The sequence below is a fragment of the Trachurus trachurus genome, assembly GCF_905171665.1.
Source record: "Trachurus trachurus genome assembly, chromosome: 1".
NCBI lineage: Eukaryota > Metazoa > Chordata > Actinopteri > Carangiformes > Carangidae > Trachurus > Trachurus trachurus.
The window spans coordinates 28,991,761-29,112,159 of NC_139891.1; the positions used below are offsets into that span (position 1 = coordinate 28,991,761).

The 120,399-nt window shown below is 40.1% G+C and overlaps 4 protein-coding genes across 5 annotated transcripts in view; 2 read left to right on the forward strand and 2 right to left on the reverse strand.

Annotated features, from left to right (window-relative positions):
- The window catches only part of LOC310986574 (hsp90 co-chaperone Cdc37-like), a 19,096-nt gene extending 11,632 nt beyond the window's left edge, over nt 1-7,464 (forward strand). For both annotated transcript variants that reach the window (XM_083972530.1, XM_083972529.1), the window contains exons 4-8: nt 1,668-1,783; nt 1,873-1,995; nt 3,235-3,417; nt 5,261-5,332; nt 6,041-7,464. In XM_083972530.1, coding sequence (XP_083828656.1) covers nt 1,668-1,783; nt 1,873-1,995; nt 3,235-3,417; nt 5,261-5,332; nt 6,041-6,172 — 626 coding nt within the window. In that variant the 3' untranslated portion in view covers nt 6,173-7,464. The remainder of the gene's footprint in view (nt 1-1,667; nt 1,784-1,872; nt 1,996-3,234; nt 3,418-5,260; nt 5,333-6,040) is intronic.
- Nucleotides 7,465-11,699: 4,235 nt separating this feature from the next.
- LOC310986646 (3',5'-cyclic-AMP phosphodiesterase 4C-like) lies at nt 11,700-30,861 on the forward strand. The gene is made up of 18 exons (XM_083972661.1): nt 11,700-11,863; nt 13,005-13,822; nt 14,815-14,949; nt 16,063-16,190; nt 17,161-17,343; nt 17,481-17,520; nt 18,601-18,671; nt 19,228-19,390; nt 19,967-20,060; nt 20,206-20,363; nt 21,925-22,023; nt 22,491-22,655; nt 23,470-23,569; nt 24,356-24,510; nt 26,237-26,359; nt 27,032-27,214; nt 29,747-30,166; nt 30,386-30,861. Exons 2-18 carry the CDS (start codon nt 13,781-13,783, stop codon nt 30,800-30,802), a joined length of 2,676 nt encoding a protein of 891 aa, XP_083828787.1. The 5' UTR covers nt 11,700-11,863; nt 13,005-13,780; the 3' UTR covers nt 30,803-30,861.
- Nucleotides 30,862-36,182: 5,321 nt separating this feature from the next.
- LOC310995243 (ADP-ribosylation factor-binding protein GGA1-like) lies at nt 36,183-53,856 on the reverse strand. Its single transcript, XM_083984236.1, has 16 exons — nt 53,759-53,856; nt 52,094-52,178; nt 51,672-51,747; nt 50,989-51,087; nt 49,488-49,611; nt 49,265-49,365; nt 49,004-49,084; nt 47,409-47,546; nt 45,744-45,957; nt 44,964-45,137; nt 44,811-44,872; nt 44,621-44,733; nt 42,527-42,669; nt 40,248-40,417; nt 38,986-39,096; nt 36,183-36,711 (listed from the first exon to the last, which is right to left on the reverse strand). The coding sequence occupies exons 1-16, from the start codon at nt 53,799-53,801 to the stop codon at nt 36,601-36,603; spliced, it is 1,845 nt and encodes a 614-aa protein (XP_083840362.1). The 5' UTR covers nt 53,802-53,856; the 3' UTR covers nt 36,183-36,600.
- A 1,812-nt stretch (nt 53,857-55,668) lies between these two features.
- ears2 (glutamyl-tRNA synthetase 2, mitochondrial) lies at nt 55,669-64,577 on the reverse strand (the record flags this gene model as incomplete). Its single annotated transcript, XM_083972788.1, has 10 exons — nt 55,669-55,893; nt 58,304-58,439; nt 58,555-58,685; nt 59,177-59,330; nt 60,240-60,348; nt 61,072-61,393; nt 62,070-62,220; nt 62,362-62,551; nt 63,146-63,301; nt 64,352-64,577. The coding sequence occupies 10 exons, from the start codon at nt 64,575-64,577 to the stop codon at nt 55,798-55,800; spliced, it is 1,671 nt and encodes a 556-aa protein (XP_083828914.1). The 3' UTR covers nt 55,669-55,797.
- Nucleotides 64,578-120,399: the final 55,822 nt, after the last annotated feature.

A 120,399-nucleotide genomic window follows, 5' to 3' on the forward strand; every position in this document is an offset into this window, starting at 1 on the left:
TAAATAAACTTCCAGGGCTGCCTTTCAGGTTAACAACATCTTTCTAGCTGCAACACAACTCTTTCTGTGCTCACTGCTGATTGTAGGACTTGACTAAGTTACAAACATTAAACAACAACATAAGCAATCGTCTCCTGAAAAGATCAATCCCACCTAGGGTTGTCACGATTATAGATTTTCTTGGTACGATAATTGTCAGAGAAATTGCGGTTGTTGTGTAACTTTGTTTTTTTGTTCCGTGCGTGTTGCGCTGATATGCCGACATGGTTCCGACATAATCTTTTTTGGAAAGTGCTGTATTTAGGAACCTTAAATATTTGGGGGGTTTAATACTGCGATTAAAGGGATATTTCACCCAAAGTCGATAATTCGCCAATTTTCTACTCACCATATACTAGGGATGGGACTTTTTGTCGACAAATCGACAAAAAATCGACACATGCTCCCCTCGACAAAAAAAATGGAGTGTCGAAATGTCGAGGGGGCGGGGCTTGTGGGATTTCCATGTGTAAATTGCATTTTGTCTTTCAATATTTCCTATTCAAATAAACAGCAGAAAGTGCCACTTTTCCCCTAATGAAATAAAATATTTTAAATAAAACAGATCCACTTTTTCTAAATGGGATAGCTACATTCTTCACATGTGACGGGAGCGTGCGCGCATGCTGACAGGCGACAGAGTCAAGAGATCAGCTGTCCGCCCTCTCTGCAGTCGAGTCCGGCTCCACAAAAAGGGCAAAACAGGTGGATGCAATGGTTGCATTCTTCGTAGAGGACCGTGGACATGCACGGAAGGAAAAAAAAGACAAAGAAGCCGAATGCGTGCTGCCTCGTCCGCTCGTGCCGACAGCAGCGTCATATCTGCTGCTGTTAAAAAAAAAAAAAAGGGGCCGACAATTCGACAAAAAGTCGACACAAGGGCCTGACAATCGATCTTCCAAATCCTGTGTCGTTCCCATCCCTACCATGTACCTTATATAATGGCGGCGGATAGAGCTCAATTTTGAATCGTCCAAAACACACACTATGAAACATCCAAATACCTCCATACTGCTCGTTCGTACTGACCCAAGTGTCCTGAAGCTGCCACATGTAAAAGTTGTTCGGAAAAAAGTAATTTGAAATCTGTTGCCAGCCGGACCCCCCCTGGAACTCCAAAAGCGAAAGTTCTCCAAACCCTTCCTTGGCATGACAGTGAGTAGAAAATTGGGGAATTATTGATTTTGGGTGAAGTATCCCTTTAACACCCCCAGTCTGTAAGGCGTACTTATGAAAATATACAGCTGTGATAATGTAGACGACAGTGAAGGTTCATTTATCAGACTTTGTGAATCTTCAGTGCCACAGAGGGCGTTACGCAATACACAGCAGTTTTGACGGACTGACCCATGTGAGCGAACTCAGTGTTGTTCTCCTTTTAAAATGTTGAGTTCTTGGAAACAATGTTTTGCAACCCATTTCTATTTTTTCACTCTTCTTGTTATAATGTGTTCCTGAAATGGTCAAAACACAAAATCTTCCCTTTTTTTTGAAAAGGGAACAAAGCAGGACGAGTGTTTCCATGACCTAAGCCATTTTTAACCAGACCTGTCGTCTAGTGTTGAAAGACAAACTTTTGAATGTAGTAATTTTGCTGGACACTGTTTGCTGTTTGTGTGTGCCAACAGGTATGTTGCGGCGCTGGGACGACAGTCAGAAGTACCTGTCGGACAATCCACATCTGGTGTGCGAGGAGACGGCCAACTGCCTCGTGGTCATCTGTATTGACTTTGAGATAGACGAGGTGAGTGCTGCTGTGAAAACTGCCAATACAGTCTGGATTAAAAGCAAATCATTCAAGCTTTGTAAACTCTGCATGTACTGTACTCGTAGAAACATGCGCTGATGGAGCAGGTGGCCCACCAGGCCATCGTCATGCAGTTCATCTTGGATTTAGCTCGGACGCTGGAGGCCGACCCGAGAGGCTGCTTCAGACAATTCTTCTCAAAGATTAAGGTCTGTTATGAAACATGTTCTGCTTCATCTTTGTGTTGGCACATTCCACTGGAAAAACAAAACAAAACAAACTACTTCCTTTTGTTTGTTGGAATTTGGTTTCTGTTTCAGCTTCTATATGATTTATTTGATTGAGTTGTAGGTGTTACATATAACAGAACAATGCACGACAACCCCACCCCAACAACTGGAAAAAACATTAATACAATTTTTTTTTTAAAGAGCAGCATAGTGTGTCCGGTTTGTTTGCATGAGAGAGACTGTGAGGAATCTCTTATGCACAGTTAACGGTCTGATTTTATTTGCTGACTTTCAACTGGCAGTGTCCGACACGGTGTCAGTGGTCGTGCACATGCAAACTCACGCATTATCTGACCTGACAAGGTTGTCGGTTCATTTTGCCACGCCCCCCCTGTTTGCAGCAGTTAACAGGATTCATCCCGTGGTAACATGACAAAATGAAATCCTGGCTGTCTGGATCAGTTTATAGGAGACTGGCACTGGTTCACTGCAGGTTCATAAGAGATCAGATTGAGATTCATATCCATAATGAATATCCAGGGGAGAAACAATTCCCTGCAGCATAGACGAGAAGAGAAAGAGCTCAGGGTTTTTTCTGGAAAGGGTTCAGAATCTAATCTGCATAAGTTTCCCCTCAGAAAAGCAGTAGAATTACATCCTCCCAACTGAATAACAGACTATAATCAGGAGAAAGGGCGTGCGTTTTAGTTTCAGGAGATAACAGGATGAAGATTCTCTCTTTTTCTGTTGCATATGAAGGTAGAAATAAATACCCAGCAGACATTTGTCACTGATAAATTTGTTAAAGGAGACATATTATGCCCTTTTTCCACAAATTGAAATAGTTCCCAGGTGTCTTAAAGACATGTCTGGGACATGCATTGGTCAAAATACCCCAAGGATCAAACACCACGGCTGGTTTCAGAGCCTGTCCCTTTAAGCCACTGCTTGCCCCGCCCCTTCTACTGGTACCAGGTAGGGGTGGTGTTATACAAATTCAAAAACTAGTTACATCACTGCCAGAAAACTGAAGGAACAGCTCATAAAACCACATGGATTTCAACCTAGGGATGCTGCACATTACAGATTTTTTTGTCAATTCTCACATTTTGGGGCCGAAAGGCAAAACAAACAAAGAGCCTTTAAAAACTGATACTTCCATGATATGTCCCCTTTGACCAAATATCTCTGCTGTTTATGTGAAATCCTCCATGTCAGACTGTAGACAAGCCCTATCAAGACGCATTTGACAACGAGCTGGAGTCGCTGAAGGAGCGTGTCCGCAGCTGTGCGCAGACTCGCATGGAGGACGCCATTAAGGAGGTGGAGGAGGAGGAGAGACAGAAGAGACTGGGCCCAGGTGGTTTAGACCCTGTAGAGGTCTACGAGTCACTGCCAAAGGTAACCACAAACACACACACACACACACATCTGAGTCGTGTTTGTCACACAGCTGGTTCCTTTTCTTTTTTTTCTAATGGAAAAAGTGATGGCAGCTCTGCTTTCAGGTGATTAGAACAACATTTTTATGAGGTGAGGTGTGAAAACAGCAGGGTAATGTGTAAAAGAAGGATGGTGAATGATAATTTGATAAAGCTTATAATAAAACTTATAATCATTTTAGGTTGATAACCATTCAAATAAGAATAGGACAAAACATTGATAATAATAATGAAGAATGGCTGTGTGCTTGGCATTCATTCTGAGTCAAGAAATATTTAATTTCCTGATATTTTCAGGGAGTTTGGTGACTTCATCCTCCATGATCAAGTTACTCTGTTTGTCAGTGTATTTAGTCCATTTCAGATGTGACAATGGTCAAATATAAACATCCATTTCAATCAGACTGGTCTCTGTCTGTGGCCATTGTCTATGTCCAGAGACTGTCTTTGTTTTGTCTTTGTTAGTCAAACACAATGCAATAAAAGGTCCATGAATAACCCAATAATTAAATCCTGGTAGGTAAGATCCATCATAGTCCGTGGCAGACTCGACCTCTTTTTATCCTGTGGTGTGTTTACACAACGGGACGCTTCCACAACAGCAGATTTAATGTAGCTTTACAGTGTAACTAAAAAAAAAATGTGTGCACTGCCTGGCTCTACAGTACAGTACATCCCTGGAGGCTGTGAGGGAAAACAACAGGCCTGTTAGTGTTAGTGTCTCCCCCCGCCTCCTCCTCTCATTCAGTTTACACAGCACATCAGATCCAACACACTTGTTTTGCTGCACCAGCTGAAAAAGTCAACAACCTATATACACAAGCGTTTCAGCCACCTGGCCACAAGTTACTGTGAACACATAGTGTTGGTTTTAATTCACCTGTTGTCTCTGTGTTGGACAGTAGCATCACACAAACAGCACTGACTGGAACTGGAGGGATTTGAGGGGAGATCAGGATCATTTACTTGTATATTTTATCTGACCATGGCCTTCATGGAGGTCTGTCTCTCTGGGCAACACTCTGGTTTACAGTGGTGTCCACAGTGTAACATGTTTTTTTTCCCACTGTCTGTTATCAGGCCTAATGACTGTTTGACAGTAAACTTGTACAGAAAAAAGGTCTTGTACAGGAACTCAAGTCCATTCTCACATTGCATTGCATTGCATTGGCTGTGATGGTTGTCTTACTACCAGCCAAGTGTATTTTAAAGACATTCATCTTGAGCTGTGGGTTTGTCAGTGCAGTGTGTAACATAAAATAAAAAATGAAATAGTAAATCAGTGTTTTTTTGTTTGTTTTACCACCTCTAAAGTTGTCTCTGAGCTAAACATATCTGTTATATTTGAAAAGGGTTTATAAAGACTACAACTGACCTACTGACCTGTTTACAAACAGTTGCTCTGACAGATGTGTAGTTGGTGTGAGAGCCTACTTTTTTTTCTCCAGCTCGTTGTTGTAGATTTTGAAGTCAGTGTTTGCGCAGTCTATTGATGCCAGAGAAGTCAATTCACAGCTCAGCAGAATGGATTCTGCTCTTTGTACCAGGTAAACAGCATTATCTACTTTCTCTAAGCTTACACACAGGTTTGTACAAAGTTGTTTGGTTGGTTTTCAGTGATATGATAAACTTCGGAATAACAAGGTTAGAATAAAAAGCTATGATATTGGAGAACAATGAGGTGCATTTTTAAGTGATCATATCATACTGTATCTTAAACGTGACATTTAACAGTTTTTCTTATGACTTAGCTCGACGTACTCAGTTCACTAGGTTCATTATTGACTGTTCTTGTTTTATAGGAAATACAAAGAAGCTTTGATGAGAAAAACATTCAGATGCTGCAGGAGGCTTTCAGCAAGCTGCACCCTGAGGTGAGTGTGACTGCAACTGAGACTCACCCTGTAACAGGAATTTATAGTCAAGGCAAGGCAACGCAAATTTATATAATTCATACACTAGGCAATTCAAAGTGCTTTAGAAAGGCATAGAAATACATTAAAATCAAAACAGAAAAATACAAGTAAAATAAGACTTAAAATCATATATTGAATTTAGCTAAAAGCTGTAGCAACCCTGACTTAAATGAATTGACAGTTTGTGCAGACCTCAGGTGTGCAGGGAGAGAGAGACGAGGAGCGGTATAATAACTGAATGCTGCTTCACCTTGTTTGGTTCTTGTGTATTTTGTATATATATCTTTATCTTTATTCTATTCTATTTTTATTCTTTTTGTATAAATCCTAAATTGTATATAGTATGCATATTTTTTGCACTAGAATATTTTAATTTATTCTATTTTAATATTTATGTCTATTTTTATCCCCGCCTTTACCTATTTTTGGTACCTTTATGTTTGCACCTGACACCACAACAAGTTCCTTGTGCTGTAAACTGACCTTTACTGCTCTTGGCAATAAAAACATTTCTGATTCTGAGTCTGAATAGTCCAGCCTGCCGAAAATAAATGCCTGAACAAATTTTTCCATGTCTTGTTTAGTCAGATAGTCAAGAAAAGAATCATCAATTAATTAATTAATTCATTCATTCTTGATCTTCCATCACTGTGTTTGTTTTTGCAGGAAGGAAAATTCCATCTGAAAAGGTGCATTGAGTCTGGATTGTGGGTCCCAGATTCAGGAGTGGGTGATGATGATGATGATGATGATGATGAGGATGAGGAGGAGGAGGAGGAGGAAGAGGAGGAGGGTTAAAAATCGAAGGAAGCTTCTGGTGGTTTCTTGCGTCATCAGCTGAATTGACATTTGTTTTGTGTGTCCTGTGTGAAATGTTTGTGGCAGCTTTGTTTGCAAATGTCTCTGATTCTGATGGTATGTGCAAGCTCATCTGATAGTGTAACGTTTTAGACATGCAACATAATGTACATAGTTATAGTATTTGTAATATATATTTGTTTTCAAATGTAAAAATGTTTAAAATATTATATTTTATAATTTAAACATATCTAATCTAAATATCTAAATATCTTTGTCGAACTGATTACAAGAATATTCTATATTTTTCACAAACTTCAAGAGTTTTTGTATCTTCAATTTAACATAATAAAAGTTCTCACACACAAGACCTCATGACACCAACATAGGTGCAAAAACCGGGTGAGAGACAGGTGCTAATTAGATCTGAGACATTTGACTCCACACTGCTGACAAATGAAACTTGGATACATGTAAAATTTTCATCCTAGTGTTCATCTTTTGTTTTTAAAGAGTCCAGTGCTGCGTCACACGTTCTCTGTCTCAGGTCCAACCATCTGTCTGCCGTTTTGCTATTGTGGACGATGGCGCCATCTCAAGTCTGTTTGGGGAAACACAGTCCATAAAATACATCATTAGCTTCTATACCGAACAGTTATTGGTAGATTTCAATCCATTGATAATCTGTAATCAATATCAGACTAAATGTCCTAAAATGACGGGAGCTTCTCTAACAGTGCAGTGTGTTTTTAAGTCATAAAAGTTGAAGCTTTTCACCCGCAGGGTCCTCAGCCACCTCAGAGTAAGAGCCCAATCTCACTTTGAAGATTTTTGATTCAGTCTGATGATAATTATCATGACTGTTAATCTACCAGTTAGTTTCTTTATAATTGATTAGTCTTATAGTCAATATAATGTCAGATATCAAAGTGAAAAACGTCCAAAAGGCCGATGTTGACGACTTCAGATTTCTTGTTTTGTTAGAACAGTTCGACACATAAAGATTCAATGATGCAAAGCACACACACACACAAACAGCAAATCATTGCATTTGAGGTCTGTATTGATAAATCCTCCATCAACAGACTTATCAATACAAACTGTTAAAACTTGGAGAAGAGTTTGTCTGACTGAAGGCTGGTCCAAATAAAGTAATTTTATTGTTGCTGTTTTGTGATTCAATAGTCTGTGTGTGATGGTTTTACAAGCAGAATGTTTTATTCTCTACTTACCTCTGTAGTCGTGAGAGACTTGTGTTTTTATGTTGTGTTGTACAATAAACTTAGACTTTCTCTGTTCATAAACTGTTTCTGTTCAGTTTTACTAACTTTTCCTCGGGTCGCTGTGAATACTCACTCATTTCCTACCTTTCTTCTCTCTCTCCGTCTCTCTTTCACTTGCATAATTAATTGCTGGGTTGCTCTCTTGCCCTCGCTCTCCTTCATAATTAATTGGTGGGTTTGATTTAGTGGTCTGTGCAGGATTTTTTTGAGGCAAAGCTTCTTTGTGCAGTCACTTTTGGAAATAGAAAACAATCAGCGCAGGCGCATGGGCATAAATCAAATCTAGATTGTGTCTATAAAAGCCAAGCGGAGCAGAGTCACAGCTTCATGTACAACCAGTGTTGGGAACGTTACTTTTAAAAAGTAATTAGTTATAGTTACTAATTACTTCTCCCAAAAAGTAACTGAGTTAGTAACTCCACTACTTCACTATAATAGTAACTAGTTACCAGGGAAAGTAACTATTGCGTTACTTTTTCTTTCTTTTTTTTAAGTTTAAACATGTCGAAGAATTTGGATTTTTTTTCTCTCATTTTTAAATTGTATTTTATTGTTTTCATATATTTCACTGATCGCAATTATGGAATGCGAGTGTGTGTTTTATTGAAAGCGAGGCTGGTGTGCCTATGAAAATAGGTTACAGTGGGTTTTTTAAGTGCTGTGGCTACAAGCAAATCTCATATTGTCTCTGTACAAAGACAACAAAGACCTTTTTAAATGTGAAAACAGCGGAGACCTATTCAAGATTTGCGTTTAATAACAGGCGAAACATCGAAATTAATTTATTCATGGCCACATTAAGTGAAATTATTAACTTTACCGATTATCCATCTGATTATCTGTCCTGCTGCGAGCGCACAACAGGGTATCTGCGGATCCTTAAAAAGTCTTAAATTCATGTATCTAAAATTAAGGCCTTAAAAAGTATTAAATTTATTAGAAAATTCTAAGATGGTCTTAAATATATAATACACAGCATCATAAAATATGTATGCACTTAAACTTTTATATGAAATAACAGGGTATGCGCGCGGGGTCTTAAAAAGTCTAAAACGTGAAAATCTAAATTTTAGGTCTTAAAATGTCTTAAATTTGTTGAATTATTGTGTTCAAGTCTTAAATAATTTTAGACAGGTCTTACATTTTCTTATGCCCACCATGGGCGAGCATTTCACTCGCATTTGCCCCTAAAAAAAACAAACATGTGTGAACCGGAAAAATCACAAAAAGAAAGAGCACACGATTGGTCAAAAACTACAAATCCCACAATTAGGCTATCTGGCCTCAACAATAACAGTAGTTAGTGTAAGTAAGGGAGAGTGGAGCTGTAGGTGAAAAGAGGAAACAACGCCACGTCTGGTCCTGTTCTATGTTGTTCGTTCACACGTCACCGTTTATTCGTTACGTCCGCGGTGTAAAAGGCCGTGACGCAAAGACGCGATTAGGCGCGAGACGCGATTAGGCGGTAGACGCGGTAGACGCAACTTTTTTTTTTTGCGACGCAATACACCCGATTCTTTTATGGCGACGGGACCTTCGCGTCTTCGTCCTTTTCAACGCTCCTTTTTTCGCTCGAGTTGTGACGCGCGACCAAACGCGAGATACGCGAGAAATGCGATTTATCGCTCGTTTTGACTTTGTGTAAATTCGCGTCTTCACGAGCCCGCCCATTTTCACTACAACAACAACATTTCTGCTCTCACCAACCATGGTTGAGGTCACAACGCTGCTGTAGCTGCTCTGGAAGAGTTCCAGCTGATGAGCTACAGAGACTTTAGAGTCAAAGAGGAGCAGTGCGTCGCTGTGTCGGACTGTTTGGATTTAATGAAGAAGCTGCACAGAGTCAGGTGAGCAGAAGCTCAGGACAAACACTTCGCTCCGGGACATAATGTAGCTACACCTCACATGTTCTTGTCTTTTACCTCAGGGAGATTAAAGTAGTGTCTGTTTCCACTTTCCCTCCGATCTCGGCAGCTTCCCTCTGCTAGTCTGTGTGTGTGAGGCTAAACTGCGTGCGTGTGTGGTTTGTGTACAAACTGAACACTGCCTCTGATTGGCTTAGCATGAAACCTTACTCTGCCTCAACCAATCATCATCACTTATGCGGTTGTCTCGTCCCTCCCTCCTCCCCCTTCCCCTCACCAAAGGAGAGGAGGAAAAAACAACAACAGTTTAGCAGCTTCTGTGTCTGAGATGAGCCAAGTCGGAGGACAACGGCTTCAAAGTAGTTTGTAACGCGCCTCATTTAATTGTCGGTAACGGTAACGGCGTTGTAACGGTGGAAATAGTAATTAGTTAGATTACTCGAAAAAGATAACGCCGTTAGTAACGCCGTTTATTTTAACGCCGTTATTCCCATCACTGTGTACAACTGCGTTTATCTGTATGTTCAGTATCAGTTTCAATGTGCTGCAGCTTCTCTCTGTGGTTCATAGCCTATACTCACTTTGAAGAAGCTGTTTAGATGTTTAGTTTTTGAATGTTTTTACTATTGATCATTGGTGGTTTAAATTCAGTCTGTCGCTGTATCTTGGAGCTGAGACAATTAGTCAATATGACCAAAAATTATCTGGTATCTGATATCTTATTAATTATAGTTTTTAAAGATGTAAAGATTTACTTTCTTTACTTATATTTTATTATAGATACATTATATTTAATACTGTAAGAATTTGAAGACATTATCTTATAGTGCTTGGGAACTTACGAACTAACTCTTTTCTTTTCTTTTCTTTTCTTTATTTTATTAGTATTTTAGCAGGACATCATCACATCACTCCGCATCCTGATGACATATTCATTGTCCCTTATTTAAATATATATATCTATATACATACTACAAAGAAAGACAAAACAAGAACAAACATAGACCGACAAAAATAAACATTAGACAAAGAAGAGAAAAAATAGATAAATTAAATAATGAAATTAAAAATAAATATAAAAATAATGTGCCTTACATATACCAGATACATCAGATTTTACCAATACATAGTGAATATCATTACATATGAATTTAATCAGGTTTCCCATCTCCTAGGAACAAACTATTTCACTATTTTCTGACATTTTTTGAAACAAAACATTTGATCAATGAATTGTGAAAATAATAAGCTGATTAATCACTAATGAAAATAACCATAGTTGTAGCCCTTTATCTTGTTGAGAACTAAAATGATAAAGTATATCAATTAATCAATTAGTCCACTGACAGATGAGTGAACAAATTAATCTGCAACATTTTTAGTAAATTGTGTAAAATAATAAAATAATGTGAATATTTGCACCATTGGATCGATTAAAGGAGCAGTCACATGAAAATAGCTGTACTGTTACAGTCGTGGTGGTTGTTATTGAAGGAGTACATTCATCTAAACACACTATATATATATATATATATATATATATATATATATATATATATATATATATATATATATATATATATATATATATATACACACTGTGCTCCAAACTGTCCAGGAAATATTATTCATACAGCTCAGGCTTTAATGGATAAATGCACTGTATGTCCTTGAATGGCTGTAAAAGGGCATGGTCAATAGGAGTGGGAGAAAAAAAGCAAAAAAAAAAAAAAAAAAAGCAGCAGAGTGAGTAACAGCAGATCATGAATCCTTATTGTGATTTTTTTTTTCAACAGGAGCAGCGTTTGCCAATGAAAATCTGCGATGTGTGTGGGAGTGTATGATGGAGAGAGCTGGTGCCTGACTGTTGAAGCAGAGAATCGGCGTGTGGCTGCCAATAAGAGAAAAAAGAACATAAAAGGCAATGCCAGAAAAAAAAAGAGAAAGGGAGCAATAGAGAGAGAGAGAGAAAGAAAAAGCATGGGGGGGGGGGGTAGAGGAGGAGCAGAGGCTGTTGTATGGGATTAATGGACACACTGTGCGGGAGGAGGAAGGGAAGAGGAGGGGGAGGGAGGGGAGATGGGCTTCTCCACGGAGGCTGCTGCTGCTGCTGCTGCTGCTGCTGGTGGTTGTTGTGGAGGAGGAGGAGGAGGAGGAGGTGGGGGGAGGCTGGGCTGGGGGAGACCACTGTGGCAGGGGAGAGGGAGAGAGGAGAGTCAGGGAGGGAGGGAGGGAAGCTGGTGAAGCCGTGGATATTCACGAAGACGCCAAGTGTTTTTTTTTTTCCTTTTTTTCACTCACTCACTCACTCTCACTCTCTCTCTCTCTCTTGCTCTCTCTTTCTCTCTCTCGCCGTGGTGGTGGTGGTGGTGGTGGTGACACACTGCTGGTCTGCAGAGAGAGACAGAGGGAAGGGAAGACAAGAGGGGGGAAGGAGACAAGTGGAAGAAGAGGAGGAAAAGGAAGAAGAAAGAAAGAGGAGAAGACGAAGAAGAGGCCCAGCCCATCTTATCTTTGAGCTCATTGATCTTGAGGCGATCAAGGTGAGTGTGTTTTTATTCTTTACACACGCTGCAGCTCCACTGTCTTCAATGTGTACATGTGTGTGTGTGTCTCTCTGTGTGTGTGTGTGTGTGTGTCTGACATATGTCTTGCAGTGCGCCGTCTGCAGACAGGCATGATGGCAGGGCAGTCCTCACATATGCATGGTGTCAGCATGTGTGTGTTTTTATAATATAATACATATATTTGGGTGTTTTGCAACAGAAGAGCAGGGCTGCTAGTTGAGCTGCATATTGATGCATTGCTGCTCCGTTTTATAAGCTGCTTTATCTGTAGTGGAGGTGGTTAATGGTGGTGGCAGCCATGGTGTGTATGTGTATATGTGTGTGTTTGTGTGTGTATGTGTGCTCAAATTTCTCAACGTCTGTGCATATATATGTCACTGTGTCACTGTGCATTTGTTGATTTCTCTGCACAGACCTGTTTTGACTGTTTGACAGCAGACTGTGTGGATAGTGTGAAAGTCCATTCATTGAGTGGGTGTGTTCTCTGTAGTGGTGGTGGTGGTGGTGGTGACCCTGGTAAAAGTCGTCTCTCTCCACCACCAACCACCATCCACCAACCACCACTAGTCCACTATCTGTCGGCGTAGCAGCTCAATCAGAAACACTCTGATATGCTGAATCTGTCCTATCCAATGGAATTAGGTCAGCTCGGACTGCTCAGAGTAATTATATAACATCACACAGCTTTTGGTGTTGCAGTATCTGCTCAGAATTAGCCAAAACTGAAGGTAACGGCTCCTGCGGGGGTTCACGGCAGCCAAAATGTTTTGTCAGTTTCTGATTCAATAATTGGTCGTCTTAGCTATTAGTTTGAATATTAGTGAAGAAAACTGGTATTTTTATGTCTTTGCGCTGCAGAAAACAACTGACATTTGTTCCCCATTTGTATCTTCCAAGGTGGTTACTATCACTGGAGCTGCAATGTGTACATATTACAGTATGTGGGTGAAATGATTTGTCTTGTGTTTGATGATGATACACAGGATGAATTCATTTCAGGATGGCAGAACATTGAGCTTTTAAAACGAGGGAGGAAAGATGACTCAGAGAAATTCAGCTTTTTAAAAAAAAAAATTCCTGGTCATACTAAGTTATGTTTTTTTTTGTTTTCTTACAGGGACGCTACAGCAACGAGGACACGATTTTGGACAAATTCAAGGATGGATCTTGGCGAATCGTGCCTGGAGTTTTGACTTCTGAGTCTCTCTCATAGTCAACACTTCTCAAAATCTGCAGAATCTGGATCTGTATCATCGAGCAGGACAGGAGAGACGTAACCTATCTGGATCTTTTGGGGATTTTCTTAACTGTTGGGGGAAACGTCATTCATGTGGGATCAGGTTTACAACTGGGAAGCGTCATGTGAACAACACTCCAGCGGGTTGGATTATTGCTTTTCTTCAGCAGCGACATCATGAGTTCGGACCAGGATCTCCCACCGGCTGCTCGGGCCACAGGAAGACGACATGCAGACAGACTTGTTTTTTCACAGAAACTCGAAATGGAGTGAGACTTAAGATTTTTTTTTTGTATTTCTTCCACCTTTGGCTTTAAAAAAAACAAAACAAAACAAAACAAAACAAAACAACAGATCCAAACAAAGGTCATTATCCTGACTCTGAACCTGGATAAATGCACCTGTACTGTTTTGCAGCAGCAGGAGGACGCCGGGTTTCAGCCCGAGTCTGAGGTGTGTGGACGCAGCGCGAGCCGGGGAGTCGGTTGGCTGGCTGGCTGGCTGAAGTCAGCTCCAATGGGGGCCGGTTGCGACCCGGTCTGACCCTGGTTTGACCTTGCAAGTGACCTTTGACCTCTCCGGTCCTGGCTCTCCACCTGCTCTGCTGCCTGGGTTCGGGAACGCTCCGCCCTGGGGCGCAGAACGAGCCAATCAGAATGAAGAAGAGCCGCAGCGTGCTGTCGGTGACTGGAGAAGAGGTGAGAGTGTAAACAGGCGACGATGTGTGTGTGTGTGTGCATGTGTGTGTGTGTGAGAAAAGCTGCCAACTTCATCACATGTTACAGAGAGAGGGAGTAAAAAGAAAAAACAGCCAGACTGTCACACTCTGCTGTGTGTGCATGTGTGTGTGTGTGTTGTTGTGTCTTGGACGTCCACCGTGACGCACAGACCTCATGACTTTCACACACCCCGATCCCTTTGTTCTCCTCGTCAATATCTGTGGACGCACTCAAAAGTCAGAGTGGACAGATTGTCTCCTCATGTCCCCCAGACTCACACTGAGCCAAGCAGCCAGTCAGTCAGTCAGTCTCCGTCCTCGATGTGAACGAGCCGTTTCTTTTTAAAGGGAACGTCTCGGCTGAAGGACACAACGCTGCTCATTATTCAAGAAGCTCTTTTCATCGGTTACACTCCACCGTTTGTGAATGTATGTGTGCTGTATATGTATGCATCTGTGTGTGTGTGTGTGTGTATGTGTGTGTGTGAGCATCCCCTCCAACATCTGGGTCTGGACGACATCAAAACGCAGCATGGAAGCAACACGGCACTGTTGCCTAGCAACTGCTGCCATTCCCCCAGTGTTTTGTTGCTACGGTACTGCAGTGCAGATCAGCCTCCAAGAGCTCAGTCTGTAGAGGCCTTATCCCAGACACACACATACACGCACGCACGCACACACATGTAAAAAAAAAACACATACATTGATAATTTATGGTCTGTGTTTTTGCGGGAATATTTTCACTCATGCATATTTAATGATGACAAAATATCATGGTTTGATTGATGTGCCAAAACGACAGTGGTATGGACCAAGTTCTGTCTTTTTTTTTAAATCTATGAATTATATTTTATATTTTATACACGATAAGATGTGTGTACATAGAAAGAGAAATGTTCTTCCATCCTCTGAGGATGTGTCTCTCGCTCCATTTCCCTGTTTTCCTCATCTGCCCTCTCTCCTGCCTCACAGGGCAATGACACAGACATAACAGGTGCTGGGGAGAAGGCGGAGTCATCGCGCTACAGCCGATCCTATACGTCTGGGGCCACGCTAGGGGCCGAGCTACGCAGAGGGAGGAGCAGAAGACTCTCATCTAGTCTCCAGGTATTGAAGGGAAAGCTTGGCCATATTGAGCAGCTTTGGGACCAAAAAAAACAAAAAAACAGCCATGGGCCCCTGTTGACAGCCGCCCTTCCTGTTTATGCAGCACAGACAGTATGTAACCTGTCTCCATGTGTCTCTAAGTAAACACAAACTATGTGCCATGTTAATATAATATCGACTCTGAATGAAAGATACCAGTTTTATAGCATGTTTTAGCCCATTTACTACAAAACAAACACACTTAACAACACATTGCAGCTACATCTGTGCTTTATAATGTTTGATATATTTCTCTATAACTGAACTACTGGTACTGGACGTTCCTGCTCAGTCTGTGCTTCATATCCAGTTTATAACTACGGTATACAATACAACGTTAATGCAGCGCTAACAATGTACAGTATTGTAATAGATCAAAGCTGCACAAGTCGATATTCTTATACTCACAAGAGATCAAATGACAGTGAAAGGAGTTCCCTTGTTTAACAGAAGTGTCACCGAACACTTGAGCTCATTGTTTGGGTTTCACTGCCTCAGTTTATATTGATTTGTTTTAACTGTTTACTTCCTGCCCTGCACCAAACATATTATACCTAAAAGACATATTTTATCTTAAGAGTCGGTGGGGACAAAAAAAGCTAAAAGAAGACAAAATTTTACATACGATACTACAAATGGTCAGACAAGTGACACTAAATGATAATGTTGTTTCATTTCAGTATGATGTGTAAAGAAACAGCCAACTGTTTGCTACAGTAATTTCTAACCTTATGATGTGTTGATATACTGCTGCGGTGTTTACAGCTTCTTGTGTTGTTCCTTACAGTAAGTGAGTAAAAAACTGTTATTTCAGGTTTCAGGGTCACACTGTCTGACAGAAGCAGCTGTAAACAGGCCAGCAAAAAAAAGAAAAGAAACAGAAAATACAATGTTAGGGGAGATTAATAGCTTTTATACTGCAAAATAGTGGAAAACATCGGGTTCCTGGATCCACATCAAAAACTCAAATGAAGGATTTGAAAATGGTCAAAACTTGACGAGAATAGATGTGAATGGAAAAGAGTGAGAGTAAAAGCTTTACAATATAAAAAACTCTACCCTCTGACTCTACAGGTGCCCTGCTGGCTCCGCCCTCGAGACCGCACCCGTTCACCAGAGGTCCTGAGCAACGTGTCACGTCCCACAACTCTTCCTCTCCGGATCCCACCACGCATCTCCATCACACAGGCAGATTCTGACAGGTTGAACACAACAAAGCTCCTGAATTCACCTCGCACAACATTTTGCATTTTGCCTCTTGTGTTAGGGTCTGCACCAACCTGTTTTTAGGTTTTTAATGCATAAAAGTACCACATAAATCTGTATATTGCATCAAGGCTCTTTGCTAGGAACCTCAAAAACAAACTAAAACAACATTTTTTTTTTCACAAAATGTAAAATGCTCTGTTTAAAAATAAATTATGACATTTGTTTTGTTATGGTTGGTTTGGACCCGGTTGGAGTTAAAACTGAAATCATAAGTGCAAAACCAACCTTTTCATGGATCAGGAAGCCTAACCACGTAACCAATAGATGAGAAACAAGTGGGATGATAAATAATTGTTTTTAGTTTTTTTTGTAGCATGTGTATCTCTGTGGCTGGAGTAAAACTGTGGAATAGCTTGCCAGAGGATCTCAAACAAAGCAAAAACATAACACAATTTAAAAATAAATTAAAACATAGTATGATAGAAATCTATAAACAGGATTGATCAATTGGGTTTTGATTCCAACTGCAGTACTGTAATAGTGTTTACTTATTTATTTATTTAATTTTTTGGCTTCATTTGTTAATTAATGGATACATGCTTCTTTCCGTTACTCTGAACCCATGAAGATCTCTAATAGTTTTACTGAAATAATGAATTAAAGGGTAGGCATTTACTGTATAAGCTGGATAGCTTCAGCCTACACCTTTTCGATCTATTTATGAACTAGTTGAACTAAGGAATGTATTATGGAAGGTTGACTGACTGTGATTGATGCTCGACTGTAAACAATTTGTGCACCAGATCGAATAAACAAACTACTACTAGTGTGTTTTACAGCTGATTGAAGACTCGGGTCAAAACCGACCCTAACACAAAAGATGGTGGCAGAAAGCTGACACAAGACGAATTTTAATAATAATTTCCGTCCTCTCTAATCACCCCCCTTCGTCCTGTTTTTCAGTTACGAAGCAGAAAATGGCGTGTCGCCGAGTCACACCCCTCTGGGCTCACAGAGTCCAGGCCTCACCCTGCACACCTCCCTCCCCCAGGGTCAGAGGAGAGAGTCCTTCCTGTACCGCTCCGACTCGGACTACGACATGTCGCCCAAGACGGTCTCACGTAACTCCTCCCTCGCCAGCGAAGGGTGAGGCTCAGGAAGATTGACTGAAAGAATGAGTGAAAGGAGGAGGGCGTATGTATGTGAGCACTTTAGTGTTGATATTGTCAAGAGAAATGTTCCCATCACCTCTGACTTTCCCCTTTTCTCTTTTCCACCTGTAGGCACACAGGAGAGGACTTCATCGTCACACCTTTTGCTCAAGTGAGTCCGTCTTTACATCCGTCCTCAAATCATTTCTCAGACCAAAACCTTTGCTTTAGATTCACACGTGAAATGTTGGAGAATGTGTCACCTTCTCATTTTTTTAGGACATAAACAGTTCATTCATTTGTGGATCAATGACGTGATGCACCCCAGTGTCAAGTGGTGTTTTTCCACAAAACTCTGACTATATACAGCAAAATAATTCTGGATTTAAAGAGGAACTAAGCAGGATTTTCCAGTGGCTATGCTACATTTTTACCGTAAAAAGCTCCACAGTAATTGTGATTGTTTGTTACGAGTGAGAATGGAGGCTCTCTGCCTTCACCTGGCGTCTCATGGCTGAAAACCAACCTTGCAACATCAGTGTAGTACCTGGCCGACGCCCCGGTGTCCCAGCTCTCGTCTCTGCGGCACCGTGACACAAACGCGCTCCGTAACACACAATCTTTTGTTTATGACAGATTAAACTACACAAATATACACATCCTAACATCGTCTGTGTTATATAACGTTATCCACTGCTCCATGGATTGATTTTTCCCCGGCTTCGCTAAAAACAAATGCACATGGCCAGGTGGAGGGTTAGCAAAACAGAGGAAACGTGACCAGACTTGCATAGTTCCTCTTTGAATATGGAATAAATGTAATCCACTTTTGCAATGCAACACTACGATTCATGACAAAATTTACACAGTTTGTGACACATTATTTTGAAAAAGAAAGCTGTGTTTTTAGGATATGTCCTGCCCAGTTTTGCAAAAACAGAAATAATGTACAGTAAAAAAAAGAAAGTATTTTTTTTTTAAAGAACACTTAAATCCAGCATACGGGGATTAAAATATATATCATTTTTTTGTGGTTACACCATTTGACATTTTCAGAGGCATTCAGTCTGACTTTTGTTAAAAAAGATGGTTCAGATGACATAAAACCAACATGAAAACAAAATGTACATTTTAACAAATCTGATCCATGCTTTTACAACTTTTTTAAAAGAATGAATTTCTCATCTTGCCACCTCTTATTTGTCACTGACCCATGTGCCCTGTTATCTCATGACTGTGTGTGGTGCTGTAGGTTCTGGCCAGTCTGCGATCAGTACGGAGCAACTTCACCATCCTTGCCAACGTCTCCACACCAACAGTCAAGTCAGTACCAGTCTTTATTATCCTGAAATGTCCCGCTAATGTGCAGTGTGACGCTGCGTTGACCTTTGTGTTAACAGTCAGAGAGAAAATTCAGACTTCAAATCATAACTATAGTTAGTTTGATATATAATAATAATAATCTACTTAATACAGCATATGAGACCTTAAAGTGCCATTACTTATCTTCAGAGGCAGCTCATGAACATTTTGTTCCTACAGTAGCATCATTAGGTGACTCATGCAGTCTGGGTGGTAGTCACACACGACTGTGTGGCTCTCAGCACCAGCAAAATCAAAATACAGTCTACTACCCACAGTCCCCTGCAGGTGCAGGAAGGTGGACGTGACTTTGACATTAAATACAGATTACAATTCCCATGACAGACTTCTGGATTAAGAAATAAAAATAAATTAAACATGCACAGTTTCTATTTCTGTTACCACTCAATTCAATTCAATGAAATCTGGTAATGTTGTTTCCACATATAGAAACCCAGTACTTCAGGTTTCCGCTCCGCAGCTCCTCGCTGGTCTAACCAACCCGCTCTGTTTTCAGGAGGTCTCCTCTGGGTGGAGTGTGCCCCAGCCCCAGGGCGTCGCTATCAGACCAGCAGTACCAGCAGCTCGCCCTGGACACACTGGAGGAACTAGACTGGTGTTTGGACCAACTGGAGACCATTCAGACCCATCGCTCCGTCAGCGAAATGGCCTCCACCAAGGTACGAAAGCATCAGCATCAGATATTCCTGTACAGTTGTGAATATGCAACTCGTCATTAATCAGTCATCGTCAATCATGTGTGATTTGTTTCTGGGCTCAAATTGTCTCCTGAATTTGAAATACTCATTTGTAAAAGACTGGGTTTCTGTTTGTCCATATGTATTTTTGTATTTAGACAGTATTTTCTACTTACATGTATGTTTACAGTTGTTACATGTATCTACAGTTGTTACTTTAGTTTATTGTCATTTTTAACAGTTTAATTCATAAGTAAACCATGAAATCTTCCCACACTTCATAACTTTGAATAACAAAATGTGATTATCTCAAATGTTTGTGCTGTATGTAAATAATCACAGATCTGTAGTGTTTATGCTCAGATACCTGCTGCATGTTGTTGTCGGTCTCTACTATAATGAATTCTGTAGCTGCACCAGGTTCCTATCTGCTCCATGACCAGTGATTCACTTCTTTACTTCACAGAGACGACAGTGTATTTGTCAATGTTTGTAGATCTTTTACTTTAAACCGAGGGGCTGAATTGTTTCTCTGTTTTTGTTCTCACCCTGCCACAGTTTAAGAGGATGCTGAACAGAGAGCTGTCCCACCTGTCAGAGATGAGTCGCTCTGGTAACCAGGTGTCTGAATACATCTCCAGCACCTTCATGGGTGAGTGGGACCTGAATCTGATTTCTGTCCAAACCAATATTTATTATTATGACCGTTGTGGCCAAATAAAAGCTGTAAATCCTTACGTGTGTGTGTGTGTGTTTTATGTTTATGTTTGTGTTTGTGTTTCTCCGTCAACCTGCAGACAAGCAGAATGACGTGGAAATCCCGTCTCCGACCCTGAAAGACAAACCTATGAGTCACATCAGCGGAGTGAGGAAGCTGTCTCACAGCTCCAGCCTCTCCAGCACATCAATGCCTCGCTTCGGTGTCAACACGGACCACGAGGACGAGCTTGCCAAGGTCTTGTTGTCTGTCTGGTGTTCTCTGACTCACATGAAAACGAAAAAAGTTACACAATCCCCGTTCAGACTTTGAAACATTTGACTCTTTCCCAGTAAACACACTTTTTATTCAAAAGCTTCTTTGTCTCCTCCAGCAGCACAGAGTTAGTTAGATCATCCCCCAGCGCTTCTTAAAAAACATAATAAAATATCATAATACATTCGGGTTATTATATTTTAGCTCTCAATAACAGATTGTGCAAACATTTGTTAGGTTCATGTCTGCATCGCATACAGGAGGAAATTCTCACTGAATCTTTTATTATGCTTCTGTCTGCTTTTTTTTCGAGCTCGGCGCCTCGTTGTTTAATTCCACCCAGTCTGTCGAACCAAATGTTTTTGGAGAGCCCACGGTAGGACGGAGGCTCGTCTGTTCTGTAGCTCTGCATCTTCATCGGGGCAGCGAGCTCATGATGAATCAGACAAGATACAAATATAAATGATTTATGGTTTGTCATTGTTCGTAACGTGACGGAGGCTGCTGCAGATATTCCCACAGCGCATCATCATCGCTGGACGAACCCCCCGTCTGTCACACAGACCTGAGTGATCCGGGTTATTTTTAGTGACATGAAAAGGATGTCTGCTGTGTGATCACTGTTCAAAAGGCCACAACCACAGAGCCATGCACACACACTGGGAATCAGCTAAACTAGGTGAAACTGATATTTAGACACATTTCTAATGACAAATTATCACATTTTATCTTAATAACACTGGAGGTCATCAAAGCATTTTCTTAAATTCATCAAGTAATCATATTTCCTTACTTTTCTTGTATGCTTTTGATATCTAGCTTACCTAAGTCTGGCTGTGATTTAAAAATATGTTCAAAATTATGAAATATTTTTTTATCTTAATTATTTATTTATCCACTAATATTATTAGAAATTGTGAACTCAAATGGATTGTTTGACCTTGAAAAACCCAAAAGTTTTGAATTTATCTATGAAGACTGAAGACTAAATATTCATATTTATAGATAGAAGTTTGGAAATATTTTTTTTTTATATTTTATCTTAGTTTTCCATTGATTAAATAAAATTAAATAAAAATCTTTCTTTTTATTTTAAATTTTCACTTTGCGACAACAAGACAAGCTCATGAGAAAAGCAACACAAGATCACAGCCTTCCGCTGTCACAAATCACAACATACAACACAAGATAATACAACACAACACATTGGATTGGGGAGATACACAACAGCAGTGTGAAGCCTATACGTTACTGTATCTTAATTCACACCAATACTTATTATTGATGGCCACTCGCAACCAAACAAAATTAAGTTTGATGATTAAATTGGGTTTATTATCTCACTCTGTCTTTCATTTTGCTGCCAATTTAAATGATGTGTTGACCCAAGCCAACCCTCGTATGTGTGTTGTAGGAGATGTTGCATCAAGCTTTAGATGAAGCTTGAAGTGTGTTTGAGCCGTTTGTGTTCATGTTGTTGGAGAAGTCGCTGCTTCTCTGACTCAACAGTGAACAATGTGTGTGTGTCTGTTTGTGTGACCAGGAGCTGGAGGATCTGGACAAGTGGGGCTTCAACATCTTCAGAGTAGCAGAGTTCTCCAACAACAGACCGCTCAGCTGCGTCATGTACACCATCTTCCAGGTAAAAACTAAACAAAACCAACCTGTTTTTTTGTTGTTTTTTTCACTTTAATTTGTATTGAGAATTTTTCATTTACAGATGTAACACCTCAATTAATACAAGTAAATACAAAAACAAATCTAAACACATGGGAGTCACTATCAAAGCAATCTGTCCATATTCCATTTTCTTTTACTCAATCAAGTTTTTGGTTTTGTTGCTGTTCATTCATAAATATTGTCCATCTCATCTGTTTCTCTTCCAACTGAGCTTCCTGTAGCCTTACTGTACTGTAGGTGGTGTGTCGTTTTTTCCATTGTGTAGATTTCCTCTACACGGTCTGTTGGTCCTGTGTAGGGATGTCTTCAAAAAACCAACCTGTGTTTTGTGTGTTTGCTGCTGCTCCTTAATGTACACAATGTTCTTCTGCTGGAGCCTGTGTGTGAAGTTGTGCCTCCTCTCCTCCTCCTCCTCCTCCTCCTCTTTAGGAGCGTGAGTTGCTGAAGACGTTTCGTATCCCAGTCGACACCTTTGTCACTTATGTGATGACCCTGGAGGACCATTACCATGGAAACGTAGCGTACCACAACAGCCTCCATGCTGCAGATGTCACCCAGTCCACACATGTCCTCCTCTCCACACCTGCTCTTGATGTATGTCAACACACGCACACACACACACACGCTTCTATCTTCTCAAACGTGAGGATTAGCAGTTTTTTCCTTTTAATTATTTTATTTTTAATCAGTTTCATTTGAATTCAGTTGAGATTTTCCTGCATTTACTTTCTGCAGATTTTCCCCATTATACTTACACACTCTTAATTTACAACAGAGCACTTGTAATGTGAGTTATAACTTGTAAAGGACTCTTAATGAAGTACTTTGTACAGTGAGGTATTAGTGCTTTTACTTTGTGTGGGTGAACAGATCTGGCCTCCCACACTTGCCCAGGTGAGTCATATGGGAGAAATTTGTCATAACTCTGTCTAGATTAACCAAAAATAAACAACTTTATTATCTGGGACACAGTGAAGAGCAGCACAATAGAAATGTTTTTTTTTTTATCAAACATGAAGCTGGAGAATTATTCATGGCCTGACCCACGGCGCAGACATGAATCTTTAAAGACAAGAAGAAGTCACATGGTGGAAAAAGAACATGACAACCAAGGATGAGCGTTTCAATTCAACACTCACAAACCTTCAAAGACTTTTACTGTGAAACAACGACATCAAATAATATGAATAATAATAATAATAACGTGAAAAAAAACTGGATCTGGTGATGAGAGACCTGAGAAAACAAATGTGACAACAGAAGGAGAACGGAGTCGACTGAAAACACGAATGAAAGTGACTTGATGGTTTCAGTTTTGTGTTTATGACTCTGGTGAACATCAGTTTGACTCCATCATGAATAATTGAGCTACAACACGCTCATCTCGTCTGTGTCGTGTCTCCTTCAGGCCGTCTTCACCGACCTGGAGATCCTGGCCGCTCTGTTCGCCGCAGCCATCCACGATGTCGACCACCCAGGAGTCTCCAACCAGTTCCTCATCAACACCAGTGAGTCCAAACACACAACACAAGCTTACAGGAAAGGGATAGTTCAACATTTTTGGCAAATTGGCCCATTGCCATAATCCCTATAGTCATACCAGTAGGTTCGTTACCTTTAATTGTCAGTGCAAGCTATTTTTAGAACGGCGGAGCAGAGTCGCGAGCTGCTCAGAGCTACGCTACGGAGGCTAATGGGATTTCTTGGTTTCCCTCATCAAACTCATCAAATACACAATCCAACAACTCCAAAACGCTCTGGTGGACAAGTTGTGACCTGCACATTCACCACGCTATGAGATAATAACAGAACTTTACGCGAAGGAGTTGTTTTAGAGGTAAATTCATGCAAAACTGCTGATGCTCGTTCCCGTCGAGGGCAGTTTTTCGGCAAGCAGTCTCTGTATTTACCTCTAAAACAACTCCGTCTCGTAACGTTCTGTTATTATCTCATAGCGTGGTGAATGTGCAGGTCACAACTTGTCCGCCAGAGTGTTTTGGAGTTGTTGGATTGTGTATTTGATGAGTTTGATGAGGGAAATCAAGAAATCCCATTAGCCTCCGTAGCGTAGCTTTGAGCAGCTCGTGGCTCTGCTCCGCCGTTCTAAAACTAGCTTGCACCGACAATTAAAGGTAACGAACCTACTGCTATGACTATAGGGATTATGGCAATGGGCCAATTTGCCAAAATGTTGAACTATCCCTTTAACATGTTAAAATGTGTGTGTAGGTAATTGCACTGAATTGTTTCCACCCCCGCCCTCTCTCCCGCCCTCTCTCCTCCTCTGTGCTCAGACTCGGAGCTGGCCCTCATGTACAACGATGAGTCAGTGCTGGAGAACCATCATCTCGCCGTGGGCTTCAAGCTTCTGCACCAGGAAAACTGTGACATTTTCCAAAACCTCACCAAGCGACAGCGCCAGAGCCTTCGCAAGCTTGTCATCGACATGGTGAGGAGTATAACACAATACACACTCAAAGTAGAAACAGACACACACACACACACAGCAGCCACTTTAACTCCTCCATGGGTGACTGTTGGGAGCGTGGAGCATGTTGTTGCTCTCGTTTATCACTCAGTGGTTTTAGGTTTGAGCTTCTGTTTGACAGGTGCCAGTTTATGTCTCTATGTTCTTTTTCTTGTATATTTTATATACCATATGTTGATTTTTACGGTGGCTGACAAGGGCAAACATGCTGCAAACCGCCAAACGCTGCAAACACAGGAATGATGCAAAAACAAAAACAAACATGTAATAGAAAAACGCTGCAACAAAAAAAACACGCTGCAAATAAAAAAAGCAACGATGCAAATAAAAAAGCCACAACAGAAGTGAATTACCGGGGACTATTATTCTAGTATTCTAGTATTCTATTATTATTCTCTCTCTTGGTCGTCTTTGTCTTCTCTCACATAAAAAACACCGGTGCATTGGCAATAATAGTCCCCGGTAATTCACTGCAGCGTTTTTCTATTGCATATTTATATATTTATATTCATTACTGTGTTTGCAGCGTTTGGCTGTTTGCAGCACATTTGCCCCCGTCAGCCACCGTAGATTGATCTAAGCTTGTGCAGCTGCACTATAACATGTTAATGAACAGAAGAACGTATTTTTTCTTTGTGACATTTTCATATTCACAAAACTTTAGATTTTCTTTTCACTATCACTAAGAAGATTCTCCATAAACACACTGTCATTCATGGTAAATGTCTGTATTTTTGTATTTCTATTTCTCACTCTTTGGAAGTGGGTGAGGCTAAAATTCAAAGGTGATTCACCCACCTCCAGGATTTAACTACATTTTTTTTTTTTTTTTTTACAATCAATAACATCTGTTTTGTAACACTCACTCAGTCCTAACTAAGCAGATTATCTGAGTTTTGAAGTGTTTAAAGACACCCTCAGGTATTATTTATAAACTCTGTTGATTAATTAGTCATGAATATTTAAAAGAGAAATTGATTGACTGATTGATTTCAGTCCACTTTTTCTAAGGCTTAAAATTAAAGCTAAAACCTGAATACATTATTTAAAGATATTTTTGTGTTGCAGCTTTTCAGACACATTTTGAACACCGGTCAAGTACCGTCACTCCCAGATTCTTCATGATATAAAAGAGCAATTGCAGTAACATGTGAAAATCTTTTCAGTTTTCTGGAGCAGCTTCTCCAGACGGCACATTTCACATTTGGAGAGGCAGCTGCTGTTTTTTAAAACTCATGAATCCAAATGTACTGGCATCACATATCGTCCCTATTTTCAACTTCTACATGTTTGACTTTAGTTTTTGTCATTTTTATTTGATGTGGATCTCTTTTTCTTTTTTTTTTAATACTTTATTTATTCATTTTCAGATGTACAAAACAGAACATCAAGGTAAACAACAACCTGAATTATTACCCCCGTCTTCCCATCCCTCTCCTCTAAAGCAGGTTGTGGAAAAAAACTGTACTTTAACAAGAGTCTCTGTGGCCACCCGCGAATGTTATCAAATTAAACTTAAAAATTACAGACGGATACAATCAAGACATTGAAGCGGATGAAAAGAATGAATGCAGTTGAACACATGTATAATGGAGTCTGTGTATAACCTTATATTGAATATATATATATACTGTATATCTTTATTTTGATTGTAGTTTTGTATTTCTCTGTGTGTGTGTGTGTGTAGGTGCTGGCCACAGACATGTCCAAACACATGACCCTGCTGGCTGATCTGAAGACCATGGTGGAGACCAAGAAGGTGACGAGTTCAGGCGTCCTGCTGCTGGACCACTACACAGAACGGATACAGGTAACCAGGTCACATGTCACACAACAGTCTGGTGACATCTTGTGTTTGTGTGAAAGGGATAGTGCAACATTTTGGCAAATTGGCCCATAATCCCTATGGTCATAGCAGTAGGTTCGTTACCTTTAATTGTCTGTATTTTTAGAACGGCGGAGCAGAGCCGCAAGCTGCTCAGAGCTACGCTATGGAGGGTCGGATTTCTTGGTTTCACTCATCAAACTCATCAAATGCACAATCCAACAACTCCACAACACTCTGGTGGACAAGTTGTGACCTGCACATTCACCACACTATGAGATAATAACAGAACGTTACCAGACAGAGTTGTTTTAGAGGTAAATGCAGAGACTGCTTGCTGAAAAACTGCCCCCGATGGGAACGTGCATCAGCGGTTTTGCATGAATTTGCCTTGAAAATCGCTAGGAGTTGTTGGATTGTGTATTTGATGAGTTTGATGAGGGAAACCAAGAAATCCCATGAGCCTCCGTAGCATAGCTCTGAGCAGCTCACGGCTCTGCTCCGCCGTTCTTAAAATAGTTTGCACCGACAATTAAAGGTAACGAACCTACTGCTATGACTATACGGATTATGGCAATGGGCCAATTTGCCAAAATGTTGAACTATCCCTTTAACAATGAAACACTGTTGCATGTGTGTGTGTGTGTGTGTGTGTAGGTGCTGAGGAACATGGTGCACTGTGCAGACCTGAGCAACCCCACCAAGGCGTTACAGCTGTACAGGCAGTGGACGGAGAGGATCATGGAGGAGTTTTTCCGACAGGGCGACAAAGAGCGAGAGAGGGGGATGGAGATCAGCGCCATGTGCGACAAACACACGGCGTCTGTGGAGAAGAGCCAGGTAACAAACAGCTGATTCACTCACTCATTCACTCGCTCGTTCACCTCAGTAGTGAAGCTGTTAGATGAGAACAGCTTCAGCAGCAGTGTGAGCCGTCGTCTTTGTCGTGTCATGATGAAGTTGTGTAAATTCGCAGAGGTTTTTGGGGGAATCACATATTTCATAGTGATGATTATGTCACATGACACCACAGGAAGACGACACAGGCAAAGAGGAACAGAGATTCTCATCAACACAGAGATATTTCTTGAAAACACCATAAACTGATCCGTCAGAAAGTGAAAGTCAAAGTTCATCCATACAATAATAAGTTACACATTTTCAAACTTAAACAAGTGGTGAAACTTCAATCAGAAAATGTTTAATTAATAACAACATGCAGCAGAGGAAACAACTAATTCAACTAATTAAAAACAGTTTATTATCTATGCACAGACGACCGCTGTTTCCAAATTGTTATTTCAATAACACCTGGGCTGAACATCTTCAGATTCGGCACAATCATGCCGTCACAAGGTCAAGGATCAAACTTTGGTTCGTCAAAGGTCAAGATCACAGTGACCTCACAAAATCCCTCGAGCCAAATCTAGAGGGATGTCCTCCAGGAAAACTCTTCAGATTTGGCTCAAACCTTCACTCGGACTCAAGGACGAACTGATTCAGATCATTGTGGTCAAAGGTCACAGAGACCAGCGAAGGCATACAGTAGGACTGGGAGCCGTAACTCTAGTTTATTATTTAACTGAACAATCTGATTGCGTTTCTAATGTTTGAAAACACCTGCGAAACATCAGTTAGAAGTTTAAAGGGGAACTGTGCAAGTCCGGTTGTGCAACCCTCCTCTCGGCCATGTGCATTTGTTTCCAACGAAGTCGGTGAGAAATCAATCACTAGAGAAGTAGATAACGTTATTTATCATATACGATGTTACGACGTGTATATTTGTCTTACAAAGTTGGTTTCCAGCCAAGAGACACTACGTTGAAGGCAGAGAGCCTCCATTCTCCCTGTAGGAGAGTTACAAGTCATTTATTTAACCATCACAATTATCCAAAAGCTGTTTAATTAAGATACAAATGTAGCATAGTTAAGGTAAAAATCCTGCATAGAAATCAGCACTACAGTAACTAATACTGTATCTAACACCAATAGATTAATAAAGTCATGGAGCCTTAACACAGATATCTGTCATTTGAATCCATGTTTATGTTTATTTTGTTTTGCACTGTGGCAGGGAAGACACAAACTTGGCCGAACAGAGTTTTCATTGTCCCGCAAATAGACATGACACAAAAAAAAGATATATATTTTCATAAATCTGGCAGGAAAATGACTTCTGGACGAACTCATGATTAACTCTGGCAATGATTAATGTTTTGTTAAATTTTGGATACATGTATCACAAACGCATTTCTGTGTGAGGTCCAGCTGGCGGTGGCTGCAGTCGGTTCAGATCCCCCTCAAGATAAACACTGACATCTTCCCGTGTTGAGTTTGCGGTTCCTGAATCTGAGCTTTGTTAAAAATCTGTTTGTTTGGTTTTTTCCTCCTGAGATTTTCTGCCAGTCGGATTTCTCTGTGCTTTAAAGGAACAGTTTGACTTTGTCCTCTTTTTTTCCCCAGCATTTATATGAGAAGATGAATGAAACTGTCATGAATTTGGAGCTGGATAACTGTTAACTTAGCTTAGCATAGCATAAACACCCCGAACAGCTGTATAGTCAGGGCTGTGTTTGTGTTTAGTTAAAAATCCCCCACTACTCCTGAAGGAATTCAGTAAAGAAAACAAATAAATGTAGTTCCTAAGATCTTAAATATTCCTAAAAATGAATTTTATTTTGAACGTGTCTAAAATAAAAAAAAAACATAATATACACACAAGTTCGAAAAAGAAGGAAGAAGTTTGCACTTGTTTTAAATTCCCGCCCCTTTCTAACTAATGGTTATACTGTATATTACAGTACATAAATATCCATATCAATATACATACAGTATATGTACTACGTACATAAAAATATACACAGAAAAAAAAACAGTTTGACTTAATTACACTGTATAGGTGGTGTATTATTTATTTATTTATTTATATTATTCCAAAAGAGGTTGTAGTTTTTATGGCAGTTTACTTTTTTTTTTATATATAATACTGTACATAGTTAGTTAGTTTCAGTTTATTTAAAAGAAATAAGAAATAACACAGTAATGGACAGACATTATTTGTTATGTCTGTCCATTACTGTGTTAAGATTAAGATTAAAAATTATTACTAAATATGGAAAATTAGGGATAAAAAATAAATAAACAATAAATAAACATATGTGGATGTTTAAGTAGTATATATCAAGTCAAATACTTAAACATCCACATATGTTTAGCGATTTATTTTTATCCCTAATTTTCCATATTTAGTAATAATTTTTAATCTTAATTTTTTAAAATATATTTATGTTTGTACTTGGTTTTATCTCCTGCTCCAGACGACTGAACTTTAAACTGCAGGTATTCATCACGTGTTCCTCTTTCTTCCTCCAGGTGGGCTTCATCGACTACATCGTCCACCCGCTGTGGGAGACCTGGGCCGACCTGGTGCACCCGGACGCCCAGGAGCTGCTGGACACGCTGGAGGAGAACCGGGAGTGGTACCTCAACACGATGCCGCAGTCGCCGTCGCCGCCGCCGGACCGACACCTGCAGCACGACCGCTTCCAGTTCGAGATCACGCTGGAGGACCTGGAGCACAACAACCACAACCACGTCGTGCACCTGAGCAACAACGGCGACGACGGCGGCGGCGTTGGTGACGACGACGGTGGTGGTGATGGAGACGGGAGAGCGATCTGTGACGGCGAGGAGCAGGAGCACGATGAAACTGAGAAGGAAGACGACGACGAGGAGAATCACAACGGCAAAGAGAACGGAGTCCAGGATGAAGAGGAAGAGGAGGAGGAGGAGGTGGGGGAGGTGGAGGAGAGCAGAGAAGAGGAGGGAGGAGAAGAAGAAGAGCAGGAGGAGGAGGAGGAGGTGCAGGAGGAGCAAGGAGAAGGAGAAGAAGAAGAGGGAGGGCAGGCGGAGGAAACAGAAAAGGAGGAGGAAGTTAGTGATGTAGCAGAAGAGGAAGAAAAGCAGGAGGAGGAGGAGGAGGAGGGAGGAGAAGAGGAGGAGGAAGCAAAGGAGGATGAAGGAGGAGAGGAAAACGTAGAGCAAGAGGAGACAGAAGGGGAAGCGGACGAGGAAAAGGAAGGTGAGGGAGAGGAGGAAACTGAAAACGAGGAGGTGGAAGAGGAGGAGAAAGAGGAGGAAGAGGAGGTGGAGGAGAATGCAGAGGAGGAGATGGAGGAAAATGTCGAAGAAGCAGATGAGGGCGAGACTGAAGAGAAAGAGGAGGGAGAGGAGGAGGCAGAGACGGAGGATAAAGTTGAGGAAGAGGAGGGAGAGACAGAGGAAAATGTAGAAGAGGAGAAAGCAGAGGAGGAGGAAGAGGAGGAACAGCAGGAGGAAGAGGAGCAGGAGGAAGAGGAGGAGGAGAAAGCAGAGGAGGAAGAGCAGGAGGAGGAGGCAGCTGAGGAAGCAGAGGAAGAGGAAAGTTAGTCTGGTGTAAAAATGACAAATTAAAAGCGAGTCAGTGAGGAAAAGCTGCGCGACGAAGAGGATGAAGGTGGCGTGCTCTGTGAGGAGGATGAAGAGGAGGAGGAGAGACGGACGGACGGACGCCCTGAACCAAACTTCCCTCCAGCTGCTCGCCGGCGGAGCAAAACAACACGGACACGACAGACACACACACACAAAAGGAAACAAAACAAAACAAAAACAAAAACAAAAACCTTCCCGGGAACAAAACAGGTCGTTGTTTTTTTAAGAAAAAAACGTCTTAGTGATAGAGAGACTCGAGTCCTTCATCGCCAAGTGTCTGTACATCCATCACTGCCGTCGTCGGGGAAACAACAAACCTGGGGAGGGCGGGACGGGGACGGGGGGGGGGACGATGACTGAGACGAGGGCGGGGGAGGGACACGTTGTTTTATCGACCTTTTTGTAGCTCCTGAAAAAAAACTAAACAAAACAAACCTGAACACATGCAAATACAATAATCGCCTGTTTTCTCGGATTCTCATGGATTATTATTATTAACCATCGTCTCTGTAACACACACACACACACACACACACACACACACACACACACACACACACACACACACAGTGACCATTAGACTCAAGAAACACTGTTTGAAGAATGTCAACTTCCTGTTTGTCAGAAAAGACAAAAAAAACTACAACAACAACAGTCCGGAGAGTGTCTGTCAGTCTGTCGTCTTCTATTTCCTACGGACACTTTCCACTGGTGAGCAGCAGGATGTGTGTGTGAGCAGGATGTGTGTGTGTGTGTGTGTGTGTGTGAGAGAGCGGCTCCATTCACAAAAACCAAGACGATGCTGGATCTCTGGAGCCCTTTCACAATAAAAGCCCCGACTGTTGTTTCCTCAAAGTGGGAACGGTCGGTCGGTCTCGGTCGTCCAGCTCCACAGGCCGACTTGTTGTACTGTACGTGTCGATATCGGTCCCTGTCTCAGTAATAATAATAATAATAATAATATACAATAATAATAATAATGATGATGGTGAATGATGATAAAAAAAGAAAAGAAAAGAAAACACCCAGTATTGGTCCCGTCACAGCAGCGTCTCCTCTCCCAGACTGTGTGTGTGTGTGTGTGTGTGTGTGTGTGTGTGTGTGTGTGTGTGTGTGTGTGTGTGTGTGTGTGTGTGTGTGTGTGTGTGTGTGTGTGTGTGTGTGTGTGTGTGTGTGTGTGTGTGTGTGAATTGTGCCAAACTGTCCCACAGACGACCAGCACTGAGCAATTCAGCCGTCCTCCAACCGGGACGGCTTCTCTCGTCCATGAAGCAATGAATTGTGGGAGCAGGTTAACGGGTGTGATGGTCTTCCACAAATCCTTGATTGTTTTTTTTAAGTTTTGATTCAGTTTTTTCTTTCTTTCTTTCTTTTGTTGTATTTAGTTTTTGTAAAAAAAAAAAAAAAAAAAAGGTATTTGGCACTTTATCTAACACCCCTGTTACATATATGTACATAATAAATATTTTAATCTGCTGATGTCATATAATAAATATGATCAATGAAGTTGGATGATTGGTGACTGTTTTTATAGTTGCAGGCAGCTCTCCTACAGGTGTGTTTAATTAACTGATCATTTTGTGAAGCTGTATCGTCTAAAAAGGTATTTCTATTATTTTGTCCAGTCTATTCAAATCAAGGAGAGTCAGAAAGTTATTTCAGTTAGTTTTAGCTTCATGTTTTTAAAAAGAAAAATCTCCCAACAGAGTGAATCTTACAGTTTGATAATTTTGGTAACACTTTATAATACAGTAAGTACACACTATTAAGCATTAGTTAAGCATTAAATAAATACAGAATTCTTCATTCATAATCATAACGCATGAATACTCATTAGTATGTAGTTTATAAATACAGTTAGTGTTTATCAATGAGTAAAACATTTTTAACTGTTTATAAACTACATACAAATAAGTATTCATGTGTTATAAATGATGAATTCAGTATTTAACAAACACTTAATAGTGTGTACTTATTATAAAGTGTTACCACCCTTTTCTCTAAAGAAGCTGAAATAATTGGTTGAGTAATCGTTAGTGAATTACAATAAAGTAAAACATCGTTTCAATAATCGGTTATTTAGAAATTATGAAGCCAAAGATTTCCCCAAATATAATATAATATGTCTCTCTGTATCACTGCCTGTTGTTTTATCTTATAACATTACTTTATTTTCATGAATAAAATATTCAATCACAGTCACAAAATGACGGACAGGAAAAATAATTGGCAGATGAATCAATAATAATATTTTTTTTTTTTTTACTATTTATATTGTTTGATTGTGATATGGACCTGTGTCTGAAATAAAGTTTATATATATATATAATAATGAGAATAATCATTAGCTGTGGCTCCACTACACTCTATAATTTATATAGAAGAGGGTGAATTTAAACTGAATATTAATAACAGCGGCAAATTAAATAAGTAACTACAGTATTTTATCAATTTAATGATTAATCTATTGAGAAAATAATCAGCAGACTTATCAATAATGAGAATAATTGTTAGTTGGTTCGATGCGACTTCAGACTGAGCTGTAATGAGGGTTGATTACATTTGATTACATTGAAAGAAAACAGCTGAGCTTCGTCCACCGTGTTACAGGTTTTCTGGTTTATTGACGGCAGCAGAGCAACAGACGAGCCGAGAGGAAACAGATCAACGTTCGATCCTCACAGAGATTCACAGTAAAAGACGAGTGATCGGTTTAAACACTGATCAAACAAAAGAGCTCAACAAACAGCAGCAGTCAGAGCAAAAACCATGATCTTCACAACTTCTACAGAGCTCAGAGATCCATTCATAAAAATAAAAAAACAACAACTGCAAAATAAATAAAACCAAAGCAAATGAAGAAAAGAAAAAAAACGTATTAAAGGGAAGCAGGTGTCACCGGTGAAATCAGAAACACAATCACAGCGTTAAAACAAAAACACAACAGAAAACATGTTCTGTTGTTGTTTCTTATGTTACGACTCAAATAAAATAAGAAAAAGTAAAATCCAGTGTCTTCATTTGCTCGTGTTTCATCTTTTTTGCAGCATTTCAGTTTCGAGTTTAGAGATTTCACTCACTCAGTTAACCCTCCTGTTGTCCTCCTGAGTCAAGGAAGGAAGGAAGGAAGGATGAAGGGAAGGAAGGAAGGATAAAGGGAAAGAGGAAGGGGGAAAAGGAAGGAAAGACAGAAGGAGGGAGGGAACAAGATTGGGTCAAAAAGGAAGGAAGAAGTAAGGACGAAGGGAAGGAAGGAAGGGAGGGAAAAAGGAAGGAAAGAAAGATGGAGGGAGGGAGGGAACAGATTCGTTCAAGGGAGGAAGAAAAGGGACGGAAGAAGGGAGGAAAGAAGGAAGGGGAAAAGGATGGAAAGAAAGATGGAAGGAAGGAAAAGATCAGGTCAATTGGATCAAAAGAGGAAGGAAGAAGAAATGAGGACAAAGGGAAGGAAGGAAAGAAGGAAAGGAAAAAGGATTGTGGAAAGAATTAAGGTAGGGAGAAAAGAAGAAAAGAAGGAAGGATGGAGGAAGGGAACAGATTGGGTCAATTTGACCTGGGGCCTCATTTATCATTGTGGATACACCTTTTTTTACGCCATTTTCCCCTCGTTTTGTGCGTACGCACTTTTCTCCGCCAAATTTGGGATCTATTAAGCCAAAACCTGACGGGGAAAAGTGCGGACATTTACACCCATTTTGACCCTGGCGTACGCCTTTTTTGAGGAACAGGAGGAATTGGCGACACCGTTGCTGAGTCAGAGAACTGCAATGTGAGAGGGAGAGAGGAGCGGAGTACATTTAGAAGAGCACAGTAGGATTTTTTTGAAGTAATTGTGGTAGTGGTGGACCGTTGATACTGGCAATCCAACCCGCTCTATAATAACACTAGGCTTTATGTTAATTGATAAACAGAGCGGATTGAGGATTTTGCTTTTTTGATTAGGCTGTGTGACGTCCGACAAGGATCAAACCATCCAAGTTTAAAAACACACCGGCAGCAGCGCACACTGATCTGCAGCCTAGACTGTTATTATTCTGTCACCTGAGTTAACGAGGTGCACGTGTGTTTGGAGCTGACGAGAGGAGAGAATAAAGAGTGAGACAACGCGGCCCTGAGGAGGAAAAAGGACTCAGCTGTAAAAATGACCTAAACCGAGTCCAGTAGAGCTGTAACTGTGTAGTGGAAAGGCGTTCAAAGTAATGGTAACTATCGTCCTGCTTCCTACATTGTTTTAACATCTAGGTAAAAAAAAAAAAAAAAAAAAAGATTTTCTGGGATAAACGGGCAGATTACATAAGATTCTTCTTCATTCTGCTCCCTTTTGTTGAGATTTGGGAGGTTTTTGTTTTTATTGTAGCTTATTAAAATGCAAGATCATTTTTCTGACTGATTTATTGCCCGTGTATCTGCTTTCGGAGAAGCGGAGAAGTTCCGCTTCTTTCCCCCGTCCTCCGCCGGTTGTCTCCGTTGTCACTTTGTTGTCACAAAAGTTGCTGCGCCACAGAGAGCACATGGCTAATTAAATATGCACGTGCTGACCATATATAGTTTATATAGGCGTTCCGGGGGCGGAGTAAGAAGTGTGTTCACGTGTGCACCATTCTTGGCTCCGGTGTGATTTGTTGCGGAGAGTTGTGCGTACGCACAGTTTGATTGATCTGAAAAAGGTGTAAATATTTAGGGTGTACGCCATTTTCGTCTTTTCGCCGTACGCAAATATTTAGTAGCAGTTTTACACCCTCTTTGATAAATGAGGCCCCTGGTCTGATGAACAACATTTACTCTAAATGTCGCTGATGTTTTGTCAAAGTGATGAAGATCTGTCCTTTGTCTTCATTTTTTTTTTTTAAGTTTTAAACTTCTGCTTTCCAGACATTTTTCTTTTTTTTTAAATTTGAAAATGAAAACAGTCTAAATTCAAAACACAACAATCATCTTGTATAAACTGTGACATCGATCAAACCGCACCACAACATGTGTCATTCATCTCCCACCGAACAGCAGAAAACTTAAAACCTGGAACAACTTAAACACACACACACACACACACACACACACACACACACACACACACACACACACACACACACACACACACACACACACACACACACAATAAGACACACACAGTCCTGGTCGAGCGGAGCTGAATTAAAATAAATACATATTTAAGACAGAAAAACGCATACAAACACACACACACACACACACACACACACACACACACACACACACACACACACACACACACACACACACTCCCATCTTAAGGCACTTTGGCGGTTTTGAACGTCACATGTGCATAAAAGCAAATAAATACTTTCATATGTCACCGCACAGGAAGTTCACATGTCTCCAGCTACATGTCGACACAAAAACACACACACATGATGAATGAACTGTGTGATCGCACTGGGCGTGTGTGTGTGTGGTGGACGCACACACACACAGGACACTGAACACACCTGTGCAGCGGCGGCGGCGGCTGCAGTTCACCCGCAGCGAGAGCGACGCGACGTCTTTGTGAGATCACGCAACAACTGTGTGCGTAGTGAAATGACGCAGGCGAGTCTTTCAAAATAAAACACAAAACGTTGATTTTTTTTGTGTGAATATAAACATGATGTTTGTTTGTTTGTTGCGGTGGTTGTTGTTTAGTCGCTTGTTTCCCACCTTTTCTCTGTCTCACTCTGGATTTCAGCTCCTGTGAAGTATTTTGTTGTTGTTGTTGTTTTTGGTTTGTTCTGTTTTTTGTTTCAGCGGCCGATCAAAGACGTCCAGTCGGGGAAGTTGTCGATCTCTCCGGTCTCGTTCAGCTGCTGGTCTCCGTGTGTCAGTGTCAGCTTGTAGCGAAGACGCACTTTACGCTGAACAAAAAAAAGAAAAAAGAAAAGAAAAGGTTTTTTAAGGAAACAGTCAAGAGATTTTGTTGAATAAAAATGTAATCAAAACCAAAAAATGAAAACATAAATCTTGTTAAAATATGTCAATTGCAAAATCTACTCTGTATGAAGCACCAGTCGACGTTTCTATTATGTAAATAGGAGATGATAATGATCATAATTATGAACACAAACACACTGAAATGTGATGATTTGTCCTGTAAATACAATACTGTCATTATCAGTGGCGGCCTTAGACATCTGGGGGCCCGTTTCAATATTTCATATGAGGCCCTACCCTGTTAAACATAACAGTATTTGCCAGCTATGTGCCCATGTGTCGCTGATGCTTTAAACCCTGAAAGGACGCAGTAAACGCACTATCCATGCATCCCAGGTACACACAACACAAGTGTTAAAATCACTATCAGGGCAAGAAACCAGGACTTAGCAGAAAAAAACGAGGACTGAAGTTGGTTTTCATCAAAAAGCAAAATCATTATGTACATTTTCAGACATGAACAGGAATCTTAACACAATCAAAAACTACAGGCTTTAACAATATTCTGAATTTAAATTGGCAACAAAAGTAATGAAAGCAAAGTGCTCCGCGTTATTTCAGCACCACGACCACGGACAAGGAAAGGACGAGACATGCGGACAGACAGACGTCTACAGGTGCTGATCCTGTCGGTGCTGGAGCAGCAGACAGACAGCTGTCTCCTCCATTATTACAATCTGTAAATAAGCTGCCAATAATATCACATTTTAGTTGTGCTCTCGCTGTGTTTTATTTCTCTGTTAAGTTAGGACGTAGGCTACTCATAGATCGCCTGTTTGGAGGCATTTTAACCCGAGGAAAAAAAGAAAAGAGGAGGAAAGTGATTGACAGACGTCAATCATCAGGTTACGCAACTGGGCGCACGTCAGGAGGAAAGCAGGAAAAACAAAAGGACATTAGAAACGCTAAGAGAAAAGGAATAATACTGGGAGAAGGAAAACGAGGGTCTATTGATAGTTTGTGGGCCGTTTTCAAAGGTAAGCCAAGTTGTTATTGATATTTCCTGTCGTGTTATTAATTAGGAGCGATTAGTAGACTACCGTCGCTGTGCGTGTGACCGCACGGTGGACAGAGCTGTTTGTGTGTGTGGTGGATGTAGGCCTGTGTGTGTGTGTGTGTATGATAAGGTGAAACCTATGAATTATTGTGCTGTCTTTTACTTGGTGGCTGCAGCTGGGGGCCCCCCTGGTGGCTGGGGCCCGTTTCAATTGAAACGGTTGAAACATAGGTAAGGCCGCCTATGGTCATTATCCTAGACTGAAATGAGTCACCGGTAAATAAAGGTTTATAAACCAAGCAACAACCACAGAGGCTGAAGAAGAATGAAGTCAACACACAACGACTGCAGCTCCTTCAGTGACCACTAGAGGCTGGTTTTTACAAAAGTGAGTCAATCCCTATGGAAAGCCGTTGTAATCATAATCAAATAAATGAATAAATGCATAAATATGGCCATGAAATGAGTCCCGAATTAAATAAATCAGATGATAAATAGATAAATATGTATAAAATATATTCAAATAAATATTAAAAATGAAATTATAACTGAATAATAATAAAATAAATGAAATATAAATACATAGATTAATCTATAAATTTTTATTTCTATTTTTAAAACAAAACTTTTATTTTTTCAGGAGACTTTTATTTTCTAACGCCTCATTTATTTATTTCCTGATACTTTTATTTCCTAATGTCACATTTATTTATTTATTTCTGGGGACTTTGTTCGAGTGTTTTTAGTTTCATGGTTTCTGTGCTGTTGTTTTACTCTGAAAGGGTCAGATAACCCCGCCCCCTCATTTGAATATTGCAGCTTGAAATAAAAAGAGCAGTGAAATAAATGTGACGTTAGGAAATAAAAGTCTCCTGAAAAAATAAAAATAAATATGAATTTATGTATTTATATTTAATTTAATTTACTTTTAATATTTATTTTATACATATTTATCTATTTATTATCCGATTTATTTATTTCGGGACTCATTTCATGTCCATATTCATTTATTTATGCATTTATTCACTTGTTGATTATGATTAAAATGGCTTTCCATAAATCCCCAGAGACTCAACATGTTCAAATGACAAACTACAGCATTTAAAATGAACTGTTTTTGGTTTTGGGGTTAGATCTGTGAACCTGTGGGTGACGTCACCGAGGCTAGCGAGGTCCATGATGTCTCTACACACACACTGACCTTGTGAGGGTTGGCGAGCAGCAGCACCTGGGAGGAGGCGGCCGGAGGCAGCAGAGGGTTGTACGGAGGTAGGTTTGTCCCGGACGCCGGCTGAAGCTTCAGCAACATGGACTGTAAGATACGGATGAAATAGAGTCTGAATCAAAATACATATACTGTATATAAGTTTGGTTACATTTCTCTCCTTTGAAGAGCGGCATGTTAAATTTGACACAAGTTATCACAGTTGTAGCAAGGTCGTTTTTTCCTGTTGACTTTTTATTTCTTAATTTTTTGACTTTGCATGTGAAAAACTAGTGATGATGTCGACACAGTGACACGAGGATCCTAAAGCACAGAACAAAAGACACCTACAGTTGCACCAAGGCCAAAGTGCCCCACCCATAAGAGGGCTGAATTTTATATTTCTATATTTTTTTTATATTTTCTGTTGTTCGTTGTGGCTGCTACAACAATTCAATTTCTCCAATTTCCAATTTTCTGATCTGTAATCTCATCTGATCTGAATGAAAATCAGTGAGGTCATTATCTAAATACTTTAATTCAACCAAAAGTCCTGGACAATAAAGAATACACAGATAAATAAATTAAAGTCAGAATAATCAAATTACAGTTCTGGTATACATGTATCTGAAGCTGAGGCCCGGCTCCAGCAGGGGGCTCCAGCAGGGGGCTCCAGCAGGGGGCGCCAGCGGCGTTAAGGCGACAGGTGTATTATGGGTTGAATTTGAACAGATAATCTGTAGAGCATCTGTGCAGATTCAATTTAACTCTACTACTGTAACAATAAATCACTATACTAACAGAAAAACAAGTCTGACTTTCACATACAGGGTGGGTACAGGTGATCGTTCTGATGATCGTCTAACCCTGATATCATCTATCAACACAATCCTGCTACATTATAAACTTATATTAATCATATTTCTATACTTTTTAAAATAAATCATATTCCCTTTTTCTATCTTTTACATGTCAGGATGTGAAGAAACAACCATTACAACACTTCCAGGTCCTAAACTCAAACTTCAGATTCTGGTTTTGTCTTCACAACAGTATAAAATCAAACGATATATTATAGATATATAATATAAACATTGGTTAAATTCACCAACAGAAGATTAAATCTGTTCAACATGTCAGCCACAACAACAGGATGTGTTTTAGTTCTTATGAAGTTTCAGGAACTCATTCAAAACAACATCAACATATCGACTTGAGCTTCTGCGCTTTATTTAGAAAAGCCAGCCCGTCGTCGTTACCTTGGGGACGGCAGCTTGGAACAGGAAGTCCTTCACGCGGAGGGCGGACGTGTTCACCGTGGAGATGACGACCACGGCGACGTCTGGGTGACCCGGCGGAGAGTCTCTGGCGAAGTGCAGCGAGACGTGGACGCCGCCCTGGTCGAAGACTGTGATTGGCTCCAGCTGACCTGCAGGAGGACGGAGCGCAGGTGTTCAAGTTCAAGTTCAAGTTCACTTTTATTTATATAGCACAGTTAAACAGACCTGTGACAGTCGTCCAAAGTGCTTCACAGAGCAGAGACAGAAACAAAAACAATGCATGTGCAAGAAACAAGATGATATGCGTACCATCACACATTCTCACACACAGATGTATGTACTGTACATATAGAGGGATTACCAGCCTACGTCACAGAGGTTCTACTGCGCATGTCGCCTGCAGAAAGAGAGCAGCAAGAGCCGTGATCAGGTCTTTTTGTGCTGTAAGTTGCACTAATTGTTTTGATAAAAATAACAAAACGCGCAAATTTAACAGAATACCGTCAACTCGCACCCCTTTCAAGGCAAACGAGAGAGAAAATAGTACATTGGCGATTAATTTCGAGCAATATAACGTGTTAGATACGTTGGTTTGAATGGTGATAAAGCTAAATGCTCACAGGCACAGCTGTAACGTTATAACTGCAGCGAATGAGTTGTGAAATGTTTACTACGACAGTGACTGAAGACGAGGTCACATACTAATGGAAAGCAAGCTGACATTAATTAACGTTAAGATATATTGTTTTAGATTACCGGTACATACTCAGCCATGCATAACGTTACAGTTACGTTATGCAGTTGTTCCAGACTTTAGACAGGTCCGTCCTCTTCCCTCTCTGACCAGGCAGCAGCTCAGTCCTCGTCACAGACACTGAGTTTTGTAATCGTGAGTGTTTTCCTGAACATGATTGTCTGTTAAATAGCTGTAGGTAACGTTAGGGATGCACAGTGACAGTGTTGTTTTTACCGATGACCGACGCTGTGCTGTGAGTGTCCGTGTCTTGTCCCGTGGCTGAGTTGCCGTGGCCGCGGTACAAACTCGATCCTCTGTCCTGACGTTTTTTTTTTTTTTCCTGCCGTTATAAAACTATAAAACCGTCTATGTATAAAACACACACTACATCAGTGGGTGATAAACTGTTGTAGTAGGCTGACAACATCGCTAGCTAACACCGCTTTGACTACACTAGATCCATGGAGGTAACCATGACAACCGGTTCTTTCTGCAGTCAGGTTGCGCACGCATCCTGATTTGTTGGTAAACAGATAATCCCTCTATACGGACATATGTGCATACATACGCAAACGCAAACGTGCACAGCTACAGTAGTCATAGAAAACAGTGCACATAGATATTTAAACAAAACTAGCCAGGATTGTCCTTCTTTGAATATGTGGATTAATGAACTTTCTTCTTGCTTAGCGATGGAAAGACTCACATATATAATCAAACAAAAAAGCCACATTTTTCATGACATATGGAACTCATTTATCATATTTTTGGAATCAAGAACTGACTTACTAAGTCCTTAAATTGTAATCCTTTCAAATAAGACGATACCCTTTTAATTTTTATTTTATTTTATTTATGTTGGTTTTGTATTATTATACGCTTTTGTTGTCTTTTTAATGTTACATACAGAAATACTAGCCTTTTCCTTTAAAAAAAAACAAAAAACATGTAGAGATATATTTTGAATATACTGCATGTATGTTTCTCTCTATTTTTATTTTTATTCATTTATTTTTTATTTTATTTTCATTTTTCATTTTTCAATCTTTTTCTCTCACTTTTGCCTATTTATTTCAATTGATTATGTAAAAAATTTAACTAGAAGACAGGCAGATGTACGGTATATTGTTTATATTTTTGTTTTTCAATTTTCAAAGGAAATGTCATGCTGTTTAACTGTTGGCTCCAGTTCAGGGTTGGGGGGAGGGAGGGGAATTGTGTAAGACTAAAAGATCAATAAAGATATGTGTAAAAAAAAAAAAAAAAAAAAACTAGCCAGGATTAGAAGTCCTTATGGATACGAAGGCCAAGGAGAAAAGGTGCGTTTTCAAAGCGCACTTAAACCTCTCCATGGATCCCGCATGTCTAACATGTAATGGTTGTTCCATAGTCTGGGAGCAGCCACAGAGAAGGCGCGATCTCCCTTGGTTTTTAATTTTGACCTCGGTACATCCAGCAACACGCACACGCACACACACACGCACACGTCATCACTCCAATATACTGTAAACGACTGACGTACTGGATCTGATGGTCTCCATGGGAACAAAGATGTTTTTCAGCAGCTGTGGCGGACACACGCTCTCGCCACACACGCCGTTGGTGAGAGTCGGGGTCTGGTGTGAAGATCCTGATCTGCTGAACTGTTGATGCTGAGGAAGTGACCTGAGGAGATACCGATCAGGTCTATGAACTGGTTTTATCTCACAGAAGAAATGTTTTATAAAAGTTTTATACAGTGACTTTGTTTCCTCAGATTATAGGAAGTTCCTTCTACGTTCTGTTAAAGGGACATGTTGTATGTTAAAGTTCAACATTTTTGGCAAATTGGCCCATTGCCATAATCCCTATAGTCATAGCAGTAGGTTTGTTACTGTACCTTTAATTGTCGCTGCAAGCTATTTTTAGAACAGCGGAGCAGAGCCGCGAGCTGCTCAGAGCTACGCTACGGAGGCTAATGGGATTTCTTGGTTTCCCTCATCAAACTCATCAAATACACAATCCAACAACTCCAAAACGCTCTGGTGGACAAGTTGTGACCTGCACATTCACCACGCTATGAGATAATAACGGAACAGTACCAGGAAGAGTTGTTTTAGAGGTAAAATCATGCAAAACTGGGGCAGTTTTTCAGCAATCAGTCTCTGTATTTGCCTCTAAAACAACTGTCTCATAATGTTCAGTTATTATCTCATAGCGTGGTGAATGTGCAGGTCACAACTTGTGTGTCTATTAAACTCATGACATTCTCAATAAACTGGTGAATCATTTTAGTGAAACAAGATTTTGATTTGCCCGTTTACTGTCATAAATCACAAAGAGATCACTTTCTCCTGTTTGAGCTGCTTGAACCAGAATAGTTGGTGTTTTATGTTGCTGATTATGTTGTTGATTATAGATATCAACTATTTGTTGCAGCTCTGATTGAAATATGTTATGAAACTAAAAGAAGTTTAATTAATGTGCAATTAAAGCAGAAGTGAGTGGTCCGGTCGTTTTCGCTAATGCTGCGTTCCAGGCAGGCTTTTGAAATCGTAAATTACAGCTTCAAGTCACAACTTACGACTTTGTAGCGTTTCAGGCAACCCACTCGTGTTTTTCCGACCTGTTTTACCGGTGAAAGTCACTATAACGGCCACTCGTAACTTCTGACCGGTGAACTCGTACCAGATCGAACTGGTACCACTTCACGGTCGGAAAAATACGAGTTTCCTTGAACGCACCATAACAGTCCTAGTCCCTACGTCGCCACATTCACGGCGTTCCTTGGCTGCACACACAGCCCTGCATGCCGTTCTCTCTCCTCATTGGATAAAAACTGTAGGATACGATAAATGTTTTCTCCTCGGCTCAGAGCAGAGCAGAGGGACTGAGAGACCCGTGTTTCAGTCCAAACACTCTATGTAAGTGATTGCTGTCGGAAGATATAACTATTTAAGACTTATATTAACACAAATATATCACTTACTTCTGCTTTAAACTTCACTACGACACCATTTATTTGAGTTCATTTGGACTAGACCTGTCACAATCATGAAATTTTAGTTTGCAATTAATCAACAGCGATTAACAATTTAATTGTCTATTTCTGATCATTTTATGCCACTATTATAGTATAAGACTAAACATGGTTTATTAATACACATATACACCTCATTAAGAAGAAGAATAAGAGCCATTTATTGGCTTTGCAACTGAATCCATGATGCTAATGTCAATAGATGGACCATTCAAACCTCAAACAGTGGAAAGTGACAAGGAAATGGTTTCATCCACATTTTTTAACTGATGAATGGAAACGATTTTATCGATTATACAAAATAACTGCGATCGGGTGATGATGTAATTTATAACTGTGACAGGCTTAATCTGAACAAATATAAAATTGAAAAAGACTTCGGTCGAAACGTATGTGCCCTACCTGTCCTGTAATGAAACTCTTTGAAGGGATTGTGAGTGTGCTGGCTTTCCTCCCTTTTTGTTTTTGCTGTAGTCGTGCACCTCCTAAAGTGTTTATCCTTTTTTTGTGAGTGCTCGCTTCTCTCTTTTTTTCACTGAACAAATATAAACCCATACCATCGTCTGAAACTCGTGTCTTCTCAGACTTTGTTCTCACCAAACGTTCGTCCCGTTCGTTGTGGGACTCGTCGCTCCACATCCTCGAGCTCTCAGCACGACGCCGTTCCCTCCGTTCTGCTCACCGCTCCCCACCTGAACGTCTCCGTTCAGCTGACGGACGACAAACTGCGTTAAACACTTTTCCCACCTGAGCTCTTTATCTTAAAACCACAGATGTGTTTCCTCACCTGCATCAGCTCCTCGTAGTACGACCTGGGCGTCTGTTTGGAGAGGTCACGACTACCTGACGCTGTAATTACAGCACAGGAGCAGGTTAGTACGTTATTAAACACATTCATCACTGCCACAGAGAATAAAAACGGCGCCGACGGGGACTCCACCTGGTTCGGTCAGGTCTCGGTCGGCTGCAGGGTGGAAGACGGTCTGCAGGTACGAGGAGAACAGAGGAGGCGACGGCGGCGACGGAGAATCAGCTTTTCTGTGAGTCTGCGAGGAGTCGAGCGCCGACAGGTCGATGAGGTGGTAGCTCTTAATCTCTCTGGGACTCGTCGGAGCTGGAGGGACAAGAGGCATCGCCGTAAGACACAAGAGCAGCTGATACATACACCACTTTTAAAACACATTTAAAGAACTGGCTGAAAAGCAGTCAAAATTGCACTTTTAATTTTAACTGATTTACAGCACTTGACGTACTTTACAGTGTAAAGCATTGCCACTGTAGCACTTTATTCTTCCTCTTTGTCTTTGTGTTTTGTTTTTTATGTCAGGTTTTTGTTTTGTTGCCTGTTTTGAATGTTTGTTACAACACTTCTTTGTACCTCTGATCCCTGTGCTTTGCTCTGTCGAGTTCTTATGTACTGTCTGTTTTACTTCATCTGTCAATATTGAGTCTGATTCTATGTCTGTCTTGTCTAATTGTAATGAAATTTTTTCTATGTAAACTGCCAGAGGACAGCGGGTGAAAATTAGCTATTTGCTAACTCCGGTACATTTACGTTGGGCTTTTGCCTTTCTCTTTTCCTTAAAAAGAGAAAAAAGCTGATGTTATTAATGTACATTGTCCTTTTTTAAATACTGTAAATAAATAAAATTAAACAAACTCAGGCTGAAGGCGTTTCCCTCGGGGACAACGAGAACAAAGATAAAAGCCGATGCCCTACCGCTGGTTTTACCCGTCACTTCCTCCACGCTTCTTCTTCTCTCCGTTCCGCCGTTGCACTCTTTCTTCCCCACGCGTTCTTTGTAGGCGTTCACTGCGAACGTCAGCTCGTCGTTCGCCGCCAGGATCTGTGCCAGCGCCGCGTCGTCCTCCGTGGTGTCGCTGGCCAGGCGGAAGAGGCTGGGCCTCAGCCGGTCGCAGCGCTCGTACAGAGTCTGAAGTAAAGACACAGAGATCAACGGTCCGCTGCTGCTGCTTCTATTGTATAACTTCATGACCCATTTAAAGTAACTTCTACAGACTAAAACAATTTAGGACCAGGGAAGAAAATCAAATCATGGCCTCAAACAAGTAGGAGGGAAAAGAATTAAAGGGATAGTTCAACATTTTGGCAAATTAGCCCATTGCCATAATCCCTATAGTTTTAGCAGTAGGTTCGTTACCTTTAATTGTCAGTGCAAGCTATTTTTAGAACGGTGGAGCAGAGCCGCGAGCTGCTCAGAGCTACGCTACAGAGGCTCATGGGATTTCTTGGTTTCCCTCATCAAACTCATCAAATACACAATCCAACAACTCCAAAACGCTCTGGTGGATAAGTTGTGACCTGCACATTCACCACGCTATGAGATAATAACACAACCTTACCAGACAGAGTTGTTTTAGAGGTAAATGCAGAGACTGCTTGCTGAAAAACTGCCCCCAACAGGAATGCAACAACTCAACAAAACAACTCTGTCTCGTAACGTTCTGTTATTATCTCATAGTGTGGTGAATGTGCAGGTCACAACTTGTCCACCAGAGCGTTTTGGAGTTGTTGGATTGTGTATTTGATGAGTTTGATGAGGGAAACCAAGAAATCCCATTAGCCTCTGTAGCGTAGCTCTGAGCAGCTCGCTACAATGCACCTACTCCTAAAACTATAGGGATTATGGCAATGGGCCAATTTGCCAAAATGTTGACCTATCCCTTTAAATCAAATATGGAGACAGAATGAAATAAATACCACATAGATAAAATATGAAGGAGAGGCCTCCCTCTAACAGATTCTCCTCCTTCACACGGTGTTTATATGCAAAACCTGTTTAACCAGGTAACTCCTCCAGTTCCCTCCTCACCTGTGCAACAACTCAACTACACGTTTTGAACACAGCATTAATCTGACTCTCCTGAAGACCGAACCAACATTTTGATAACTTGTATCCTGAGGTTGAGTTTCGACGGACAACTACTGAGTTCATACTGAGATTTGACATCACCAGAAACAATGTGACAGGAGATAAAACAGTGAGACCTGCAGGTAAAAGTTAAAGTGACAACAGAAGAAAGTGATCTAACTGAACGAAATGTAAACAACATAATCACATGACTCGAATATGAGCATGGAGCTGCTAAAATGCTGTATGTCATCTGAAAATAATGATCATGAATATGTGTTTTAATTAGAATCTAGTGGAACATTTAACAGTGTTTGCATTATTTTTCCGTTATTAAACGGTTTATTTCCAATAATCCTCATTAAGTCTGTCACAGATGTTTTTTTTCCTGCTGCGAGGAGTTTAAGAATCCGTGCACAATTAAAATAAAGCGTTCACGTTTCACTTACTTTTTCATTTTTAGTATTTGTTACTAAACGACGCAGATAACCCTCCGACATCACTCGACGTACCTTCATGTCGTCGCTGGGCTGTGTGGTCGTCCCGGTGACCGTGTGCTGGTTGAGGAGCTCTCTGAGCTGCTTGGTGCTGCTCTCCACCTCCTTCAGAGTCGACTCACGCTTCAGCACCTTCTCCGCCTTCTCCTGCTCCTGAAACACACACACAATGTATTGTATGACCAACACACAGGGTTCCCACTCTTTTCTTGAAATCATTTTCCAGCTGACAGACATGTTATGAGTTGACACCATACACTAACACATCCCCTGTCCCATTCATGCTTTGAAGAAGTGCTGCTCTTTTCAACAGTTGTACGTTATTTTGTACATTTAACCAGTTTGTTTCTATGTTTATTCTCTTCTCACCCCCAGAAGTCTGATTTAAAGATGTGCAACTCTAAGGGTGTATTCACACCTGTTTAGTGCGCACCCTGGTGCGCACCAAATGTTAAAATGATACATTGTTTCATTTTTCAGTTAGTGCGGTTGCTTTCACACCTGCTTTTTATCACTCGGGACCAAACTTGGAGAGCGTCATGTCTCCATGACTACCGGTTGGAATCTGGAAGCGCTGATTGATAAAACTTTCATGATGGAGACTCCAGTAGGGCCGGTTGTTAGTAGCTCTGGTCATTTATTTCTATATTGTTTGCATGTATAACTCTGTTTGGTACTTCCGGCTGGTTTCCGGTTGCGTTCACCCAGCTCGGTCCCGTTAGTTCCCGGTTAAACGTTAAACACGGACCTCCGCTGCTCGGTAATCAGCTGCTCCGCGGACCCAAGGGACGGACCCGCCGACCTGTCCGGTGTCTGAGCGGACTCAGCGGACACGCACCGACCGGCTGCCCCGCTGCTGCTGCTTCGTTTGTGGGGACAGAGCTCCGCAGCACCGGAGCACCGGGCGCTCTCCCCGCTGCGTTAACCCGTTGTCAACGACTACGGGAGCCCTTTTAGCTCAAACTTGTTGAGTTCGCCTGGCAGTTGGCTCGCACCAGAGTGCGGTTGCTTTCACACCTAAACTAGTGCGCACCAGAGTTCGGCTGGAGCCGAACCGAGACCACCTCCTCAGGCCGCACTAGTTTTGGTGCGCATTAGAGTGCGATGTGCTTTCACACCAACCCAAACTGGACCAAATTTGGTGCGCACCAGATTTAGTGCGCACTAACACTGCAGGTGTGAATACACCCTAACTTATCTATGAAATAATCTCTCACATGCTTAGAAATGTATCATACAACTACGCAAAAACATGTTGTTTTTGTTTTTAAACCAGGCCCTCTGCAGCTCTTTGCTGCTCCTCTATCTGTCACTCAGCAGAGAAAACCCTCGTGCTCATGGTCCGATACCGGAAAAACTCATTAACTCAAAGTTACTAGTTTTCTCACTAGACACTTCTTTGGAAAAGAAATCCTTAGTGGGGTCTGAAAAAGTCAAACAGACCGAGCTCTGGTAGCTGATGTCACGATGTGATGAATACTTTTCTAGGACATTTGACTTTTTTGCTCATTTTCCATATGTTTTCCATGACTGGAAAACTGGTCAACAGTTTTCCAGGTTTTCCAGGTTTTCCAGGACGCGTGGGAACCCTTTCCTTCAGGTCTCCTCACCTCTTGCATGGTGCTTTTAATGAGTCTGTTTGCAGTTTCCAGGTCTTCAGGACGAGCGCTCTTCAGTAATCTGGCCAACAGCTGATCACAGAGACACGGAGACACGGAGACACACACGTTAGCAGGATGAAACTTCAAGCTTCACACACACACACACACACACACACACACACACACACACACACACACACACACACACACACACACACACACACACACACACACACACACACACACACACACACACACACACACACACACCTGGGCCTTGTCCTCTTTGTCAAAAACAGAGTCTGTGCTTCTCTGTGGTGGAGGAGCCATTACAAGTGTGTCCGGTAGTTTGGGGTCTTTCTTCACAATACCTGAAATACAACAATACACAGTAAATACAAGGTCATATTTTAAATGTGTGTGTGTGTGTATCGACAGTTTCCTCTGTGACACACAGACTTGTGCGTGTGCTGCTGTATAGCTGGAGCCTCACCCTGTTTCTTCAGCATGCTGTAGGCCTCCTGGATCTTGGGCTCGTCTTTCAGCCACAGCGTCCAGCCGTAGAGAACCTCCGTCACTCGGTCTTTGACCCTCTGAGGCGTCCACGCTCCAAAGTACTGAAACACCAAACAGGTCGATCACATCACAGTCTTTACTCAGGAAACAGCTGCTGCTGCGTGGCTGCTTCTTCTCTTAGCCTTTATATCTGCTCTTTATATCTGATTTAAGACACTTCCTGCTGCATGTTGCAGATCCTTTGATATCAAACTGAATTCTAGGTAAAAGGTCCTATTTCAATACGTTTCACTGCTGTTTAAAATTCAAACACAATCTCATTTGATTCGTGACATTTTCATTCTATACACCAAGCAAGAAAAACGTATGCACACCTTTTAAAAAAAAGAAAAAGACATATATTTGGGAAATATTTTTCTAAATTTTTCTCAGTATTTTGCGATCTCCTACTTTGGTACCAGTTTTATAAATATACAATCTTCACTTGTCATTGTAAGCTGTATTTATAGGCTCTATACATTTCATCGTCTATTCATGTCGCTGACTGAAAGTGCCATGCAGTGATTTTATTTTACCCGTCCTAATGTATGATGTCATCTTTTTGTGAAGATCTGATTGGTCCACGTGATTCACCCAGCTTATTTAACATGCTCTGTCTCTCTACATTGTAAGAAACGTTGTGTCCTCTTAATAAATCAATAACCTGTTGTACGTTTAGACAGTGTACGGGAGTATTCTCTGTTTGTATACACCTGAATTATTCTTGTGTTCTCAGAAAGATCTTTTTACAACAGACTAATCATTATCGTAATATAATAGTGACACTATAGTGTATCTAATTATCTATCCATCCATTTGTGTTACTGTTGTATGATATAAACCAGTGTTATTAATCATTGACATGTGTTTTCGTCTGTGATTAAAACAGCTCTGTCTGGTTTTGTTTACAGTTTAATATCAGTGCTTGAAGCTTTGACTGTTGTTTTTATGTTTTTAATGTTGTTGTTTTTTAAATGTCACTATTACTGAACTTGTTTTATCTACGTATTTCATCCTGTGTGTGCTTCACACAGGAAATTTTGTGATTTCCTGTGTGAAGCATGTTTTAACTGAGGTTTTTGAAAAGTTTTGTATAAATAAATAACATTATTATTGTTGTTGTGTAGATTTGTGGAGCTAAAACTATAAATACAAGTCAACAGTAACAGCACACACATATAAACAACACACCACAACAGATTATTTAAATATATGTGGGCTGATGAAAGCCACTCAGCCAGATTGTCAACATGTCTGTCTCACGTTTCACTGAATTTAGGTCAAGTGAGTTCTCAGAATAAGGCAATAAATCTTCTTTAGACTGTTTTACACAGAATCAGGAACTATTTTAAAATCCATATGTTGAAATTACATCTTTTTTTTTGCTTCCTGTCACCATGAACACCTGGCTCTGTGTGTGTGTGTGTGATCGTCTGTACCTTTGGTGTCAGCAGCTTGATGAGCTCATTGAGAAAGCGAAACTTGGCGGCCTCGCTGTGGAACCTCTTGCCACAGTTGTTCATACACGCCTCCAGCACCTGGAGAGCAGCGAAACAAACCATCACTGAAACTCATCATCATCATCATAATCATCATAAACAGAAGCTTTAACAATGAGACAATGCAAAGAGAAAAGAGAACAGAGTTTGTCGCTGTGCGGTCGTGGTTAAGAGTCACATGACGCGAGGCACATGAACGTCAGGAAGCTTCTCTCAGCTGCATGTCACAGTGGAAAACACTGCGGCTCTCTTTCTCTCTTTAAGGTGCAGACAACAAACCGTGTGGTTTACAGCCGATTCAAATGCAGATTAAATCCTCTCATGTGGTAAAAGTTAGTCACAGATATCACTCACTGGATCTCCCTCTCCTCAGAGTCGGGACAAAGGCATTGTTTTTCAAGAGAAGCTGTGATAAATGTGGAGTATGAGCCATGACAAAGACATTTAGATCATATCAGATGGGATGAGCTTGTGTATCGATGCTTCTAATTTGTTCAAGCATTAAAAAAAAAGAGTATTTTAAATTTAAAAACATGAGAAAATGAGTTGCTACAACACTACAATTACAACACCAGATAAGAAATACACATGTAGGATGGATCATCTGTGTGTTGTAGACTTACAGTGAGCGCCTGCAGAGACTCCTTCTCCTGTGGAGACTGGATTTTATGAGCGAGAAGACGGATGGCTACCTGCGGACTGAAAGCAGAGAATTAAACTTCACCTCAGTGTTTCCACACAGTGTCATGATTAAATACAGCTGCTATAAATGAAGGAAATCCTGAAAGGAGTAGTAGGATCAATCTGGTATTAGATTATTTCTAATGCATTCATTCTGAGTTAAAAGGTCAATGGGGTAAAAAGGTGCTGCAGAGCCCCTCCTCCCCCCCTCCTTCACTGTTGCGCGATGCTTTAACTGAGAAGCTGTGGATGATGTGCAACATGGATGTGGAGCAACTCTTTCTCAAACACCACAGTTGCATTAAAGTAACATCCAGGAAACTTTAATTCATGTTCATGTGTTCAAACATGTTCTTTTTCTCACCCGTCGGCCTCCTGGTTGACGAGCTGGTAGAAGCTCTGGATGCAGTCCCACCGGTCCTCCTGGTTGTTTGGGTCTGTGGCCATGTCTGAAACAAACACATGTGTGAAGTGCCTCGATTAGATCACACACAAACAAATACCTGTGCATGTAAAAATATACAAAACTATACCATTTTATGAGGAAGTGAAAATGAAGAGAGCTGCAGAGAAAACGCTGTATACTGTACCATGTTTCCATAGTGTGAGTAACTGCAACAAACTGCTCTTTTTATTATCAATTCATATTCTTGTTATTAGTTTAATATCGTTCACGAGTGCTAAAAAAACAAAACAGTTTAAATTCACGTCCAAAAAAGCTGATTTGTATTGATTCATTTTCAACAAAGCGATTAATCAATAGCACTAAAACGCATTTTGAGTTACTGCAGCTTATGTTTGTCCATTACGGTTGATTTTAAACTACGTCCATGTGACAAAGGGAGTTTGTATGTAGGCTACAATGAACATTCAGATGTTCCTTTGGTATAAATAAACTTTACTTCAGATGGTGAGTCCCCTTGAGAACAAGCACTTGGTCAATAAGTGTAAAAGCCGATGAGACAAAGAGGATGTTTTTCATGCTGCCAAGCAGCATGTGACTTCATCTGATTTGAATGAAAATGGCTGAAATTGGGGACAGCTCACAACTTTTTAACTTTTAACTCCTCACCAACAGTAAATATCAAATAGAAATGTAACTTATTACTGTTTAGATCATTGATGAATTGTTATAACACCATAAAATTGGGTGGATATGTCCTCAACCATGGCATGACATCATAAAATGTCCTTTTTTATATCTTGATATGTGACATAATACAAATAGAAGTCAAACCATGGGAACCATCTTTTATTCTTCTTAACAACTAATCAATTAATAGGCTAATTGTTGCAGCTCTACTGTAAAACATCAATAAGTTATAGCACTTTTCTAACATTTTCTATTTAGACTTGGCAAAAGCTCAGTCAATTCTTAATTACAAATCTTTAATCACGTTAACTCTAACAATAAAAACAAATAGACACTTCATCTTGAACTGATAATATATTCATTTTATCTCTTTATCATATGAACGCGCACAGCAGGAGCTCAGACGCATACGCCACGCGCACGCCGCCGCAGCAGCAGCAGCAGCGCTCGTTGGGCACGCGCACCAACTTAAAGCAACTTCCTGTTCCATCATAGATTTTTAATTTGTGCATCAAAAGGCCAAAAAGCGGTTTATTAAAGTTAAAATACAGCGACAACCGTGCACGTTTAGACGATTAGGTAACGCGTTTTTAGGGTAACTGACGGTTGTTGAACGTTGACGTTAATTAACATGTTTTAACGGTGACTAATGTGTTTTAACGGTACCTATCTTGTTTAACGTGTTTTAACCATAGACTGTAAAAAGACGGTTTTAACGGAAACTGACTCTCCGGCTGACGGTTGCTTGCTTTAACGTGAACGTTGACGTTAGCGAACGGCAGCAGCAACGTTCGGTTCTAACCATAGACTGTAAGGTTCTAAGTTAGAACTTCTAACATGACATGACATTCGACAACGTTACGTTACGTTCGCCAGGTTCCGTGTGCAGATTTAAACTAACTAACTTCTCCGCCGCCGGTTTGGTTTGTTACTCACTGAGCCATGAGTCGAGAGTCGCCGAGCTGTCACCGGTCGCCATCACCGTCCGTCGGTCCGTGTCCGTCCAGCAGCAGCAGCAGCAGCAGCGGGTCCGAGATAAACTAACTAACTAACTCACCCCTGGTGGGAGTGAGCGTGTGCGGGAGGCGGAGGTGTAGAAAACTACCGCTCGTCTCACCGCGGCGACATGTGACACTCACGCCCAGTCACACTGCTGCTGACACACTAAACTGTTTATATGCCACACACACACATACAAGCACGCGCCCCCCTCCACATCTGCAATTTTTATACTTTACGCAGCTGTTTTCTTTCTTTCTTTTTTTTTTTTTTTTAGTTGATAGTAACCTTATCACTGTGTCTCTGTTTGGTCACTTTGCATCTCTACAGTTGTTTTGTGCCTCTATAAAGTTTTTTTTCTGCTTCACTCTTTGTGTCACTTTGTGGTCATTTGGTGTCACGGCGAGGTCACAGTGTTTCTAGCATGTGGTCAATATCTGTGATGAAACTACTGTTGTTTTATGTCTGAAATTAGGCTATATTGTGAGTTCACTGATTTTCTCTGTGGTCAGTTTAAATCTATAAGGTCACTTTAATGCATGTTTTTACTTGTTTAGTCTCTGTTCTGCAACACTTTGTGGTCATTTTGTGATTGTTCTGTGCTTCCTTGTGGTCATTTTGTATTTCAGTGAGGTTGTTTACTGTGTGCATCTAGTTTTGTGTCCCTAAAGTTGTGCTGCATCACTTATCATGTCTTTTTAAGATATGTGTTCCTTTGTGGTCATTTTGTATCTATGAGGTTGCTTTAGTTTATATCTCTAGTCGTTTTATATCTCTAAAGCACTGATAAATGTTGCATCGTAGGTCTTACTCATGTCACCTTGTTGTCATTTTGTGTCTTTTTACGGTCTTTGTGCTTCTATGTGGTAGTTTTACATCTGTCAGGTCATTTCATACTGTGTCTGAATATGTTTTGTGTCACCTGGTGGTCATTTTGTGATTGTTTTTTAAGATCTTTGTGGTTAGATTGTATCTATGAGGTTGTGTACTGTATTTATCTAGTTGTTTTGCATCATTTTTCTTTCAGACTGAGCTGATATTTAGTTAAGTCTGACTGTCACGCAGCCCAAAAGCTCAATACTCCCACCCCCTCACACGGAACAATTACCAAGGTCTCCCTTTTATAAAACGCTTTATTTCTCCGAGAACTCTTTCAGTCATTGTTGTTACTTCATCTGTCCACAAAGCACCGTTTCCAGAGTGCTTCTGGATCGTCCAGATGTTTTTTAGCGGACACAGTGAGGTCACAGGTACGGTTTCCCCCTAAAACTCCTCCATCAACGCTGCACAGTCTTATTTGCCTTTTGCTTTTTTCAGTTTTATCCACAGGTCTTCCAGATCTTGTCTCGACTTCCACAGTTAGAAACTTAGAGACTTTTGGGAGGAAATCTGAAGCTGGGAGCACGTTCAAATCTTTTTATAGCCTCCTCTGCTTTGTAGGCATCAATTAGCTTCATTTCAGTTGCTCAGCTGAGCAGTAATTGAAATACATAAACTGCATGAGAAACAGTCAAGAGTAATGAACATTATTTATGACTTGTGTCTTTCTTTCAAAAGGCTTCCAGTTATTTTTTGCATGTTTGTAATTAAGCGTTTTCCCTTGTGACTGTGTGTTGCATCTGTAAACCAGAGTTCGTTAAAACGGTTCTTCTGAAGAGATAGTTTGCATAAAAAATTACCAAGGTACTTCCCAACCTTAAGTACTTAGCTTAGTGTTTCCTGGTCCAGTCAAGTCTGACAGCACCAATAAACCAAACAAACCACGTGCATAAAAATCAGTTTTCTACCGTTTTATAAAATATTTGTCATAATTCAAGTATTATTTAATTTATACCAGTTCATTTTTAAATATATCGCCGGTTAGCTTTGGCAGAGTTCAGTGTGAGGTTAAACATTTAACCCTTCGACATAACAGGCCGCGTCCTTCTCAGTGGTTCTTCAGCTCCACATCAGACCAGCAGCTGTGTCCAGTCTCTTTAACTCGTTTCTGGAAGCTGCAGGAGTTTCTGGAAGCGATGGCTGATCTCTGCCGGCCCCAGAGACACCATCATCTCCGCCACGCTGGGACCTTGCTGCAAAAAACCAGAGAGAGAGAGAGAGAACAGAGGTCAGTGAAGTAACACGACTCCAACCAACCAGACGAGAAGTAATGCAACAGAGAAGAGCAATCACAAACTACTTCCTCTTTCCATATTCCTGCAGCCTGGGTCACCGTGGAGACTGACTGACTGAGTCACGGTGGCATTTCTCAGCCTCTAGTCATCGCTGTGACTTTAAGAAACTACTTTAGAGTTTAACCTCGTCATGTAATGGATGGAAATGTGAAAAAAAAGGAGCATGTGCAGTTTCAAGTGCAGCAGGAACCTCAGAAGGAAGAAAAAATGTATTTGCTGAGATCAAGTCTGAAATAAACAATTGCAGAAATGAAAGTTGCATGTGAGTTGAAAAATGACGTGCTCAGTTCCTCTGAGAGTTAAAATATGATGCTAAAATATAAAAAGGGCAGGTTGTGTTCTCGATGGACATAAACTAAAGTATGTAAACACAAGTCAACGTCAAACATGTTTATCTTTGATTTTGTTGACTCAGCAGCAGTCGACCTCAGTCAAAGGCTGTGATTGTTGTTTGACTTCAGGTCATATAAGTGTTTATGGACTGAACTGTCCACTACAGTATTTATATAAAGATGGAAAAGTATGATGAGTGACTGAATTCACAATGTTGATACATCATTGGGATCAGACACGGTGAATAACGTAAGGACTGAATATGTTCAGGTGCTGCTTAAAGAAAAATCTATATTAAAAAAAACTGTGTAATAAATAATAATTAGGTTAAAAAAAGAAAAAAAAGCGTTTCCTTTCGGGGTCATCTAGTTCAAGCAGCTTTGAAGAAGCAGCTCGACTTTGTTGTGAGTCGTCATCTCAGATCGACACTACCACATTTTTCAAACTTTGGATGACATCAATAAGAAGAAATGTGAATACTTTAACTATATAAAGCCTAAAGAGACTTGATACACCACATTAACACTTGACCTTTTCTTTGTCAGTCAGGAAATGTTGAGGGCAAATGGCTCTGTCAGTCACACACACACAGCTGGGGATGTGTGAAGAATGAGTCAACACACAAGCAGAGCTGCTGCTGCTGAAGCCCTGGGTCACAGGATGAGGCTGCAGATTTTCTCTATATATATAAATATATAGTGTGTGTGTACAATAAAATCTGATTTATTTTATTCCCCACAGTAATAGAGCGCAGCTGTTTTCCAAAAACTACAACAGACACATCACTGAACCTCACACTTATCTTTTTACACCCGGTGATGTGCGTTCATTATTAAAAACATGACACTGGGGTCATTTAGAAACAGAAACAGAGACCAACAACGGCTCCACACATATTGTCACATATCACTACCACCTCTCGTCTTTGTCTTTCTACAACGTCAGATCAATACAAAGACTGGAGCCGTGTTTGTATGAGCTGCCGTGTTCGGAACAGGACGGGATAAAAAGGGAGCGACCGGCGTTTCCCCATCGTCTGACGGCGAAGTGACCGAGGCATTTAGCACCCGAGCTCGACTATGGCAGACCGGTGGAGGAGCCGCTGCAGTCCGTATCAACTGAGACCGGATATAGATGCTACGATGAGAGGGGACGTCCAGTTCCCAGAGAGCTGGAGGCTTTCCCTCAGGGTGGAGAAAACAAGCCGACAGCATCACACGGTCCAGACGCTGCCATCAGTCTAAACAGAAAGTCTAAACTCTGCCCACGGTGGAGCTGTTTCACACAGAAACATGTCACCTGTTGCAACAGTATGAGGTTCAATGATGTGTTCTTGTTTTGTTTTTTTGGGGGGGACTGCCCTGTCACTAGAGAAGAATACACCAGGCTCTACAAGACATATTTAAATGCATAATTCCTTTAGACATTAAAACTATAGAGGTTGGAAATATATCTCAATTTCAAGACATTAAAAAAGAGGTAATATTTAATAAATATCCTGCAGGAGGCTGGTGAGAAGAATCCCAGCAGGAAGAGCCCTGGGATAAATGCATGGATGGAAATTGCAATGGACAGATTTTATCAATCATAAATTGGAAAAAAAAAAAAAAAACTATTTTATACTGGGAAATATGTATTTATTATCTAATTCCACAAAGGTCTGATTTTATTTTTTTAGAAACCAGTAATTCTGTTTAACAAAAAAATGTTTTTGTCTATTTTTGGTTTGTTTGTTTTTTCCTGTGTTTCCCTGTGTGTATGCATAAACATGTCATGTCCTGCATTCAATCTAAAATGTTAAATACATTGTATGAAGTCTGAGGTTTTGGATGCACACATACAGTATACTTGTTAGTGGGATAAATTGTTGTTTTTGGTCTGAAATATTCTTTAAAAGTTATTATTAGTAGTAAAAGTTAGTGTGTAGTTTGAACCACTTTCATAAAAAAAAATACAGCATGCTGTGTTCAGGTACCTGAAGCCCGCTGAGAGTCAGACGTAGGAGCTTCATCACTTCTCTGTACTTGGTGCTTTTAGTCTGTTTGGCCAGAGTCTTCAGATCTTTATTGAGTTGATCCACCGACAGCTGCTCACCTCGCTGCTCCACCAACCTGAGAGCACAGACACACACAGACAGAGGGTCACAGACCATCCTGCTACAAAAATAACACTGTAGGTGTGAAGTAAAGTGGAAACAACTAAAAAAAAGTGAATAATACATCATACTTGAGTAGTAAAGAGGCGATGTGCTGGGCCTCCACAGTGAGTGCTGCCACCTGCTGGCTGGAGAAGGAAGGACGCACCCACAAGTAGGAGTAACCAGGACCTACGAGCTCCTTCAGGGAGGATATGTGACCCTGAGGACGAGGGAAGAGAGAAGTTTCACTATGAGACTCTAGAGCAGCAGGAAGAAGAGCAGAGGCCACGTCTGAATAATCAGTGCTAGAAAGACAGAAAGAATAAAGGGATAAAAAGAAGATTACGGTGCAAGAATCATTTTATCAACACCATGCACTAGTTTTATGATGATGACATACCAGAAGATTTCATATTATTTACAACCCTGACTTCCCTTTTAGTTAAAAACAAACAATCAAGACAAACACAGGAGTTTCATGCACCTGTTTGTTGGAGATGAAATTATTACAACAGTGAGAGCAGATGTTGTTATTTCAAAGAGATTTCTGACCAGATATAAATGTCCTGTAGACTTTGTTTTCCTCAGCTGTGAATAGGCTAAAATGCTAATTAAACAAACATACTAACTCACTAACAACTGTATGCTGAAGACATGGTACGGATGTTTTGAAACACATGTAAACCTATGAGCACGATATCTTTGGTTTACCTTGCGAAGCGTCAGCACCCGTCTGATATAATCCTCCTGCAGGACTTCTTCCTCCTGGATCTCTGCTGAGTGGACCTGTCGGATCTGATCCTGCAGATCTTTAACCAGTAACGCACACTGCTCCTTGTCCTCGATACGCTGCTCCAGGTGGATTCTGTCACAATGAGACACATTAGAGGTAAAACAAATACAAATCGGCAGCATTTGTCCTTATTGATCTAATGGTTTGAACTCAGAGAAGACCAGTGGATGACTTTTAAATCTCGTCTTAAAACTCATTTTTACTCCTTGGCTTTTAATACAGCATGAGAGTTGTGTGGTCTCTGTTTATCTTTTATTGCATTTTTATATCTCTTAGTGTTTTATCTGATATTCTTAGTGTTTTTATATGCTTTCAATTTACTGTTATGTTATCTTTAACTTTATTTATTTTTACTGCCCCTAAATGCCATTTTGCCCAGAACACTTTTCATCTTCTTTTGCACATGCAACCACTAAGTTTGCCTTTTTTTAACTACTGGTGAAATGTGTAAGGGGCAACTCAAAGAATCTGTCATTACAGGTGTCAGGCCAATGTGTGTGAAGAAGGATGATGAATGAAAAGGAAATGTGAGTACCGGTAATTGCTTTGCAAGTTGATTTACTGTGTGCGTCCCTACATTGCTCCTGAAATCTTTAAGTTAGGAGTCGCTGTGCACCTAGTAAAAAAAAAGTTAGCCTGGAGCCCTGTCACTGAGCTATGTTGCCCCAATGAGGGGGTTTAGGGAGCTCTGCCACTACTGTAAGACATTTAGCTAATAAAATCAACACAATACTAAAAAGGCCAAGTGAATTTGCTTCTATATTTTCTATTATATTTATTTGCTTTTTGGCTTTTATACTTTATATGTTTTGTATTAGTTCAAAATTTTTGTCACTGGTACAATTTTTGCATGAGAGCTAAGTCAATGTATAGCAGTGCAACTGACTGATCAATTTGTTTCTTGAGATCATTCACAATAACATAAAATAAAGTTTTGCTTGTGTAGCATCAGACAGGAACAGAGTGTTGTAGTTGTTTTACCTGTTGAACTCTGGTAGTTTTTCCAGGTCTAACAGAGCAGAGTGAGTTGTGATCTTGGACGGATTGAACTCTGAGATCAGCTCATCTATCCTCCTCCCTATCCGATTGGCTGCAAGACAACATGACACATCCAGAAGCACATAACTTTTGTGATTGTGGCAAAATATTAAAGCAGAAGTAAGCAATCCGGTCGTTTTGGCTAATGCTGCGTTCCAGGCAGGCTTTTGAAATCGTAAATTACAGCTTCAAGTCACAACTTACGATTTTGTAGCGTTCCAGGCAACCCACTCGTGTTTTTCCGACCTGTTTTACCTGTGAAAGTCACTATAACGGCCACTCGTAACTTCCGACCCGTGAACTCGTACCAGATCGAACTGGTACGACTTCACAGGTCGGAAAAACACGAGTTACAAGTTTCCTTGAACGCACCATAACAGTCCTCGTCCCTACGTCACCACATTCACGGCGTCCCTTGGCTGCACACACAGCCCTGCATGCCGTTCTCTCTCCTCATTGGATAAAAACTGTAGGATACGATAAATGTTTTCTCCTCGGCTCAGAGCAGAGCAGAGTGACTGACAGACCCGTGTTTCAGACCAAACACTCTATGTAAGTGATTGCTGTCGGAAGATATAACTATTTAAGACTTATATTAACACAAATATATTTATTTTTTTTATTTAACCACTTACTTCTGCTTTAATGTTTGTTATTTCATAAGCAGATTTTATTTTCTTCCTAGACTTTCACTCTCTGTCTCCAGTACTGAAACTTGAATGCGATCTTGGAATAATGCTCCATCTATCTAATATCTTTATTTTCCGTCACTCACTGTTGAATCCAGAGCCACAGTTGGTGGTGATGTCCAGCAGAGCCTCCGACAGGATCCCGTCCCTCTGGAAGCTCTGGATGAAGATGTCGCCCTGTCTCTTGGACAGTTTACTGCCGTCCTTGTTCATCAGGAGCGGCAGGTGTCCGAAGGCGGGCGGTTCCCATCCCAGAGCTCGGTACATGAGGAGATGTTTGGAGGTGGAGATGAGCCACTCGGAGCCGCGCAGGACGTGACTGATCTTCATGTGGTGATCGTCGACGATGTTGGCGAGGTGGTAGGTGGGAAACCCATCCGCTTTGATCACCACAGGGTCGCCCTCCACCTAGAGGAGAGGACAGAGGACATGAGAAGTTAAAGGAATAGTTCAACATTTTGCTGCGAGCTGCTCAGAGCTACGCTACGGAGGCTCATGGGATTTCTTGGTTTCCCCCATCAAATTTATCAAATACACAATCCAACAACTCCAAAACGCTCTGGTGGACAAGTTGTGACCTGCACATTCACTACGCTATGAGATAATAACGTAATGTTATGAGGCGGAGTTGTTCTAGAGGTAAATTCATGCAAAACGCTGATGCGCGTTCCCGTCGGGGGCAGTTTTTCAGCAAGCAGTCTCTGTATTTACCTCTAAAACAACTCTGTCTGGTAACGTTCTGTTATTATCTCATAGCGTGGTGAATGTGCAGGTCACAACTTGTCCACCAGAGCGTTTTGGAGTTGTTGGATTGTGTATTTGATGAGTTTGATGAGGGAAACCAAGAAATCCCATGAGCCTCCGTAGCGTAGCTCTGAGCAGCTCGCGTATCTGCTCCATCGTTCTAAAAATAGCTTGCACCGACAATTAAAGGGAACGAACCTACTGCTAAAACTATAGGGATTATGGCAATGGACCAATTTGTCAAAATGTTGAACTATCCCTTTAAAGTTAAAAAGAAAACGTTGGTCTCAGACACATTAATCAAACAAAAACTGATGCTTTCACTCATCAGAAACCCGACCTGTGCCACCTCATGCCGGTTCCATCCAAACACCAGGTCCTGGAACGGCTCGACTCCCTCCTCCAAACGAAACCGGATCACATGCGTCAGGCCCTGGGCCAGTTTCTCCTGGACCTGTTCGGCCCGAAGGTGACGACACCTGTTGTCATACCTGCAGAGAAGGAATAACACAGCAAATACCATAAATCTGAGGCATGAACCCTGAAGTCTGGGTGTATGTCATCTTCAAATCTGCACTTATACGATCCAAAAAAAAAGAAAATGTGTGGATTTATTCATGATATTTATTCACCTTGGCGTCTGTCCGCTCCTCAGAGCCTCTTTTTTGAGCAGCTCCAGTCTCTGCTGGCTGCAGAAGCAGTGGTAGGCGTGACCGCTGTTGACCAGCTGCTGGGCCGCCTCACGGTACAGGTCTAACCTCTGGGACTGAAGGTACGGACCCACTGGGCCGCCTCGCCGAGGACTCTCATCTGGAGGTATACCTGGCAGAGGTGAAAACGGCAGCATGAAATGAATCAACCTTGAGTTTTAACATTAAATATTTGCCAGATTTTAAAAGTGTTTGCAGTTTGAGAGGTGAATAGTTTGGTTTTAAACGGATAGTTCAAAATTTTGACCTGCACATTCACCACGTTATGAGATAATAATGTAACGTTACGAGACTGAGTTGTTTTAGAGGCAAATGCAGAGACTGCTTGCTGAAAAAATGCCCCCGACGGGAACGTGCATCAATGGTTTTGCATGAATTTCCCTCTAAAACAACTCTGTCTGGTAACGTTCTGTTATTATCTCATAGCGTGGTGAATGTGCAGGTCACAACTTGTCCACCAGAGCGTTTTGGAGTTGTTGGATTGTGTATTTGATGGGTTTGATGAGTGAAACCAGGAAATCCCATTAGCCTCCGTAGCGTAGCTCTGAGCAGCTCGCGGCTCTGCTCCGCCATTCTAAAAATAGCTTGCACAAACAAATAAAAGTAACAAACCTACTGCTATGACTATAGGGATTATGGCAATGGTCCAATTTGCCAAAATGTTGAACTATCCCTTTAACAATAGCTCAGTCCCAGTGTTTCTTACCGGCCCACTCCAGCATGTCCTCTATCGACTCTGCTGCTCCTGGCACCAGTCGGCTCTGATCCGTGTCCTCCAGTCGCAGCACGAACGCCCCTCCATACTTCTTTGCAAAGATGTAGTTGTAGAGGGCAGTTCGAAGGCCTCCGAGGTGCAAGAAGCCTGCAGCACAAGGAGGACATGCCGTTAGAGCAGCAGACTGACACATATGAAGAGATTTACAAGGGGATTGGTTCGCAGAGAAACATTTTAACATGAAGTGAACATTGCTTGTTGTCTACTTGTGATTGAAGGAAAAAAGGAGAGGTGTCTGCTCAATACAATTCATTAGTATAGCACCAAATCATAGCACACACATTATCTATTAATTACATTATTACAGGGTAAAGGGAAGATCATCATACTTCATTACAGAGAGAAACCCATCAGTTCCCACAAAGAGCAAACACTTGGCTGCAGTAACTCTATTATAAAACTGAGCATTAAGTCGTTTTCAGTCTCTTTGTGCTCGTTCTGTGACTCCTGCATCTCTCTCTGTAATGTGGCTTATTCCTTTCTGTCATTTAGTGTTTATTTTGTTTTATTTTGACTTCATTCTGACAGTAATAGAGAGGTCAGAGAGGTCAGATGGGCCCTGGGTCTCCCTGTAGTTCAGGTAAATACTATGACGTCCAATTTTTTCAGCTTTGTCAAAAACCTGTTCAGGATTCAAGGTTCAAGAATCTTTATTATCCCCTAGGAGCAATTTGTTTCACAGTCAGCCCAGAAGTGAACAACAAACTTAAAACCAAACATGTATCCTATAACAAGACAACAAAAAATCACTACAGGTCATTTAAAAATCTGATTGCTGCTGCAGGGACAAATGAAGTAAATGAAGGATGAATGTGTTGATCTCTAATAGAAAACCAGTGAGTGATGAGGAATGTGCACATTAAAATAAAAAAAAAAAGCTCTCACTGGAACTCTATGCAAAATCATCTGAAACTTACTTCACTTTTACCAATAGGGCAATTTAAATCCATAATTAGGCTACATCATATTTTACCTCTAACTACTTCTGCTTTTAACTACACTTATGTATTCAAGTTATGCTGCTTATGTATGTTTGTTATGTCTGAATATTTGTATGTCTCAATTGTTTTGTCTTCTGTCTTTATAAATAAAGGTTATGAATGAATGAATGAGTTCCGGGAGGAGGACCGTACTCACCTGTGGGACTGGGGGCAAACCGGACCCTCACCTGCCCCTCCTGCCCCTGCCCCTGCCCCTGGGCCGAGGAGCTGCGTCTCCTGACAGCGGCGGCGACCGGCTGCAGCTTCCCCCGCCGGCTGCGGAGCAGGAGGAGACCCGGGAAACCTCCGGGAGTCGCCGCGGAGCTCCGGTAGCAGCGCGGACACCACCGTAACCACAGCGACCACCGTAACCACAGCGACATGACGACGGTGACGTTACCGCAGGTGTTTAACGGTGGAGAGAGACACGCGCTTTAACGGTTATAACGTGTATATACGCCGGTAACGGAAGCCTCCGAGGCTCGTGGTGCAGCCGGTGAAGGAGGACGCCGCCGGTCACCGGGACAGAGACGCCGACAGCACCGTGGATCTAACCGCTGTGGTCATGAAGGTCTGTCCCTCACATGTGTAAATGTTTGGGTCATTCATGATTCGAGTCCACTGACTGAAGGAGTTTCTGCTTCTTCCTCTTTCAAATGAGACCGGAAGTAGAATTCAGCAGCAACAGAGCGCACACTGCCCCCAGGCGGAGAGAGTCGGTACTGCTACTGATTCAATCTTGGTACTGCATGGTTGGTTGACTACATTTAACCTCTTGAGCTGGCCTGGTTTAAACTTAATTTGCATATATTTACATATGTATATATAATAAGGTTATAAACGAATAACTGTAAGGCCAAAATGCATTTATGATAGGCTACTTTTAGATAACTTATTATATTTTCTGAAAATGGACTGGTTTTGCATGAGACTACAACCCAAACTAAACTACATCAACTTATACATGTTTTTTCTTTTTCTCATAATTATTATTATTTTCCAGTCCTCCCCTGAAAATTTCCCCTGATTAAAAAATATCATACTTCATGATAACAATACAATACACCTCCATCAGAGCCTATGCCTAATAGTTCATCTTAATAGGCCTTTATTGTGCAAATCTTTAACTCTGTAATGGCTTTTAATTAAAAGTGTATTGCAACTCCAAATGTTACAAATATCTGAAATAAGAGAAGAAGAAGTTACATAGGTGTATGTTCCAGTTTGGGGTTATTTTTATGTGCTTTTTCCTACTTTCAGCCAATGTAGAGCTATCACAGAAAACCATTCAGTCACCTCATTCGATATCACCTACATTTTTTGAGAGGATGATTTTAAAGAGAAGTACATCGAAAATGAAAGAAATCACCGCTCATCTGCAGACAGGATTCTTCTGTGAGGTGCTGGAGCTGAACTTGACAACACTCAACAAACAAAATCAGCAATCGCACACTCAACTCTGTGCATATCTAAATTTATTTGCAAGCGTTCGGTCTGTGACCTTCTTCAGGCAGAGAGAAGAGAAGAGAAGTAGGAGGACACCATGTCAAGAGATCAATGGTTCTGTTTTTATAGGTTGTATTGGAAAGAGACAGGAGCTGAAGGGAGCAGGAAAAAACCTAAAGGATATGTGTGATGTGATGTGGAGGATGATTTAAGAATATTATTAGGTTGAAAACTGTAGGACCACAACTCAGGGTACAACTGGTAACACCTGCATGTGATGAAGATGTCCACTCATTCACAGGCAGCCATAACAACAATCTGTCAAACTCAGAGTGAGGAAAACAGAACAATGTGACCGAGTGACGAAAGGTGGCAGGAGACACCACTTTACGTTGAGTCATAGCAGAGGCAGCCGAGGGAAATGTCATATGAGGCAGCGCTGAAGAGGCCCCGAGGAAAACAATGCAAAAACACTGATGCTGCTGCCAAGTCACATGAGTTATCTTTGCAAGAAGCGACAAAAGTATTTCACTAACACAAAGATAATTAAAGCTGTATCTCCACACCTTATGTCACGTGTTTTGAGATAAAATACCCAATAGATTCCTAAAAACAATGTTCATTTTAAAAAGAAAACTAAATTCTTTTTTTATTATTTATGTGTTATATTTTGGCGTAGAGTTCATTTATAGTCCCTTAAATACATTTTATTTAAGTTAAAGACCGACAGGAAAGTCAGAGAGAGAGGAAAATGATGCAAAGGACCGGGGTCGGACACTTACTGTACCCAGGGCTGCTGGAATTAGGATTAAGCCTATGTAACACTGTTTTATTTTTAATCTGTAAAAACCAGTATATTACTATTGGAGTATTCAATATTCTTTACTGTGTGTGTGGTACAACATGAGATCAGACATAGAGAGACTATTTGCTAATTTTGTTAAAAAAGTGAATCCGATAGCAATTAATTCAGATTATAGATACACAAAGAAAGGATTACCATTGTTTAATATTTGTTCATATACAGCATTTCTGCCATGACAATTTAAAACAATTATATTAAATTACATCTTTTAAAATACAAAAATAAGATGGCCTTTGAAACACTGTGACACCGAATGACCCCTGACGCAGCATCTGTGGTGGCTGTAAACATCCAACGTCCTCAATAAACTCTCCAATCATCAGAAGGAAAATTCCCCTCGGACCAAAGCACCAAAGCTGGGGGAGACAGAGCCTTTTCCTTCGCCGCCCCGGGGCCCCCCAACCTCTTTAACTCACTCCCCTAATTCATCAGAGACTGTACAGACCTCCAAACCTTCAAATATCTCTTAAAAACCCACCAACTGGCTTTTAATGTGTAAATAAATCAGCCTAATCATTTTATTTCTTTTTGGCATTGATCTAATTGTGCACACGAGAGCTTGTAAAAGCACATTACAAATGAAATTGATTATATTATTATTAATACCACTTCTGATTCATCAGGTTGTTAAACTTTTACCTTTACCTTTAATTCATTCAATATTTTTGTAACCCATAGCCTATATATTTTTATATTTTTGGCTGCAGCTTTGTTCACCACAACAATCGGTCAACTTTATGCCGAATGACTAACTAATACAGAATTCAGTTTGTTTGAAGATTATTATCAAACCAGTTTAACCTGATGTGTGTGTGCATGCCAAGGTCTGTGTTTGTGTATGCTTGAGAGTGTGCGCCCGCAGTTTTGTGAATAGCTTATTCTGAGCTATGTTCAGTCTGTGTCATTGATGTTCACAGTCCACTTTTAGATTTTAAACATCATGATATACCAACTTTTAAACCTTTTGCAATTCACATGTCATTAGATTATTACTGGGCTGGGTGCAATGTAACCACAGAACAAGAGAAAGTTTTGTTCTAAAAATAAATCTTTATTCTCTAAGATGATCTCTCACATTTTAAGTCTTAATAGCTGCATTATTAACGAAAATAAAAGCTTATATTAAAAGAGAAATTAATACTAGGGAGGTGAAACCTGCTGAAGATGTATCAGGTGTAACTTTATACTCTTTGCCTTTTATTCTGACTTCCTTTCAGATGGGCGTTCATGGACACAAAAGCTGAACACTCAGGTAATCTACACAACTGAGCACATAAAGTAGCCCACTCAAATGTTGCTGCAGGAGGAGGAGAAGGAGGAGGAGTAGGAGAAGAGGAGCACACTACGTCCTGCCCTCTTGCTCTGCAGGGAGGAATCCGCCATCATTACATGAGCAGTCGTGACAAGACAACACGCCCCAGCAGTGCACCTGTGTCTCAGGTGTCAGGAGAGAGGAGATACTGTCTAACCACTGCGCCTAAAGGACTCTAGCCACGAGCGAGATTTGGTAAGAGATTTAGTTTTAATGTGTCATGTGCCTTCTTCTTGTGTCTCTGCAGCCTGAAGGATCACTGTTAACTTGTTTGTACATGTTGTTACTGTGGCTGGATTTACTCAAATCCACTGTCTGACTGGTGTGGATTCATATTTAAGAGCAAACAGAGAACAAAAGAGCTGTGGCAGTGTGTTCATGATGTATATATAGGCAGTATTTATATAGCCTACAGACAAGTTTAAGGATCACTCAATGCACCATAATCTGACCTGCTTTGTAATTGCTCTTGCTTAATGAGTGTGCAGCTCCGGCATCAACGTGCCGGCTTGGGGATTTCAACATATGGGAATAAGTTCTGCCTCATTAAAGTCTGTCGGTGTTTAAAACCCAGAAGGAGATCCTCTCTCCATATGATATGATATAGATATCATGCTCTAAATAACCTTTAGAAGAATGAAAGATAAAGGTATTAGAGATTGTTCATGTGACAAAATCACTGTCACTTTCACTGAAGTATCCAGATCCTTAATTTAATTCAGGTAATTAAAAAAAAAAAAGGTTAATTATAATGTTTTTATTCAGGGAAAAAGTGCAAAAGGAGGAGCAAAAAAGTATGAAAAATATGAAGGTAAAATAATATGAAGATAAAATCATATAATCCTATACAGTGCGTTCTTCTGAGCACTTAAACAACAGCAGATAGACTGGTTGTATGTTTTGTATGTAAAATCCTTTCATATGATCTGTCTGTTAAGTCATTAAATCAAATCGTAGTGGAGTTTAATTTCTTATTCCAGTATATAAGTATAAGGTGGTATCAAATGGAAATTCTCATTTTTATTTTGTCTAAACTCGCAGTTTATATAATAAATAGAATGAAAACACAGAAAGAGGAAAGGAAATACGTATTTACTATGTACATGAGTGTAGATGTGATGTCATTTGACCAGCCTTATAGGACAAACATTTTCAAGTGTCATTTCATGCTACGTCCATTGAGCAGCAACTTTGGTCACAGATAATTAGTCAAAAACGAAACTCTAAATAGTGTTTGTCTTCTTTCCCCCTGCCAGAGTTATGAAAGGGTGCTGAGAACGAATGAACCTGAACAAACACTTAAACTTTAACCACATATTTATTTTAAATACAAGAGCTCAGAGAGTGTTGCGACATACAGTACATAATATACATTCAACTGGGCGAAAGTGTGGAGAGGAAATTCATCAGCGGGAGCATGTTTTTGTGTGTGGCTGTGAGTGAGACTAAAATATCTTTACAATGTTACAATATTTGTTGGACGAGAACCTTATTTCTTACCTTATAATAACATGCAACAAAAAAAGATTAACTTATTAACATAAATTTTCTCACAGGGCCTCTTGAAAGTGAGATGCTACAAAGTGCGTACACATTGGATATATCATTTAAGAGACTCTCACGGGCGTTATGGGGACCCACCTACTGTTTATTGGTTAATATAGTGATTTCTCTTCTTCCTAATGGCTTTGAACTGATCACTTCTTTTAGCATTTTTGGCCTTTAAGACCGTAAAAAGGCCAAAACTGTGGAAAAATACCCATCTGATTGGTCATAAATTACAGCAACTGATAACGCTACAGTACGTGCAGAACAATACAGTCTGACATGATGGTATCAAGATGGATTAGAAAGGAATCTTCCTCAGGTTTTGGACTTGTAGATCTAGTTCAAGTTAGGGTTGGTTTAGAAAGACTTGGAAGTCTAGCTATAAAAAAAACCAAACAAATGTATATGTATGAGGAAAAAAAGCAATGTAAGGAATAAAGGAAAAGAACAGGTGCATTGATTGTTATCATTTGACGTCATTTGTGTCTCACATGAGATTGTTTCTGAGATATTTATGTTTTTCACTTTTTACCCTCCCGCCTCAATAGGTCTTAATGACAGATCAATACAAAATCTGTGAACTAATTCTTGCCAGTAGACTTTTTTGCAATGAGAGGTACATGTTCTCAAGTGACCTTTCGTAAGATTTTTTTTTTCCAACCACAGTACAGATATGTGTTTGTTGTCTTTGTGCCAATTGTTCGTGGGTTTAAGGTGTAGAGTTTCAGCATTCTTCTCTCTGAAACATCTATTGTCTCATCACTTTTGTACCGCTATGTTAAAGGTCACTCTGTGCCACTGACTGTGAGCTCGCTAACAGCCACTCCCTGATTTTATCCTCTGCCTACTGAAAAAACAGGCTCCATCAAGCTTTTGATGTACGTACAAAGTGCACAGTGCTTGGCAATGACTAGACAATAATAATGCACTACAATGTGTGAAAGGTTGCTCTAAATATTAAACATATTAAACTTTATCGTGGCCTAATGTTCTGCCTCTTTAGTAATGTTTACATAACATAACATACTGTATTTCATATCACATAGCCTACTGTATTCTGTTTCTGTCCTGTGAAGACGATTTTGGATAATGTCTTTGATTTTTTTTTACCTTCAGATAAAACAACCATGCACTGTGATTTAATTTCTTTAAAAGCTGATTCCCTTACACCTGTAGTCTACACAGTATAGCGCTTGTTGGTGGTTTCGTGACTGACTGTGTCACCTGCTTCCTCCCCCAGTGATTTTCACCACAAAGCCATCACGTCCCATGAGTCTCGTCACATCATGACATCGCGCTACCTATTCCTACTCGTTTACCTTCTAGGGAGCTGCCTGGGTAAGATCAGATGTCACTCTGTCTTTTCTCTAATAGTGGTATCAATATACAGTCAGAAAGGACCAATCAAAGTCGCCAATGAATTGTTCCCACAGAGCATTGTCTGTGTAGCTACAGTAATATCTCACATAGAGCTCCATATAGTGTTATATAAGGGCAGATTTCTCTGTCTCCTTTGATTATAACGCAGATCGAGGTTCTATATTGATACTGAACCCATTTTGATACTGAAATGGGTGACATTTTCTATCGTGTTTTATGAGTCGTTACCTAACTCTACCCCTAACATGTTGAAAACAGCCCTTACAACTACTCTACAGTAGATATTCTTGTTTGAACCATAGTTTCCCATGAACCTCAGTGACCAGCTGTTGTAAGACATAACTTTAAAAGGTGAAAGAAGCCTGTATGTGTGTATGGGCCAATGTTTACATCTACATCCATCAGTATGAATATGTTTTGGATACACGCAGGGTAGGGAAGCCAGAAAGTAGTGAGACAGGAACTATAAGTTTAACTCTTACGTATGACTGGAAATCTGAAAAAAAAAAAACCACAAAACAACAAAATCAACAATGTGTTCCTCATTCTGTCACAACTGTCTGACTTCTCTGGATCCTACTGATTTCTGGTCACATTTTTTACACTGAAAGAATTAACAATGATCATTTCACCATATAACATCTAATGACAGAAATGTCCTAATTAGTGTATGGTCAAATTAATACATCTAGTCTAACAATGATGTTTTTCTTCTTTCTAACAGGGGCATCAAGTGCACAAAGGTAAGTCTGAAAGTTGAGATATAGCTAACGCCATTAGTGCATATGGTTTTACCAAGACTATGCCTTGTTGTAATATGAATGTATTTGTATGAATGATGACATCTTTTGTCTTCAAATGCTTGTGCTGTTGCCTCATTGGAAATATTCAGGAATGAAACCTGCATGACAAGCGGAACATGTGGTCAGGTGAGTGAGGCTTTCACACACTTAAATTTTCCAAAGTATTTTTTCATGATTGCAACATTGCGACATTGCTGATTTGTTTCCGTCATTCGATCTAGTAATTTTCACTGTCACTACTTCAATATTTAATTGTTATTTCAAAGCAGAATATCTGATGTTTTAATGTATCGGTCATGTGGAAATGATAACAAGCATTAAACTGAGTCAGACTCCTAACCAACCTGACTAGTTAGAAAGCTGATCATATCTCACATGGCACCACAGTGATCGGTATGTCATTCTTAATGCTTGATAAAATACAGTGACAACACTGATACCAAATATGAAGAAACCCAATCAATCTAATCAGAGTTTATCGAATCATCTAGTACTTCACAGTGTGACCTGAATCACTAAAGATTAGACCTGTCTGCAGTAAATACCATTGTAGGGACACATGTCACGTTGACAATTTGTCAGATTAGCGTGATGATCCTCCTTCCTTGTTGCAGTTTTTCTGCCTAATGCCGCTCCAGCTCGTCTGTTAAGTTAAGTTTTCAGTCAGACCGACCGTGTCTATTATTAGTGTTTGTTTTCAAATCCACATCTGGTATGTGGACTTACAAAGTCACTTAGAAACCAGACACTTGTTGAAATATTCTGTAGACGTCTTTTTCTCAAGACTGAAAGGACATTGAGTACGGCGTGTCAGTGAAGTGAAGTGAAGTGAAGTGAAGTGTTACAGTCCTTACAGTAGTAGCCTATCGTGTAGCTAGGGGTGTAAAAGTATGAAGAAATGTTTCGTACACTCAAGAAAATTGCACGTACAGAAACGTGAATGGGCTCTTACTCAATACTCAATTACCCATTCAGCTAATATCAAAGCTAATATCAAAATGAAGAAGTGTAGGCTAATGGGCTTTATGCACAGCTCCACTACTTCCTGTTTTACATGATTGGACCAACTGATTAATCCAGGTGTGTCTGACCATTGTTGTGAGGTCAGACACACCTGGATTAATCAGTTGGTCCAATAATGTAAGACAGGAAATTTGGGAGCTGGCTTATTTCAGTAAGTAGTGGAACTGTGCATAAAGCCAATTGCCCCATTGGTTGGGTTTAGGCAATGAAGAAAGGAGTTGGTTAAGTTTAATAAAAAAAGACCAGGTAGAGGCTAGACAGGCCAGATAGATAGAGTCCAATAAGTAGAGAGAGTCCATCGACCAGCAACAGCTAAAAACGGGGAACATAGGACACATTTTCAAAAAGAACATAGGTACGCTCCCGTAACTTGCAAGTTATAAACAACTGTAATTTAAGTCTTAACTTAGAAATTGTCTTAATTTCAAATTAGTTTTAAGTTAGAAACTAACATTAGATAGCTAAACTTAAGGCCTAAGTTGGAAACTAGTTAACAAGTTAGCTAAATGCTAGCTCAAGGCTTAAAGGTGTACAGAAAAGAAAATTGAATTTGAGCCCACTTTGGGTCATAAAATTAATGTGATAACTCATCTTTCAGACATTGTAGGCCAAACTTTGTGCAAAATTCTATTTTTGAGTAAATCCGGGATGAAAGTGTGTATTTTTTTTTTCGCATTGGATAATGCAGGCGCACGGACTATACGTCAGCCTGTACACGATTCACCAGCCACTGGTATTGGATCCGTCGTCTGTCATTCAAACGTCTGAGACACGCACACACACACGGAGCTCGGTCTCGCCCCAAGCTTTGAATATCCCGCCCGCTCGATAACGACCAATCAAATTCGTTTTCCTCACTCGGGTAAACTCGTGTTGCAGCTCGTGACAACTCGGCGCGACAAACAGGACAAACGGCCATTTCTGTACACCTTTAACTTTGACACTGGCTAACATTAGCATTCAGACAGTCCATTTTATAATGTAGGAAAGTGAAGTGAATCAGCTGATAGCTAGCTTTGCACTACCACATTTAAACTGATTGTCAGCTCAGTGGTGTGACCTTTGGTGCAGTGTCTGTTTGTAAAAGCAAATCTAAACTAGAATTTATTGTTTGCTTTCCCTTGGGGAAATATTTACATATTTACTCAAACTCTCCATTTGTCATTCCTTCCAAGATGCCGGATTCAACCTCACATTTCCTCCAGTGTGTGGGGTTACCATCGACAGACACAGGGAGAGATCACGTGCGGAGACTGAAAAGCATGCTTGAGGCAACAATGGATGTCTACACCTTCATGGTACGGCTCAAAGTTAAAAACTCATGCGCAGGAATTCGCTGGGTTGACATGTGAGGAAGAACGTTCCCACTAAAGCCACCCAGCAATTTGTGTTGTAATACCCTATACTGTCTATTTTTCCCTAATGAATGAAAACAATCAATTACCATACTGTCACATAGCCTATAATTAGTGTAGTAGGCCTACAGTACCTACAGTATAACGGCTGGGAAGCAGAGGAGTGCTTCCATTACACTGAGCACATACCTACAGTACACATACCTGTTACAGTGAATGAAATATTTGTGTTCCCTGTAGGCCTACAGAGGAGGAAATTGAAAAAATAAACAGCTATAAGAGGAGAGAGTTACACATAGAGAGATGGCAACAGTCATCAAAGAAGGCCTTGAACTTACCGCTACATCCATTTCTTTTTTTGTTTGAATTTATATTGAAATTTGTTTATTTGGATAAAACCCCTTGAGATGTATCATCTCGTTTTCGAGGGGGTCCAAACATATAGACAAACATAGATTCAACAGACAAACATGTTCTCAACAATATAGAAAAACAAACAGACAAATAAACAAACAAAACAAACAAACCAAAAGACAAAAACAATAGTACAAACAAGGACAAACCACAGTTATTGTAACTACATTGGGACAAAACAAAACAACCATAGTAGGGCCACAAAGGTCAACACTGGGACTAAAATGACAGTATATAATGATTAGTAACAGATCAACAAATCAGAAATGCATCTTCAGTGAAAACAGGAACAGGTCACCATGAGATGAGAAGACAGAGCATGCTTGAAAATACCAAGAGAGGAACTGGATCTGATATTAGCAGGAAGGTTGTTCCAATCTGCAGGTGCTTTAAACATAAAAGCTCTTCTACCAAATGATTTAATGACATTGGGAACAGGAAAAAAAGGGCTGCGATGAATGTCTGATATGATAACTTGTTGCATATGGTATAAGATACTGCTGTAGATAGGATGGGTAATTAAAATAAATAAAATTTGACTAGGTTATCCAGCCATATATAAGGTTTTCACTTGGTTGTGCCTTTCTTTTTTTCATCCCTCCATCTTCACCACCACCACCACCACAGAGGTCCAGCATGACAGGAGTGCCATATCTCAGCCTGCAGGGGGAACTGGAGTTCAACCCCGACGCAGACGCACTCCAGAACGAAGCCCTGGTCCAGATGTGGCTGGAGGTCAAGATAAGACCGCTGCTCAAATCCATCACCAGACACTTCCTGTCCTGCCTCAGCACCAAGAACTTCAGCTGCACCACCTACCAGACCGTGTACGTAGCCTACAAAGTCCTATTTCTATCTCTATCTGTCCGTGTTTGTTTTGTGTTTTTTACAGCATCTTCTCATCATCCTATCTTTTCTAACAGGGTGAGGGACCTCAGTCTGTTTTACTCTGAGATGAATCCAATGAGACAACAGTGGATCTACACGTTCTTCATGTACCCCTTCCTGTCTCGAGACGGACTATACGGTAATAGTTTTTATGCTAACAAGTCTGATATTGAATGAACTGTAGGTTGTTTACAGAAAGCTTAGTGGTAGACTGTGAATTTGGTATGAATGAATAATGGTTGCTGTACGCGCTTTGGGTATTGGGTAACATTAGAAAAGCGCTATACAAATGTAATCCATTATTATTATTATGATTATTAGACTAAAGACTAGAGATATTTGCATTCTCTTAATCATGCACAATGCTTGTGACATGTTTTAATTCATTCTTCTTCTAAAGTGATAGATTAAGATTGGTTAGAAACTCTTTGTGTTTCCAGGCTGTGTGATCCCGGGGGAGAACAGCGAGGAGTGGCTGATGAAGAACTTCGGTGCCTTCAGAGCTATGGCCCGAATGAAGGACCTCTCAACGCTCAACATGGTCTTCAGCGGAGTGAGTTAACTTGAGTTCTCCTCATTTGTTTGTAAGATTTACAACCTCACAGAAACAGAACCGGACGAGTTTGAATTGCTCTCCAGAGATCCTTCAAAGAGCTGTTCATGTCATAATAACTATTGAGAATTGATCCTATAATTGCTTTTTTACCCTCAATTCGCAGGCACTTGAGTTTTCTTTCCTCCTCTCCATAAGATAAGATAAGATAAGATTACACTTTATTGTCAGATCACTATGAAATTTGTCTTGCGTCCCATGACGTCCAAGGTTTCACACAAATAATAACAAAATACCAAAAACATACATTTACAAAAAAGCATTTTTGTTAGCCTCAAAGGTCACATTTAAAGAAAAACACAAACTACCTCCTAACTCCATTCACAACATAAATCCAACATTACAATGTGTCTTTGGTGCAACACCAAGTGCTCAGTCTGTACATGAACCCTAGGGTCTACTTAGAGCCCAAACTCTGGTTTAACAGTTTGACAGACTGAGGGACAAAAGAGTTCCTCAGCCTGTTCAGTCGAGCTTGTGGAACTCTAAACCTTCATCATCCTCGCTCTGATTCTTGGTTTCTTGTTTGTTTCTCCACCACAGTTGGAGGTTCTTCACCTGTTGTCTCCAGCACAGACGGCCGAGCTGCTGATGATGCCGGAGGTGGCGGGTTTGGACAACGGCACCTTGTCCCTGGTCTTCCACAATCTGTTGACCGGGAACCCCAACCCTACTCCAATCATCCCTAACATGACCCACAACTGGTCGACGCCTGCAGCCCTGACTCTCTATCCCCGTCCGCCCCCTCAGAATGGCTTCAGAGAGGTATTATTATTATGTAGCATGCATGGACTTACAGATACTAGCAAGTCTTTAATGCTATGAAGAGCTATAAAAGATGTTATTTCACTTCACTCGCAGGTCGTAAATGGGTTCATGACGGCTTTCAGACCAATCGGGAGCTTCGTTCATAACTTTGTGTCCTTCACAAGTGAGGTAAAAGCGCCCACACACACTATACAGCTCTGGAAAAAATTAAGAGACCACTCCCAAAATTATCAGTTTCTCTGGTTTTACTATTTATAGGTATGTGTTTGAGTAAATTTAGATTACTTTTTTTTGTTGTTCTACTGTATCAACTACCGACAACATTTCTCCCAAAACTGAAATAAAAATATAATCGTTTAGAGCTTTTATTGGCTGAAAATGACTAAACTAGTCTAAATAACACAAAATATCAAGTCTTTTCAGACCTTAAATAATAATAATGCAAAGAAAACATGTTCATATTTATTCCTAAACAACACAACAAGAATATTTTAACTCCGTTAATGTCAATGTTTAATCCCAGCAGTGGTTTTTATAATCTTCCTATAAAACCAGATGTGGTTTAGATGATGACCTCATCAGTGTCTCATTAAAGCAGAAGTAAGTGATATATTTGTGTTAATATAAGTCTTAAATAGTTATATCTTCCGACAGCAATCACTTACATAGAGTGTTTGGACTGAAACACGGGTCTGTCAGTCCCTCTGCTCTGCTCTGAGCCGAAGAGAAAACATTTATCGTATCCTACAGTTTTTATCCAATGAGGAGAGAGAACGGCATGCAGGGCTGTGTGTGCAGCCAAGGGACGCCGTGAATGTGGTGACGTAGCGACGAGGACTGTTATGGTGCGTTCAAGGAAACTCGTATTTTTCCGACCGTGAAGTGGTACCAGTTCGATCTGGTACGAGTTCACCGGTCGGAAGTTACGAGTGGCCGTTATAGTGACTTTCAGCGGTAAAACAGGTCGGAAAAACACGAGTGGGTTGCCTGGAACGCTACAAAGTCGTAAGTTGTGACTTGAAGCTGTAATTTACGATTTCAAAAGCCTGCCTGGAACGCAGCATTAGCGAAAACGACCGGACCACTTACTTCTGCTTTAAGTAATGAGTTGTGTTTGTGTTGGTATTGAAAAAAGAAAAGAAAAGAATGACTGTCATACATGTAGAGATGCTTTTAATTTTTTTTTTTTCCAGAGCTTGTACCGTGTTTATACCATATACATTGTACTGACAAGCAGATGTGTACAGTATAAAGTCCAAAAGCCTGACAGGTGTAGTGATTCCTGATCTGCTGTGTTTCTGCAGAGAGACGTGTCAGAAATAAGAAGTGCTACTCTGACCCAGTTCCTGCTCAACTGGACTCTGTCTGAGCTGGCAGACATGTACCGGCCACAAAACACATCCGTCCCTCCAGGGATTAACACAACCACAACAGAGTTTGACGTGACCAACGTGGAGGACTGGTACCTGCATGTCGTGATGCCGTTGTTACGCAGGTTCTTGCCCGACGATCAGAACCTAATGGACCAGAACATCAAGCTCGCCTTCCACGAACTGTTGTAAGTTTAGCTACGGTAAACTATTTGATTTGCTTTTTGCTTTTGTTTTTTCTCCATACCACACATTCCTTCATTTGGTGTGTCTAGTGCATGAAGTGACCTTGTAAAAAAAAAAAAAAAAACAGTTAAATAAGAGAAACCCTGAAAGACAAAGTGGTTTGGGCAGATTCCACAAAACACAGATTCACTGAGCTGTGAGTGTGAGTGTCTGGTTCACTTTCTGGCTGGCTGCATCCGCCCTTATCTTCAGTTTTCTTCTTTCATGTTGAATAAAAGCATAACACACCCTAAAATGTAAAACACAGTGTGGTAAAAATAAATAAATAAATAAATAAATAAAACCCCAAACAAACATAAAATACACAAAAGAAATAAAAACAAAACAGAAGCTCAGGCACATCCAGTGTATTCTAACACAAATTTACTTATAGCTACTGTGTATTTTTCTGGAGTTGGTGGAAAAGTGAGTATTTGATTGACCGGTCGACCAGAAATGCAACACCAAATGTTTCTGTTGGGTGTGCCAATTGGTTATTACAGTAGCCTTGTTGTTTGCAGCAACAGCTAGTAGGAAATAACCAAATGGCAGGCTGTTGGGTTGTTGGCACATTGCTGTCCCTGAGTTTTTCTGCCCACTAGTGGTCAAACATCATTAAATCCACTCAGTCTCAGGTCAGTCTACACCAGGAGGGGGCAAACCTTTTGGTTTAGGGGCTGCAAGGAGTTTTAAAATTGGACGGCAAGTCCAGGCTGGACCGGTATCAGATGGATGGAGAGTGTTTGTGTGAACTATGATAAATGTAAAAGCCAATTACCTAAAAGTAAAAGAAAAGTTACATTCAAATTACATTCAGTTTCAGTGTGAGCAGTGTATCTAAGTTGATATCTACATTGTAAGATGGTTTAATGTAACGAGTTTTAAATGCATGTCTCTGTTTTGTTTCTGTGCAGCTTCCTGGACAATAGGAGGGACAACGAAACTGAAATCCAGGATGTTTGTAGCATCACCCTTGATGGGAACCCTTGCGGGGTGAGGTTTCATTTTGTTTTTCATTTTATAATATGAATTACGACAGAGTATTAGGACCACAATGAGAAAAAAAAAAAACACAGACTTAGAGAATAAAGTCATAAATTTACGAGAATAAAGTCGTAAATTTATGAGAATAAAGTCGTACATTTCTTACGACAAAAAAGTCATAACTTACGAGGATAATGTCGTACATTTACGAGAATAAAGTCGTACATTTCCTACGAGAAAAAAGTCATAACATTTCGAGATAAAGTCCTAAATTTACGAGAATAAAGTCGTACATTTCCTATGAGAAAAAAGACATAACATTATGAGAATAAAGTCGTCTCGAAGTTTGTGATTTTTTTATTTGTACCTCCGTCGTAATGAATGAAGTGTTTAGATTTTTTTTCAACCATTTCTACTTGTCTGTGTCTAAATTTTGGTTTGTTTGTTTATATTTTCGGTGCCAGCTGACTAATGCAGTGCAGAATGTGGCCCGTGTTTTGCACTGTGCTGCTCGTAGCAACCTGACATTAACCGAGGCGTCGGTCATGAGGCTGATTATGGAGCTGACAGAACGACTGAACTCACTGATCCAGGAGCTGTCCACAGCCGTCAGTATCTACAAATCTGCTAATTTGACCAAACATTTGGACTAAAACAAACTAAAATCATCGTTATTATCTCCTCCCTGTGTTGCTCCTTCGGTAGAACTTCACAGATGTGGCGTCCGACCTGCAGCAGATCTTCGGCCGGCCGGACTCTCCGGCTCTGGCCCAGCAACACCTCCAGGACCCGGACTTCATCAAGCTCTGGTTCCCCATCAAACTGATGCCCCTCCTGCCCAACGTGCCCCCGGCCCTCCTCTCCTGCCTCAGCACCAACAACTTCTCCTGTCCGGCCTACCAAACCATGTGAGCTCACAGGCTTTAGACGATTTCTTTTTCTTCACACATACATACAGTAAAGCAAGGCAAGGCATCTTTATTTATATAGCGCATTTCATAGCAAGGCAACTCAATGTGCTTTACGTAAAGACAAAACATTTAAAAAGAACAGCATAAAACAGCAGAAAAACAAAAACACAGAGTTAAAAGCAGGAGCAAAGATGAATAAAATAGTAGGATAAAAGAAAATAGATAAAGTTTAAAGTTCTTAAAAAGAGCTCAGCAAAAAACACATGAAAAGAGAAATGTTTTTAACCTGGATTTAAGTCAGTTCTGCTAGTTTGTTCCAGTTGTGTGCAGCATAACAGCTAAATGCTGCTTCACCATGTCTGGTTTGAACTCTGTGCTCCACTATCAGAGCTCTACTGGGTTTATACTCTACTACTACTACAGTACACACGTTGTTTGGTGTAGTAATCTTCATTTTGTCTTTGTTTCACTGTGTGCAGCGTGGCAGCTCTCAGCAGACACATGAGTTTCATGGATACTGATCCAATGTACAGTCGTAACATCTACGAGCTCTTCATCTTCCCCTTCCTGCTGAACCACAACACCACCGGTAAGAAAACTCACAGTCACACAGAGAAAAAGACAAGAAAATAGTAGCCTAAACTTGTAAAGTTTTGATCCTGTAATATCATAAAAATCTTTACATGGTATCTAGCTACGACTCACTTTAGGAACCCTCTTCTCTTTCTGTGTTTCAGATCATTTTATAAGTAAAAGTTGTAATAGCACAGTCTACACTGTAAAAGTCCAGCATGTTATATTTTTAGATTTTTGTCACTGATGCATCTATATGTAAGCAACCAGCTTTAGCTCCCTTATAATAAGCTGATTATAGAATATGATTTGTATGTAAAATCTTTATTTACACATTTTAAACTATAGTATGGAGGGCAGTAAACATAACACAATACACAATATGCAGTGAAAGAGACATTAACAGTAAAAATTGTTCAAAGTTCAATATGTAGAGTGTTGACCGCAAAACATTGCAGATTTAACTGATAGCCTATTATTAGACAATTATACCTATTAGCAGCATGTTAATGTTTACATTTGTTAATTCTGAGCTAATTTTGACTGTAATTAATCTGTAGTGATGTACTGTATTTTAAAAATGTATTATACTGTATGTTACTTATAAAGTAGAAGCTGGTAACTTTAGCTGTCAAATATATGCAGTGGAGTAAAAGCTAGTAAAGAGCAAGTAGAGTTATTTATTACCTTTTCTCCTTTTATTTGTCATGAATACAAATCTAAAATGTTTCATTCACATGGTTAATTGCTGTGCATGTGTTTCAGACCCACAGTGTCTCTCCTCAGCCAACAACAGTGCAGAGTGGCTGCAGCAGAACTTCGGCTTCTTCTCCAGATTTGCCTCCGTCGTCGACTTCTACAGGCTGAACCCGGACTTCAATGGAGTGAGTCTGGAAAACCTCCTTCATCTATTACTGTAACTACCTGAAGAAGAGATGCCTTTAAGTACAGTGAGAATAATGTGCTATCTCTCTCCTCTCCTCTCCTCTCCTCTCCTCTCCTCTCCTCTCCTCTCCTCTCCTCTCCTCTCCTCTCCAGCTGGATGTTCTCAACGTCTTAACCCCGAAACAACTGGCAGAGCTGCTGCTGCTGCCGCTTCCCACTCCTCCGGAGAAAGACGTGGTCATCGACGGGGTGTTTGACTTCCTGGAGAGGTCCCCTGAGATAATACCAGAGGTCCTACGCAGCCTGGTTCGACTCGCCAGCGAGGTAAAACCCTTGACGTGACAGTCTTTCTGCAAACTTATATCTGCCCTGTAGGATAAATAATAATAAATATTTAATTTCTCAGGTCAACCCACCCTGCGAAGTCTTCAGACAGATGTGAGTAGACGGGTTTGTTGATTGATTCCAGCTCCATTTGTCTTGGGTTTTTATTTTTCTACAAGTGAACCCATCATGCTTCATACTTCACTGTAATTATTATCATCTTGTTTAGGTTTTTAGTTTGAATCCAGGACTGTGTAGCCCTGATGATGGTGATATGAGCTGTTTTAACTCTAGTTACATGTTTTTTTTTTTTTTGTTTGATCAGTTTTACGCGTCTGTCCAACATCATACCGTCTCTCTCCTTCGACCTTGAGCCGCTGGCCTCGACCGGTGTTAATCAACTGATCAGCGTCGCACCAGCCGGTTAGTCTCACACATCATAAACACAGGGTGCAGCGAACTTTTAACTCACACATGCAACATAAGAGTCGACTTCTGACATTATTTTCTGTTTGCGTTTGAACAGTTTGTATCCCAGAGAACGCCACGGTGAGATTTCTTTTTCTTTCTTTTTCTACTCTGTAGTGTGTCGTTTGAATTTCAGTGATATAATTAAAGGAATAGTTCAACATTTTGGCAAATTGGCCCATTGCCATAATCCCTATAGTCTTAGGTGTAGGTTTGTTACCTTTAATTGTCGGTGCAAGCTGTTTTTAGAACGGCGGAGCAGAGACGCGAGCTGCTCAGAGCTACGCTACGGAGGCTCATGGGATTTCTTGGTTTCCCTCATCAAACTCATCAAATACACAATCCAACAACTCCAAAACGCTCTGGTGGACAAGTTGTGACCTGCACATTCACCACGCTATGAGATATTAACAGAATGTTACGAGACTGAGTTGTTTTAGAGGTAAATTTACGCAAAACCGCTGATGCACATTTACCTCTAAAACAATTCTGTCTGGTAACGTTCTGTTATTATCTCATAGCGTGGTGAATGTGCAGGTCACAACTTGTCCACCAGAGCGTTTTGGAGTTGTTGGATTGTGTATTTGATGAGTTTGATGAGGGAAAACAAGAAATCCCATTAGCCTCCGTAGTGTAGCTCTGAGCAGCTCGCGGCTCTGCTCCGCCGTTCTAAACATAGCTTGCACCTACAATTAAAGGTAACAAACCTACTCCTGAAACTATAGGGATTATGGCAATGGGTCAATTTGCCAAAATGTTGAACTATCCCTTTAAGTACTATCTGTATTTTCCTTTAAATGTGTTATTATATTTGTCTCCCACAGTGCCAGGTGACCCAGTTCAATGGTAAGAGCTGACATCAGTGTTAAATATCATTATTGTGTTTTTAGAGGGGAAGTTGTTTAAATTCTTTCTTTTTATATCATTTAACAGCCACAAACATCTGCAGAAGAGTCAACAGGTATTTATTTTTCTATGATTTATATCCAGAATTGTCTGTTTTTTGTACAGATGTGCATTTGCTAATTCCCCCTCGTTCATCCACAGCTCTGAACTACAGTCTCACTTGGACATGTGGCCGTCGATGGGCGTCCCCTGTAATTTCACCTTGGAGGAATACGCATGTGCTCAGGTGGGTCGAGATCAGAAATACAGAGAAAAAATACTTATATTTATTCTGACAGAAGTGAAATGACCGTCCACTGTTTGTCGTTGTGTCGTGCAGCTGCAGAACTTCACGGCCAAACAGCTGACGTCTCTCCTGATGTGCGATCTGCCTGGAAACAGCAGCCGCTCCACGGTGCTGTGGAAGCTGCTGCTCACGCGACTCTCCGACGTCCTGGACCCAGCTCTGGACATGCTGGCCAACATGGTGGGTGGTTTATTTTATTTATTTATTTATTTTAAGTCAAATCAATCTGGTTAATTAGCAAATAGGATTTATATTCTTTATAAGAACAGGCTTATATCTGGAGATAATTTCCCTTCTTACTGGCTCACCGTCTTAATGCTGTAGATATATAGATATACAGTATACTGTATATAGATAAGGTATACAGTTATATAAATTAATTTATATACTGTACGTATTCATATATTATATATTTTTCTTTCACACAGAAGCATTTTATGGAGCTTTTTGTAGAAAACATGTAATGGGTGTGGGCTGGTGAGTTGTGTTGAGTTTAGTTTTTTTGTTTAGAAACAAGTAAATGCAACAAGTCTTCCAACAACTAAAGAAAATATAACAATAAGATGAAATAGCTACAATACAAATTTGAAGAAATATTTTAGATAGCGGTCTTCAACAGCCAGGTGTGTAGGTGGAGCAGACGGCATCAAAAAATTAGAAAAAACGCACAACACTGTCTTATACTTGCAACGTAGTTAAAGGGATAGTTCAACATTTTGGCAAATTGACCCATTGCCATAATCCCTATAGTTTTAGGAGTAGGTTTGTTACCTTTAATTGTAGGTGCAAGCTGTTTTTAGAATGGCGGAGTTGTTTTAGAGGTAAATGCAGAGACTGCTTGCCAAAAAACTGCCCGCAACAGAAACGCGCATCAGCAGTTTTGCAAGAATTTACCTCTAAAACAACTCTGTCTGGTAACGTTCTGTTATTATCTCATAGAGTGGTGAATGTGCAGGTCACAACTTGTTCACCAGAGCGTTTTGGAGTTGTTGGATTGTGTATTTGATGAGTTTGATGAGGGAAACCAAGAAATTCCTTTAGCCTCCGTAGCGTAGCTCTGAGCAGCTCACGGCTCTGCTCCGCCGTTCTAAAAATAGCTTGCACTGACAATTAAAGGTAACAAACCTACTGCTATGACTATAGGGATTATGACAATGGGCCAATTTCCCAATATCCTTTACATTTATTAACTATGTTGCATTCTTGGACCTTGGATCTCCCTGTGGAAGGTCCAAGACCAAAATGTTGTTTAATAATGCAAGTAAAGACAGTGTTGTGTGTTTTGTCCTCTTTTTTTTTTTGAAGAAATATTTTATGAAACAAGTCAATTTATACAAAACAAATACGTACACGATGCAAAAAGACAGAGGATGACAAACAGAGGGAGGGAAAGAACTGATAGTGATTCAGTCCATTGCTCTCTCCTCCTCTCCAACAGTCTATGCCCATGGTTGGTCCATCGGCGTCGGTGGTTTTGGACGTGATCGGAGAGTTGAGACTGTTGCCGCTGACCGACGAGCAGCTGAGGAACAGCAGCGTGATCCGGCGGTGGTTCTCCGAGCGCCTGAGCGCGTTCCTGCCGTCCGCATCAGGAGCGTTTCTGCACTGTCTGAGCCGCAGGAACCTGAGCTGCCAGGCCTACCAGCAGATGTAAGTAACTAGTAACTACATAGTAACTACACTTCTTACACACCAACACGGAGACAGAAGACAAGGGGATGATTCAATATGTCCAACCTGACAGGAAGATAACCAATAACTCAGTTTGAGGTTGAATTATAACCCTGACACACTGCAATGCTTCAGATTTTTCACACACATATTTCACTGGATGTCACCAAAAACAACAAGAGTCTCATTTGCTCAATTACTAACTGAAAATGACTATACTCTATGATCTTGTGTGTTTAATTATTGTTAGACTATTAATTGGACATCCCACCTTTCCTTTCAAATGTTACAGTGATCATTTTTTATACATTTTTTTAATGAAATATGTTTATTGATTTTCAATATAGAAAAAAAATAAAGAAAAGGAGAGAAAGAAAATACATAAAAGAAAAAGGGAAGAAAAGAAAAAGAGAACACATAACATTTAGCATTACATTGATATTTCATGGTCATTATAAGATGAGTACAGTATATACTATAAACAGAGTTTGACAAATTTAACACACATTTCAGAACAGCTAATCCAAAGCAGCCTCATACTGTACACGACTTGTTTCAATATTGAAAACAACTCTTCTCTTCTACAACTCGGCTTTTTAGTCACTATGTTTGTGAAAATAAAAAATAAAAAAACATTATTAACTAATTTATTGCACTTATTGTCACTTGCAGACACATAGGATTTATATAACTGTCCTAATGGGCTGGCCTCATATTGAAGTTTCCTTTTTATTTTCATGTTTTTTATTTGTTTTTTATTGCATATTACTGATGTTTCTATCCTGTATGTGTTTTACTCTTATGGTGCTATATTGACCTCTCTTTTGGGTCTTTAATAAAGTCTATCTATCTATCTATCTATCTATCTATCTATCTATCTATCTATCTATATATCTATATATCTATCTATATACATATCTATCTATCTATCTATCTATCTATCTATCTATCTATCTATCTAGTATCTATCTATCTATCTATCTATCTATCTATCTATCTATCTATCTATCTATCTATATATCTATCTATATACATATCTATCTATCTATCTATCTATCTAGTATCTATCTATCTATCTATCTATCTATCTATCTATCTATCTATCTATCTATCTATCTATCTATCTATCTATCTAGTATCTATCTATCTATCTATCTATCTATCTATCTATCGTCACTGTTAAAACCATTTCCTGTCTGTGATGTCATCGTCAGACTGCAGGTGTTCATCCAGCGCTTCGACAACATGACCATGAGGCAGCAGCGCGTCGTCGTGGACAATTTCATCGTGCGTGTCCTGTCGCGACCGAACTCAGGTACCCGCTGCGTTCTGACACTGTGACTCACTTCAGATCCGTTTTAAAGGGATAGTTCACCCAAAATTGAAATTTCACTCATTATCTACTCACCCCCATGTCGACTAAGGGCTGGGAGAAGTTTCAGAGTTATCCGTGGCTTCTCTGAGTTACAGGGGGTCTCGGCGTAGTAATGCATGTCAATATAACGGTTGCAAATGGATACCAACTGTCTTCGTAACAAAAAGACACACCAAAAAACATCCAAATACCTCCATGCTGCTCGTATGTAATGTCCGTCTTGTATTGAAGCCCCGAAATGCGAAATTGTTCCGAAAAAAATTAAATAAGTCTATATTTCAAGCTTGTTTTGTAGCGGAAGCTTCTCGAAGACCCTGGTTCGTCCAAATTTGACGAACCAGGAAGAGGAGAAATATAGACTTATTTAATTTTTTTCGGAACAATTTCGCATTAGGGTTGTTACATACGAGCAGCATGGAGGTATTTGGATGTTTTTTGGTGTGTCTTTTTGTTACGAAGACAGTTGGTATCCATTTGCAACCGTTATATGGACATGCACTGCTACGCCGAGACCCCCTGTAACTCAGAGAAGCCACGGAGGACTCTGAAACTTCTCCCAGCCCTTAGTCCACATGAGGGTGAGTAGATAATGAGTGAAATTTCAATTTTGGGTGAACTATCCCTTTAATAGTCACATCTATCACAGATCTGTATCATCTTCACGTCGTCTTTGTGTGTGTGTGCTGCAGGTCCGGGCTGCGTGAACGCATCCGCCGACAGCGCAGAGTGGCTGAGGAGGAACCTGGGTCCGTTTTCAGCCTTGTTGTCTCTCAGAGAGCTGCTGGACCTCGACCGCAGCTTCAACCCGGTCAGATTTCAGCTTTGCAAACAGCAACAAAAAGGAGGGAATCAAACACTTTATTTCTTTCTCTTCAGCAGCGATAAACCCTTTTTCTCTTTTCCTTTTCTCTCCTCTCCTCAGCTGGACGCTCTGCGAGTCCTGACTCCGAAGCAGAGCGCGGAGCTGCTGCTGCTGAATCTTCCCACTCTTCCAGACAGAGACGACGTCATCGACGCGGTGCTGGACTACCTGACCGAGCCTCCGCAGCAGCAGAAGATCCCCGACTTCCTCTTCTACCTCGTCATGTTCCTGGAGCGGGTAAAACTAACAGAGTTCTTCCTTCACTCCTCCATCTGTATCTCCACTTTGCCTTCAGTGATGTTCATCTTCTGTTTTTGTTTTTTTTCCAGGGGAACCTCTCCTGCTCGTCTTTCAGAACACTGTGAGTTCATATCTTAGTTTAGTTTAATAAGTTTATTTGTATCAGGGACAATGTACAAAATAACATTAGTCTCGAGATGAGAAGAGATGCCTTGTACCGGATTTAGCTTACTAGCTACTTTCCATCCGTAGTCCCTGGGCAGGTGAATAAGAACAATAGAAATGTAAGAATTACCTATTTACATAGCGTACTAAACATCCATACACATATGCATATACACCCTCTCACACATCACAAACACTCAGGACATAGGCCTATTTCATATCAGTTAACAAAACATACAGTTATTAAAATACTTCACACTTTGCCAAGGTTAAAAATAATTTAGGCTCATGATTAATGCTGACATGACTGAATATCTGAATAGTTTTGGTGTTTTCTCATGGTTACAGAAGTCATCATGTTTTATTATGACACCACGATGTTAATTCTGCCTGTTGCCGTGGTTCCAGGTTCGGCAGACTGGATCTGGCCATGACTGAAGTTTCTCTGGATGTGGCTTCAAACATCACCTACGCCAAGATGGCTTTATCCAAACACATCCCACCAGGTGAGAGGAACACAGTCTGGGAAATTACACTGTTTACTTTATTGGTAAAGACATTTATAAGGATTGACCAACTGGAAGATCAATGAGGATTCACAGAGTCACAAATTATAAAGCTTCATATATTATAAGAAGTTTATTTCTGCTTTTTTTTTTAACATGTGTTTATTATTTTTTCTAATAAAAGGGTAAACACACATTTACAGCAGGGTTAACATTCATACAGCTGGTCCTGTGATTTGTATCCATATTCATACTTAACCGACGGCAAAACACAGATGTTGCCTAGATTAAACAGAAATTGTGCTTTTCCCCAATGTAAGTGTGTAGTGTAATGAAATAACACATTATTTTTGTTTTATTAGTCTGTTTAATTTTATTTCTTTATTTCTACCGTAATCCAGTGAGATTTATATTATCAAAGGCTGTGTTTTGAAACTAACTAACTTATAATTATTCAATTCAGTTGAAGTGGAAGCAGCAGACTCCTGTTCTCACATTTCCATTGTGTAAATTTCTCACTTTGATGTATGTCATGTTTTAAACTGTAGAAGTTATTTACATTTACCTCTGTCCTTATTACAGGTTGCATCTTATACAGTGGAGAGGTAAATACATTTTTTAATATCTTTATTCATATTCGTTTGTATGACTGAAGATGCATAACCAGTTGATTCTTTCTTTTCCCCCCAGTGCAATGTCACTATGACAAATGGTGAGTTGTCTTAAAACATAATCTAAAAATATAATAATAATATTTATATCTATAATCACCATTTATTCATATATTCCTGTTTTTTCTCACAGAAACCAACATTTGTATTGGAGTGGACAGGTGAGTTTCATGAAACAATCTTATTCTTATTTTATCTTTTCTTATTTCTATTCTTGTGTTGTTTTTGTGTTTGACACCGTTTTGAGCTCTTTTTATTTGAAACCACAGCTCGATGCTGCAGCTCCACCTCGACAGCGGGAGGATGGACGGAGGCTTCTGCAACTTCTCCGTTGAGCAATTTGCCTGCGCCTCAGTAAGACAAAAACACCTATAATCAACCAGTCTGCCAGTCGATCTGTCAGTGTGTTTCCTCACCTGCCGCTCTGCTCTGTCGTCACTCAGCTGTCGGCGCTGACACCGGACGATCTGTCAACGCTGCTGATGTGTAATCGCTCCTCCAACTCCAGCGGCTCCAGACCGGTCTGGATACTCCTCCTCTCCAAAGCCTCTCATGTGCTGGATCGAGCTCTGGATATCCTGTCCAATAAGGTAGAAATCTGCTGCTCTCCTCACTTTACTTTTAATTTCTGATCATATCAAAATATATGAATAAATATCAGAAACGATCAGACCAGGCCGGATTCACCAATATGTTCTTAAGAAATGTCTTAATATCTAAAATTAAGAGGTTCATAAGAAAGTTTTTAAGTGCAATTCCTCAATATTGTCTTAAGAACAGTCGTTTCTTACAAATTTTTTATTTTTCCTACTTAAGAACTTCTTAAAATATGTCACTGCATTGCATTGCACTTGCCAACAAACAACATATAGGCTATACATAGTTTGCGTCTTACAGTAACTGTCAGTCACTCACTAACCATGGAGAAGGACAAAAAGAGATGCAGAAACTTTTCAAGGCAGGAGCTTGAGATCATGGTGGATGAAATTAATGTACAAAAACTTACAATAATTTAACATGCTAACTAACAGTCAACAGACTCTTCGTTACAAATTATGTTTAGTTAAACTATGACTTACTAGTCTAAACTTGTCTAAAATTTGTTTTTTAAAAAGTGATATTAGAGGCTTACCTATTCACCGTAGGAATTTTAAGACAGGTCAAGGTTGTCTTAAACTTAAGAAAAAAGTAAAGAACAAAATTGTGAACTTTGATTTCAAGAATACCATTTATTATATATATGATTCTTTTTCTTAAGAAGAAACTTAAGAAGAAAGTTGAGAAAATACTTCAGAACTTTTTTTGGAGAATATGACTTCTTCTCTTTTTTCTTCTTAAGACGGAAGTTAAGAAAAAAAAAACATTTAAGAAGGTTTTGTGAATCTGAATCTTTCTCGTAGACTCTGGACCCGACAAACCCCGTCTTGTCCGTGGTTCTGGACGCTCTGAGAGAAATCCGACTGGACACCTTCAGCGTGCTCAGCTTCAGCAACCCCGACCTCATCCAGCTGTGGTTCAACCGCCTGCTCCGCCCGTTCCTACCCGCCGTTTCCCCCGACTTCCTGTCGTGTCTCACCACAAAGGGACTCAGCTGCGCCACCTACCAAGACATGTGAGCAGCACACAGACACACACACACACACACACACACCTTCTACCTGTCACCTTCTATTTAAAATGTATAATATTACACTCTGCATTAATCACATCAACTCGTTTTTGATTGAACGCAGCGTGGAGATTTTGAGTCGAGCCCAGCCGCACATGACACGAGCCCGCCAGATGTTTGTCTACACACACTTCATCAGAGTTTTCCTGACCAGGAACACCACAGCAGGTACAGTAGGTGCCGCAGTAAAAGCAGGAAAACAACATGGATACAAATGTGTGTGGAGGTGATGTTACACACATGTAGTCTACTTGCCAACAATGAGTACCCGGAAATGTTGAGTACCCCAAAGTTTTATGTTAGAAATATGTAGTATGGGTCCCCAGTATTCAGAAACTGCCGGATGCTAACTTATATATATTGGGCAATTAGCGTAACTGACATAATTAGCATAAATTAGCATAATTGCCTATATGGGCAATATTTCAACAAAATTGACTTGGCTGATCTGGGCAATATTGGAGTGGTTTTAGGGGTTATTGATGATGCTGAATCCATTTCTGACATTTTCAAAATTCAAAATGGCTGTCTAAACCGGAAGTGACCAGATTTTAACCGCCAGTGAGCCGATTTTGATGGATTTCATCTGGTCACTTCCGGTTTAGACAGCCATTTTGAATTTTGAAAATGTCAGAAATGGATTCAGCATCATCAATAACCCCTAAAACCACACTAATATTGCCCAGATCAGCTAAGTCAATTTTGTTGAAATATTGCCCATATAGGCAATTATGATAATTTATGCTAATTGTGTCAGTTACGCTAATTGCCCAATATATATAAGTTAGCATCCGGCAGTTTCTGAATACTGGGGACCCATACTACATATTTCTAACATAAAACTTTGGGGTACTCAACATTTCCGGGTTCACAATGGGGCCCTATGGGCTGGCAAGTAGACTAATGTGGGTGGATGGCAACTGGAAAAAAACAAAATTAATTCCTCTATTGACTTTAAGGCTTTCATCAGTTAAAAGCTTGTTCTGTTTGAATAAGTTTCCGCTTTTGGATCAATTTTAGATTTAGCTTAGAAACATTTTTAAAAAAAAAAGGTTCAACCTGACGTTGCAGACCATACATATTTATTTGGCAAATTTATAGCTGTTGTAATCACTTATGTGATATAAGAGCTATTTATGAAGGATGAAACAATGACTTAAGTATAGATAAATGCTAAAATACAGAAATGCAAAAATAACTAAATAAATGTAGCAATACAAATAAATAAATACATAAATAAATCTTGAAAACCGTAAATAGATTAGAACTAAAGTAGATAAACATACAAATACAAAGAAAAGAAATACAAATACATAGATGAATGTTGAAATGCATGTTTTTAAAAAAAACCGATTAAGTGCATGTAGAATACATATAGAAATCTACTACATGAGATATGATATGATGTGACATTATGTTATATTATATTTTTTATTTACGGTATGTATTCATATTTATGCAATTTTTATCCATCATAGGTATCATTGAAAAATTCTTGAACACATGATATGAAGTAAACTGATGTCGATGCACTTGTCTGTCAGCAGGGTAACATTGTGTGTGTGTGTGTTTCAGACCCCAGCTGCAGCTTGCGCGTTAACAACAGTGGCGAGTGGCTGCAGAGGAACCTGGGAGGTTTCTCTGTCCTCGCGTCGTTCAGCGACCTCCAGATGCTCTACCCCAACTTCACCGCGGTAACTTCCTCTGTCTTTAACCGTTGTTGCTGGTTTATCAGCTTGTACTTGTTTGTCTCTGTTTTGACCTTTGTGTATATATATATCTACAGTTTGAGGCGTTGCCACAGCTGACTGTCCGGCAGCTGGCGGAGGTGTCGGCCTCACCTGACCAGCTCAACTCCACTGCCGAGGTCAACATGTTGATGAGACACGTCCCCGGGCCTCGGCTCGCTGCTTTCTTTGACGACTTCTCACCTGCCATCCTGGTGAGTCTGCGTCATACAAACATACAAATATACATACAGTACAAACATGCAAACATAAAAACCTTTAATTTGTCAGAGGAAAGGATGTTAAATCAGGTGAAACATGGTCGTCTATCTCAGGTAGTCGTACATTTCCTGTGGTAGTTTTAAAGCAGTACTAAAGAACTTTCAGTTTTGGTTGAGTTTGGCGGCGCCAGTGGCCCAAAGCGGTAGTGTTTTGCCTGAAGGAAGACTCCATTTCCCATGAGCACTAGCGCGTAGCGCCGTAAACATCCTGATTTCCCGGTGCATGGAAATTAACAGAAGACGTCCAAACTAAGTTTCTGTTGCCAGCGGATCATTTCACAGTAAACACACATACACAATCCGACGGAAAGGTGCCGCATTGCTGCTCCCTCCTCGTCGTGACTCGTGAAAGTGAAATTGAAACTTAAGTGAGAGCCGGGTTCCTACCATGCTCCTCAATGCTGCTTAGTGCCAGTGAAGGCGATACAGACCATAATGATACAGACCCCCTCAGGCCATGACAGAGGTGTCATTCAACCTGTTGTAAGTCAATGTACCATCACAAAAGTTATGAAAATATTATATGAAGGTTGAAAAGTTCCTTAGTGTTGGTTTAATAATCACTTCATCAGTGTTTGTTTCTTCAATTCTGTTACTAAAAAGTCAAAGTGCATACTGAAGGTTTGTTGTTTAAACTGGTTGCATTTCCTCCTCCTCCTCCTCCTCCTCCTGCTCCGTCCTGCAGAGTCATGGCGACAGCTTCCCCTCCGTGGTGAGGTCGGCCATGTTGCAGGTCGTGTTTGACCGTGCGAACCTGTCCGATGACTCGGTGAGCGACAGAGACGTCCGGCGGTGGCTCCTCGTCCGGCTGCGTCCGCTGCTGTTCAGCCTGTCGCCGCGCCACGTCGCTCCGTTCTTTGGGATCCTGGCGGGAAGGAACTGCAGCGTCGAGCTGCAGGGGTACGTGTGAAATCATCAGGACTGGAATAAAACTTCTGGTCTTAGAAAGTATCATTTCTATATGAGATATAATATTTTATTCTACCTGTATTTATCCTGTCTTTTATTTTATTTTATTTATCCTGTCTTTTATTTTATTTTATTTATTCTGTTTTTTATTTTATTTTATTTATTCTGTTTTTTATTTCATTTTCCTCTCTTTTATTTTATTTTAATTTTTTTTATTTATCATTTCAGAATTGAGGATCTCAATACAACAATCTCATCTCTCAATAACGAAACAAGGAGTGAAATCTATGACCACATCGTCCAGGCTCTCAGAGGTAAAAAATAAATAAAATAATAATAATAATAATTAAAATAATTAAAAAATAATAATTTGCATGACTGTTTCTGACTTGAGCACCAGTTTTGTTTTTATTTTCCAAACCCTGTTGCCAGTGGTTTAACACATACATTTACAAGTGTTTGTGTGGTGAAGTATTACAGTGTGAGTGGCTGTCAGGAACATGGATGTAAACAATGTCAAATTTAAAAAACAAAACAAAACAAATAAGTGTGTAAATGTTTTACAAAGAAGAAAATGGACAAAAGAAAAACAATCAATGTGTGTGTTTGTATTAAAACACAGATAGAGGCCACTTTAACTTCTCTGGAGTGAGATTAACCCTGTATTGTATAATCAAACAGGAGACTTTAATGTACTTTAATGTCACTATAACTTTAATTTCAGAATGGATAACACAGATGCCTTTCTAACTCCTCCTTAAATAGTATTTCTACATTATTTTAACTCTCTAACCCTAAACTCTATTCGCAAGACTTCATATATGTGCACACTTCTTAATAAAACCCCATGTATGAATTAATATTTATTCAACATGTACCACTTTTCATCCTTCAGAGTTTGACATCCGACCCTCTTTCCCTCTCCCTCTCCTCCAGGGCCGACGCCTCTCCGTTGCTACATCGACCAGCACAGTTTCTACGGTTTCCTGCAGCAGACGTTCCTGAGCTTCCAGTTCCCGAACCTGACGACCTTCCTGCTGCTCATGCCTCACGACAGGATGCCGCAGGTCGGTGTCCAGACACAGGAAACACAACTGAAGAGGAGGAGGAGGGACTTCATTTATTTCATTTTATTTTCTCTTTTCTCTTCCTCCAGTTGGTGAACTCGATGTCTCAGTCAGAACTTGCCGACTTCCTCCATCGCCCTGACGTCGTCGACAACGACGCTCAGCTCTGTGTGCTCTACAACAGCTTCAACCAGACTCCCATGTTCCTGGAGAGAGTACGCACCACACACACACACACACACACACACACACACAATGATGATGATAAACTGTAAATACTTAAAGCAGAAGTAAGCGATCAGGTGGTTTTGGCTAACTTCTTGTCAGCCGATGGAGTTAGCAGTCCCCGCCCTCGTCCCTACGTCACCACATTCACGCGCATCCCTTGGCTGCACACACAGAGAGGACCGCCCCTTTATGCTGTTCTCTCTCCTCATTGGATAAAGGTTGTAGGATACAAGGAAAGTTTTCTCCTTGGCTTACAGCAGAGCAGAGTGACTGACAGACCCATCAACTCTTGCTAACATTTCCATATTTTGCACATTCTGTGACATAAACTGTAAACTGTCTTGTCTGTAACAACATCTATTGCACGTCTGTCCGTCCTGGGTGAGGGATCCCTCCTCTGTTGCTCACCCTGAGGTTTCTCCGATTTTTCCCTGTTAAAAGGGTTTTCTATGGAGTTTTTCCTCAGTCGATGTGAGGGTCTAAGGGCAGAGGATGTTGTTGTGATGCCATGTAAAGCCCTTTGAGACAAACTGTTTGTAAAAAATGGGCTATACAAATAAAATTGCCTTGCCTTGCCATGTTTCGGACCAAACACTCTATATAAGTGATTGCTGTCGGAAGATAGAACTATTTAAGACTTATATTAACACAAACATTCCGCTTACTTCTGCTTTAACTGTGTGTGTGTTCACTGCAGGAGTTGCTCCCGGAGAGCGTGCGGCGGCCCACGCTGCCTTGCGTCTGGCCCACGGCGCTCAGCAGCTCCACGAGGCCGGAGGTCGACGCCTGGTTCGACCGACGCCTCCCGAGCTTCCTGCCGTTCCTCACGCGGCCTCTGATCACCCCCAGCTTCACACACAACGCCTCCTGCCTCGCCTTCCAGAGAGTGTACGTGTGATCGGATAAATGAAGCAAAGATCCCACTTGTTATGAGGACTGCTCACATAATGTCTCTACACTTTAAAGGGATAGTTCAACATTTTGGCAAATTAGCCCATTGCCATAATCCCTATAGTCATAGCAGTGGGTTCGTTACCTTTAATTGTCGGTGCAAGCTGTTTTTAGAACGGCGGAGCAGAGCCGTGAGCTGCTCAGAGCTACGCTTCAGAGGCTCATGGGATTTCTTGGTTTCCCTCATCAAACTCATCAAATACACAATCCAACAACTCCAAAACGCTCTGGTGGACAAGTTGTGACCTGCACATTCACCACGCTATGAGATAATAACAGAATGTTACCAGATGAAGTTGTTTTAGAGGTAAATTCATGCAAAACTGCTGATGTTCAGGGGCAGTTTTTCAGCAAGCAGTCTCTGCATTTACCCTGAAAATGGCTCCATCTCTCAGTATTTGATGAGCAGCTCGCGGCTCTGCTCCGCCGTTCTAAAAATAGCTTGCACCGACAATTAAAGGTAACAAACCTACTGCTATGATTATAGGGATTATGGCAATGGGCCAATTTGCCAAAATGTTGAACTATCCCTTTAAATGTTTTCCTTAGAAATCAAAATAATCACATTTGCCCATTGTAACTCGTACAGATGCAGTTTGTATGTCCTCATAATTGACTATTGGTTTTGAGCCCGTTAGTAAATATTGGTCTTTTTTAATAATAGATAATCTATCAAAGCTAAACCATCTCAATTCAAATGAGTTCCTCTGTTTTAGTTCTTTTCTGATCATGTTGATTGATTTCATTGTGTGTGTGTCTGTGTGTTTTGCTTCAGTGTTTCACTTCTTGGTGGATACAACTACACAGCTGTGGACTTTGGGAGGGCAGATGTGTTTGACACCATCAGGGACTACCTCACCTTAGGTCAGTCTCTAAAATACTAAATGCAGGAATATATGCTAAATGCTAAATGCCTTGTGTATTCTGTTAATAGTCCGATGTTTTCCTTTTTATTAAGTAAAAATGTATTTACGTTGCACGTTAAAAAACATGCTTACAAAGAAATAAAAGTATTACAAGTGAAAAAGCAAATCCAGAAAAAAGATATGAAAACAAAAAGATAATGAGTAAGATAACTCAGGTATTAAAAGATGTAAAAAATAATAATTATAATACAAAAGACTTCTACTCTGAATCAATCAAGATATTTTGCTGACAATATATATAAAATAAAATAAAAATAAATTGATACATGAATAAATAAATGAATACAAATTTGAAAAGTTAGCCCAATAAGGTTATATAAAGAAAAATAAATGATACAAATCAAAACTACTCCAATATTTGTGTTTTACATTCTCTCTATATCTTCAGAAGGTTTCCATGTAGCAGATCCTCATGATTGAGGCATAAATTAGACCAAAAGATCGATTTTTTCACAATCTATTTCCCCTGATCAGTTTTTCAATAATCTCGGATATTGTGTTGAAAACAGAGAAAAAAGCAGCAGCAGCAACATGAACTGTGTCTCTAACTTGTCTCTGCAGCGTCGGGGCCGAGGTGTTACAACCCCACCGACCGCGACCTGAACTCCACCGCCTGGTTTGTCCAGTACATCGGCGACTTCGTACCTTTCCTCACTCTGGACGCTCTTCAGTCGTTTGGCGACTCAGAGGTACCGAACTCATCCTGACGCTACTACTACCACTACACTGTGGATGTAATAAGAGAATGTGTTGGCGGCTGGATGCATGTTATTTTACCTCCTTCCTTCCCTTCTTCCCTCCTCGCTGCATCAGGTCATCCAGGTGTTCACCGTCAACCCTCTGAATCTCGCCCTCTTCAACCAGTCCTTCTCCACGCTGCCGCAGAACCTCACCAACTTCTGCGTTCAGCTCATTTATCAGCAGGACCCCAACTTCAACCCCTTGATGTGAGTCTCAGCTCATGAATTTGAATTTGAATTTGAATTTTTATTTTTGCACAAAGTTAAAAGAATACAGCATAAAACATGGTAGGTAACAATAGGACAGTGCAGGGAGAGGCAAAAAGCCACAAAGGGCTTATTTTTAAGCCTCCACCTTATATTACAGTTTAATGTGAAAAAACACAAAATAACATGAAAAAATTAATTAAAAAAAATATAGAATAGAATAATGACTGACAACAATAATAAATATAAAAAACAACAGAAAATATATGTGTGTGTGTGTGTGTGCACACGTGTGTACATGTGACCATTAGGACCTCATGAGCAACAACAACAATGATAATGAGAATAATAGCCTAATCAATATCAAAATACCAACATAGACAATAGATTACAAAACAGCAGTTAAATGATCTTTTAAACATTTTTTAAAACATTTCACAGAAGAACACTTCCTTGCTAAATGGGAGAAACTGTTCCATAACTTAGTACCTCTAAATCTAATTGTAAATTGACCTCTGGTAGTGAGGAGTTTAGGGAGATGAAGATTTGCAGATTGGCGTGTTGAGTAAGAATGAATCTTTGAATTTTCATTGAAATAAGTCTTGAATTGTTCTGGAATATTTCCTTCATTTGAGAACATCTTATAAAGAAAAATGGAAATGTGTGTGCTATACACTCTAATGTTTGTTTGTTTTCCATCCCTAAATAAATCTTTTCTTCCTGTCTGTGTGCAGTCTGCCTCTGGAGTTCAGGTGTGTGGCTCCGGGTCCGGCCTACGTGCAGCTGAACGCAGCTCAGAGTATGGTGTTGCTGAGCAACCTGACCACGCTGTGCACAGACCTCGACCCACAGGTGATTACATTATTCTTCATTTTTTTAAAGCTATTTTCCAGTTATTTACTTATTTCTTTCTACTTTTTTATTCATTTTTGTATTTCTTATTTTCTTTCTAAGGTAGCGTTTTCTCAGTGTTATGTGGGAGAAAGGGGGGAAATATTTTGTGTCCACTCTCCATGAAAAGTGCAATAAAGTTTGTTTGATTGTAAAAACATAAAAAGCACACATGCAGTAGGAGTTCAGAAGTATACCATTGACAAATATCAATGGTATAGTAAAAGTATAGTAATATAGTAAGTACAGTAGTAGTATAGTATAGTAGTAAATACTAGTATACCAGTATAATATAATATAATGTAATATAATATGATATAATAAAGTAATAGTAATCTATCCAAACAGAAGCACAGGAACAGTGAGAGCAAGACAAGACCAAGACCTTATTAAAAATGTGTCTCAAGACTGATCTCAACTACTATAACACTAATTAGAGATCAACTAATAATCAATATCACACATACAGATCAATACATTTACTCTTGACAGTCACACACATTCATGAAATTATAGTTTTTGGCAAACAACAATATTATATATCACAATATTTACCTGATTTACGGAGACCCACGGCCATCTGACCTCGTTGACCTCTCTATTACTTCTTTGATAGTCAAAATAAAACCACATAGACACTAAATAACAGAAAAAAAATACAATATAAGAAATAAATAATAAGGAATAAAGAAATATGGAAATAATAATAATAAAAACAGTTTTTGCACTGGCAACTCGTCCTCTTTGAAAACATAATAATCTCAACACACTGTCCATTTAGCTTTTAGATCATGTCTCAACATTTTCATCTCTTACAAACAGGACTTGTTTAGTTATTGTGTAATACCGGTATGTTTGCTTTTGTTGCATTTTTGCCGACTTATTGTGAGAACATGTTGGTAGTCCAGGATTTACGATTAGAAAACAGTATGTTTTTACTTTATTAATCAATTATGATCTTTGTTTTTTTTTTTCTTCGGTTGCTGTAGATTTCTTCAGCCCTGGCCGGTAACCTCGGCAACAGCATCACCGCCGGAGCCATCACTGCGCTCGGCAGTCAGAGCGTCGGCATCTCCACGGGCCAGATCAGGATAATAAGCCCTCAGGACCTGTTCGCCGCCCTGGGGACGCTCAGCGGCGTGACGGGCTGGAACGGCGGTCAGGCCAACGCCATCATCCGGGCTCTGCTGTCCTCGGGCCTCCTGCAGGTATGATGGCCGCCGCCGCCGACACCGCCATCCGTTACCACGTGTCTCATTGACGTCCGGTTTGATTCAGATTCAGATTCAGATTCAGAAAACCTTTATTGTTAGGGGAAAAAATCGATTCACATAAATATCACAATATCTTTTTTGACGATTTTTAAATCGATTTTTTTTTTTCAAAATGTGCATTTGTTACAGAGAGTACAGGTTTTGAAAAGGGTTTAAGTTCACTTTATAATGGAGTATGTTAATTTATAGGCTCCTACAGTATTTGTGTGCAGACAAATGTTAAAAATGCACACTAAAATCGAGAGAATCGGCAATATCGTAGAATCGCAATTTAAATCGAATCACCATCCAAAAAATCGTAGAAGAATCGAATCGGGAGAAAAGCATATCGTCCCAGCCCTATTTATTGTCCCCCTTTTTCTTAAACGTGTGCATACGTGCACATAAAAGAAACGTAAAAAAAAAATAGTTTAGCATGACATAAAACAAACAACAAACAGGTACATAATGACACAAGCAAGATACAGAATGACACAAGTAAAAACAGAATAAAAACCTTAAAAGAACATTAAAATATTTCATAGTGAATTATTGATGATGTTGATGGCGGATGTGATAAATGATTTTTTTCCCTAAGCTTGTCCTTGCTGAAGGGACCCTGTAGCGACGGCCTGAGGGAAGAAGTTGGAAAGAGTTGTGGAGTGGGCGAGAGGGGTCGTGTAAGATGTCGGTGGCTTTACGTCTGACTGCCTGTGTGTGGAGGTCTGAGAGGGACGACCGTGTGGTGCCTGTTGTTTTACTTGCATAATATCTGATGTTGGTTTCTCTGCTTCCTCCTCACCAGCTGAACAGCGTGTCGTCGCTGACCATGCTCGGCTCTCTGGTCATGGGACTTCCCGCCACAGCGTTCAACAGCATCTCTGGCAACCAACTGATCTCGGCGTCGACCAATCCTGTGTTCGTGACGAACATGATAGCGGCTCCGGTGGTCATCCGGCAGGTCTTCGTCAGACGGGTACGACACGACAGCTACACAACGTCAAACACAGCGATGTGATGTATTAGTGTCGTAGTTTAGACAACCTAAACCAGAGACCGAGACCAAACCAATGCGAGAACATTTTCAAGACCGTTTCTGTATTCAGTGCCAGTCCTCATAATGTTCATGTGACTTGATATTTACATTATTCATCAGCTAAAAAGAAAAGAGAGTCGACAAAACAACTAGATTCACACAAATGAGTCTTTTATCAAACTTTTATTTTCTTTTTTTTTAAATCAATAAGAAATGAACTGTTGCTTCTCTAGTAGCTACTGATCACATTAGCATACAGATATCAATGGTATAGTAATAGTATAGTAATATAGTAAGTACAGTAGAAGTATAGTATAGTTGTACATACTAGTATAGCACATAATATAATATAATATAATATAATATAGGGTCTAAGGGCAGAGGATGTTGTTATGGTGTCAAATGAAGCCCTTTGAGACTAACTGTTTGTAAAAACGGGCTATACAAATAAAATTGCCTTGCCTTGCCTATAATATAATATAATATTATATTATATTATATTATATTATATTATATTATATCATAATAGTAATCTATAAACAGAAACACAGGAACAGTGAGAGCAAGACAAGACCAAGACCTTAAAAATGTGGTCTCAAGACTGATCTCAACTACTATAACACTAATTAGAGATCAACAAATTATCAATATTACACATACAGATCGATACATTTACTCTTGACAGTCACACAAATCCATGAAATTATAGAAAAATTGGACATCACACAGTATTTACCTGATTTACACGACCGTCTGACCTCATTGACCTCTCTATTACTTCTTTGAAAGTCAAAATAAAACCACATAGACACTAAATAACAGAAAAAAATACAATAATAAGACGCAAATTGACAACATAGAGACGCAAAACGACCTCCAAGAGTCACAAAACGAGCACAAAAGAGACAGAAAATAATAGTAACACTTTCTCCCAGATCATAACGGTGACGAGCAGCAGCAGCGCTCTGATACAGAACATCCCCGACGACCTGGCCACGGAGATCCCCCGCGCTCGGCTGCAGAGCTTCTCCAGCAGCAACGTGGTGGTGCTCAACAGGAAGAGATGGAAACGGCAGCAGGTGAGTTAGTGTGCAACAGAGGAGCACACACGCTTTTATATTCAACACACACAGCTGCAGTGTGTCATCATCATCATCTTTCACCTCAGGCCGAGTTGTTCTTCAGCGTAATGGGATCAGAAAGTGCAACCACATCGCTGGGAAGCCCGACCAGGTGAGTTTTTAAAAATGTCCTGCAGATTGATTACAAGAAATGAACAAAACTTTCCACTGTTGCTTCTCTGGCCAAAAAAAAAAGACTTATAGGAACTCTTTTATCCCCAGTGCAGTGCACATTTAAAACGAGAGGAAATACAATAGATACCGCTGCACCTGCTTTATTACAGCTGTTTTATGTGATTTATGCATGAGTTCAAATGTGAATTTTACATTTGATGTTGTATGTTTTATTGTTTTGACCCCAAACTGAAGGCGATTTTCTGTCACTTGGGACAGTTAAGTTTTTTTAATTGAACTTAATTAAAAATGGTGCATAACACGCTCCGTGCATGTGTGTGTGTGTGTGTGTGTGTGTGTGTGTGTGTGTGTGTGTGTGTGTGTGTGTGTGTGTGTGTGTGTGTGTGTGTGTGTGTGTGTGTGTGTGTGTGTGTGTGTGTGTGTGTGTGTGTGCGTTTGCAGCTTGTCGTCCTCTGTGCTCCAAGGCTTCAGCTGCACCACAGTGAGGACGATCAGCAGGTTTCAGATCAGGAGGCTGATCAGAGCCTGTCGGAGGAGCGGCAACAACAGGGTCACACTGGTGGAGACTCAGGTGAGAGAGAGAAACTGTCTGGGACGGGAACTGAACAAGACACCAAAACGCTCTGGTGGACAAGTTGTGACCTGCACATTCACCACGCTATGAAATAATAACGGAACATTACTAGACAGAGTTGTTTTAGAGGTAAATGCAGAGACTGCTTGCTGAAAATCAGCGGTTTTGCATGCATTTGCCTCTAAAACAACTTTGTCTCGTAACGTTCTGTTATTATCTCATAGCGTGGTGAATGTGCAGGTCACAACTTGTCCACCAGAGCGTTTTGGAGTTGTTGGATTGTGTATTTGATGAGTTTGATGAGGGAAACCAAGAAATCCCCATTAGCCTCCGTAGCGTAGCTCTGAGCAGCTCGTGGCTCTGCTCCGCCGTTCTAAAAATAGCTTGCACCGACAATTAAAGGTAACAAACCTACTGCTAAGACTATAGGGATTATGGCAATGGGCCAATTTGCCAAAAATGTCAAAAACTATCCCTTTAAGACCCAGTCCCAATTCTGAATCACATCCCTTCACCTTCATGAATCGAGACACCACCACTGATCTGAATCACGTTGATCTCACCTGCAGCTCACCTGCATGTACAACTACATCAGAGTGGAACCGGATGTCGCCAGCTTCAGCCTGTATCCTCCCGACATGCTGCTCTACTACAAGTGAGTTGGGATCGTCGTCGGTGCAAACACACGTTTTGTTCACCCAAAATTGAAATTTCACTCATTACCTACTCATCCTCATGTGGACTAAGGGTTGGGAGAAGTTTCAGAGTCCTCCGTGGCTTCTCTGAGTTACAGGGGGTCTCGGCGTAGCAGTGCATGTCCATATAACGGTTGCAAATGGATACCAACTGTCTTTGTAACAAAAAGACACACCAAAAAAACATCCAAATACCTCCATGCTGCTCGTATGTAATGTCCGTCTTGTATTGAAGCCCCGAAATGCGAAATTGTCCCGAAAAAAATTTAATAAGGCTATTTTTCAAGCTACGAAGATGAAAATGGTATCCATTTGCAGCCGTCATATGGACATGCACTGCTACGCCGAGACCCCCTGTAACTCAGAGAAGCCACGGAGGACTCTGAAACTTCTCCCAGCCCTTAGTCATCCACATGAGGGTGAGTAGATAATGAGTGAAATTTCAATTATGGGTGAACTATCCCTTTAACGTCCCTCTGCCTCCCCCTCCCCTCCTTCCTCCCCACAGTTACGCCCAGGTGCCTCAGGTCAACTGCAGGTCCTACTTCCAACAGCTGGCGACCGCAGACTACTTCGTCTTCTCCCGCGCCCTCAGATACAAACGTGACGCTCTGTTGACCAACGCCAGGAGCTGCCTGGTGAGTTCCCCCGGCAACACACGACACACGACACGTCACAATCAATCAACTCAATGTTTACTTCATTATAAGATCAGTGTCAAAGAAAACCTTTTCATCGGTTTAACACATGAAACTGAAATTAATCTTCAATGTAAATTAATCTTAAATTAGTCCAGAGACACCTTACACCCTGACTATAAAACTAGCACATAAACAAATATTGTTATTTCTAATTTTTTGTTTTTTCTGTATTTTCGAATAACTGTCCAAGTTAACATGATAATTAGGCATTAATATAAATTCATTTTAACTTTTTGTTGATGCACGACTCACACATGTCCTGTTCATATTATTATTTGACAATAATTATTTTCAGAATCAGAATCAGAATTACTTTATTGGTTCCTGAGGTGGAAATTATGAAAATATGAAATGTAATATACATAAGTGCTATAGGAAAAACATAGAAATTGCTAGATAATAATATTTATAAGATAAAATAAGTACAATATCCAACTCCTCAGAATATGGATAAACCCCATTCCAGTAAAATAAACATATTTGCACATTTAACATTTTAACATATAATTTTAAAGCCAAGTTACATTTGCATAAAACTGCAAATTTGTCCATTATTAAACACTTGGGATTAATTGTGTTCAGATGTTTTAATAAACTGACAGCACATTAGAAACACATAAACTATTCAAAATAAATGTATGTAAAGTGTATAAAGTGTCAACTGTGTAATCCTGTTCTTGCTTACTTTATTTTCTAAGGGTATAACAACCAACACTTTGACTCAAGACAACATCCAGGTGTTGGGAAACATGTGCTGCGTCGTGGACGGCTCCTTCATCGAGAACTCCGACTCGTCCATTTTGAACGTCCTCGGGAGCTGTCGATTCCTGACGAGAGCTCAGGGCTTGGCGGCTCAGACGCTGCTGCTGAGCGGCAACACACAGTTCGGGTGCGACGCAGCGCTCGTATGGAGCTAAAACAGCCTCAAAATGAATCAATGCATTGCACACAGAAATTAATAAATGCACAAAAAAAGATTCACAAATGGATTTAGGTATTTACAGTATATATATACGTACTGTGTATGACTCAAAACACAAAAACATTTTCAGTGCACACAAAAATATTTTCATTTTTCATTCCACATATAAGTAAAAAAAAAAAGTTTCACATTAAAAATAAAATTTATAAACATATTCGTGAAGCACACACAAATATTTCTTGTTTTGGATATGTGCAAATGAAATTCAAAAAATATACGCATGTGAAAGTATTTGCAATTTTAATCAAATATGTGTTTGGAGGTTGTTACATTGAAATATGAACTGTCAAACCTGCAATTACAAACTGCTTTTAATTTGTTAACTTCCCTGCATTTGTGTGTGTGATTTTTGAGATTCACCCCGACGTGACTCCGATTCACAAATGCATTTTTTTCTAAGAGGGTCGTCTCACTCCTTTACAGCCAATCATCAATCACATTAGTCCCTCCCCACGAGGAGATGTGTTATATGACGTCAATAAAGCACGCACCAAAGTCAAACTCATGCTTTTCTTGCATAAAAAGTGATTTATTTAAACAGGTTTGTCTTTTTTCTCCCTTTCTTTTGTTTTGGATAAACCAGAGCTCCATCGACATGGGACATCCAGACTCTGAGAGGCCTCGGGACGTTGCCGCTGTATTTAACCTCAACTTTCTACGACAACTTCGACAGAGTGAGCATCACAACATAGATACTATATCTTTGTCCAGTGGATGGGCTGTTCGGTGTTGACTCTGTTGACATCTGTTTCCTCCCCGTCACAGAGAACCACACGCAGCTTCTTGAGGTCGTTCCTGAGAAGTCTCCGGGGGAGCGGCGTTGGCCGACGCAGGAGGAGGAGGATGAGGAGAGAAATAAGACAGTCCCTTAGAAGACGCCGGTTTAAGCGCTCCACAGGTCGGCCTCTTGCTCGTCTCCTCTCCTCAACTTTAACTCCACGCGTTTTAATGGTTCACTTAAAGGGATAATTCAACATTTTGTCAAATTGGCCCATTGCTATAATCCCTATAGTCATAGCAGTAGGTTTGTTACCTTTAATTGTCGGTGCAAGCTGTTTTTAGAACGGCGGAGCAGAGCCGAGAGCTGCTCAGAGCTACGCTACGGAGGCTAATGAGATTTCTTGGTTTTCCCTCAACAAACTCATCAAATACACAATCCAACAACTCCGAAACGCTCTGGTGGACAAGTTGTGACCTGCACATTCACCACACTATGAGATAATAACAGAACGTTACCAGACAGAGTTGTTTTAGAGGTAAATGCAGAGATTGTTTGCTGAAAAACTGCTCCCGACGGGAACATGCATCAGTGGTTTTGCATGAATTTACCTCTAAAACAACTCTGTCTCATCACGTTCCGTTATTATCTCATAGCGTGGTGAATGTGCAGGTCACAACTTGTCCACCAGAGCGTTTTGGAGTTGTTGGATTGTGTATTTGATGAGTTTGATGAAGGAAACCAAGAAATCCCATTAGCCTCCGTAGCGTAGCTCTGAGCAGCTCGCAGCTCTGCTCCACCGTTCTAAAAATAGCTTGCACCGACAATTAAAGGTAACAAACCGAAAATGTTGAACTATCCCTTTAACTGTGCCTCTCTCCTGTGTTTTTTAGACAACGGGTGCACCGTGGGAAACATCACCCAGGTGACCATCAGCGACGAGGCGTTCCCCTTCGACTACGACGACGTCGCCCAGTTCAACTGCTGCCTCAGCGTCGACACGGTGGTCAACAACCTGGACGCCATCACCAGTAAAGTGGACGATGAAGAATACCTCCAGATCGTCCTCAGCAAGCTCCATGAGGTGTGTGTGTGTGTGTGTGTGTGTGTGCCCATTTAAAATCAGTTATATGAGTTTAATTATTAATTATTATGATTAATAATGCATCAAAACACCAAATGTGCAGGTATATGACGTTGCATCCAGCTCACAATTTGATTAAGAATGCAAAATATTGATCATTTGTATAAATACTGAATCAGACATGAGAAATGCACTACTTATGTTGAATAAGTAGATAAATAAAGACAGGAATCGCTCACTGCTAAAAGAAATTGCTCATATTAATGAGCAATAATACTTCTGCTACTACTACTACTACTACTATTACTACTATTAATATTATAATAATGATGATAATAATAACAATAATAATAATAATAAGAAGAAGAAAACAAAGAAGATTTGTTTATAAATACTGTTTATATAGCACTTTTTAATACCAGAAATTATAACATATTATGCTTCATGAGGATAAAACAAAACAACTAGCAACAAACTAAATTAAATGACAAGTGTTATAATATGTGAATTTATTGAAAAAAATATTCAATATTAAAACGAAGACACTGATTTTGCAGGTCAAAGTTTCATCGTCGATTATAAGCAGCAGCGTTGACTTGCTATCAGATGCAAATTATTGCATAGGACTGAGTTATTAAGATGATTATGTTTGATGCAGCCACAGTTACTATGGTAACATATGATAGGAGACCAGAGTTGGATATTTACTGTAAATGTCAGTATTAAAGAGAAGCTACAGGAGGATTTTCCCCTTTATCAAATAACAGAAGGCTGAAGAAAATGTGTTTTAACTGGTGACTCATGTCGTGTTTTCTCTTCGTTTTTTTCTCTTCACTCTTCGTGTCTTTCTTTATACAATTAAATCGTCTCATATCGTCCTATTTCTGATTCTCCGTCATCTCTTTCAGGCCTACGCCGCCGACTCCTCCGTCCCAGAGGACCAGGTGCAGCTCCTCGGCGCGGCGGCTCGCGTGGCGACGGTGGACGACATCAACAAGTGGAGCATCACCGAGCTCGACACGCTCTCCGCTCTGATGGACTCATCCGATGACGAGTGGGACCCGAGCCTGGTGAGCAGACAAGTCCACGAGTAAAAAAAAGTGTGTTTGTGGCGCACCTGATAGATAGATAGATAGATAGATAGATAGATAGATAGATAGATAGATAGATAGATAGATAGATAGATAGATAGATAGATAGATAGATATACTTTATTGATCCCAATCTGGGAAATTACAGTGCAGCAGCAGCATTACACAGACACACAGTGACGATAACAACATATAGTATAAGAATATAAAGAATAAGAATATAAACTATACATAATAAAATAGTAAAATATAAAGTATAAAGAACAAACTATACATAATAAAATAGCAAATTAAATAAAATGTGATGTACAAAATTATATACAAAAACAAAATTGGCAGCGTTGATTTTAGTGCAAGAAGAAAATGTGCAATGTGTGTAACTGTGTAAAATATCGTCGTCAACTAACCTTTACCGCGTGATGAAAACGAGACGAGACGCAACGTAAATGGTCATGTGACAGTAACTATAATGAAATCTATAATGCAACATTGTTGACGAATAAAAACAAGACTAAATGTGGTTTACAAAATAAAAACTCTGCTAAAATGTCACCTCATTATTGTTGACCAAAATGAGATGTTTAGCCGCGTTATTATCATTATTATTATGCAGTAATTTTGCTGTAGTGTGTGGGAACTGAAAATAAATATGTTGAGCAGAGCGTCTTCCATGTCAGGAATGGATGTTTTCTTCTTGAGTCTATAAGGTAACAATAATATAATAATATAATAACCATGTTTGAATTGTGAAATGGGTTTGACTAGAAGAAAAATTTGGTTTGGTAGGCTACTGTACTAGGTAATTATAGTATATTGACTGGGTTAAATACTGTAGAATTACATTACTAGAAAGAGATTAAAATCATTGACTAAAACTAGACTAAAATGTCGTCAGTTTTCATCGACTAGGGACGTCACGATTATACATTTTCCTGGTACGATTATTGTCAGAGAAATAATCACGGTACTATGATTATCATGATTATTATGCATTAATTAATTTCACAACACTATGAATGTGTAAAATCAAATATAGTCAAAATGTAATTGCATTACTCATTGTTTACACAAAATATTTCAAGTATCTATTAATATAGGACCAATTATTAATCCCCCAGGGGAAATGTTTGAAACATCCAGGTCATAAATTGTCATCTATACCAAATGTTTATGTTTATTTTAATCGTTTTGCTTTTTTTTTAAATTAAAAATGACATGCTAACATTTAAATTGCTACCATTTCAATGTTACATTAGGTAAATGGACCAGTATCTGTGCATTTACCTTTATTTTTGCGCACATCTGTTGATATGGTTCCGACATAATCTTTTCTAGAGAGTAACGGTATTTAGGAATTTTTACGATTAATTCATTGTGGTGTTTAATACCACGATTAATTGTGAAAACAAGTAATCGTGACATCCCTATCGTCGACTAAATCTAAACAAAAATAGTCATGGGTTAGTCTGACTAAAATAAGACTAAAATGCTCAAGAGTTTTAGTCGACTGAAACTTCACTAGACAAAAAAAGAGTATGAACGTGACTAAAGCTAATAAAAACTAAAATGACAGTTTGACACAAAGACTAATAGACTAAAATTAAAACAGGCCGCCAAAAACAACACTATTATACTGTATATGCTTCAGCTTTCTCATTGTTGTGTTCTCGTCCAGGCCAAAGCCGTCATCGATAAGTATCTGAGTACGACGGGGAACGCGCTCGGCAGCACGGAGCTCAACGTCATCGGAGGAGTGAACCTGTGCTCCCTGGACGTGGACGTTTTGAGCGGCATTTCCGCGGACAGCCTCAGGTATGTATGATGACGACGTCACACCAGCGTTTTGACATGAAGTCCAAAGAGTGGTGAAGCTAAATATTAATTCCTCCGGTAACCCTTTCATTTACAGGCTGCTGATTACGTGATAATTACGTGATAATGTCAAGAAATAGCCAAGAAATAACGGTCAATTCATAGTGATGTCACGTGTTTCATAAAGGCAAAAGATTAGGCTACACATGCTTTTCATGCAATTGACCGTTATTTCTGGGCTATTCCTACACAATCAATTGTTATTTCTTTGGCTATATTTTTTCGACATTAGCTACTATGAAATTGACCGTTATTTACAACTAAGAATAAATACTACATTAAAAAGCATGTGTATTTCTGTGGCGGGAGTAAAACTGTCGAATAGCTTGTCAGAGGATCTCAAACAATGTAAAAACATAACACAATTTAAAAATAGATTAATGATAGAAAGCTATAAACAGGATTGAATAATTGGGTGCTGATTGCAACTGTAATACTGTTTAATTAGGCCTATCTATTTATTCTATTTTGGCTACATTTGTTAATTATTGGATACTTGTTTCTTTCTATGACTCTGAAATCATGAAGAGCTCTAATGGATATAATGGAAAATTTAATTAAAGGGTAGGCATCTATAAGCTAGATAGCTTCAGCCTACACCTTTTCCATCTATTTATGAACTAGTTGAACGAATGATGGTATTATGAAAGTCTGACTGACTGTGATTGATGCTCAACTGTAAATAATTTTGTGTTAAAGATCGAATAAACTACTACTACTATTTATAGGCTTTCAAGCAGGATTTCTAGACATTCTGACGCAATTACTATTAACTATTATATTAGCTATTTATTGGCATCATCACCGTAATTAGCAGCTTGTAAATTAAATTGGTTACCTTTCAAAGAAAACTTTTTCATCAGTGGATGTTTAACACATGAAACTTAGATTAATCTAAAACTAGCACGTAAACTAATAATAATTTTTTCTGTATTTTTGAATACAAATCACAGCTGTCCAAGTTAATGAGGTGTTAATATAAATCTTTAACTCTGCTTTTTTTTTCAATGCACAACTTCACACGTTCTGTTCATATTATTATTTGACAATAATAGAATCAGAATTATTTAAAGCAGAAGTAAGCGATATTTTTGTGTTACAGTAATATAAGTCTTAAATAGTTATATCTTCCGACAGCAATCACTTACATAGAGTGTTTGGACCGAAACACGGGTCTGTCAGTCTCTCTGCTCTGCTCTGAGCCGAGGAGAAAACTTTTCTTGTATCCTACAAGTTTTATCCAATGAGGAGAGAGAACGGCATGCAGGGCTGTGTGTGCAGCCAAGGAACGCCGTGAATGTGGTGACGTAGGGACGAGGACTGTTATGGTGCGTTCAAGGCAGTCGTGTTTTTCCGACCTGTGAAGTCGTACCAGTTCGATCTGGTACGAGTTCACGGGTCGGAAAAACGCGAGTGGCCGTTATAGTGACTTTCACAGGTGAAACAGGTCGGAAAAACACGAGTGGGTTGCCTGGAACGCTACAAAGTCATAAGTTGTGACTTGAAGCTGTAATTTACGGTTTCAAAAGCCTGCCTGGAACGCAGCATTAGCCAAAACGACCGGATTGCTTACTTCTGCTTTAATTGATCTTTCATTATAGAGCTCCCAAAAGAAAAATGAAAATATGAAATGTAATATACAGTACATACGAGTAAATAGAAGTTATTATCCTCTGATTAGACTCAGTTACCTCCATGAGAGAGAGAGGGTTTTTCACATTCAACAGCAAAGAGCTCATTTAAACTCAACACGGGTTCTCCTCAGGGAGGCAAAATGTAATAACGACGATCTACCACATATGAACGTTATTAAATCATCATGATGTTGTAAACTCTGGTTCCTGTCTGAGGTGGGACGCTCGTTTATTTTTATGGTTTCCCAGCAGCAGCAACTGTGTCCATGAAGTTTTGGGGAAGTATATTAAGAGTGTGGAGGTGGTTGTCGTCGTCTTTTTTTTGTCTGTGAAACTCTGACTGTGTGTTGTTGTTGTTGTGTTTTTTTGTTTTTTTGTCCTGCAGCGACGCCGACGCCCTCGACGTGACCAACTGCACCTTGGAGCAAAAGAGGTCACTGTTCGTCATCGCCAGAGAAGCTTTCAACTCAACCGCTCGCACATCAACTGTCCCCGTGTCGTCCTACCAGCTCACACAACCGTATCTCGGTAAGAAACACAAACACACACACACACACACAAATGAATCTGAATACAAACAGACATAGTCTACTTGCCAACAATGAGTACCCGGAAATGTTGAGTACCCCAAAGTTTTATGTTAGAAATAGATAGTATGGGTCACCAGTATTCAGAAACTGCCGGATGCTAACTTATATATATAATTAACAGAATTAGCATAAATTAGTATAATTGCCTATATGGGCAATATTTCAACAAAATTGACTTGGCTGATCTGGGCAATATTAGTGTGGTTTTAGGGGTTATTGATGATGCTGAATCCATTTCTGACATTTTCAAATTTCAAAATGGCTGTCTAAACCGGAAGTGACCAGATGAAATCCATCAAAATCGGCCCACTGGCGGTTAAAATCTGGTCACTTCCGGTTTAGACAGCCAATTTGAATTTTGAAAATGTCAGAAATGGATTCAGCATCATCAATAACCCCTAAAACCACTCCAATATTGCCCAGATCAGCCAAGTCAATTTTGTTGAAATATTGCCATTATATGCAAAATATGCTAATTTATGCTAATTATGTCAATGATGCTAATTGTCCAATATATATAAGTTAGCATCCGGCAGTTTCTGAATACTGGGGACCCATACTATATATTTCTAACATAAAACTTTGGGGTACTCAACATTTCCGGGTTCACAATGGGGCCCTATGGGCTGGCAAGTAGACTAACAGTGAGATCTCTGATCATTGTGTTTCCGGGCCTGCAGGGGGAGCGCCTTTGGACTATCTCAGAAGTCTGGCAATCTCAAACGTCAGCATGGACTTGGCGACGTTCACCGGCCTGGATGAGGACGTCGTGCTGGTCGGTTTATTCTCCAATCGAATTAAAGAAATTAACCCTCTGATGACCCCTGGACATTTTTGTCCACCTCTCACATTTTCCCAACTCCCCACGGTCAAGGAGGTTTATTTTTGGGTAAACTCTGTATGTCCCGAATTTCAGAATGAAAGTCCAATTTTTGGGCCCGTAATGTATTTTTACCACACCCGTGAAATGTAAATAAGAAAATACTGTTACCAGCCCTAAAAAATCAAACTTCGCTTTTTTGTTTTTTTTTCTTTTTGGAATAAAATGTTGTATGAATGATATATCAACAATCCCCTCTGTAAAAACCTTCGTAATATAGACGGGAATCAAAAATTATTAAAAAAAAAAAAAAAAAAATGAAAAAAAAACATAGTATGAGAAATCATGTGTTTTTGCAGCAAAAACAACTGGCCAGGAAGGGGTTAAACTTAAAACCTACATGTCAAAAGTGATTTTCATGTTTAGTCAAGACCCAGCCCTATATGTATCACAAATATTTTGGGAGTAACTGATCTTCAATGTCTCTCACTGACACTGTAGGTAAACATTTTTGTCCAGATTGTAAAAATTGAAGGGTCATCTGAGGGTTAAAATATGTGTGTGTGTGTGTGTGTGTGTGTGTTGCGTATTACAATGATGGTGATGATAATAAACCCTGCGCTGCTCTTCCCTCCACAGAGCCTGACTGTTGCTGAAGTTCAAGGTCTTCTCGGCACCAACCTGGAAGATCTGAAGGACTACGAGAACGAAACTCTGGTGAACACCTGGATCAGAAGCCAGCTGCAGTCGGAGCTGGACACGCTGGACGTGGGGCTTGTGGGCGGTCGCGCCGACCCCACCACCGCCGCTCCTGCTGCCGCCACCACCACCGCCCAGAGCGGCGCAGCCACGACGACCGCTGCTGGAGCTGCAGCCACAACGGGCTCCACCAACACCACTACAGGTGAACTATAGGATGAACTAATATCATTACTGTTGGGGTTAAAGCCCCAAAACTTAAAGGGATAGTTCAACATTTTGGCAATTTGGCCCGTTGCCTTAATCCCTATAGTCATAGCAGTAGGTTTGTTACCTTTAATTGTTGGTGCAAGCTATTTTTAGAACGGCGGAGCAGAGCCGCGAGCTGCTCAGAGCTACGCTACGGAGGCTAATGGGATTTCTTGGTTTCCCTCATCAAACTCATCAAATACACAATCCAACAACTCCACAACGCTCTGGTGGACAAGTTGTGACCTGCACATTCACCACGCTATGAGATAATATCAGAACGTTACGAGACAGAGTTGTTTTAGAGGTAAATTCATGCAAAACCGCTGATGCGCGTTCCCGTCGGGGGCAGTTTTTCGGCAAGCAGTCTCTGCATTTACCTCTAAAACAACTCCGTCTCGTAACGTTCTGTTATTATCTCATAGCGTGGTGAATGTGCAGGTCACAACTTGTCCACCAGAGCGTTTTGGAGTTGTTGGATTGTGTATTTGAGGGAAACCAAGAAATCCCATTAGCGTCCGTAGCGTAGCTCTGAGCAGCTTGCAGCTCGGCTCCGTCCGTGGAGTTCACTCTATTCACAAGTTGTATTGTGCCTGAAACAAATTCTTATTGAAAGTTGATATTAAAACTATAATTAAAAGAACACAATCAGTGTTCAACTAAAACATACAAAAACATAAACAAAACTGAGTGGATGATAAACAGTGCAGCTGCTGCACGAGGCCGCATCTTGGATTTCGTTCCTCTAGTCTCCAAATTGGGATTTTTAATGACGTAGCCTAGTAGTGACATCTTGATTATTTGACTTGAACTCTAATGTAACACATCATGAGATAGACACTGTGTATGAAGAGTTTGGAGGTGGATGTCTTGTGTTTTTAAGTGGAAGAAAGGTACTAGCATAAGATGGACATGCTAATGTTTGTAGCCTACATCTCTTCCAAAGCCAATAAGGAGCATTTCACACTGTATTATTTTGGTTTTTCATTTTCACTAATGTTGAAACATGACTTATCATCTAACAGTGGAGAACATATTGTGTTAACTGAGCTCTAACTAAATGTGTCTTTCCCTCAGGTGATGGTGTGCGTATCCAGGCAGACGTCGGCCTCTCCTTCCTCCTTCTCCTCACACTCTTCGTCACTTCTCAGCACATCGTAATGTGAAGAAAGTTGACTTACGTTATTTAACTTCAGGATCCTGAATTGTTTAGTCGACAAGATGGAGAAATACTTTTTTTTATTCATCTCTAGCCAAAAGGTTACCTCACACCATATTGTGACTCCGTCCTGCACTGCACTGCACTGCTTGTTACGAATGAAATATTTTACGGTGCAATAACAACACAATAGGTGTAAATAATATTCTTTACTAGGTAATCTTTCAATACTTTTTCAGATTTTTTTGTCTTTTCACTTGAAGCTTCAGTTGTTTCAACTGTTGAAATGAAGGATAAACAGAAAAATGAAGGTGACAGTTTTCCTACTTCCGTTTTGCTCACTGTAAACTTTTTTTTTTTTTCGTTTCCATTTGACGTAGCACTTTGTTAAGGCAGGCTGACCTTAAGAATGAATGGTTTACCTGAAGATTTATACGATCAATAATAAAAAAAAAACACATGTTTATCTTTGCATATCCCTCCCGGCTCCTTTTTATTACAGTCAAGAGTGAAAAGGGAACAAGTTGTAAGAGGAGTAGGCTACATGTCAAGTCTAACACTGTAAAAAAGTGTTAGAATTTTTTACAGTGTTAGTGCTGCAAATAACAACTGAATAAGAGGCATGAGTCAACATGTAACAGTGTCAGTGGAAAGTTTTATTACTGTCTAATTCAGCATAATTACATTTTCTGAGTTCAACAGTGGTTCATTCAGGAGGAAACTGCTGACTGGTGAATGTGCTGGAAGTTTAACCCTGAGTAGGGAGGGACCCATATCCGTTTGGGGATGCGATTACAACAATTGCTTCCACTATTGATTAATATTTACGTATAAAAGCTCACGTAATAATGAAAAATGCCCTATTCAGTTTACTGAAGTGTTCTACAATGTCAAGCATCAAATTTTCACATTTAATAAACATGAAACCAGCATATTTTTGGCTTTTATGCAAAAAAGAAAAGAAAAAAGAAAAGTGTTTGACTATTATTATCAAATAGTTGCTGGTTATTTCTTTGTTGTTTGACTAATCGATTAATTAACTAATCATTGCAGCTGTAGGATCAGTTATAAGCGTTTATACACGCCAAGGACAGTCTTGCAGGTCGGACAGGTGTGCTTGGCGTCTCTCAGCCGGTCCACACAGAACGGGATGAGACAGCAGCCTAAAACAAAACTGGAGAAGAAAATGTGCACAGATATTTATCATGATAAATATTATATACTAGTTTACAGGTCAAGGCAATTATAGAAATGGACTAAGTGGACTAAAATAACAAAAAATGTCTTTATATCACACAAAAAATATGTATTAAAGGTCCCATATTATGAAAAACAGGTTTTTTCTGGTCTCTACATACATAAACTGATCCTCCCTGAGCCTACCAACTCCTACAATGAGGAAAGCAATCGAAAGCATCGACTCTGCAGCCCACCGACTGGTAAAACGGTGCTCATACAGGCTGTTCAGACTCAGCTCCTGTGGTGATGTCACGACGGGAGTGAGGCCGACCCCGCAGCGCGATAAAACGCAATAAAACTATTTCTATGGCAGCCGTGCACAGAAAGAAAGAAACTCCTGAGCTAAGTTGATGAAATACCGACCAATTTTAAGTCATAAAGTCGTAATAATCTTTGCCATGTACAGTACAGTAACCATGTTACTTAAAGGTGCAGGCACAGAAACAGCTTGTTCTCAGTAGAGCTCATTTGAGCGACTTTTAGACAGCCGACATTCAGGACCACGGATCAGTTTGGGGCAATACATTTCAAATACAGTTTAGTTGGACGTCTGACAGCTGAGTGAAATTGAGTAAAAAGAGTATAATATGGGACCTTTAACAAAGATAAACTTCTCATACACTATGACATATCAACCTATTTTATCAGTTTGCCATATGGTAGGTTTTATTTTAGTATTATTTTTAGTCTCCAGGGCTGTTCACCACCTTCTTACCCACAGAAGAAGAGGCCTCCACAGAACAGGTAGGTGAGCAGACCGGCGTTGTAGTCGACCTTAGTGAGGACGGTCTGATTGCACTTAGGACAGACAGTCTGGACCGGGTTGTCTCCCAGTGGACCGACTGTCGCTAACACGAAACAAGGAGAGGAGAGGAGAGGAGAGGAGAGGAGAGGAGAGGAGAGGGGAAGAAGAAGGGCACATCATTTTGAATCAGATTGATTATTTTTTGTTTTAATTAGAGTTGTTCTACTCATGCGAGGATCACTGACTCACCGACAGGTATTTGTGCATTCGCCATTATCCCTGTAGACAAATGATATCTAAGATGAAAGTAATGCAGGCTACAACATGCACACACATAGTGGTGGACAGTAATGGAGTAAATTTACTTGAGTACTGTACTTAAGTATATATCCAGAGGACTTTACTTGAGTATTAGATTTCTTTGGTACTTATTACTCTTACTTGAATACATTTCCAACACAAATATTTTTTACTTTTACTCAAGTTAATTTCTAGGAAGGCTGAAAAGTACTCGTTACTTTCAGGTCTGCTTTTTTTTTTTTTTCTAAAATCCTATTGGACACAAGCTGTGTTTGTCAAAGAAGGAAACCCTAACCCCTAAAAGCAGCACATCAGTGCAGCTGCTTTCAAAGAGTTAGTTCTCAGAAACAAGAGTTAAAAGGTCCTTAAATTCATTTAGAAAAAAATATAGTAATTCATTGATGTGAAAAATAAGAAATTTACGCTTACTCTTACTTTTACTTAAAGTAAATTTAAAAGCATGTACTTTTTTACTCTTATTACTCGAACATGTCGACTGAGCTACTTTTACTTGTAACGGAGTAAATTTTGACCAGTAGTATTTGTACTCTTACTCAAGCACACAAACAAACAAAATAACTAATAAATCACAAGGGCCATAAACGCATCACATCATCTGCAGCCTCTACCTGACACCATGATTTAAAACTTTGAAGAAATGAGTTTGTGTTTGAACTCAAAGATGAAGATGAAGATCAACATGTACAATTAAATTGGTTTGTATAGTAAAAGGTTTGACATTTGGTGATAATAAAATCTATTTATTCACTATATAAAAGGTCAAAAAAGTGTAAATTGAATCTCTATCTACCATGAAAGAGAGAATTACCTACAGTAGGTGCCAACAAGTTCCCCATAAAACAACAACAATCTGACAAATAGCCACTAAAGTCCTATAAATACTGTGATAATTAGTTTAACAAATCAACTTATATTTAACGTAGCCTATTTGAATGTATACTCACAGTTTGTGTAGGAGGACGTCGTGCGGCTGCAGAGCGGACGGTTTCCCCACAGTGTGGGCGACACCTTCTCTGCCAACCTCGTTCACTTCCACAGGAGTCATGAGATCAGATTGAATCGTCTGCAGCGAACCTCACTGACCCAACCCCATCCCAAACCAAGGCTGAACTTTACATTCACAGCTTTCCAGATCAGTGCATGAGAGTGATTTCTGATTTGTTTTTTCATAATTATAATTTTATGTTCACATTTATTGATCCATTTCATTGAATTACATTTAATTACATTCAAATATATTGTCCTGGTCTCAACCGGCTCATTTTCTGACGTGTTTTTTGGGGAGAATTGCTATATTTTAATGTTGAATACACACAGTTAGATTTAGAAAATTCACTGAAAGTAAATTAAAATTCTTACCATTCTTGATTGATGATAAACTACACGGCTTGGATGAATGTTATATCATTGTAATGGGAGTTTTATTTGCGATAGGACAGTGGAAACTTCTTTAATGAATGAAATTATACCCCATTGTCATAGGAAACAATCACTCCTGTTGTCTCTTGTGTGTGTGTGTGTGTGTGTGTGTGTGTGTGTGTGTGTGTGTGTGTGTGTGTGTGTGTGTGTGTGTGTGTGTGTGTGTGTGTGTGTGTGTGTGTGTGTGTGTGTGTGTGTGTGTGTGTGTGTGTGTGTTGTCAGTTCAAGGCTGCAGTGCAAACTTAATAAAATAACATAAGAGTACAGTAACAGCAAAAAGTGACTGCAGCTTTTAGTCTCTTTAAGATAAAGATGTAAAAAAAATTATCTGGTATCTGTTGTGTAAAATAAAACAAACATGTCTGTGGCTGAGAGGTTTTTTTTTTGCAGGAGGAGCAGGAAACTAACTGCAAACGACCTTTCACTGAAAGTAAAAAATGAGCAGCACATGCTCCTGCTGATCCAAATTAGATTCTGGCATCTGACGTCTTTATGCTGAACACAGTCGTGCTGGATTCATGGTCACACAGTGCCAATCTGTTCTCACTCCACTCCACATACCTCAAAGGATAAAGCTGCATCCTTATTTTTAGGCCAGTATAGCTGCGACACCGTTAAAACAGTTAACGCTCATTAGTTTATTGTCATCAAATTTATCCTCGGGGTGGGTCAGTGTTACCATGTTGTTGCATCAGCTGTTTTAAAGGTCCAATACTCTATAAAAGTGGATTAATAAATCCTGTTTTTTTGTATTAATTCTGTGAAAGTATCAAAGCCTCAGTCCACAGACAAGTTTACAAAGGCTGTATTCAGAAACTCAACCTTAAAATGAGCCGTCAGGATTTCTGTAACTTTATGATGTCACAACAAAACACCAATCAGGTTTAGCCATGTCTTAAGCCCCGCCCACTATCGGACATCGCAGGATTTGAATTCTCCAAGTGTTTTGCCTGAAAATCTGCAACACTTTTAATTTGAACACACCAAAACAAACAAAAAAACAAACATTCAGCCAATCAGAGAAGAGGATCAGAGCCTCCTCTCCTCTGATTGGCTGAAATGTGCCTTCACATTTACACTTTAGAGTAACTAAATCGTATAAATACAGAATGAGGCTTTCAAAGACACACTGTAAAGTTCATCTTTATTCCATTTTAACTTGTATTTTTACTGATCATGAATCAGAAATGAAATGATTTCACACTGAATGAAACATAAGCCAATATTTTAATATTTTAATGTCTACAGTACGACAAACCTGACAACATACAGTATCAACACCATGTTTCATCCCCCTCAACCCCCTTGGACATTTAAAAAAGAAAATAAACTCTACAGTTTTATGAGATTAGTCATTATTTATTTCCTTAGGACCTAACCCTGTAAAAAAAAAAATCTATATTATAAAAATGACTGAACTGTATATTTGGATGAAAATATGACGTTAAAATTCTTGTTCTGAATTATACTGATGAAGATGCAGTTGTTTTTGTCACCAGGTGGCAGCAACAACATGAGAAACTATTATCTCTACATGTGTAAAAACTTTGCCTATAAGAAAGAGGAGCGCTGGCTGAATGAACTGAGTATTTACAACATGTTATTTTCATATGATGACTTATATCTATAATAATT

Coding starts and splice junctions, on each gene's coding strand:
- LOC310986646 (XM_083972661.1), top strand. CDS start 13,781: ATGAAGAAGAGCCGCAGCGTGCTGTCGGTGACTGGAGAAGAG. Junction 22,024..22,490: donor TCATGTACACCATCTTCCAG/GTAAAAACTAAA, acceptor CCTCCTCTTTAG/GAGCGTGAGTTGCTGAAGAC. Junction 27,215..29,746: donor CGTCTGTGGAGAAGAGCCAG/GTAACAAACAGC, acceptor TTCTTCCTCCAG/GTGGGCTTCATCGACTACAT.
- LOC310995243 (XM_083984236.1), bottom strand. CDS start 53,801: ATGGCGACCGGTGACAGCTCGGCGACTCTCGACTCATGGCTCA. Junction 51,088..51,671: donor AGTCTCTGCAGGCGCTCACT/GTAAGTCTACAA, acceptor GCTGCTCTCCAG/GTGCTGGAGGCGTGTATGAA. Junction 45,958..47,408: donor AGCCCAGCGACGACATGAAG/GTACGTCGAGTG, acceptor TCTTTACTTCAG/ACTCTGTACGAGCGCTGCGA.